We start from the raw sequence: 121,958 nt of genomic DNA, 5'->3' as shown, positions 1-121,958 counted from the left end.
TCCACCTCTTCCCACCCCACTCCCACTCCACCCCTTCGCCCAAGCCCCCGCCCCTGAGCAATGCTGGGGCTGGAGCCAGGTCACTCACTGCTGCTGGTGCCAGGCCTCCAAACTAACCCCCCAGGCCACCCTGGACCCTGCGTCCCCCGGGGCAGGGGCAGAGCGGGGCAGGGGTAGGCACCACCATGTTGTGCGACGGACACTTGACAAAATTACCAGACTTAGTGACGAACATTGGTGGGGGGGAAGAGGGGTGTAATTACGTCATTCAGTCATTCAACCCATAAAATAGCACACAATTTTCCACACTGGAAAAAAACAGCAACCTAGCTAATAACAACAAAAATAATAATAATAAATTGAACTTGTATAATTAATGAAAAAATTGTGTATATTGTATATGAGATTATTACATGAGAAATGAAAGTGAGCTTGCTTGGGGATTTTACAAGGCACTTATATCATTTAAACACATTTGGTACCCTGAGTAATAACAACACTTCTTGCAAATCACATAAATAGGGAATCCATGGTCCCCTTCCCTCACCCCATTGCAAAGGCACAGGGGCTATTGCTGGCTGCCCTAGGGCTGCAGAAAACCCTATGGACAAAACATATGGAAAGAAGGGGGTCAATTTATACAGAGGGCTGAAGGGGGACTCACATAGTGCATTAATTAACACTTAATAAATACATCAAAATTAAATCCATTACAGAGATAAGAATCTGTAATGACAGGCTTTACTTCATGAGACGCTCCAGAGAAAGAAGACCCAGAGGGAGTAATGGTAGGGGGACTCCTAGGAAGGCCAAAGGGGCTGTTAGAGGGAGTGGACAGAGAACAAGGGTGGAGGCAGAGTCGCTGCAGGGTTGGCCCAATCTTCTGCCTCTCCCCTGTGGGTGGAAACACTGATCACTATCGCTATTGGAGGGAACAATAGAATGGAATGCCCAGAAGAATGAATGACTTGAGGACAATTTCCTGATGGGACCCTTGCCCTTGCAGAGCTTTTCATAGAATCATCATATGGTTGGAAGGGACCTCAGGAGATCATCTAGTCCAACCCCCTGCTCAGAGCAGGACCAGTCCCCAAGTTTTGCCCCAGATCCCTAAATGGCCCCCTCAAGGATTGAATTCCCAACCCTAGGTTTAGCAGGCCAATGCTCAAACCACTGAGCTATCCCTTTTCTAGCACCAACATTTGCATTTCTACACAGGGTGGTTTGGCCCACAGAAATAAAAATCTGCACCTCTTCCTTGTGGATTTGGACCAATGGAAAAAAACAGGTACCATTCAAGTGACTTTTAAAATTGCCTATGAAACTGAGTTAACAAAATAAATGAGCTTATGAACAACCAGAAAACATACTTCCCAAGTGAAAAACTATAACTGGACTTCTTTGCAAAGAAATTGGAAGTTTTCTTATAGGAAAAGCCACAAACTGCCTGGAAAGGAAGAGTAGATTGAATTACTTGCCTCAGTGAAATTCAATACCCAGAGCAATGCTGGGCCTGTGCTGATGATGACCAGGGCTTGCTCACATGTGGCTCCCCATGCTGTGGAGGCAGGGCCAGGCAGATCTACATCTGCAAGCAGGCATGCCGCCTCAGGTGCAGCTCCCATTGGCTGCAATGACCAATAGGGGGAACCTCCCGGCCAGTGGGCTGTGGGGGAGGGGGAAGGCAAAGGGGGAGATTGTAGGAAGCTCGGGAGCAGGGGGAAGGGGAGCTGTCTGGAGGCACAAAGGGGGGATTCTCTGGAGAGGGGTGATGGGGCATAGGGGCAGGTGGGGTTCTTTCAGGGGGGCAGAAGGGGAGTGATGGACAGAGCCAGCTGCAGCCCAGGTCTGCTCTGGGGGGGGGGGGTGCTATAGCCACCCCAAGAAGCCCCCTCTGTACTCTGTATTTTATGCCAACCCCGGGGTGCCCATCACTGCTCCTTCTCCCCACAACGGCTTCATCCGTCTGTCCCCACAACCCCCCCTCCCCCCCCGCTATGTCTGTGTCTGACAGTGACAGACTCCTGCTGCTCTCTGCCCAGGGTTGAGAGCTGCCACCTGCAGCTCCCTCCCCCGCCCTGCTGTGGAGGTGCGGCCAGGCAGCTCTGCCACCGGTGCCAGCTGGCTGGGAGCCGGGTCAGCGCTGTGGGAGGAGGGGAACGGAGTCTCTGCCGAGACTCTCTGCAGCACTCGGGGATGGGGGGAGCTGCTTGTGGGGAGGTGTGGGAGCCACCCCCGAGGTGAGAGTACACCACGTTGCCGACCCATGGCGTGGGGCCTCCCAAAGCGTGGGGCCTGGGGCCCAAACATTGGTGGAGCTGGGCCCACCTTCATGAATATTCACGGAGCCTGGGCACCACGGGCCCATATAACTCACCAACTAAAGCACAGGTAGTGACTTAGCTGGTGTCTTAATTTGTCAAAAGCTGTCTGACCGGCACCATCCCACACAAAGCACTGGTCCTTTCCCTTCCTTTCAGCCAGCTGGCCCACTAGTCTATAGTGGAGCAGCAATGTGCACAAACTTTGGGATCAATGATCTGTAATAGCTCATGAAACCTAGAGCCTGCCGCACTTGCTTGGCATTCTTGGGTACCGGCCATTTTCCAGTGCCCTGGTCTTCTCCTCATCTACCTGGATTCCATCCTTCAAAATCCCATGGCCCAAGAATTTGACTTTTTCACGTAGAAGGCAACACTTGTTCAGCTTCTGTTTCAATCCATGTTCCTTCAATCATGTGAAAACCAAGTCCAATTTTTCCATATGACTCTTGACATCTTTGAAAACACAAATGACATCATCCAGGTATGTCAGCAAGGTGTCTAAGATATAGTCTCCCAACACTCCCGCTCCATTAGTCTCTGGAATGTAGCGGACGCAATCCACAAGCTGAATGGCACATGGATCCATTTGAACAGCCCAAACGGAGTTGTCACCACCGTCTTTTCCTGGTCTTCTTTTTCCACCACAACCTGGAAGTAAGCAGAGGTTAGATCGAGGGTTCAAAACACTCTTGCATCTCCTAATGCATCCAGTGATAGTGGGTAGGCACCTTGCCCTTGCACATTACCTCACCCAATTTCCTGTAGTCACAGCACAATCGCAATCCATCTTTTTTTATTACGATCACTGAGAGCGATGCCCAGGGGCTCTGGATTTCTTTAATGACGTCTTGAGCCACTAGGTCCTGGATGTCTTTTTACTCCTACAACATTCGTGGTGAAATCCTCCAATGTCTCTGCTTTATCGGGACAGCATCTCCAGTGGGTATACAGTGTGTCACTGTGGTGGTTTAAACAAAGTCTCACTCATCCCTGGAAAAGACCTCTTGATGTTTCTCTAGAAGCGCCTGCAAATGGCTGACCTGTGTAGGGGTTAACCGACTGGAATGGGTAGCTCTCTGTTGGGTGCCACTTGTGGTAAGATAAACTGTGCTCCCTTTTCCACTTTTCTCACCCGCAGCTCATCCCTGTTCTTCTTCAAGTGCTTGCTAATGTCGAATCCATGATAGGTGTGTGCGTGCCCATGTGCATGGCTGCCAGAGATTTTTGCCTTAGTGGTATCCATAGGGCCGGCTCTGGAGCTCCCTGGAGCCCCGCGCTCATGTGCTGGTATATCAGGCACCGCCAGCCCTGTGCCCTCTCAGTTCCTTCTTACTGCCCATGAAGGTTGCTGGAATGCCTTTCTCTCTTGTGACTGCAAGTGCTCATAGTGGTTGTCTTCTAGATTCTTGTATGTAGTTATTCATAGAGTTAGTGGTTAGTTGAGTTAGTTAGTTACTGGTCCCCTTAGGGATGTTGTCCCAGGGATGGGGCATGCCCCTGTGCCCGGGTTTTAAACCAAGTTACACTTGTCATAAGCCTATGCCAGTTAGTGACCCCCATGCCAGTTGTCTGAAGTATCTGGGGAAGATGCACATTAAAGAGAAGTGCAGAATTTGTAAGAACTTCCAGCTGAGAACACAAAAGGACAGGGATATCCATCTGAAAGCCCTCTTGATGGAGGCAGCTCTTAGACTCACCCCAGAACCATCCCTTTCTGGCTCTGCACCGAGCATGTCTACATTGATACAGCGTGCTCCACTGGCACAGGGCTCACCCTGATGCCATTCGCCATCACCGGTTCCAAGAAAGCAGCACAAGAAACAGCGAGGGCACTCCCCAGCACTGAGCAAGGACAAGAAAGGGGTGGCAGGCAAAGGACCTGTGCCAGGCCACCTGCCCTCTCTGGAGCAGCAAGGGGCAGCCTCTCCACCAAGACCCCAAGCTCACCTAGGGAACTACTCCCAATTCCTGAGAGCGGTAGGGGACCTCTATGTTTGGTAGTCCCTTCAACACTGGAGGCATTTCAAATGACCAGGTAGCAGGACCTCCCGTCAGCTGCAGAATAAGCGGAGGCATCTCCCTCCAAAGGGAAGCCCTCCATGGGGCTGCCACAATGGTCACTCAGCCATCACCTGTCCCCAGAGTCATGGCACTGATCTATCACATCACGGTCCCAATCTCCCACACCTCAACCACGGTCTCTGACCCTGCGACCCAGGTGGCCGGCTTTGTATTTGTTTGCATTCTCCAGCTTCACATCGGTCTCCTTCTTCCCAGTATCAACCACCCTCCTCTTGACAATGGTCGCTGACACTGCAGCACCCATCATCAACCCCCTGAAGGTCCCCAACACCTTGATCACTGGCTCAGCGCCACTCTCCACCATCTCAGCACCGGTCCCCGCCTACACAGTACCATTCTTCAGAACACTGCCAGTCACCTTCTCCTCTGCACCGTTCTCTGGCCTCCCATCATAGCCAACGGAGGAAGGCACTGACAGCCCTGCCATGGTCCCTGAGGGTAGAGTCCTCCTCGGAGTCAGAGTGGGAGTTTGGTTCCCAGCCTCTGAAGCACTAGTCAGCTTGGGAACCGGACTTTGGAGCAGGGCCTGCAGCGGGTGCCTGGCCTCAAGAACAGTGGCCAGTACGCTGACCGTACTGGAATCCATGGGGGCTCCCCGTGAAGCTAGGGCTGTACTCCCAGCGATCAGCCACATCCGAGAAGCAGTCTATGGTGTCGCCTGCATCGAGGCAGGAACCAGACTTGGGCTCTGACACCACTACCGAAGGGCAAGTGTTGTCCCTGTTGGAGACTTCCCTGATGGAGATTGGGGCGGCGGCCCCTTCCCTAGTATTTCCATCCTCCTCCTTATCCCTAGATGAGGTGGTTGTGGGTCCCACCCACCCATTCCCACCAGATGACTTTCAGGCCCACCAGGAACTCCTTAAACAGGTGGCCTCAAACTAGGGTTTAGAGGCAGAGATGCTCACTGAGTTCACAGGTAGCCTCTTCAATATACTGGCGGCCGCAGCACCCTCTGAAGTTGCACTGCCAGTGCACGAAAGGGTGCTGAAGGTGGTCAAGGCCCTTTGGCAGACCCCCTCCTCTCTGCCACCAACGTTTCAAAGGGCGGAGAAGAAATATTATGTTCCAGCTAGGGGCTATGAGTACTTATGTTCTCACCCACCCCTCAGATCTCTTGTAGTGCCTGCCGCAAATAAGCAGGACAGGCGAGTGCCATGCCTAAAAACAAGGACACTAAGAAGCTGGACCTCTTTGGGAGAAAAATTTATTCCACTGCCAGTCTCCAATTTAGAATATCCAACCATCAGGCATTGCTGGGGAAATATAATTATAACATCTAGGGCTCTTTGGTAAATGGAAGGACTCCCTGCCACAAGAACTCTGACAGGAGTTCACGTCCATCCTGGAGGAGGGCAAAACGGTAGCCAGGGCCTCTCTCCAGATGGCTCGTGGCTGCAATCCTTGGGGCTGTCCCAAGAAGTGCAGCAGTCTATTCAGGACCTTTCATTCAAGGGCTATGCTCTTTTTTCAGAGCAGACAGATATCAGGCTGCATGCCCTGAAAGATTCCCATGCCAAATTTCACTCCCTGGGCTTATACACCCCACAGGCCTCCAGAAAACATTTCTGGCCACCTCCACCAACTAGATTCTCGGGTCCACCACATCAGAGCTTCTGCAAGAGAAGGGACAGAAATAGAGGCTTTAAACATCGTCATTCCACCCCATCCTCCTTGGCTGCCCAATTGGGCCCTGCGTGACACCCAGGTGGCCAGTGGCAGGCATTTTGAGGGTGCTCCTGAGGATGGTGTTCCAGTCTGGCCTCAGGATCCATTCTCCCCCTTTTGTTCCTGAACTGTTTGTCTCCTTTTCTCACTACATGGACTGGTTACAGATACATGCTGCAGTTTTCCTCCCTCCCACCTCCCTTCCCCATCCCTCTTCAGGGACCCTTCTCATGAGCAACTCCTCATCCAGGAAATGGAAACTCTCCTACAGAGAGGGGCTGTAAATTAAATGCCCCAACATATATGTGGAAAGGGGTTTTATTCCTGATATTTCCTAATCCCAAAGGTCAAAGGGGGCCTCAGACCCATTCTAGACCTGTGTTGCTTCAACAGATACCTCAGGAAGTTGAAGATCTGCATGGTCTCCTTGGCCTCCATCATATCCCCTCTCTGGATTCACGATACTGGTATGCCGCCCTCAACTTAACAGATGCCTATTTCCATATTTCTATTTTCCACGGACACAAGAGATTCCTCCAATTCTTAGTGGGTCAATGCCATTACCAATTCAAGGCACTGCCCTTCAGCCTTTTGTCTGCTCTGAGGGTCTTCACAAAGTGTATGGCGGTAGTGGCTGCTTACCTGAAATGTCAAGGGGTGCAGATCTACCCATACCTTGGCAACTGTCTTGTCAGAGGTAGGTCACAAGCCCAGGTTCAGCCCAACATCAGTCTGGTGCGGGCCACCTGTCGGGGTCTGCTTATAAATGAGGCCCCTGTTCAGTGAATAGAGTTTATAGGAGCAATACTCGATTCTACCCAGGCCAGGGCCTTTCTGCCAGAGTCTCGGTTCCAAGCCATGTTAGACCTCATCACCTACGTCAGAGCCAACCTGCTTGCAACAGCCCGGGTATGCCTTAAGCCGCTGGGACATGTGGCAACATGTACATATGTGGTCCAGCATGCGCATCTATGCCTCAGACCCCTGCAGACATAGCTGGTCTATGCTCCCGGAAGGCAAGATTTGGACCTAGTGGTCACAGTCCCATTGCACATCCTGTCATCCCTGGCTTGGTGGACAGACCCCCAATTGGTGTTGGAAGGGGCATGCACACACCTTATATGGAATGGACATGAGCAACACATCTCAGAGAACAACAGTTATGAAAAGTTAGTAACTTTTTTTTCTTCCAGGGCCATCCTCAGTGAGGGAACCACTCCTTTGGGTCAGTGTACCTCTGCTACCCTGGTTCGGGAGCACAACTTTATGGCCTTCTCACTTGAGCTTAACAGCCTGACTGGTAATTTTCCTTTGCTGGCATTAGCAAGTACATATGTAACCAGGAGTCCATTAGTGCCAACCAGTATTGGCTCCACAAGCACTCGGAACCCGCCAAAGTCACCTGGTACCCAGTAGTGTCCATCAGTGAATTTCTCACTCCAGGGGGGGTATAACCATATTCTGTCTTCCTGCCACCTTAACATAACCAATTTGTCCCATGGGACCTGGGAAACAGCCCTGTCTCTCCACTTGGGCTAGTACCCTCTTCAGTGTAGCATCCTTCTTAGGTTGCCCATGACAGTTCATCTCTTGGGTCCTTCTCCTACTGGTAGTAATTCCTTGAGCTCTCTTATAATATTCATTCCAAGAATTCCCAGTTCCCTGTTCTCCATTAGAGTCTTCTGAAGATGTGTCCTTTAAACTACAGCCATGTCGAGGGCCGGCCTTAGGGCAGGGCAATCTAGGCCCCCACCCAAGGCCTTGTATGGGCTGGAGATTAAATTAAGGATCTGAAACCAAGCCTATAAAACAGGAAGCCCTTGGGGCGGGGTGGGGGGGGAGGAGTAGTTGTTTTAGAGAGAATACAGGGCACTCAGAAGAAATACAGCCAACCCCTCTGAGCCAAGGTTATTCGGAAAACAGAGAGATTTGAGGGACATTGGTGAAAAGGGGCTAAAACCAAGGGAAGGGATAGCAATGGTATAGAGAGGTTCCCATTTTACTTGTGGTACTTATGTGGCCCCTCACAAGGTCTAACCTATTTCTCCTCCTAGCCCCTCAGTGAGGTAGAGGAGTGCTGTTATCCCCATTGTACAGATGTTCTAAATGGACAAGCCCCAGGTTAAAGATGGATTCCAGTTCAGGTGACATGATCACATGTCACTGTAAGACTTCATTACCCACTTGCCAGCACACATGTATACAGGAAGACTTACAAGTAAACAGAGCCATTTACAACCAATTGTCCTGGTTAATGGGAGCCATCAAGATTCCAAGCCACCGTTAATGGCCCACACTTTGCATAACTACAATAGGCCCTCAGAGTTATAGTTCAAATTTCTAGTTTCAGATACAAAAATGTTACATTTATACAAATAGGATGACCACACTCAGTAGATTATAAGCTTTGTAATGATACCTTACAAGAGACCTTTTGCATGAAGCATAGTCCAGTTACATTATATTCACACTCATTAGCATAGTTTCATAACATCATACGGATTGCGCTGTCACACCTCCAACTTTCTTTCAAGAGGAAGAGCTGCCCAGAACTTCTGTGCCTGTTTATTTTCCTTTCCTGCCTGCAGTGGCTCTAATATACCTCAGAAGACTCATTTTTTTTCTCAGCTTTAAAATGTGGAATTTTCTTGGTGTTGGGTTGTAAATATTCTCCTGTGAGAACTGCAACTCAGTCACTTTTAGTGTTGTGTTTAAGAGCCTTCTGCAAAGTAACTAGTCTTTATATAGAAGTGAAAGCCGTGTTGCCAACTCTCATGATTTTGTCATGAGTCTCATAATTATTGTTTTCCTTAAAGCCCCAGCTCCTGGAGTCAAGTAGGTATGTGATGATTTCAGCCTTCATTCTTAAAGAAAAATGAAGTATCTAGCCCTTTTGGCTATGGAGAAAGCTTCAAATGTGACCCCCGTACACCCTAAAGGCTCAAAAAGCAGAAGGCGAAAATAAAGAACACCAGATCTATTATTATTACATAATCTTATGGTTTTAAGGCCAATCTCATGATTTTTGATGATCCTGATTCATGATTTTTGAACATTTGGGATTGGCAATACCGTGAAAATGACTTGAAAGTGTCAGTTTCACTCCTGTTTAAGGACAGTTTCTATTCTATTATTTGTAGTGAGTCAGGCATACGGGTCCAGGCAGGTGCAGTGTAAACTCACAGGGCGTTGGCCTAGTAGATCATTTAACTTATGCAAACATCATATTCCAAGCTTGGTGAGCTGCAAAAAAGTGATAGAAAGTAATCTAGATTTTTCTACAATTGTTTCAATTGCTGTATTCAAGAGTTAGTAACAAAGTAGGAATATACATTAAAATTTTAAACCTAACCAGTGTCCCTTAAGTGATTTGGCACAAGATATGAGAATGTTAGTATTAGAGCTGAGTGGGTCTAATATGTATTTAATTCTCTCTTTTTATATAGGAATTAGATACGGTGCTCCTGTCAGCTAATTTCTAAATTGTTGTCTAAAAAACAAACAGACAAACAAACAAAAACCCCTAGAGTTTTCAGTTGTCTAAGGAGCCCTGGAATCACAGTTAAGTTGCCCCCCCCCCCACAAAAAAAATCTGAAATGGTACCTCTATCTGAGAGGGAATTCAACTGGGGATCCTAGTGCTGGGGACCCTCAACTGGAGATTAGCCTGGGGAGAAAAAAAGGAGTTTGGGTAGGGGCCTAGGGGGAGTGTGGAAAGAAGAGAAAGGAGGCCAGGGAGCCTGGATGGGAGTAAGGGGAAGTAGAGCAGGAACCTGGAGCGAGGGACCCTGCATAGAGAGGAGAATACAGCTGGAGAGAGTTGTGAAATTACCCAAGGTACAATCTGGACTAATGAATAGCTGTGCCCCTTCAGTTCTCCAACCTGGGGCACTTTTTACACTGCTTTGCTGTGAAAGCCACCACTCCTGGTCTGCCCACACACAACTTCCAGCATGTAAGACACTCCCAGCTATACTGTCTGAGTGCTATGGCCAGCCACTCATGAATTACACTGCAGAGTAACACCAGCAAATTCCCATTCCCAGACTTGCCCCCAGAAATGTGCATCTTGTACTGTCTAGCACCCTCCTGGACAATACAAGCTCATATAAAGTCTGTCATTTCTTTAATAGAAAATTAACTATTATTTCAAATGGATTTTCCCAGACACGTCAATCCAAACATATTGGTTTAGATAAAACAATAAAACAAGTTTGTTAACTACATAAAATGAGATTTTTAAGTGATTACAAGTAATGAGGCATAAAAGTCAGATTTGGTTACGAGAAAATAAAGGCAAAATGCAACTAATATCTAATTTAACAAGCTAAATGAATTCAAAACAAGGGTCTCTCTCTCTCTCACCATGTGCTTCAGCAGTCTTGCTGGCTGGATTTTTTTTAGCCAGGACCTCTGTGGACAGGGCTGAATTTCCAATTAGCACAGGAGGCACGTACTTAGGACAACAGCATTCTAAAGGTGCCTAAAAGTTAAAAGTGGGTTAAAAGTTTCATTTTTTACAGAAAACATGAAGGTCAGCTTTAGGCAGCTTTAGGCTGAAGATGTTGTGCCTTAGGGGAGCATCTGGCCCTGCATCCGGCAGTTCCATGTTACTTTCCTTGTCCTTCAGGTTGTGGTGATGCCCTGGGCAGAGAGAAAGGGAGGAGTATTTAGGGGCATCGGTTCTCCTTTCTTATACTTCCCTTTTTCTTTAAAAATCATTTCCAGCTGAGGTTCAGGAGACAGGAATTCTGTGGGGACAGGAACCTCCAGCTGTTTCTTTGCCAAGATGTAGATTTCTCATTCACACCCTTTTACCTGCCAAAGATTGGCCACTTATACAGGCAATAGTCCATTTGATTTTGTTGACACCTGGTTTGTGACTATTTTTGCAGACTTGGAATATGTCTCAGTAATATCATACAGTAGACTCTCATAACTTTACATACAGTGTTGCCCCCCACATTTTACCAAGACAATAATGATCAAAAAATTATGAGTTTTCAAATGATCCTTCACAAGGCATACTTTGTACAGAATTTATCATAGTCCTGTAAAAAGGGTAAACACAGGGATTCAGACTGTCACAAGAGTAAAGCAACAGGACAAAAGAATCTGGAAGCTGAAGAGGCAATGGACTGGGAGTAGGCTTGAGTTTGTGTGTTTGGGGAAATTGACTGGGATTGTCGAGGAAATTGATTTTTGAATGTGCGGGGGCGGCACAAAGACTAATTTTTGGAATGGATCAGAAATTTATCTTGGGTGTGGATTCATTTTGCTTTGGGTTGTTGTCCATGTCTTAGCCTTACTACAACACTTACAAAGTAAGAGACGTTTATACCATGAGTCTCCATGATATTTGTTGTTTTTCTTAGAGCCCCAGCTCCTGGAGTCAGGTGCCTCAGATTCATTTTAAAGTTGGTTTCTAGTCCTTACGGTTGCAAAGAAAAGCTTGTATGCATGAAATCTAAAGGCTCAAAAACCCCAAAGGCCAAAAAAAAAACCAAAAACCCAACATTTATTATTTTTTAAAATCTCAAGATTTTTAAGCCAATCTTTTGATTTTTGGGGACTTGATTCATTATTTTTGAATTCTTGGGGTTGGCGAGACTGAGAGGCAGTACATACTATTGTAAAGTTTTGGATCCCCTGAATAGACCCTGCCACCTTCTAGTTATTCATTTTTTAATGCAACCTTCTATAAATATAAGTTGCATTAACCATTTATGAATACAACATGTGAGAGTAAATGCAACACTGATTCTGGAAACTTGAATCACTTCTTTGTTGAAAGATCGCACAGCTTGACATAAGGCATAGGAGAGAAGGATGATGCATTCCATTGTGAAGCAAATTAAGGGTGATGCTAAGGGAACTCTTTCAGGTTACAGAGTAGCAGCCGTATTAGTCTGTAACTGCAAAAAGAAAAGGAGGACTTGTGGCACCTTAGAGACTAACAAATGTATTTGAGCATAAGTTTTTGTGAGCTACAGTTCACTTCACATTCGATGTACTCTTTTTCTACTTTCATGTTAGTTTCATTTCTCCTGTTTTCCGTCTGGTATCTTGGGTGGAGCTGCTGATAAAAGAAGAAATTCTGTACTGGAAAATAGTTTCCTGTTGGGCTGAGTACAAGGCAGGTAGGAATTGTTCTCCTTCTCTTTTCAGTAACTATTTAGAAGTTTGTATATATCTTTAATTCATCTCTTTTCATAGCTAAACGTGGGTAGGCTGGTAGACACTGTAAGGATATCTGAAATCAGAGAGAAGAATAAATGAGTTTTGGGGCACAGGATTTCTCCCTATAAAATTATCCAGGTTACAAAATAAATATGATTGTTTCCTCTTTATGAGGATGTATTTGGGGGCCAAAGTTTTAAATTGCTGAAGTGTGATGCATTTTTAGGGGTTTGTGTGTTGAGAAGGCTGGAGTTGTTTCGGGAATTCAGCCTAACAGCCTGGATAACTGTCTAATTGTTTTCAGTGCTGTGAGCATTGTGTCTGGTCAGACTTTCATTCCTGTGGAGGCTGCATGGAATTAAACTATAACAAAGAGGATGGGGTTTAGAGTCAATAATTCTGAGGCAATCACAACAATATCGCAGGCAGAAGTCTGTGCCACTTTTCAGATGGACAAAAGTTGAATTAATTATGTTTGGGAAAGGCGGTATGTGAAAATGGCATCTTCTCACTAAACAGTCAGGCCCCCTGTGCATTTAGTGTCAATAGTTGCTTGATTTAGTGACTAAAGTAAGTTTTGGCTATTTCTTTCAGCACCACAGCTCCAAGACAGCTATGGAAAAGTGAGCAGGATTCTAGTCAGGTTCATATATTAAAAGAATTGTGCAAATTAATGCATAATTTTCATTACTAACAATAAAATCAATGGGTACAATTGAATGCATATTTAGGAATGGATTCATGACACATTGGGAGATAAATACAGGAAAACAAGGGAAAAATTAATCCACCATTATACTGATGAATGGAGGCACAGGTTGCTCTGGGGGAAAATAATATGTGTGGCTTTATTACCGGCAGCCCTGTCGACAACAACAAAATGGGGGTGGGAAAAAGGAGGAGAGACTTGTGGAATACTTTTGGAAAATATAATTTTTTCACAAAATTTGAAAAAAAGTCAGCCAGCTCTATAGCTAGTTAAAAAATGACAATTTCTTCAAAAAAATCCTCTTTTTTTTTTTTTTTTTTTTCCAAATATTGTCCCTATTTCAACCATGTATTTTCCCTTGGATGAGATATTGCCACAGATTAACAGGTGTTTTCAGGAGCATTTGGGGACTGATTGCTACCCAGTCTAGCTTAGCTGCCCCAGGGCCTGGACTGAAGGCCTGCAAAGTGTTGATTTAAGGTGACTTTAAAAATAAAATTGGGCATGTACCATTTTTTCTTCTTTATGAAGTATAAAGAAACCCTAAATGGTGGTTGTTTTTTAAAAAAGTTCTATTTTTTTCCTGCTGGTTTCATGCATTAGAACTGTAACTAATGTCAAGTCTAGTCTTCCCCATTTTGCTATAGGCTTGTTTTAGAAGACACGGAAGTCTAGATCAGCCATTGATTAAAGGGATGAGGGTTATGATACTTCCACTAAAGAATTTTTCTTCTTACTCTTTTTTGAAGCATCTCAATTAAGTAGGTTTTTAATAAAACAAACGCCCCTTCCATTTTTAAACCAACTGCATTAATGGGGGGGGGGGGGGGAGAGAGAATCACTGCCTCGCTCAGTCAGTCTAGTAACTGTGAGATCATAAACCTCCTATTTCTCCAGACATTCTTCCAGGAGAAAGAGGATAGACATGACCTGAATTTTTACTACATTAAAACTAAACAGGAAAAGAAAAAGAGAGTAAACTTCCACTTCTCCTTTTCACAATACTATATAATGCAGCAAAAAGGCCACAACCCCTTTTTGTTCTTTTATGGGCCACTTTTAAGCAAAGGGAGTGGTCCACTTGTAAACAGCCAGCCACCAGTTGTTCAGATTTGCCTTTTTGAAAAATGAAATGTTATTTTTCTAAATCCACAGGCTCATGGAAACTCTCCACAAAAGGAATGGCTGGAAAGCGGAGTGTTGGTTTGTGGTCCTTACCTCTGTTTGTCAACTATCCATTTAGGCCCCATTCCTGTAGATACAAATGTGCTAAACTCCCAGCTCACAAAAGTAAATTTAAGTGTGGGGGTGAGTATTTGCAGGATCTGGGCCTTAAATAGGACACTTGTGGGGCAGAAGCATTCTGCTCATACCCCCTATCACACTGGTAGAGCTGCTCACATTTTTTCCCATCGAAATATTCTATTGATGAAAACATGTTTTTTCAACATTAATGGGGGAAAAAACAAGTTTGGTCAAAATGTTCTGATTTTTTTAAATGAAAAAGAAAAATGATTGAAAATAATTTTTTGAGAGCTGATCATTGTTAAAAGGGCATTTTTGAGGGAAATTTGGGAAAATGTTAAAATGTTTCAAAATCTCCCATTAAAAGTAATTGGCATTTTTTGGAACAACTCAGCACAGTGATGCAGTACAAATAAGGGGTCACCTCAGCTGGTTCAAACCAACACACATCCATTGGTTTGAAAAGAACTGCACCAGCTGATTCTAGCAGAGATCTGGCCCAACCAATAACAATATGGTTTTGACTTTCTCCATTGTTATTACTATTGCAGAGCTGAATTCACTCACGCCCACGTATCGTTTTCAGAGCAATATAGAAGAGTTGCCAGACTAGACATTTGCTTTCCAGTGACACTTAATGAACAAGTCCCAGAGCTGCTGGGCATCTTCATCTGGCAAGCAAAGAAGCAGACAGGTAATGTATAAACCATCACTGCGTAGGATGCCGGCACAGTCAGGGCCTGGAACTTACTTGATGACCAAAGAATCACAAGGATTCTGTGGAGGAGCACCCCCCACACAGTCAAACGCAGCTTTTGGAGCATCGCTGTCAACACAGTCTAAAGCAGTTTTTGCAGGATCATTCCCAACTCAGTCAGAAGAAGATTTTGGAGTACCACTCCCGCCTGAGTCAGAAGACAGTTTTGTGACATCGCCCGCACCGGCACAGACCAACACCGTTTTTACAGGATTGCTCTCAATGCAGTCAAATGCTGTGTGTACAGGATCACATCCAGCCCAGTCAAAAGGAGGATTTCCAGGCTATTTCCCAGCGCAGACTAAAGCAGTTTTTCCAGGATCTCTCCCAGCACAGTCAAAAGAAGCTTTAAGAAGCCTGCAACCAACGGAGTCAAAAGGAGCTACTGCAGTACCACAGCCTTGCGCACAGAGTGCGCCTCCAGCCTGGTCTGAGATGATTCGGAGACACGCAGCAGCAGTCCAGTGGGCGGAGTCTGAGGAATATCATCAAGAAAAGATGAAACAGCAAGGGGGACTATATCGTTTCCAAGAGCAACAGAATAAGGCAGGTCAGATATTTGGCATTTGAGTGAAAACTGACTCCTCTGAGATTAATGTTCAGCTGCTGTCGGGGCTGAATTTTCAGTGGTCTGGGCTCACTTCTGCATACACAATCTGCAGACACAGATCAAAACAGTTCTTTCTGTCTCTGTGTGGGATTGTGTGTGCAAGTCTGGGCATCAATCCTGCAAACACACATGTTGAACTTCATGCACATGTGTAAATCCCTTTGACTGGTATAGTACTTTGTAAATCACATGCGTAAATATTTCCAGGACTGGGGGCCAGGTGCTCAGTCGTGTAATTACTAAGATTTGCCCCTGCATTTCATTTCCAGGTGTAAAAAAATGTAGGCATAGAAAATAGAAGGGCCACAGCCTGACTCCAACTTTCCCCTAGAATGTATATCTTAATGAATATTCATATTAAGAAACTTTAAACAGATATAATGGGATTTGAGTTTTTGTTTGTTCTTTAAATGAGGCTCCTGTGCTTTCAACAGAAATTGATAGAAATACAAAGACGCTTATTTCATATTCTATGTTTAACACTGAGAAAATCGGAATAGACATTTGAAAAAATTATATTAAAGTTATTAAAGCAGTTAAATAATGTTATTAGATAATAAGCATTGCAGTTATGATCAGGGGGTGCAAAAATATTTTCCCCATGGTGATAAGTATTGTCTTTCCTAGCTATTCTGCACTTTGTTTCAATATATCTATTTCCTGAAATAGTGCTCTCAATTCAGGGTGGAAGATAAGAATTTAGCTTTTTATCTCCATACACAGATACCAAATTTTAGATTAAGATAGGAAACTGCCTCACCTGTTAAATCATAAAATACTGACAGGTTTCAGAGTGGTAGCTGTGTTAGTCTGTATCAGCAAAAAGAACAAGGAGTCCTTGTGGCACCTTAGAGACTAACACCTTTATTTGGGCATCTGATGAAGTGGGTTTAAGCCCATGAAAACTTATGCCCAAATAAATTTGTTAGTCTCTATGGTGCCAGAAGTCCTCCTCATTTTTTTTCATAAAATACTAGTTTTCTCAAAATAACATGGCTACCTTAAGTGCAGCAACCCGCTTGAGACCTGGAGAGAGGTTGCCTGAGGGAAGAATTTGGAGGAGGCTGCAGGAAGTCAGTCTGTATGCGCAGTCAGGGACACTAAGATATAGTTGGAACAGCACGGTAAATAACTGCTCTAGTAAACAGCCAGTTTTGTTTAATAAAAGTGGAGTCCTTGTGTGTTATTACAAAGCAGGTGGTATGTGAAACAAGTGACATCAAGTAATCACCTTTTTTAAAAAAATCAGGTGTATTCATTCTTTCCCTGGGCACAATATCCTGCCCTGGAAGGGAGGAGGTAGGGGAAGGATCAACATAATAATCTAAAAGCTATTGACCAGCTGTTAACCCATAAAGAAATTACAGCAGAACCTGGGGACAGGGATAGGTCAGTGGTTTGAGCATTGGCCTGCTAAACTGAGGGTTGTGAGTTCAATCCTTGAGGGGGCTATTTAGGGATCTGGGCCAAAAATTGGGGATTGGTCCTGCTTTGAGCAGGGGGTTGGACTAGATGACCTCCTGAGGTCCTTTCCAACCCTAATATTCTATGATTCTCACTTATCTCTGCACACTCTGACTCACATACAAACTATATATTTCTCCAGAGCACACAAGAGTGATTTAATAGGGATAATGTACTGAGGTTTCTTATTACTAAGACCTTCAGTATTTAACGATATATACCACAATACATGGACTAGCACATTATGATGCATTATAAATTAATATAAGAAAAAACTGCAGTTACCAAAAATAACTGAAGAAAGGACATTTGATGGGGTGGTGTTCTTGCTTTCCTTATTGTGTATTCACTTACTTCCCTAATTTATAAAATTCAGTAATTTGCAATGGATATTTCAGCCATTGGTGTAAATTAGCTAAATTTTGCTGAATTTACAGAAACGTGTTTACCTTGTCAAGAATACTACAGAAGGCTTGTAGCTCACAGTACAAAGCTAGTGGTATGGTGGGGTGAAGGACAGTTTGCTGATGATGTACATCATTTATGGCACAGACATGTTTAACTTTGCCTGATTCTGTGAAATGAGCTCAAATGAAATGTAATGTTATTCTTACAGAACGCAGAACACACCTTGTACAACCAATATGAGGAGAAAATCCGTCCCTGTATTGATCTCATTGACTCCCTGAGAGCGCTCGGAGTAGAAAAGGACCTGGCTTTGCCAGCAATTGCAGTGATTGGAGACCAGAGTTCTGGAAAAAGCTCGGTTCTAGAAGCCCTGTCCGGAGTTGCTCTCCCTAGAGGCAGTGGTAAGAATTTACCTTTCAGCTTTTCATCTCAGAAATCGGATTCTTCCCCGAGTCGCAGTGGTGTGTTTCTATCTGATATTCTGTAATTCATGTCAGTTTGGTGACACTGAAAGTTGGGTTTAGATTCATCCCTGATACAACCCAAAAGAATTTGTATTTTCCCTATCCCATCATACAGAAAACACTGTTATGATAAGAACTGTGCGGCAACTGGAATATCCCTTTTGTGGGAAATTCCACTATTTTGAAATTTGCTTTCATTCCGTATGGGAATAAAACGTCATATTTCAGACTTAATTGTGAAACAACTTTTGAAAATGTTATTTTGGGTCAATTGAAACATTTAGATTCAATAACATCGAAATGTTTTGTTTCAATGTTGACTTTATATTCAGCAGAGGTAATTGTGTGGAGTGAAACCTCTGAAAGGAAATCAACTGCTCCTTAGCCAGATAATAGCAACCTTTGTTCCAGAGAACCCTGTGCTGGCACAGGAGGACATCTACCTGCTGCTCTCATGACCCAGGCAGCAGTATGGGCATGCAAAAGATCTTCTAGTGTTGTGTCTAAACAGGAGACGCATGCATTGTGTTCCAAGTATTTACGAAAAACACCATGTTAAAGCTCGGCAAAAGGTGTTGTTATTCTAAGCCACTTCGTTATACCAATAAAATAAAAACCAGCAGGCTCTTATTAAAGGGGATAAGACAAAATGTCACATTTACTGTGAATACAAAAAGAATTGTAGTAGGCAGTCAGTTATAGCTATAACATTTCATTCAGTTTCACATTCATTCACATGTTCCTTCATACACACACACAGGTTCTGCAGCTGCTGTATAGTTACCAGTCCTGAATGTAGCTTGAGTTCGTGGCTTGGGTTCGTAGCTTGTGGACGCTAACTGGCCAGGAAAGCCGGGCACAAGGAAGAGCTGGGTCTCTGTTGGGCATGCACCGATGCCCTTCCATGTTGGTAGCAGAATGCTACCCTCCAAAGTCTTCCATCTCACCCATCCTTTTCGTAGGCTTTAGTTTGAATCCAGAGTCTATAGGTCTTGCTGTGTCACTGGGTCTGGTGTGATTGATCACCCGTCAATTGCAGACATGACTTTCAGCCTAGGACCTGGCTTTGATGTTTCTTCAATTGTACTTTTGTTCTTTTCTTTTGAGGGTGGACTCCTCTTACTTTGTCAGGGCTGTTGTCTGCATCTTCAGCCGTTGGGCGTTTACACTTTATTTCATCAGGACAGGCTGGGCTGGAGGTTGATTCCATCATCCATCCATCCTCATTCACACATCTAAACTAAACTAATAAGATTACAGCAGGGTTTTGCAAAAATAATGCAGCAAGCTTTTACAAAATGGAGTGAGCATTTTAAAATGGAGTTTGGCACAAGTTAAAATGGAGTTTGAGTTACAATATGGACACGTGTAAGGAAGGGCAAACAGTGAGCAGAAGTTACAATATAGAAAGTATAATGAATGACAAACAGTGAGCAGGAGTTTCAGCGATTTAAGCAGCAATTGGATTGAAAGTGAAACTCAATTAGCCAGTTTATTGGGGTAACCAGTTTTATGAATGAATGTTGTTTCATTCATAAAACTTTCCTTATGAAGTTATATTAATAAAGTGAACAATTAAAAACAATTTCATTGATCAATTCTACAACTTTATTCTGTCTATCAACAGAAGAACTGCCAGGGACAAGGCAGGTAAACCAAAGTAATTCCAGAGCACTCTTCCGCGTCCTTGCTTCACCTTCACACCTTCTTTGTGTGAGGTAGGCCAGAGTGGAAGTCTCCTCCTTTTTTGTATCTGTCAAGTTTGGTTGCTCTTCCTGTTACCTTGTTCTTCGGTTCTCCCATCCTTGAGGCTGTTGGCTGGATTCCAGTCTGCCCCCTGGGGGTCCTCTGGTTGTTTCCACTTGACGCCTTCTTCAGCAGATGGACACTGGATTCTTAGGCTGGCACTTCCCTGATCATTCAGTTATTATCCACATCAAGCATACATCCACATACATCCTCTATCTCTATTTTAATCACAATCGTTAACAAAGCGAGATAAATACAACAAAAGGGCGGGGAGTCTCTCTGTGCTGTTTCTGTTGTTACAAACTATTGTTTTGAGAACAGACTCTGTTTTAGGATGTACTAACACAATTAGCAGCTTGCAAGTTTCACACATAGAGGGAGAGAAACAGTACCAAAACCAAGAGACCTCTTAATTAGTAATACCCTGGAATTTAAACTATGGGGAATCAAACTCATTTGTGATTTTAATACAGAACTTCTTTAATATGATCCAACAGATCCAATCTAATTGCCTTCTATGACGAGATCACTGGCTCTCTGGATGAGGGGAAAGCAGTGGACGTGTTGTTCCTTGACTTTAGCAAAGCTTTTGACACGGTCTCCCACAGTATTCTTGCCAGCAAGTTAAAGAAGTATGGGCTGGATGAATGGACTATAAGGTGGATAGAAAGTTGGCTAGATTGTTGGGCTCAACGGGTAGTGATCAATGGCTCCGTGTCTAGTTGGCAGCTGGTATCAAGTGGAGTGCCCCAAGGGTCAGTCCTCGGTCCAGTTTTGTTCAATATCTTCATAAATGATCTGGAGGATGGTGTGGATTGCACCCTCAGCAAGTTTGCAGATGACACTAAACTGGGAGGAGAGGTAGATACGCTGGAGGGTAGGGATAGGATACAGAGGGACCTAGACAAATTGGAGGATTGGGCCAAAAGAAATCTGATGAGGTTCAAAAAGGACAAGTGCAGAGTCCTGCACTTAGGACGGAAGAATCCATGCACTGCTACAGACTACAGACCGAATGGCTCGGCAGCAATTCTGCAGAAAAGGACCTAGGGGTTACAGTGGACGAGAAGCTGGATATGAGTCAACAGTGTGCCCTTGTTGCCAAGAAGGCCAATGGCATTTTAGGATGTATACGTAGGGGCATTGCTAGCAGATCGAGGGACGTGATCGTTCCCCTCTATTCGACATTGGTGAGGCCTCATCTGGAGTACTGTGTCCAGTTTTGGGCCCCATACTACAAGAAGGATGTTGAAAAATTGGAAAGAGTCCAGCGGAGGGCAACAAAAATGATTAGGGGACTGGAACACATGACTTATGAGGAGAGGCTGAGGGAACTGGGATTGTTTAGTCTGCGGAAGAGAAGAATGAGGGGGGATTTGATAGCTGCTTTCAACTACCTGAAAGGGGGTTCCAAAGAGGATGGCTCTAGACTGTTCTCAGTGGTAGCTGATGACAGAACAAGGAGTAATGGTCTCAAGTTGCAGCGGGGGAGGTTTAGGTTGGATATTAGGAAAAAAATTTTCACTAGGAAGGTGGGGAAGTACTGGAATGTGTTACCTAGGGAGGTGGTGGAATCTCCTTCCTTAGAAATTTTTAAGGTCAGGCTTGACAAAGCCCTGGCTGGGATGATTTAGTTGGGGATTTGTCCTGCTTTGAGCAGGGGATTGGACTAGATGACCTCCTGAGGTCCCTTCCAACCCTGATATTCTATGATTCTATGATTCTAACAGGGGGTCATGGGTCTGGAGTCTTTGTCCAACCTCCTTTGTACCCCAAGGGAGGGGTAAGGAGTGAGGATGTGCTATGGTCAAGGGCAGGCATTTGTCTGGCCTTTTAGTGTTTTATCTTCCCCCCAATCCTCCCTTGCCCTTCCTGACTTGTTGCTTGACCTTGCCCTGAGATAAGAGTTGTGTCAGTCTTCAAGAGTATGCTCATATATTATATTCCCATCACGCCCAGTAACACTTTAACTGCTCTTATTTGTTCCCATTGTGCTAACAAACCCATCTAGCTAGGCAGAAGTAACACACGCAGTGTCTTTGTCCTTTGTTCACACATATTAGTAAGAATGTATGTGTATCAAAAAATCAAACAGGCAAGCAAAACCCAAAATACTATCTCAAGTAAAAATACAGGCCTGAATCCTACATTATCACTTGCACTCCTAACAGGGTTCTATAGAAATAACTCTTAAAAATGTATAGAAATTAATACATCTACAGAATATTTAAACAAGCCTATGCAATACAAAATGATATCCCTACTATCGAACCGGATCAGGGTACAATTCTATCTTCGGGATATCATTCTGAACAGCTATTTTAAAGGTACAAAGCATCGAGCATACACACACCTTTAAAGTTTCCTCTCTCTTCAGATATATATTACTGGTTTCCATTACCCATTTTAACTATATGAAATAGCTTTCAAACAAATGTGAAATCTTTCAAGACAGAATAAATTTTTAAAATATGGTCACTGCACAGTGCGGCATACAAATGGGATGATAGTTTTCCTCACTGCCCTACCAATGCCCAGCATGCTTTCCCAACTCTCAGATATTCCAAGGTGTGTGAGCTGTGTGAACACACTGAAAGCTTTGGGCAGTCTTCTGCATACTGTAGGAAAAGCTACATTCTGTGGTGTGCTCTGTACCCATTCAAAAGGATGTTCGTTAACAGAATTAACTCTCTTTATGGACAACTGCAGGTATTGTTACCAGATGTCCCTTAGTGCTCAAACTGAAAAAACTGGCTCCTCAGCAGGAATGGAAAGGGAAAATTAGTTACTGGGACATAGATGAAGAGCTCCACCATCCCTCAGTGGTGGAAAAAGAAATAAGAAAAGGTAAGTGTTATTTATTGCATTCTGATTTAATTCATCAAATCCTCCTTTTCATCCTTTATTCCCTCCTGTTAGGCAGCATAACATTTCCCAAATTAACACCCTGCATCATAACTGCTGAGAATGCCAGGAACACAGGGAGCCACATTCCCAGCTGGAATAAAGCAGCACGACTCAGCTGATCTCAGCGGCGTTGCAGCATTTTACATCAAAAGTGATTTGCTCCAGGAGTTTTCAGACCAGCTCAGGCCATAGTGTATCTAAGTCATCATTCTGCACTTGGCTTTGACGAATTCCTAGTATTCTAGGGGAAGACAAAAAGAAAACATGTATTGTACTCACATGGCACTAGCTAGTTGTTCAGTGTTCCACATGATGGGAGAAAACACCTCTTCTACCCCAAGGGCTAACAGTTTATGCCCTGAAGCTTAAGGTTTGATTGTCCTTGGCTTAGCTTGCGTAGTTACCTACATTGTTATTGGTCATAACATTGTTTGTTTTTACATATATATTTATTCTCTGAGGTTTTCAAGAAATAATTTTTAAAAAACTGGTACGGTAGCGAGGTAAGTGACATAAAAGTCAAATAAGCTAATTATGCGTCTGAAGGTTTCTCATGAGAAATTATTTACTTTGATAGCAAGAAATAGCAGCAATACAGAGCTATAAAATGATGGTGTTATGTTGAATTAACAAATCAGTTGCACATACTAGCCAGCTTCTGTGAGGTGGTGTTTGATTTAGACAGTGTGGTCTGATGGTTAAAGCAGAGTACTGGCACACAATATCCTTCCATTCTGTTCATGACTATGCCACTGATTTGCTATATGACCTTGGACAGGTCACATAATCTCTGTGCCTCACTTCATCCATTTATAGAATGTGTATAATAATCCTTTGCTACCTTGCAAGGCTGTCAAGGATTAACTAATGCATGTCCAGCATTTTGGAGATGAGGAACCAATTGTGTAAATGCTAAGTATTTTATTGTATCACTATGTTATTATTTTTATTAAAACATCTCCATGTATTTGATTTTTCTACACTGAGATTTCTGAAAGTTTAATTCATAGTGTATTCTTCAATTTTTATTAAGGCTCAAATCCTTAAAAGGAGTCCAGTCATGCCCCATTGATTTCCATGGGATTTTGTGTGGGGAGGATTGGGTCCCAAAATGCCTTTCATTTAAAAAAAAAAAAATGCCAGGGGACAACAGGAGCTTTCCAATTCTGATATGTTCTAATCTGAAATTCCCATTAGGCGTTTCTAAAGTTTGCTTTTCTTGTCTTTCCCTTTCATCCTTTGTAGCCCAGGATGCAATCGCTGGTGAAGGAGTGGGCATTAGCCAGGAATTAATTTCCCTCGAAATTAGCTCTCCGAATGTTCCAGATCTGACACTGATTGATCTGCCAGGGATTGCTAGGGTGGCTGTAGGGAATCAGCCACAAGACATTGGAGAACAGGTAATGCAACATACATGTTCTGAGCTAGGAAACAGTTAAGTTACATTAGTGGAGATCTAATGAACAAATTATCTTAAACAGAAGGTTTTACTGGAGGATCTAGACCAGTGGTTGGCAACCTGCAGCCCATCAGGGTAATCCGCAGGCAGGGCTGCCCGCAGCTCCCAGTGGCCACAGTTCTCCGCAGGGGTGTGCTGGCCACCGCTTCCCACAGCTCCCATTGGCTGGGAACAGTGAACCATGGCCCCTGGAAGCTGTGGACAGTCAACATACACAAACTGTCTCGCGGCCCCCCAGTAGATTACCTTGATGGGCTGCAGGTTGCCCACCACTGATCTAGACAATAGTGTTCTATACAGTTAACTTGTCTCACAACCAGAATTAAAGATGTTGTAGGCAACAGACAGGACAGTTATTGGTGGAGGAAGTGCTGAAAAGAAGTGTGATGGTCACTTAGAATGAAACACATGCTGGTCAGCCCTACAGACGAAATTCAGCAAAAGAAAGTCTCATAATTAAATAAATCTCTGTCTAGTGTATTCTTCTACAACTGAGGACTATGGTGTATAGTAAGGAAAAGACAAACTGGCTCCATTAATTTTACTGTCTCTCAGTGCTTCCCCACATAATGGATCAAATTCTAACTTCAGCAGAGTTATTGCGAATTTACAGCAGTGTAAATGAGAGTAGTATTTGACTCTTTTTTTCTGAAGCATGGTGAACACTTTATGGAGTGAAAAAGACAATGCATAAAGTAGAAGTGAGTGCCGATTTTCTGGTCTTTCTTTTAGAAAAGGTAACAAACTAAAATATTTATAATTCAAATAGGAATTCTAAGAACAAGGCCACTTGTAATATAGACCTAGTGCAGGGGTCACCAACCAGTCAATCACGATCGACTGGTCGATCCTAGAGGATCTCCCAGTCGATTGCGATTTCCGGCGGTGCAGTGTGGCGGCCACTAAGGCAGGCTCCCTGCCCACCCCGGCCCCATGGCGCTCCCGCAAGCGGCCAGCACGGCCCCGCAGCGGGGGTCAGGGATCTCCCTCCGTGCGCTGCTCCTGCCTGAGAGCACCGCCCCCGCAGTTCCCACTGGCCGGGAGAGCTGCGGGGGTGGTGCTTGCAGAGAGGGGCAGCCCACGGAGCCATGGCCCCCCGTTTACCCTAGGGGCCACAGGGGCGCGTTGGCCCCTTCCAGGAGCGGTGTGGGGCCTGGGTAGGCAGGGATCCTGCCTGAGCCTCGCTGCGCCTGCCACTGACCAGGAGCTGCTGGAGGTAAGTGCTGCCTGTCGGGAGGCCACACCCCACCCCCAGCCCTGAGCCCCCTCCCAGAACCAGCACCCCGTACCCCCTCCTGCACCCCAACCCTCTGCCCCAGCTTGGAGCCCCCTCCTGCACCCAAACTCCCTCCCAGAGCTTGCACCCCTCACTCCTTCATGCACCCCCAATCCCCTGCCGCAGCGTCCCCTCCCACACTGTGAACCCCTCGGCCCTAGCCCAGAACCTGCACCCCCTCCCGAACCCCAACACCCTACCCCAGCCTGGTGAAAGTGAGGGATGGTGGGGAGAGCGAGCAATGGGGAGGGGGATGGAGTGAGTGGGGTGGGGCTTTGGGGAAGGGGTGTGGCTTTGGGGAAGGGGCAGGACAGATCCTGGGTTGACCTCAGATTCAAAAAGTGATCTTGGGCGTTAAAAGGTTGGAGACCACTGCCCTAATGTTAGCAGGAGTTTGAGGGGTGGATGGTGATGTATAGTAGATATGTGTATTAGTACCTCCCCCACAATTCATGTAAATAGTAAATTGTAATGAGAGGTGCAGGACTTGACAAATGTCAGCAAATGTTGATTGAATCAAAATGGTTTGGGCAACGAATTGTCAAAGATAATACAAGTGGGCTCCCTTATCCAGCCAGAATGCAGGAAAAAAATCATTTTATTTTGCGATGAAATTACTATAGTAATTTGTACAACTCTGCTCATTGTATCCACAATAAAATAGTTGGTGTGACACCAGCTGCACATGACAATTGTCCTGAATGTCCCACATTCTCCAGATGCAAAATAAGGGAGATAAAGCATCTTACTTTTGAATATGACAGAAAATGGTGTTGAAGGGAAATGTAGAAGACAAGGGAAGATTTATGGAAACTCAGGATAATAGTTACATTAATTTAATATAACTAGAGCTATGTGAACCTTTGGCAACACAACACAAAACCATGAGAAACTCTGATTGTTGGGATTCAAACATGGGGGGAAAACAGCCAAATATGTCAGTTTTATTTACTTTTTATGAATCTCTCATTGAAAGGCAAAGACAAGACATTCTGCTCTCTTTTGATAGGCACACTTTTGAGATGGATGTATGTAACTCTACATTTTATCTGATCTTGACATATCAGTATAATCCAACTTGATTTTTTTCTTAGCTGTGCATTTAGACAATAGAATTTGATTGTTTCTAATGCAGGTAAAATATCATTACATATTCATCACTGAATAGATTGTGTACCGGGCCTAGTAAATTTTTATGACCATTTCCCAAGGCCGACATAAAAGCAGTCTGTTCTGGGGCATGTACCACATTTGGATTACCTTTAGATAATCAGGCTGATTTCAGCCGCTGACATTTGCACCTTAGCTTCTATTGTATGATTGTATCCGTCGTGTGTATGACATTCCACATAGTCAGATGATGAGCAGCCTGGCATCCAATGCCATTTGTCACATCAAACTTTACTGCATTTCTTTCTTACCATATTTTATTACAGATCAAAAAGCTAATTAAAAAATTTATTGCTAAGCAAGAGACTATAAATTTGGTAGTGGTGCCAAGTAATGTGGATATCGCAACAACAGAGGCACTGAAAATGGCTCAAGAGGTAGACCCTGATGGAGAGAGAACTCTAGGTGAGACATACTTTTAAAAATACAAATGGGGGAAGGTAGGTCATAGAGTTCTAATATTCTTCCCACCCTGCCTCAACCCTGCCAAGAGTTACCTGCTATGAGGAAAAAACAAGCTCTGTGGAATAAAATGAATTTTGCACACCGATAAAAGGGAACGGATAGCTCAATTTGGGACCCTACTGCCATTGATACTATGCCTATAAATATCTTGAAAATGACAAGATTAAAAATTAATACTGTAAAAGCTCTGCTATTAATTTGATATCCCTAGGTGTTCCTGAGAAAGGTGGGGGGAAGAGAGAGGGGCTGGGAGAAAAAAAAAAAAAACTTACAGCACAGCTGGAGAAGTCGCTTTAGTATATGCTGTCGGGAACAGTGCTGCATTGGGTGACTAGATACCCGCAATAGATCTTTCCCATCGTTAATTTCTGTGCTTGTCTAATCTTCTCATCGTATTACTTCACAGGGATCCTGACAAAACCAGATTTGGTGGACAAAGGAACTGAGTCGTCAGTTGTTGATATTGTACGAAACCTTGTCATCCAGCTAAGGAAAGGTTATATGATTGTTAAATGTCGTGGGCAGCAAGACATTCATGACAAGCTCACCCTGGCATCTGCAATCCAGAAGGAGAGAGAATTCTTTGAGCAGCATGAACATTTTAGGTAGTTTTCAAACAGTTAAAGGGCCTGATCCAAAGTCCATTGAGGTCAATGGAAAGATTCCTGCTCACTCCCATCGGATTTGGGTTAGGCCCACAATGAGAATTATCCTCAAACTTAGCTTGGGGTGGAGGTTTTGTTTGTTCTGTTTGTTTGTTTTGCATTGTCTGTGTGGTAGTGTTTTCCAAAATGCAAGAAAGAGTTTACATGTCAACTAACTTCTCTTAAACTCAGCTTCTTTTCAGATTCAGGTTTGATTTAAGCCCTGATTCAGAAAACCATTTAAAAACATGGTGACCATTAAACTCTGAAGTAGTCCCAAAGGAGTCAAGTTAAGCACGTGCTTTAAAGTGCTTTGCTGGCTCAGGCATTCATGCATATCGTTCTATCCACTGGGAAGTATGGGGGGAAACTCACTCCCAGGAAAGATATGGTCTGTGTCAGGAGAACGCTCTCCTCCACAGATGATTGCTTTTCAGCATTTCAGTCATAAAGAGAATTTTTGAACCCAAAAGTGATTCTGAATCAGTATCCCTACCATATATAGCAGTACATACGTTCTTATAATACAGCAATAAATGTGGATATTCTTATCTCATGATCTTTTTCTGAAGTTATGGTTCCGAACCTTTTTCTGTTCTCAGTCTGTTCAGCAAACAGCTCATCATTTCAAATCTAATCTTGCACATGAGCAGATTTGGCAGGATGAAGTGAGGCTATGGCTGCCCTTTCACTAGCATTCCCCTGCTTGATCAGAAGAAACTGTATTTACCTGCTTTGTGTTGCAGAACTTGGGAAGACACTGCTCTCTTGTTCAGCAAATGCGAGTCACATTCAGCAAATGCGAGGAATATTCATATTCCTTATTCTGTTTCAGAGTTCTTCTGGATGAAAACAAGGCCACTATCCCCATTTTGGCAGAGAAACTTACAAGTGAGCTTGTGGAACACATTAATGTAAGCTAACAAAGAAACACTTTACATCAGTAACCATTTAAAAAAAAAAAAAAAAGGACCCAATCCTGCAGTTTTGGAGGACTGGGCCTGTAAAAATTATTTCTATGAATAGCTTTAATTACCCTGCCTGATGGCAATCTGGAAGTACATGGTCCACTATACTGAGCCTTGGCTTGGTAGTCAGGTATAGAGCTGGGAGATTAATTGATTTTTCAGTTCAGCTGCCAAACTGGGGGTATAATCGGGGGAAATATTCATCTTGGTTCCAAAAATGTTTGGAATTTGTCAGTAAAGTAGAAGAGTCCAGCTCTTCCCCACCTGAAACTATCGGATCATATTCAGATAGTTTTGGGTCAACCAAAACTGCTTTTTTCAGTGAATAAACCATTCAAAAAATTTTACCCAGCGATAGTCAGTTGACCAGTATTCGATTCTCAGCTTTGCAGCTGACCTACTGTTTAACCATGGGCAAATCACGTAATCTCTCCATGACTCAGTGTTCCTGTCTTTAAAGTAGGGATTCTGATACTTGCTTTCCTTTGTAAAGCGCTTTGAGATCTATGGATGAATAGTGCTAACTAGAGCGAACTGTTATCATCACTGACAACTTTTGGAAGCCTGAATAATTTATACAGAGTGAATATGAAATATTTCAGATACTATGTTGCTTTTGTAAACAACTGTTTAGTAAGAATGAAAAGGTTGCTAAGATGCACTGGTTCTCTAACTAGGATGCTGTACTAGACCAGCAGAGCAACACTGCTTTTTTTTTATGTAAGAGAAGCACCGAAGAACACCACTCTTTAAACCTTCCCCATTCTTTTCTCAGTACAGGCAGTGTTGGTTTAGACTTCAGAGCATACCTGGACGTTTAAGGGCCGTGCAAGATTCATAAAGCTCCATGTCACACTCTGAAATGTTCTATTTCTTTCAAAGAATGGAATTGTCCAAACTGTACAAGTATAGTTGTTTTTTCTCCCCTAGAAATCTTTGCCTGTTTTAGAAGAGCAAATAAACATTCAACTCCACAAAACAACTGAAGAGTTACTCAAATATGGCAAAGGCACACCAAAAGCAGAAGGCGAGAAGTTGGTTTTCCTAATAGATGTAAGTATAAATATGTATTTGGTTGTGTGGCACGGCAAAGAGAGCTGAACAAGTCCTAAACTTTCCTGATTTTGATAAGGTCAAGAATTTCAAAGGGAAAAAATTCATTTCTGCCATCAACACTTTGTAGGGCTTTCATTGCTTACAATACACATAAGCCTAAGTGCATCCCTGGATTTAAACCATGGATGCTCTTGGCTCATGGTGTCCAGTTTGATGAAGCTCTTCCACCTGTTTCTTCTATCTCTTTACTATGAACCCCACCCAGAGGTTATGGATCTATTACTGGTGTAGGTTGGTGAGATTTGGTGGCCTGCGATGTCCAGGAAGTCAGACTAGATGATCACAACTATCCTTTCTGGCCTTAAAGTTTGAGACCTACTGTGGTGAATGGCTGTTCCCACAGTCCCTGGGTAGGCTCCTCCCACAGAGACCCTCTTCCAGTCCCACAAGTGAACCCCTGTCAAGACAGAGGCCACTTCTCTTTTGGGGTGGGATGCTGTGATCCAATCACTCTCTGACTGGGTCTCCAGGTTACACCTCCCTGGCTGTCAACCATACTACTTAGCAGGTCCAGCTGATCTTGGGCCCTGCCAAAGTTCTCCTTCTGGGATTACGTGTTACCATATGGTTGCAGGGAGACAGCAGAGACGACCCATAAATGCTGATGGGTTGGAGGGCAATTTAAAGTTTTGGCCACCCCCGGAACAGCTCAAGTCATGCCTCCCCCCCCGATCAAGGTTCCTCCACTTACACTCAGTCTCTCCTCCCTACTCCACCCCAGAAAGCAGTGCTACGCCCTCTGCAGCTCCCAGCAGTTGCTGCTGCCTTTCCCTGTGGGGTGCAGCTCAGGCTCCAGCAGCTGCTGTGCAAGGAGGTGACCTGGCTGCACCATGTGCCTGAATCTGGATTTAGGAGCCTAGATATAGGCACCCATTTCTGAAAATCTTGGCTGATATTAGATCAGCTTTTAGGGTAAAGAGAAAGGGACAAAGGAGGTGAATTAAGATTTAGGTTGGGATTTTCAAAAGCACCAAAGTGAGTTAGCAGCACAAATCCCACGGACTTGTAGAGCAGTTCAACGCTGGACAGAACTTGGTCAATATGACATTATAGCGTTCCATGGTTACGTCTCAGTGATTTCCATAACACACGTCCTCAGTTTACAAATATAAGATGGTGGTTGTTTTTTCTAATTGCCAGGCCTGCAGTCCCAACCTGGAATCTGCAAGTCAATCTGGAAACTTTTCTTTTTCCCAGGAATATAGGTTCTGCAGAAAAAAATAAGCCCTCAGCATTGATACCTGTGTAACTCCAGCAATCTTCATTGGCTTTGCATAAATCTAACTGATTGGAATTTAATAAAAGATTGCCTAGATCCACAAGGAAAATAGAATCAAATTCACTCTTGCTTAGCTATGCTGCCTTTACAGAACTCAGAGTGGTTTTTTTCAATCTTATTACAGAAAATCAAACTGTTTAATCAAGACATCATGAGTTCAGTGGCAGGAGAAGAAAAGTTGTTAGAAAATGAAATTAGACTGTTTACAAAAATCCGCACAGAGTTTCAAAAATGGGGGAAGATACTTGATGACAGTGCATTGACTGGTAAGTACAGGGGCTTGCCTGTGAAACTGCTATGAAATACTTATTTTGACTAACGTTGTAATACAGCTAATAGATCATGTTAATGAAATTTTAAAACTTGAAGTGATGAGAATTTATCTACCAAGATCCCCGGCTGGTGTGAACTCACATAGCTCCATTGAAATCAATGGATTCCGTCCATTTCCATTGAAGTCAATGGTGATAGGACAATTTCACCAGCTGACAATATGCCCTTGATTCTTTGAATAACGTATGTTAAAATTTTTTTTTTAAGTCTATGGTTTAAAGTCTAGCAATTTATGAGTAATAAAATAACCACCTAAAGAACGCCCATGTTTCACATATAATTCAGTCTGCTAATTGGTTACTGAATCCAGATCTAAAAGGAGAAGAATGTCTCACAGAAATTGAAGTTTAAGATCAGCTCAAAACATTTCTAAACCTCTCCGAATACCCATTAATTCTTCCTCTTGGTCAACACGTAGCACACATTTCTGTCGAGCAGCCCCTATTGCTATACATTTTTAGCTGTCTGTGAATGTCGATATAAACATCGCTAAATGTAATTCTAAAGGAATAGTTCCAAAATGTGTGCGGGGTACATGTCACTGAGGGGCAACTACATGTAGACACAGGTGTATTCTATCGTCTAATCTGTCCTGTCCCACCGCATACCCAGAGCCAGTTAATCTAAAGGTATTAGATGAGTGAAAAAAGTAGGAAAACAGGTGGAAAGAGGAGATAGCAGGTGAACAAAAACACAGGAAATATAGAAGAGAAGAAAGCCAGTAAAAACTAGTTTCTTTATGATGTTACTTATTCCCTTTGAGAATCAGTTGAAGCGCTTGTGTGTATCAATAGGAGGTGCACCTGCATTGCAAGTAAAATGGAAATAATGATACTTCTGCCTTCCTTTAGAAAGTAATTTGAGATCTACCCATGAAAAGAACCGTGTATGAGGCAGGTATTATTGTTTATATAGCTGAAGTCATTGCAAGGTAAGTTCATCTAACAGTTCTAGTTTCAGATCATTAGAGAGCTGGAATAAATATTAAAAATGGCAGATAAATGGAAGACTCAGGACTTTTACTAAATTATGCAGGTTTTGGGGCTTCCTATTGTAAAGTACATTGGAAGATGTTTTTCTCGTTGACTGATTAATTTTACAAACCCCTATACACCTTCCTTCTAAAGTTTTGCCTCTCAAACTCCAGTCTATTTGACACAAACTACACCGCAATTTTTTTTGTAGTGTTTGACTATAAGCCCATAAGTATTTGAAATCTCTTAGAGGTTCTGAGAGGAATGGTCCTTAAGAACTGAATGCAGTGTTACCTGTGTACTTCCTGCCTCCAGTCATGCATGAATATGCTATAATTCCTGTACCTACCCACAATAAGTCAAGATTGGATGCCTTTAAAGCACTAGTAAATGTGGATGTGAGGTACACATGTATCAGTCAGAGAGGAACAAATATTATTTAGGATGGCAAATTTCTCCAATATTGACAATGTTTTAGTGTTGGTGTTGTCTGAGTGTTCCAGGAAGTTTAGACTAGACTTCCTTATATTTGGTTGTCAAATTGTTTTACATCTTCCTCTAAAACATCAAGTATTGGCTACTGCTGAAAGGGTATCAGACTGATAGGAGTTGCTGTACTGGATCAGAATACTGGCCCATGTTCCAGTTTCCATTAGTTTAAATCAGGGGTGGGCAAACTACGGCATACGGGCCGGATCCAGCCCGCGGGATTGCCAGCCCCGCGCCGCTCCCAGAAGCAGCCAGCACCACATCCCTGCGGTCCTTGGGGGAGGGAGGGCAGAGGGCTCCGCGTGCTGCCCTTGCCTGCAGGCACCGCCCCCTGCAGCTCCCATTGGCCAGGAACGGGGAACTGCAGCCAATGAGAGCTTTGGGGGAGTTTCCCGCAGGCGAGGGCAGCATATGGAGCCCTCTGGCCCCCCTCCCCACAGGGGCCACAGGGACGTGATGCCGGCCGCTTCTGGGAGCGGCGCGGGGCCAGGGCAGGCAGGGAGCCCGCACCCTGAACCCCTGCCCTAAGCCCCCTGCCACATGCCACACCCCTCCAGCACCCTAACTCCCTGCCCTGAGATGCCTCCCACACTCTGCACCCCAACCCTCTGCCCCAAGCCCACCCCGAACCCCTCCTGCACTCCAACTCCTTGTCCTGAGCTCCTTCCTGCACACCGCACCCCCTACTACACCCCGCACTCCCTTCCACACCCCAACCTCATGCCCCAGCCCTACATTCATGGCCCTGCATGCAATTTCCCCACCCAGATGTGGCCCTCGGGCCAAAAGTTTGCCCAACCCTGGTTTTTCTGGTCATCTCAATGAGTGAAACAGTTCATTCTTAGAAGTAGCAACTGCATATTTTGGCTCAATTCTACAGAAATCAACTTGCTTAAATTATGAGCTGTGTATTAGTTCTTCCAGTCAAAAGTGTCTTCAGAACAAAGAACTAAACTTCCACTTTAAATCCATAGTTGTCTTTATAAATTCATTAGATTTGTTATATTAAAATAGTGCTGTTGTTTTAATGTTATAGATAGAAAAACTATACAACATGAAGTGTGGAGATTTGAAGAACAGTATCGTGGAAGAGAGCTCCCGGGGTTTACCAGTTACAAGACATTTGAGGCCATTGTAAGACAGCGAATTATGGCACTAGAAAAACCAGCTATTGAGATGCTGAAGAAAGTAATTGGTGAGTTTCATTAGCTAAGTTTTATCCCAAGCTTCAGAAATATTGGTTTGCGTACATTTTGGTTGACACAGCAAGAGCTGTATCTTGGCTGCTTCAGGCAGGGGGAAATGAATCTGAATCAAACCAGTTTCAAGCCATGAGACTGATCTTTAGACCTCAAACCTCTATGCCTGGCCTTCAGACTTTGACAGTACAAAATTCCTAAATGGATAGTATTTCTGAAAACGTTAGAAATCGACCATGATAGGAAAATGAAAAATCATCTCAGGTATGATAAGGAGAGATTAAAAATTGAATAGATGAGACATAGCTCCATGGCAGTGTCCTTTGGATCATAGGCGCTGACTCCATGGGTGTCCCGGGGCTGGAGCACCCGTGGGTAAAAATTGGTGGGTGCAGAGCATCCACTGGCAGCTCCCCAACCTGCCCCAGCTCACCTCCGCCTCCTCCCCTGAGCGGGCCGATGGGTCCTGCTTCTCCCCCCTCCCTCCCAGCACTTGCCCCGTGAAACAGCTGTTTCGCGGGGCAAGCCTGGGAGGGAGGGTGGAGGAGGGGGAACGTGGAGCGCTTGGGGAAGAGGCAGGGCCAGGGCAGGGATTTGGGGAGGGATCCAATAGAGGCAGGGAGGGGGCGGAGTCGGGGCGGGGCGGGGGGGGTCCGGGGGGGGTGCGAGCACCCACCGGCACCAACAAAAGTTGGCACCTGTGCTTTGAATAGATATGGAGAATGACCAGTTTTCACAAATCTTGTGCTACTAGTAGCTCAGTCCTTTATTTTATGTCTCTTTTCTCCCCTCAGAAATTGTCCGAAAAGCTTTTACAGAGGTTGCCAAAGATCATTTTGAGGATTTTCAAAATCTTAACAGAGCTGCTAAGGTGAGACACCACATGCTGTCCAGAGAAGAGCAACAAGAATGATTAAAGGTCTGGAAAACATGGCCTGTGAGGGAAGATTGATAAAATTGGGTTTGTTTAGTTTGGAGAGGAGAAGACTGAGGGGGACATCATAAGTTTTCGAGTACATGAAAGATTGTTACAAGGGCAAAGATGAAAAATTGTTCCCCTTAATCTCCTAGGACAGGACAAAAAGCAATGGGCTTTAATTGCAGCAAGGGAGGTTTAGGCTGAACATGAGAAAAAACTTCCTAACTGTCAAGGTAGTTAAGCACTGGAACAAATTGTCAAGGGAAGCTGTGGAATCTCCATCATCTGAGAACAGGCTACACAAACACCTGTTAGGAATGGTCTAATTATTGTGTAGTCCTACCTTGAGTGCAGAGGACTGGACTAGATGACCTCTTTAGGTCCCTTCCAGTCTGACACTTCTATGATTTTATGTAACCTGATATAAGTCAAGCAATACTGAATGGCATAATGTATTATATATAGAACTACATGTTACTCCTTCACTCTTGATCAGTCACTTATTTAATTGTTGTACCTTTAAGCAACTGGGGAGATTCCTGCACCTTTATGAATATGTTGTGCAATAAGGTAACAGAGAAACTGTAAATAAATGGAAATTTGTATATGCAGGAGAAATTAAGGTTTGTTACATCATCCAGTAACGTTGTCATCGCTATAAACTGTACATTTCCCAGTTTCTTGAATGGATTGCACTATAATTTACACCATATATGTGCACAGCACTGCACACAACAAATTTTGAGTCCCTGCCCCAAGGAGTTTACAATCTCAGATTTCATTCCTGCAGGGACTTAAGCATGTAAGTACACCCAGAGAGTTCAATGGGACTACTTGAAGTCAAGCATGCTTATAAGTCTTTGCAGTGCCTGTGTTAAGCGAAGAACAGAAGACAACACCAGAGGAAGTGGAAAGGTCAAAGACAATATGATGATGGGGCTGCTTAGAAATTTATATATATCATGTGGGAGAGACTCTTTTTTTTTTTTTTTTTTTGATGTGACTGTGGTCACTGAAGAACTAAGTTTTGAGAAAAGACTTTGAGAGAGAGAGGTTGGAAGGGCTGCCACTCACAGGGAACTGCCTGAAAAAAGGCCCAGGGGCATACACAAGATAGAGGCATTTATGGCCTAATTTTCAAAAGTGATGAGCATCCACAAATCATTTTGAAATCTCTGGGAGATGCAGAGGCTCAGCAGCTTTGAAAAATCAGGCAGCAATCAGGTAAGTGACTTTGGCTGAGCAAAGAAAGGGCAGGAAGTTTAAAGGGAGACAAAAGCAGAGGGGGAGGAAGGCAGGTGCTATGTTGTGGAAGTCCTTGAAGCTGAGAACAAGGCTGAATTTGGATCGGGAGGCAATGTGGATCCTGTGAAAGGATTTTAAGAAGGTTTGAATGTAATTGTAGCACTGAGGAGAGGTAGATGATTTTCCCACTGAAGTTTTGGGTGTATTGAAAGGGTAAGGAATCTGGAAGGCCAGAGAGGAGGGGTTGCTATAGCTGAACCATTAGATACTCAGTGCCTGACTGAAGGTTGGTTTGTTGGGCATGGCCAAAGGTGTGGATTTTGTTCGCACTCAGGGAACTCAAGTGGCAGGCTTTTGGCTGCTCCTGTCCACAAGTGTAATGGGGCATAAGGCAACGTGGCCTCTCCTGCCCCCTTGCACCAGGAGACAGGGAGCCAGAATCTGGCTCTTACCGTGTGCTCTTGGGAACCCTGTGACACCATGTCACACATTATCTGTCACATGGGGCTGGTCCTGTACTTACGTGCACCATCTGTTGTTTAGTGGATTTTGATAGTTTTCTTCCCCCCACTTCTCTCCCTTCACAGGGCAGAATTGAAGACATTAGCAAGAAACAATCAGAGGAAGCTGAAACAATTATTAAAATCCATTTTAAAATGGAGCAGCTTGTATACTGCCAGGACAATGTTTACAGACAAGACTTAAAAGTTATTGAGAAAGAAACATCAAAGGAAGCAGCCCACAGTCTGAACCTGGTCTCCTCGAGTTTCAATTCTGGAACTGTCCAGAACCACCCTGCCATTCAGGATATGACTTACCACTTGGAGGCATACTTCAGTGTGAGTTTATGGATTCCTACCACAGCAGTTTTTATTCCACTCCAAATCCTGCAGCATGTACCAATCCAGTTCCCATTGCAATCAATAGAAAGAGTCTCTCTTTGTTTTTAATTTAAGAAAATACTGGTAACATTTATAAGGCATATAATCCCCCACCTTGATGTCCATGGATAACATCTTTTTGTATTAACTGGAATTTTGAATAGCCGATGCAAAATGTCTATGGGCAAATTTAGATGTGATGTGAAAGGCATGTACAGTACAGTATCAATGTACAGAATCATTATGTAGGTATAGTTACAAGTTGAGTGTATAACAGAGGCTTGCTTCATCATACTGCATCTGCCTTTTGATTGTTTTTCCTGCTCTGTTACACCAGATTTCACCAACTTAATGACAAAACTTAGGCCACCTCTGAATTTAGCCCTATGTCCACCAACTGAGAAATTAAGGTTCTGATTTTTAGCCTCAGCCTGGTCTACAACAATGCACCACCAGCAAAATGCAGGTGCAGTGGCACAAAATGGATGCACCTGGAGATACAAATCAGTACATCCATAAAACTAGAGGCAGCCATTGAACAAGCAGGCCTCCGTTTCCATTTTGTTCTCATGGAGAGAACAAACATATTATGACAGTTATTAGAAGTGGTTATGTTAGCAGTAGATGTTATGAGGTAGGGTGAAAAGGCAAAAGAGAACTTGTTTTTATATCATCTCACACAGATTTGTGGTGTCCTAAAGTGCTTCACTTGGCAATAGGTTAAATAACCCTAGAGCAGTGAATCTGCAGCAGAGAGAGCCATTAGACACTCACCAAAATTTTCAAGAGACCCTATGCAGTTAAGTGCCATTGATTTTATATGAGAATTAGGATCCTAGGTGTGTCACTTTTGAAAAGGGGATTTAAGCACATAAATACTCTTGAAAATTTCACCCTCAGCTTGATGATTTGAAAGGAGAAATGTTGGGCAATAGACTGAGATTTCTCACAAAAGGGTCCTGCATTTAAGTTCCCTCTGCCAGTCAGTCATCTTGAATAGCTTGTCTGAATTATAAATTGCTGCCTCTGTTGTACTCTGATTTGTTAGATTAAGAGGGAACTAGCTCAGTAAATAGCAGTTAGCTTTCCTGGTTCTAAATAAGTGATCAAATCCCCAGGCTGACATCCGTTAAGGCTCGGGCATAGCACTAAGGCAGCCCTGTACTTCACCGGACTAGTATAAATAAGTTCTAGATACTGGGAGTTGACTTTGGGCTGTGCCCATTAGACTGCTTGTGCCAGATGGGTTGATTATGTTAAAGGGATTCAAGCTAGAATCCTACGATTTGAAATTTAGGGTGGTATCTTAGGTTTTTGTCAGTTCTACGTAATTACTTATGAGCCACTCCATTACTACCCCACAGCAATTTGTGGAAGCAGGTCAGCCACACACTATGGCTTCTGTGGAAGCAGTTTCTGAGCTTGTACTTTACAATAGTGTTATTTCGTGGATGGCCCTCTGCTGGCAAATGTCAGCATTAATTAGGTTTCAGAGTAGCAGCCGTGTAAGTCTGTATTCGCAAAAAGAAAAGGAAAGGAGGACTTGTGGCACCTTGGAGACTAACAAATTTATTTGAGCATAAGCTTTTGTGAGCTACAGCTCACTTCATCGGATGCATTAATTAGGTTATACAGGTAGTCAGCAGTGACTGGTCTGCCTTGGGTTTATGCTGCTGAGAATACTTATGGTTGAAATTAGCAGCGCATTTCATTCATGTTTTCAAATGGGATTAAAAGGAAAAGTTGCATCTCAGCTGTCTGAACCATTTCCAGACTAATTCATGAAGATACTCACTGGAACAATCACTTGACACAGAATGTTGTAGCTTCTTACTGAATTTCGCTAGAGAGCCCTTCCCATGTCCTCTCTTTGACAGTAATGTTTTATAACCATCTTCTGTTTTCAGAGTGCAGGTAAACGTCTCTCCAACCAAATTCCTCTGATCATCCAATTCTACATCCTTCAGGACTTTGGAGATAAATTACAGAATTCAATATTGCAACTTTTACAAGAAAAAGAAAAATTGAACTTCTTTCTTCAGGAACGGAAAGATGCTGCCGATCAGAGGCATTTTCTGAGTGGACGAATTGATCGTCTGACACAAGCTCACCTTCGCTTAATAAAATTTTCTGTGCTGTAGTAGCCTCTCTGCTTTAAATGGTCTGTTTCAAATGTCAGTTCTTGGTACTGAAAAGACCTATAGCAGAGCTTTGTATAACCCGTTAGAAATTGTGCATCCGTCTACACTGGCCTTAAAAACTGAATTAACTAAGTCAGAGTTTAGCTAAATCACAAAGTTGCTTTAATATCATCAGTTATGTCTGTGTCACATGTTCATCTGTGAACCATTTTATTTTTAAAGTCTTGTTTTAGTTAGTTTAGTGTATAGCATTATGAATTTCTTATGCTTCCCCATAATTACGTTGCTACTGCAAAACATTCTGCATATGTTCATTTTAACAAGTGAGGACATGAGCTCTCTGGTACAGACCATACAACCTTCAGTAGGCAAATGAATTAAACCATATTGCAGTCAGAGACTGAACCAAAAGTGTAAGTATATTTTAAATGTGTGCTTTCTTACTCACTTTTTTGGTTGTGTTCTTCCACATGCTTTATTTTAGCCATAGAAACTAGTTAGTCTATTTTAACATTTTGGAAGTATGGTACATATTTAAAAAAAAGAAAGGTAAATGTCACTTTGCAAGTGTAGTGTGAAGATATAAAGTTGTTAGATGCTGGATCCGGTGTATGTGTTTGACACCTGATGTCCTGGCCCAATCACTGGCAAATAAACTAATCTTAATGTGGCTCAATAAATAATGAGTTGTTTCTGTAAGTGTGTACTGTAATTATGCTTCTGTGAAACTCTACAAGTACAATATGAGTTTTAATAAAGCGACTGAGTTTGACACTATCAGATGGTTCAATGGCCTACCCAAGGGGGTGGTAGAGAAGTATACATAGCTTAGGTGGACCTGTGTTTGTTAGCTACCATGGAAGAGCTGAGGGACAAATGGGCATAGACTGACGTATCTTTAGTGTTGGCAACAGCCGGGTGGTGTGGAAACTTTCTTGGCCCTACTCAGCTCCAGAAACTGAAGCCTTATTTTACCACTGGGGGAATTCTGTATCACTGCGCATGCACAGAATTCATGTCCTCTGCAGAATTTTTTTCTCTGCAGAAAATACATTTGGTTGGAGAGGCACTGCAGTTACACCTTTTGCCCATGAGGTGGCACCAGAGCAGAGAGCAGCTGGCTGACCAGCAGTAGCAGCCAACAGCTGGCTGCATTCCTCACAGCACCCTGCCAGTGGAGCCAGGTTAGGAAGCATGGGACATGTGGATGGATGATGCATTTGCGGCTGCTGGGGTGCGGGGGCTGTCACCGACTGAGGTTCAAAAGGGCCAGTGGGGGGGACAGACTGGGACAGGGGCTAAATGGAAATGTGGAACAAGACCATACAGAGGTGAGGGGTGACTGAGTGGGGATACAGAGACACATGGGGGTGGGGGGAGGAGGGTGCAGGGACACATGGGGACAAGGCAGATGTGCCTGACTGAATGGAAGAGGCTAGAGGTCAACCAGGGTCTGCATGGGGGAGGTTCCCCAACTCCCTAACAATCCCTCCCCCTCCAAAGAAAACCCTTTTCCATATTTCTCCCACCCATACCCAAGAACCCTCCAGTTTCACTCCCAGGCTTCTTCCCAGCAATTACTTCCCTCTCCCTCAGCTCCTCCATTACCCCTAACTCCTCCAAGCCTTTGCACTGCTTCTGAGGGGTGTGGGAAATACGGTTCTGTATGGTAGTTTAAATGAATTATTACTCAAAGTTCTGTATTAATTTGCCTAGTAAGGAATCTATTTGTAAAAACACATTTCCTGAATCTTCTTTGTTGTCTGTATTGTTACAGACATATTTGCTGACAGGCATTTTGAAATAAATTACCAAAATAATTGAAAGTGGCATGATTATATTGTGTTATTTTGACAAATAAAATATACAGAATTTTGCAGAATTTTAAAATATTGTGCACAGAATTTTTAATTTTTTGGTGCCAAATTCCCCCAGGAGTAACACGTAAGAACTCTATCTCCAGAGGCTGCAAGGAAGGGACTCATGCCTTTATCAGAGAAGAAAAACTGAGGGGTAAGTCCAACATTTCCCCTTTTAGAAAAACGTTAGCAGAATCAATGAAATAATAATAATAAACAGTTAATGTTAAGGCTGAAATATTCAAGCACGCTGGTGTCATTACGAAATTCCTGAAGTTAAGGATGCTCCACCGAAGTTAACTCAGCTACTTTGTACAGATGTATGTTTTCTATTCTTGTTTTCCTTTTTAAATGTTAACTTCAATATGTTGTTTTTATAAAAATGTATTTATATAAAAAGATGCAGATCATAGCCATGTTAAAGAGGTAGTGACAGCCTTTAGCTTTTAATTTGTCCTGGCCTTTGAAAACATGATATTCCAACTTTGTTTCCATTAATGCTATTTTTTTTTCAAGCATATATAATCCCTTTATCAAGGGTCTCAGGTCTTTGTAGAGCAATTCCAAAGGAAGTGGCCCAGTCATGCAAATTACAGCTGTCTCTTTTATGATCAGTGCCTAAGTCTCTCTCTGATAGTTATGAACATGTTAGTTCTCAGCAGGAAATAATAGTCTACCTTCCTGGCCTGCTGCTCCTCCTTAGGATGTAAAATGAAGGGTGCACTACTTCATTTGCATTAAATTATTTCCCAGCAGAAGCTTTTCCTATGGTCCTTTATAGAGTCATTTCCAAGACGTGCCAACCTTCTCGGCTTCCCCTCTCAACACCAATACCAGGCTCCCACCATCCCTTGCCTAGCTACTACCCTTCATACTTCAAGTCTGGGAAAGGCATGAAAGCTTAAGAGCAGATTCATTACTGAGTTGGGACGCTCTCCTGGAAGAGTCAATGAAAGACACTGCTGGAACAGGCCTTGTAAGGGGGCAGATGTGTACCTTATTCTTGGCAATGAACCTGGGAGCGCGGCACACTGCACCCCAGCAATGTCTCCAGCTGCCTCCCTATACTAGGAGCCCTGGAATAAATGCCCCAGAGCTCATCTTCAACAGCACCAAGCCCTAAACATCTAGCATTGGGGAATACCAGCACTTCCCCTTCCATTTCCTTCCTCTCTCCTTCAGTGATTATAACTTCCCCTCCCTATTCTTAGTGTTGCCCTCCTGTTTTTCTTCTTCCTTTTCCCTTTCCTCTATCTTTTTCACATTTCCCTCTCTTTCTAGTCTCCATCCTTTCTCTCCACCTCTTTTTCTATCACCCTCTTTCACCCACTCTTTTCCCCTCTTCTCATCTCCCCCATCACTCTCTTCTTACTTCTGTTTTCTTCTGCTCTGCTAAATTTAAGTTTCAGTTCTTGAGTCTGAAGCATGGAAACTGAAACTGACATATGATGTAGGCAAAGAAAACTCCCATGACTGACCGAATGTGCACGACGAGCCTCAGAAGTTTGCATCCATGTAATTTTGAGGTGATTAAAAGGGAAGAATGGATAAAATTATAAACTGCCAAAAGAGAATTCTTATGAAATTGCTGTTAAGTGGAGCAATCTAACCACAGAAAAAGAGAATGTGTGAGGAGCTTCTCCTTAAATATAATTTTTGTTTACTCACTGCTAGCTGTCACATCCTTTTTTCCTCATCTTTGCTCCTATTATGCAGCTATATCAGTTGCTACATAAAGATGCTGCTGAGTTTTCATGATAAGTCTGAGTTTGCCCCCACCCCACCCCTTAATAATAAATAATAAAAATATTAAAAAGAGAAAGACAATAAAAGACAGCTTAGCCTCCAAATTGATGATAGGTTAAGTCTTGAGCTGCCATTGAATTTTTCTGGAAAATGTAAAGTGATTTGGACATGGGCTTGCTGATTTATAATGCCATAAAAATAAAGGGTTTTTTCAGGGTTTCTAAAGTTTTGGGTTTTTTTGTCCATTTTGTAGTGGGGGAAAAAAACAATAGAGAAATAAAGTTAATGTCACTGGATGGATTCCCCTAGATGATATCCGGTGCACAGTACCAAAATATAGTTGTATGAAGCTAATCATCAACATTACTATTAATTATTTGTAGCACCTAGAGGTCCCAAAAGGTATTGGGCTCCCATTGTGCCACGCACTGTGCAAACACATAATGAGGCACAGTTCTTGCTCCAAAGAGCTTACAATTGAACTGGGAAAGAAAGCAAAGATGAGGGAGTGTGGAAGTTGCAAGACACAAAGCAGTGAAGTGACTTGCCTAGGGTCACACACAAGCTTATTGGCAGAGCTGGGACTAGAATCTAGGTCTTTTGTGTCCCCCTCTGGTTTCTTAGCTACTGGGCCAGGCAGCCTGGGAGGATGCCGTGGTTCTTCATATCTGCATGCTTTGGAGAGCTTGTCAGGCACAGTAGGAACAATGCACTTCCTTTAAACAAAAGGAAGTTCTGCTTGCCTTTTTCACCACAGAGATAGATCCCAAAGTGTAACTTGATCCCAAGAAACCCAGTCACTGGAGAAACAGATTTTTTCCCCCCAGCCAAGGATGTGAACAAGGGATCAAATCCTCCCACCTGGAGGAGAGAGAGGAGGGGCACGTGGCAGGGAGAATGAGATCAAATGCAGGCAGTCAGGAAGCTTGCAATTATAGAGGAGTTTGGGGACACATCTCTGGCTCCCCTCATAAGCTTGTCTGGCTCCAAAGGACGTCATCGGCCTCTCTGCTGCCTTCCTGTTGTGAGGATGAATCACCTAAGGTTTGGCAGAGTGGGAATCCCTGTTGCTGATCTGCAGAAGGCTCAACAGACAAGGATGGAGCCAGGGGATTAGAGCTGGTGATGGTCTCTCAGGGCCTCAGACAGCTTCAGCTCTATGTTTCCCCCTCTGCTGATGGGGAGTCAAGAGGCCTACATGGAGAACACTACAAGGTGTTTTATGGATGAGGGGAGCACAGATGGCTTCTGTCTTCCCCCATGCTGTATGTGTGTGTGTGTGTGTGGGGGGGGGGGTGACAGTGGGAGAGACTGGGGATACATATGGCAGGGGGGATAATTGCACACATGAGGGAGACAGGCAGGAATGTCCCTATAAGTGCTGTCCCATATTAATGTCTCTCATTCTTGGGAGGGTCCATCTCTCATCTGAGCTCCTCAGCTTCTTTTGGTGAAGATCTACCACGGATGAAGCCATGGCTCTCAATTATGGAGGGAGACAGCTCAGCAGGTGAACTGCTCTCCCTCAGAACATCCTGGGGGACAAAGCCCACCCCCGACCTGATGGGCTTCCTGACACAGGAAGCAGAATGGGATTCCTCTTCATGTGATGATCTAAGACCTCATGACAAGGGTGCCAGAAGTCTGGGGGAATGTGACGCCATGTGCCCACCCCCACCCACTACGGTTCACATCTGGACGGAGGAATTAAACTACTACTTAAATATCCCACAGAGAGCGCAATGCAGAAGGCTTGAGCTATTGACTATTTGTCAGTTTAGTCCTTGGGCAGGAGCCCCGAGCCACAGACTTCTTACTAGCCTAGCCCCCATCCAGGATGCTGGAACTGCCACTTGCCCCATGGCTCAGCTGCGAACCAGGACGACTGATCACCCCACTTGACGCGAGCACCAACTCCCCGCTACCACCGAAGGGGGCTCCTCAAAGGAGACCTGAGGAACCTTACCCATCCTGATTCGGGATGGGACAATTTTTCAATTTCTTGAAATTTTCATGGGAAGGGAAAAACCATTTCCCGCCCAGTCCTAATAATAATGATACTTTTGCATCTGAGAGGGGGAATGAATTGGGGACCCAGGTGTTGGGGCCCCTCCATTGGAGATTAGGCTGGGCAGAAAAAAAGGAGTTTGGGTGGAGAACTGGCAGGGGAGTGTGGAAAGAAGAGAAAGGAGGCCAGGGAGCCTGGATGGGAGTAAGGGGAAGTAGAGGAGGAACCTGGAGCGAGGGACCCTGCATGGAGAGGAGACGAGGAGGAGGAAAGAATCTGGAGGCTGAAGTGACAATGGACTGGGGTGGGGGGGAGGGAGTATGTTTGGCGAGTTTGACTGTTGTTGAGGAAATTGGTTTTTGAATCAGCAAGGGGGGGGCATTAAGACTGATTTTTTGAGTGGATCAGAAATTGATTTGGGTGTGGGTTCATTTGTGCTGCATTGTCATGTCCAGGTCTTCTCTTTACTACAGCAGTGCTGCCAACGCTCAGGATGATTTGTTGATTTTCTTAGAGCCCCAGCTCCTGGGGTCAGGAACCTCAGATTCATTTTGAAGTTGGTTTCTAGTCCTCCTGGTTGCAGAGAAAAGCTTGTATGCATGAATTCTAAAGGCTCAAAAAGCCCAAAGGCAAATAAAAAGACCCAGCATTTTTTAAAATCAAGGTTTTTAAAGCCAATCTCTTGATTTTTGGAGGCCTGATTCGTTATTTTTGATTTCTGGGGTTGGCGAGACCGAGAGGCAGCACATACAACTATACAGCTTTGGATCCCCTGCACTAGACCCTGCCACCTTGTATTAAAAAAGAGCAGTAACTGCAGCCGTCTATAAATATAAGTTGCATTAACCACATACAACATGGCTTGCAAAGCGTGAATTGGGGGTGCTTTGTTCCAGGTGGGCCTTGAGGGGGCCTCACTGTTAGAAAGAAGCAGATAGCTGCGAACCAGCTGAGCGGTGAACAGCAGAGAGGCTAACAGAGGGAATTTGACTGGGAGTTCACCTGGGGAGAGCCCACTGAGGCTTACATCTTGCAGGCTTCTCTGAGTAGTTATTGCAACAGCTGAGGAAGCTCGCAGACGAAAGTAATATGGATGGTGAGCAACCGGCTGTTGTGACCTGCACTGGATGTGCCATGTTTGTCTTTCTTCCACAGAACAGAAGTGACTTTGTCTGTACAAAGTGCAAGCTGGTCTCCATACTGGAAGAGAAGGTTTAAAGTCTGGAGCAACAGGTATCGACCCTGCGTTGCATAAGAGAAACCTGAAGATTTCCTGGACAGACGTCAGGATACACTCCTATGGGCACAATGTTCTGAAGAATCACAGCAGGCTGCGCAGCGGGGACAGGAGGACGGTGAAGAAATTTGGCAGCATGTGACCTCCAGAAGAAGAAAGAGGAGCATCCATGTACCAGCAACGCAGATACAGGTGAGCAACCGTTTTCAAGTTCTCTCCACAGGTACTAATGGGGAGAGTGGACTAGATGATAAATCTGAGGAAAAGGAACAGAAGGAGACTCCACCGATTGGAAGGCATGAGATGCCCTGTCCTAGGGATGGGGGTTCCCACGACCACCGCTCCCAAGAGAAGGAGGTGGGTGGTGGTGGTCGGCGACTCCCTCCTAAGCGGGACTGAGTCATTTATCTGCCGTCCCGACTGGGAAAACCGAGAAGTGTGCTGCTTGCCAGGAGTTAAGATTCATGATGTGACGGAGAGACTGCCGAGACTCATCAAGCCCTCGGATCACTACCCCTTCTTGCTCCTCCACGTAGGCACCAATGATACTGCCAAGAATGATACCGAGCAGATCACTGCAGACTACGTGGCTTTGGGAAGAAGGATAAAGGAGTTTGAGGTGCAAGTGGTGTTCTTGTCCATCCTCCCTGTGGAAGGAAAAAGCCCAGGTAGAGACCATTGAATCATGGAAGTCAACGAATGGCTACGCAGGTGGTGTCGGAGAGAAGGCTTTGGATTCTTTGACCATGGGATGGTGTTCCAAGAAGGAGGATTGCTAGGAAGAGGGGCTCCACCTAACGAAGAGAGTGAAGATCATCTTCGCAAGCAGACTGGCTAACCTAGTGAGGAGGGCTTTAAACGAGGTTCACCGGGGGAAGGAGACCAAAGCCCTGAGGTAAGTGGGATGCCAGGAGGAAGCACGAGCAGGAGAGCACAAGAGGGGAGGACTCCTGCCTCATACTAAGAAAGCAGGACAATCAGAGAGTTATCTTATGTGCCTATACAGAAATGCAAGAAGCCTGGGAAACAAGCAGGGAGAACTGGAAGTCCTGGTACAGTCAAGGAATTCTGATGTGATTGGAATAACAGAGACTTGGTGGGAAACTCACATGACTGGAGCACTGTCATGGATGGATATAAACTGTTCAGGAAGGACAGGCAGGGCAAAAAAGGTGCGGGAGTTGCACTGTATGTAAGAGAGCACTATGACTTCTCAGAGCTCCAGTATGAAACTGCAGAAAAACCTGAGTGTCTCTGGATTAAGTTTAGAAGTGTGAGCAACAAGGGTGATGTCGTGGTGAGAGTCTGCTATAGACCACCAAACCAGGGGGATGAGGTGGACGAGGCTTTCTTCAGGCAACTAACGGAAGTTACTAGATCACAGGCCCTGGTTCTCATGGGGGACTTCAATCACCCCGATATCTGGTGGGAGAGCAATACAGCGGTGCAGACAACCCAGGAAGTTTTTGGAAAGTGTAGGGGACAATTTCCTGGTGCAAGTGCTGGAGGAATCAACTAGGGGCAGAGCTCTTCTTGACCTGCTGCTCACAAACCAGGAAGAATTAGTAGGGGAAGCAAAAGTGGATGGGAACCTGGAAGGCAGTGACCATGAGATGGTAGAGTTCAGGATCCTGACACAAGGAAGAAAGGAGAGCAGCAGAATATAGACCCTGGGGACTTCAGAAAAGCAGACTTTGACTCCCTCAGGGAACTGATGGGCAAGATCCCCTGGGAGAACATGAGGGGGAAGGAGTCCAGGAGAGCTGGCTGTATTTTAAAGAATCCTTATTGAGGATGACTGAACAAGGAGTAATGGTCTCAAGTTGCAGTTTGGGGGAGGTTTAGGTTGGATATTAGGAAAAACTTTTTCACTAGGAGGGTGGTGAAGTACTGGAATGGGTTACCTAGGGAGGTGGGGAAATCTCCTTCCTTAGGAGTTTTTAAGGTCAGGCCTGACAAAGCCCTAGCTGGGATGATTTAGTTGGGGATTGATCCTGCTTTGAGCCGGGGGTTGGACTAGATGACCTCCTGAGGGCCCTTCCAGTCATAGAACCCAGGTTGTATGATTCTATGAACATGTGAGAGTAAATGCAACACTGATTCTGGAAACATGAATTCCATTGTGAAACTAATTTACAGTGATGCTAAGATACTCTTTCAAGATAGTTTCATTTCCCCTGATTACTGCCTGAGAATGTGGATGGAGTTAATGACAAAAGTGTAAAAGAAAGAAAATGTATTGCATTACAAAATCAATTCACAGTGCTGCCACCAAATGGTAAGCTTTTGAGTAACTTTCATTTCTCCTGTTTTCTGTCATGTATTGTAGGTGGAGCTGGTGACAAGGTTAAGAACAAAAGAATTCTGTATTAGTTTTTTCTTGAACCAAGCACAATACAGGAAGGAATTTCTTTCGCCTCTTCTCAGTAAGTATTTAAAAGTTTGTGGGTATGTTTAATTCATCTCTTTTCATAGCTAAGTGTGGGTAGGCTGGCAGACACTGCAAGGAAATCTGAAATAAGAGAGGAATACATGAATTATTGGGCATAGGCATTTTCCCTATAAAATTATCAGTATCTCTACCAGCATAATGATACAGGATGCAAAATAAATACAAAGTTTGTTACCTCTTTGAGGATGTGCTTGGGAGCCAACGTTTTAAATTGTTAAAGTGCACTGCATTTTTAGATGAGTGTGTGTGAGAGAGACAGACAGCCTGGATAACCCTCTAATAGTTTTCAGTGCTGTGAACACTACGTCTGGTCCAACTTTGATCTCCTCTGGGATGCTGTGTGAAGTTAAAGTATAACAAAGAGGATGGGATTTAGACATAGGCATAGTTTGACTTATAAATTTGGGGGGGTTGTAGGGAGGGCTTAATACTATTAATAGTGGGTATAGGTCTAAATTCCAGGTTTACCAGTTGACAGACCACCTCCACAGCCCCACTGACACCCCTGCACTTGCATGGGGAACCCCCCCATATCCCATCCCCCCTGACTCAAGGAGGGACCAACAGACCCCCCTTCAGCCTCCAGGAACCCCCTGCACCCCATAGGGACCTCCCTAGATCCTGTACCCCTGCCCTGGGAGGGGACCAACAGAACCCATCCCTAGATCCTGCCCCCCCACCCCAACGAGGGATTGAGGGAGAGAGGCAGGAATTCTCTCTTATCTCTCCCCCCACCCCAACCCTGGTTTTCATTTTTTTTTCTGCATTCTCCTCCTGGAGCTCAGGATGCAGGGTCTGGGAGGTAGTTAGGGTGTGGGAGTGGGCTGGAGGTGGAGGGTCTGGGTGGGAGTTATGGTGCGGGGGGGTCTCAGGGTTGGGGTGCAGGGTCCGGGTGAGAGCAATGGTGCGGGGGGGGGCTCAGGGTTGGGGTGCGGGGTCCGGGTGGGAGCAATGGTGCGGGGGGAGGGGGGCTCAGGGTTGGGGTGCGGGGTCCGGGTGGGAGCAATGGTGCGGGGGGAGGGGGGCTCAGGGTTGGGGTGCGGGGTCCGGGTGGGAGCAATGGTGTGGGAGCAGGCTGGGGGGGATCTGGTCAGGAGTTAGGGTGAGGGAGGGGGGCTCAGGGCTGGGGTTTGGAGCACTAACCTGGGGCAGCTCCCATTCGGTGTGGGGAGTGTAGGAGGCGCTGCGCAGCCCTGTGCTTGCCCCGCAGGCACCGCCCCCCGCAGCTCCCCTTGGCCGCGATTCTCAGACCTGCCTCCCCCCTGCCCGGCAGGGCCGCATCCCAAGAGCTTTAGGGGCTGCAGCCCGGGTCGAAGTGGGCCCCGGCGCCCCGCCCTGCAGCCCTTAAAGCCCCGCCCCCTTTCTGAAGCCGGCCCTGCGAGCACGGGCGGGAGGACTTAGGAGGAGCGGGTGGCAGCCCCGCCAAAGCGCCGCTCCTCTGCGGCCAGCTGCCCGGTGCGCCTCCTGAGTCCTCCGGCCCGCGTCCCCGCCTGCTCCCCTGTGGCTGCGGGTGAGCCTCCCTCCCTGCTCCGCACAGCTTCCACCCTTGCAGCCCCCGTCCTGTGGAGCAGCCCCCCTGCAGGGGGTGCGCCGGTGAGAGGGGCCCCGGGCCAGGGCACCGCGTGTCCCCTGGTTAAATCCCGCCCCCCCGCTGCCCAAGACACGGGCGCGCAGCTTGCGCTGATTTAACCCCAGAGCCCCGCCCCCGGGCGTCCGGCAGGCTCCGCACACTGCTGGCCCCGCACGGGGCTGCGGGCGAGGCAGGGGCGCGGGCGCCTATGGGTGAAGCGGCTGCTGCCCGCGCTGGGACCGGTATACGGTTTGGGGGGCAATACCCCGCCCCGGCCCTGCCCCAATCTCGGCCTCTGGGTTGAGGGCCATAGTTCTGAGGCAATCACAACAATATCGCAGGCAGAAGTCTGTGCCGCTTTTCCGGTGGAGAAAAGTTGAATTAAAATTATGTGTGGGAAAATGGCACCTTCTTACTAAACAGTCAGGTCCCCTGTGCACTCAGTTTCAACAGCTGCTTGATTTAGTGACTGAAGTAAGGCCATGTCTCAACCATAGCGCTTACAACGGCGCAGCTGCACTGCTCTAAGATCTCTGATGTAGCTACTCTAAGATGAGGGGAGAGAGATCTCTCCTCCACATAATTAAACCACCCCTAACGAGCAGCGGGAGAAACTCCTCTGCCAACATAGCACTGTGCACACTACCACTTACGCCAGCATAATTTATGTCACTCAAGGGACTAGAATATTCACACCCCTGAGCTGACCAGTTTTACCAGCATAAGTGGTAGTGTAGACATGCCCTAAATTTTGGCTATTTCTTTTAGCACCACAGCTCCGAAACAGCCATGGGGAAGTGAGCAGGATTCGAGTCTGGGTCACATATTAAAAAACTCGTTAATTAATGCATAATTTTAATTACTAACAATGAAATTAGTGGGTGCTATTTCAGGTGTATTTAGGAATGGATTCATGACACATTGGGAGATAAATACATAAAGGCGAAGGAAAAAATTAACCCAGCATTATATTGATGAATGGCATTACAAGTTGCTCTGGAAGGGAATAATATGTGTGATTTTGCTAGCAGCAGTCCTGTTGACAACAACAAAGGGCATGTACCATTTTTTCTTGTTTATGAAGTATAAAGAAACCCTAAATGGCTGGTGTTTTTTAAAAGTTCTGGTTTTTTTCCTGCTGGTTTTCTACATTAGAACTATAACTAATGTTAAGTCTAGTCTTCCGCATTTTGCTATAGGCTTGTTTTAGAAGACCCAGAAGTCTGGGTCAGCCATTAATTAAAGGGACGAGAGTTATACTTCTACTAACGAATTTTTCTTCCTACTCCTTTTTTCAAGCATCTCAATTAAGTAGGTTTTCAGTAAAACAAACACCCCCTCCATTTTTAAACCAACTACATTAAAGAAAAAAAAATCACTGCCTCTCTCAATCAGTCTAATTGCCATAGTAACTGTGAGATCATAAACCTCCTGTTTCTCCAGCCATTCAGACATTCTTCCAGGAAAAGGAGGAGAGACAAAACCTGAATTTTTACTACATTAAAACTAAACAGGAAAAGAAAAAATAAAAAACTTCCAGTTCTCTTTTTCATAATATAATGCAGCAAAAAGGCCACAACCCCTTTTTTGTTCTTTTACAGACCACTTTTAAGCAAAGGGAGTGGCCCCAAGAAGCAGAGCCTCCAGAGTAAAGAGTCAGCCACAAGTTGTCCAGATTCGTCCTTTTGAAAAATGAATTGGGCTGGGGCTGACACAAGCAGCTGTTGGGGAGCCTTGGCCAGGGGCGTCATTTAAGGAGGGTGGAGGGGCTCCTCCCTCCTCTCCCAAGTTTCACACTAGAGGTCTGCTTGCAGCACAAGGCCTAGCCCCCATTGGAGCTCTTACCTGCTGCAGCACCCAGGCAGATCCCCTCCTCCAGGAGTCGGGGTTGTCCGGTTGCAGCTCACATGATCAGTTTCCTCCACTGCACTAGGGCCTCTGAGGATGGGGCAGGCAAGTAAAGAGTCAGTCAAGGTGGGAGGGGAAGCACAGGGGCCCCAGAGGTGGTTGAGGGGCAGAAGCAGAGAGTCCCCAGTGGTGGGGGGCGGGCCAGTGGGATGGGAAAGGGGAGTCAATCTCTAGGGAGAGGTGAGGGCCCAGGGCTGTGCCCTGAGGGAGGGGACACTGAGTGTGGGAGAAGGAGCTGAGGGAGAAAAGACCCTGGGACAAGGATCCTGAGGGAAGGAGAGTGAAAGAAGGGAGGGTGCTAGGCGCAGATAAGTGGGTCTTGGGGTCTGTTTGACCTGAGAGAAGCAGGGAGCACTCTCACCTCTCCCTGGGAAGAGGCTGGGGACAGCCCCCACTAAGCTAATGCAGTCTCTCAACTGACTAATGTGCTCTCTGCCTTCCTCCCCATCTCCCCTACTTTAGGGTCACTTATACCTTGATCCTGTAGTGCAGATCATGTGCGTACAGAGGTTTCTTTAGCTCTCTGCATCTGGGGGAATCTTTTTTGTTGTCTGTATTGTTACAGACCTACTTGCTGACAGGTATTTTGAAATAAATTACCCAAATAATTGAAACTGGTGTGATTATACTGTGTTATTTTGACAAATATAATATGTGAAATTTTAGAATATGCACAGAATTTTTAATTTTTTGGCATAGAATTCCCGCAGGAGCAAAATAAGGGGTCAGAATCTCGGCTGGTACAAACCAACACACATCCATTGGTTTGAAAAGAACTACACCAGCTGATTCTAGCAGAGATCTGGCCCAACCAATAACAATATGGTTTTGACTTTGTCCACAGTTATTACTATTGCAGAGCTGAATCCACTCAAGCCCTTCTATCATTTCAGGAGCCGTATAGAAGAGTTGCTGGACCAGACATTTGCTTTTCAGTGACAGACAGTTAATGGACAAGTCCCAGGGCTGCTGTGTGAGACACACAGCAGCAGTCCAATGGGCGGAGTCTGAGGAATATCATCAAGAAAAGATGAAACAGCAAGGGGGAATATATAATTTCCAAGAGCAACAGAATAAGGCAAGTCAGATATTTGGCATTTGAGTGAAAACTGACTCCTCTGAGATTAATGTTCAGCTGCTGTCAGGGCTGAATTTTCAGTGGTCTGGGCTCACTTCTGCATACACAATCAGCAGACACAGATCAAAACAGTTCTTTCTGTCTCTGTGTGTGATTGTGTGTGCAAGTGTGAGCACCAATCCTGCTCACACCTGACACCTCTTCTAAGATTTTAATGCGCAGTCATGTAATTACTAAGATTTGCAGCTGCATTTCATTTGCAGGTGTAAAAAAAAATGTAGGCATAGAAAATAGAAGGGCCACAGCCTAACTCCAACTTTCCCCTAGAATGTATATCTTAATGAAGATTCACAATTAGAAACTTTAAATGGGTATCATGGTATTTGGGTTTTTGTTCTTCTACATGAGGCTCCAGTGTATTCGATAGAAATTGATAGAAATACCAAGACTCTTATTTAATATTTCTTATGTTTATGTTTCTTATGTTTAACACTGAGAAAATCAGAATAGACATTTGAAAAGTTTATATTAAAGTTAATAAACCAGTTAAATAATAAAGTTATTAGATAATAATCATTGCAGTTATGATCAGAGGGTTCAAAAATATTTTCCCCTGGTGATAAGTATTGTCTGACTTATCACTAAAGATAGCTATTCTGGATTTGTGTTTTGATGTTTGTTTCCTGAAATAGTGTTTTTAATTCAGGGTGGAAGATAAGAATTTAGCTTTTTAGCTCTATACACAGATACCAAATTTTAGATTAAGATAGGAAGTTGCCTGACCTGTTATAGCATAACATTAGGGCTGTCAAGCGATTAAAAAAATTAATCACAATTAATCATGAGATTAATCACGCTGTTAAACAATAGAATACCATTTATTTTAAATATTTTTGGATGTTTACTACATTTTCAAATATATTAATTTCAATTACAATACAGAATACAAAGTGTACAGTACTCACTTTATATTTATTTTTTATTACAGATATTTGCACTGTAAATGTATGATGCATTATAGATAAAAGAAAAAACTGCAGTTACCCAAAATAACTGAAGAAAGGATATTTGATGGGGTGGTGTTCTTGCTTTTCTTATTGTGTATTCACTTGCTAATTTATAAAATTCAGTAATTTGCAATGGATATTTCAGCCATTGGTGTAAATTAGCTAAATTTTGCTGAATTTACAGAAACGTGTTTACCTTGTCAAGAATACTACAGAAGGCTTGTAGCTCACAGTACAAAGCTAGTGGTATGGTGGGGTGAAGGACAGTTTGCTGATGATGTACATCATTTATGGCACAGACATGTTTAACTTTGCCTGATTCTGTGAAATGAGCTCAAATGAAATGTAACGTTTTTCTTACAGAACGCAGAACACACCTTGTACAACCAATATGAGGAGAAAATCCGTCCCTGTATTGATCTCATTGACTCCCTGAGAGCGCTCGGAGTAGAAAAGGACCTGGCTTTGCCAGCAATTGCAGTGATTGGAGACCAGAGTTCTGGAAAAAGCTCGGTTCTAGAAGCCCTGTCCGGAGTTGCTCTCCCTAGAGGCAGTGGTAAGAATTTACCTTTCAGCTTTTCATCTCAGAAATCGGATTCTTCCCTGAGTCGCAGTGGTGTGTTTCTATCTGATATTCTGTAATTCATGTCAGTTTGGTGACACTGAAAGTTGGGTTTAGATTCATCCCTGATACAACCCAAAAGAATTTGTATTTTCCCTATCCCATCATACAGAAAACACTGTTATGATAAGAACTGTGCGGCAACTGGAATATCCCTTTTGTGGGAAATTCCACTATTTTGAAATTTGCTTTCATTCCATGCGGGAATAAAACATAGTATTTCAGACTTAATTGTGAAACAACTTTTGGAAACATTATTTTGGGTCAGTTGAAACAGTTAGATTCAGTAGCATCAGAATGTTTTGTTTTGTTTCAGTGTTGACTTTATGTTCTATTATAACTTAGAATATAAAATAAAAATTGAAACAAAAAGTCATCTGAAATGGAAAAAAAATCTAAGTCAATAGTTTAGGTTTTTCTAAATTAAATTTTGGTTAAATCAACACATCCCCATGCATCATAAAGGAGATAAAGGAGAGACAACACAGAACTGGGTGGGGGGGGAAGGAATCAAATCAGTATCTTAGATGTCTGTATAGTAATGTGAAAAGTATAGGGAATAAGCAGGAAGAACTTGAAAGTCTCTGGGTAAGGATAAAAGGGGTAAAAAATGAGGGTAATATCATGGTAGGGGTCTACTACAGAGCACCTAACTAAGAAGAAGAGGTAAATGAGGCTTTTTTTAAACAACTAATAAAATCATCCAAAGCACAGGACTTGGTGGTGATGGGGGACTTCAACTAGACAGACATCTGTTGGGAAAGTAACACAGCAGGGCACAGATTGTCCAGCAAATTCTTGGAATGTATTGGAGACAATTTTTTTATTTCAGAAGATGGAGAAAGCTACTAGGGGAGAGGCTGTTCTAGATTTGATTTTGACAAATAGGGAGGAACTGGTTGAGCATTTGAAAGTGGAAGGCAGTTTTGGGTGAAAGTGACCACGAAATGATAAGAGTTCATGATTCTAAGGAATGGTAGGAGGGAGAACAGCACAATAAAGACAATGGATTTCAAGAAGGCAGACTTTAGCAAACTCAGGGAGTTGGTAGGTAAGATTCCATGGGAAGCATGTCTAAGGGGAAAAACAATTGAAGACAGTTGGCAGTTTTTCAAAGAGACTTTATTAAGGGCATAAGAGCAAACTATCCCACTGCATAGGAACGATAGGAAGTAGGGCAAGAGACCACCCTGGCTTAACCAGGAGATCTTCAATGATCTAAAAATCAAAGAAGAGTCCTACAAAAAGTGGAAAGTAGGTCAAATTACAAAGGATGAACATAAACAAATAACACAAGTATGTAGGGACAAAATTAGAAAGGCCAAGGCACAAAACGAGATCAAACTAGCTAGAGACATAAAGGGTAACAAGAAAACATTCTACAAATACATTAGAAGCAAAAGGAAGACCATGGACAGGGTAGACCCATTATTCAATGATGGATGGGGGGTGGGAATAACAACAGAAAATGTGGAAATGGCAGAGATGCTTAATGACTTCTTTGTTTCGGTTTTCACCAAGAAGTTTGGTGGTGATAGACATCTAACATAGTGAATGCCAGTGAAAATGTGGTAGGATCAGAGGCTAAAATAGGAAAAGAACAAGTTAAAAATTACTTAGACAAGTTAGAGGTCTTCAAGTCACCAGGTCCTGGTGAAATGCATCCTAGAATACTCAAGGAGCTGACTGAGGAGATATCTGAGCCATTAGCAATTATCTTTGAAAAGTTACGGAAGCCGGGAGACATTCCAGAAGACTGGAAAAGGGCAAATATAGTGACAATCTATAAAAAGGAAAATAAGGACAATCCAGGGAATTACAGACCAGTCAGCTTAACTTCTGTACCCAGAAAGATAATGGAGCAAATAATTAAGCAATCAATTTGCAAATATCTAGAAGATAATAAGGTGATAAGTAACAGTCATCATGGATTTGTCAAGAATAAATTGTGCCAAACCAACCTGATAGCTTTCTTTGACAGGGTAACAAGCCTTGTAGATGGGGGCATGTGGTATATCTTGATTTGAGTAAAGCTTTTGATACGGTCTCACATGACCTTCTCATAAACAAACTAGGGAAATGCAACCTAGATGGAGCTACTATAAGGCGGGTGCAAAACTGGTTGGAAAACCATTCCCAGAGAGTAGTTATCAGTGGTTCACAGTCATGCTGGAAGGGCATAATGAGTGGGTTTCTGCCGGGATCAGTTCGGGATCCAGTTCTGTTCAATATCTTCATCAATGATTTAGATAATAATATAGAGAGTACACTTATAAAGTTTGCGAATGATACCAAGTTGGGAGGGGTTTCAAGTGCTTTGGATGATAGGATTAAAATTCAAAATGATCTGGACAAACTGGAGAAATTGTCTGAAGTAAATAGGATGGAATTCAATAAGGACAAATGCAAAATACTCTATTTAGGAAGAAACAATCAGTTACACACATACAAAATGGGAAATGACTGCCTAGGAATGAGTACTGCGGAAACGGATCTCAGGGTCATAGCGGACCACAAGCTAAATAGGAGTGAACAGTGTAACACTGTTGTAAAAAAAGCGAACATCATTCTGGGATGTATTTCCAGGAGTGTTGTAAGTAAGACATGAGAAGTAGTTCTTCTGCTCTACTACACTTTGATTAGGCCTCAGCTGGAGTATTGTGTCCAGTTCTGGGTGCCACATTTCAGGAAAGATGTGGAGAAATTGGATAAAGTCCAGAGAAGAGCAACAAGAATGATTAAAGGTCTAGAAAACATGACCTATGAGGGAACATTGAAAAAATTGGGTTTGTTTAGTCTGGAAAAGAGAAGACTGAGACAGTGTTCAAGTACATAAAAGGTTGTTACAAGGAGGAGGGAGGAAAATTGTTCTTCTTAACCTCTGAGGATAAGACAAGAAGCAATGGGCTTAAATTGCAGCAAGGGAGGTTTAGGTTGGACACTAGGAAAAACTTCCTCACTGTCAGGGTGGTTAAGCTCTGGAATAAATTGCCTGGGGAGGTTATGGAATCTCCATCATTGGAGATTTTTAAGAGCAGGTTAGACAAAGACCTGTCAGGACTGGTCTAAATAATACCTAGTACTGCCATGAGTGCAGGGGACTGGACTAGATGACCTCTTGAGGTTCCTTCCAGTTCTATGATTCCATGAACATTTTGATTTTGTTGAATCAGCATTTTCTGATTCAGAACATTGCTGGAAATTGTCAGAAAATTTTTGAGCAGTTCAAGTTATGACCATATCCCTGGGCAGTAAGTCACTTTTTCCAGTCAGGTGGGAAACATCTAGAAGTGTTCTACTAGGTAAGAGGGACTTTTTGCAGTTCAGAAGGATGTACATCCTTATTCATTACATTAAATAAAACAAACTGCAAACTCCCTACCAGTTGAAAAATCTTTCAATTCCTCAATAAATATTGAATTTTTATCACTTTTGATATAGTATATCTAATTTTTGCTTAATCATTATGGTTGATCTACACAGATCAGGAAACATATTAAGGAAACATTTTTTAGTTCAAGAAATCATTTGTTAGATCTCTTCATAACCAGCACCCAATTCCAATCACAGAGAGATATAAAGGGGACTTGATACTTTAGCTTAGCCATGTTTTCAGTGGGGTTGCCGCATTCAGTGAGTATGTTACTGAAATTCCGCAAGGAATCTAATACACCTCCACAGTTTCAGGGTGGCTCATATTTGATGGGCAGTAATGTTTCAAGCACATGAAACTATTTTCTGATAACATCCAGTATTTCAGTATATTCCACACCATTCCTTATGCCAAGATGCAGCTTTTAATTTCGTTTTCCATAGGCTCTATTTTCATATTTAAAATAAAGTTTTCCTTCATCAGAGCCACAGAAAGATTTTAAACACTGATCAATATCTTAGAACAGTGGTTTTCAAACTTCAGGTCGCGACCCAGTACTAGAAACCGGCCAGTGGGAGCTGGGGTGGGGCAGGTTGACTGTGCGTTGTATGAAGAAATACTTCCTTTTGTTTGTTTTAAACCTGCTGCCTATTAATTTCATTTCATGACCCCTAGTTCTTGAGTTATGAGAAGAAGTAAATAACACTTCCTTCTTTGCTTTCTCCACACCAGTCATGATTTTATTGACCTCTATCATATCTCCCCTTAGTTGTCTCTTTTCCAAGCTGAAAAGTCCCAGTCTTATTAATCTCTCCTAATACGGAAGCCGTTCCAAACCCCTAATCATTTTTGTTGCCCTTTTCTGAACCTTTTCCAATTCCAAAATATCTTTTTTGAGATGGGGTGACCACACCTTCAAGCAGTATTCAAGATGCGGGCCTACCATGGATTTATATAGCGGCAATATGATATTTTCTGGCTTATTATCTACCGCTTTCTTGATGATTCCCAATATTCTGTTAGCTTTTTGACTGCCACTGCACATTGAGTGGATGTTTTCAGAGAACTATCCACAATGACTCCAAGATCTCTTTCTTGAGTGGTAACAGCTAATTTAGACCCCATCATTTTATGTGTATAGTTGGGATTATGTTTTCCAATGTGCATTACTTTGCATTTATCAACATTGAATTTCATCTGCCATTTTGTTACCCAGTCACCCAGTTTTGTGCAATCCCTTTATAGCTCTTCACAGTCTGCTTTGGACTTAACTATCTTGAGTTTTGTATCATCTGCAAATTTTGCCTCCTCACTGTTTACCTCTTTTTCCAGATCATTTATGAATATGTCAAATAGTACCGGTCCCAGTACAGACCCCTGGGGGACACCACTATTTACCTCTCTCCATTCTGAAAACTGACGGTTTATTCCTGCCCTTTATTTCCTATTTTTTTCACCAGTTATCAGTCCATGAGAGGACCTTCCCTCTTATCCCATGACAGCTTACTTTGCTTAAGAACCTTTGGTGAGGGACTTTGTCAAAGCCTTTCTGAAAATTTCAGTACAGTATATCCACTGGATTGTCCACATGTTTGTTGACCCCCTCAAAGAATACTAGTAGATTGGTGAGAGATGATATCACTTTACAAAAAACATTTTGACTCTTCCACAACAAATTATGTTCATCTATATGTCTGACAATTCTGTTCTTTACTAGAGTTTCAACCAGTTTGTCTGGTACTGAAGTCAGACTTACTGGCCTGTAATTGCTGGGACCACCTCTGGAGCCCTTTTTAAAAATTGGCATCACATTAGCTATCCTCCAGTCATTTGGTACAGAAGCAGAATATGAACCCTGTGCTGGCACAGGAGGACACACACCTGCAGCTCACATGACCCAGGCAGCCGTATGGGCATGCAAAAGACCTTCTGACAGTATATGCTAAAGCTAGTGTCTAAACAGGAGTCACATTCATTGTGTTCCAGGTATTTACAAAAGATACCTTGTTAAAGCTTGGCAAAAGGTGTTGTTATTCTAAGTCACTTTACTCTCTCTAACCACAGAAGAACTGGCAGGGACAAGGCAGGTAAACCACAGTACTTCCAGAGCACTCTTCCGCATCCTTGCTTCACTTCACACCTTCTGGGTGTGATGTAGGTCAGAGTGGAAATCTCCTTCTTATTTGTATCCATCAAGTTCAGCTGCTATTTCCTAAGGGAAAGTGCCATGGAGATTAATAGAGTTGAAACCAGTAGGGTTCTATGAAAATGAAAATCAAGACTGGATGTTTTTTCTAAAAGATATGCACTAGTATGACAGGAAGATATTGGCCTGATGCAGGCATCACTGGGTGCAATTCTAAGACCTGTGTTACGTAGGAGGTCAGACTACATGGTCATAATGGTCCTTTCTGGCCTTAACATTTATTAAAATTAAACAGGTTCTATAGAAATTACTCTTAAAAACCTGTAGAAATTAATACATGTATAGCTTTTTTTAAAATAATCCTATACAATACAATACAAAATCATTTCCCTACTATAGAACAGGATCAGGGTACAATTCTATAGAAGGGATTTGATACTTCAAATGGCTGTGCGAGGTATAAAGCATCTAGCATACACACACCTTTAAAGTTTCCTCTCTCTTCAGATATATATTACTGGTTTCCATTACCCATTTTAACTATATGAAATAGCTTTCAAACAAATGTGAAAACTTTCAAAACAGAAAGAACTTTTAAAATATGGTCACTGCGCAGTGCTGCATACAAATGGCATGATAGTTTTCCTCACTGCGCTACCAATGCCCAGCATCCTTTCCCAACTCTCAGATATTCCATAGTGTGTGAGCTGTGTGAACACACTGAAAGCTTTGGGCCACAGGCGCCAACTTCTCCTGGTGTCAGTGGGTGCTCGCTCCACCCCTGCCCTGCCCCCATTCCAACCCCTTCCCCAAAGTCCCTGCCCCAACTCCGCCCCCTTTCTGCCCCATTGGACTCCTTCCCCAAATCCCCACCCTGGGCCCGCCTCTTCCCCGCCTCCTCCCCTGAGCGTACCACATTCCCACTCCTCCCCCCTCCTTCCCACAGCTTGTTACACCGCGAAATTTTGCGGTGGCAAGCTCTGGGAGGAGAAGCGGGGACAGTGTGCTCAGGGGAGGAGGCGGAGGTGAGCTGGGGCGGGGAGCTTGGCTGCCAGTGGGTACTGAGCACCCACCAATTTTTCCCCGTGGGTGCTCCAGCGTAGTCGCCACCTATGCTTTGTGCACTGTTCTGCATACTGTGGGAAAAGCTACATTCTGTGGTGTGCTCTGTACCCATTCAAAGTAACAAGGATGCTCATTAACAAAATTAACTCTCTTTATGGGCAACTGCAGGCATTGTTACCAGATGTCCCTTAGTGCTCAAACTGAAAAAACTGGCTCCTCAGCGGGACTGGAAAGGGAAAATTAGTTACCGGGATATAGATGATGAACTCCATGATCCCTCAGTGGTGGAAAAAGAAATAAGAAAAGGTAAGTGCTATTTATTGCATTCTGATTTAATTAATCAGATCCTCCTTTTCATCCTCTATTCCCTTCTGTTAGGCAGCATAACATTTCCCAAATTAACACCCTGCATCATAACTGCTGAGAATGCCAAGAACACAGGGAGCCACATTCACACCTGGAATAAACCGGCACAACTCAGCTGATCTCAGTGGCGTTGCAGCATTTTACATCAAAAGTGATTTGCTCCAGGAGTTTTCAGACCAGCTCAGGCCATAGAGTATCTGAATCACCATCTTGCACTTGGCATTGGTCAATACCTAGTATTCTATGGGAAGACAAAAAAACATGTAGTTAGCTAGTTGTACAGTGTTCCACGTGATGGGAGAAAACATCTCTCCCACCCCTAAGGGCTATCATCTTACGCTCTGAAGCTTAACTTTTATTGTCCTTGTTGTCGTAGATTGCATACTTACATTCATCGTTATTGGTCGTAACACTGTTTGGTTTTAAGTATATGTCACTGTGCCTAAGTGGGACATAGCTGCAAATGCCAGCTCAGGACAGACTGCTGAGAAACAGGCACACTCTAAACTGGTGGTTATTCTGTCATTAAAGTTGATCAAGCCAGTAACAAAAGTATCACCATACTGGTGAACAAGAAGACAAAAACACAGTCTCCTTAGGCATTCCAGTCCCTGACTTATCACCCAGACCACTGGACTTTATGATGAAAGGTTACTGAAAACTAGATTCACCATACATAAGGATCTTCTAATCCCAAAGGGTCAGACACACACGCCAGGTCAAATTATAAACTTTAGCATTTTACCAAATACAACGCAGATGCCAATCCTTTAGTAATCTAAAACTAAATGTTTATTGATATAAAATAAAAGAAGAGAGTTATTAAATGATTAAAAGGATCATATACATTACAACTGATTTTAGGGTCTGGAGGTCAGGATCATAGCAGTGATGGTAAGTCCTCTAGCTTGCAAAAAGTCTCTCTGGATCACCCAAGTAAGATGGGGGTCATCAGTCCCTTGTTCAAAGCTTCCTTGTTAGAAATCACCCTCCAGAGGAGTGAAGTAGGAATGTAGACAAAGTAGTGATGTCACATTATCCTTTTTTATACTTTAGCCCATGTGCCTGGAAAGTTACTGGCAAAAAGATGGATTCTTAAGTCACATATCCTTATCACATGTCTTGCTGAGTCACTGTGCCTCAGTGCTAGGGTGACCATACATCCCATTTTGGCAGGGACAGTCCCTTTTTTAAGCCCTGTCCCAGCTGTCTTTGGCAAAAGTGAGTATTTGTCCCATTTGTTCTTGTCAACTTGATCAGTTGGCAAGAGCAAATGTGACAGATTCCCACTGTTGTCAAAAAAGGTGGGTGCGGAGGAATGTGAGGGGGAGCACAGACTCCACCCCCAGCCTTTGGCAAATATGGTCACCCTATCCAGTATGTGTGTTGCTGATCGCCCGAGCCCTGCATGCCCCCCACCCTTGGGGTGGGGAGCTCAGGCGAGCGGCTTGGGCCAGCCTCATGGGGAGGGGAGGGAGGGCCAGCCCCATGCCGTATCCCGTCTTCCTTTTTGGAAATATGGTCACCGTACTCGGTGCCCTCTGAAATATCTACAGGAGGAACTCACTGGCTGAGTTGAGTGTCTTGAATAGCCCATCAATACATGGATGGTTAGTCCTGATGGAAATCTGACTTGGGAGGCGGAGGTTTACCCAAGAACACCACACATGTTTGAGATACAAATACATAGCAAATATTCATAACTTCACATACAAATATGATTCGTGCATATAAACAGGATTATCATACTTAGCAGTCTATAACTTTTCTATTGATACCTTACATGAAATACTTCGTACAAATTTATGGTAATTTTGTAACAGTGGTAACAACAGTGATATACTTGTACACTATGATGCTGTGTAAAAGGAAGGTGACCATTTATTCTCAAAGGTTTTCAAGAAATAATTTAAAAAAACTGGTACGGTAGCGAGGTAAGTGACATAAAAGTCAAAAAAGCTAATTATGCGTCTGAAGGTTTCTCATGAGAAATTATTTACCTTGATATCAAGAAATAGCAGCAAAACAGAGCTATAAAATGGTGGTATTATGTTGAATTAACAAATCAGTCGCATGTACTAGCAGGCTTCTGTGAGGTGGTGTTTGATTTAGACAGTGTGGTCTGATGGTTAAAGCAAAGTACAGGTACTCACTATCCTCCCATTCTGTTTGTGGCTCTGCCACAGATTTTCTATATAAACTTGGACAGGTCACTTAATCTCTATGCCTCACTTCATCCATTTATAGAATGTGTAAAATAATCCTTTGGTACCTTGCAAGGTTGTCAAGGATTAACTAATGCATGTCCAGCATTTTGAAGATGATGAATCAATTGTGTAATACTTAGTATTTTATTGTAACACTATATTATTATTTTTATAAGCCATCTCCAGATATTTGATTTTTGTACATTGAGATTTCTGAAAGTTTAATTCATAGACCAGGGATCGGCAACCTTTGGCATGCGGCCCATCAAGGAAATCCGTTGGCAGGCCGGGACGGTTTGTTTACCTGCAGTGTCTGCAAGTTTGGCTGATCACAGCCCCCATTGGCCTGGAACGGTGAACCACGGCCAGTGGGAGCTGCGATCGGCCGAACCTGTGGACTCTGCAGGTAAACAAACCGTCCCGGCCTGCCAGCAGATTTCCCTGATGGGCCGCGTGCCAAAGATTGGCAATCCCTGTCATAGACAGTGTATTCTTCAAGTTTTATTAAGGTTCAAATCCTGAAAAGGAGTCGATTGGTTTCCATGGGATTTTTGCCTGGGCAGGATTGTGTCCCAAAATGCCTTTTTTTTTTTTTTTTTTTTTAAAGAAACAGGTGGCAACAGGGGCTTTTCAGTTCTGATATGTGCTGATCTAAACTTTGCTTTCCTTCTCTTTCCCTTTCCTCCTTTGTAGCCCAGGATGCAATGGCTGGTGAGGGAGTGGGCATTAGCCAGGAATTAATTTCTCTCGAAATTAGCTCTCCGAATGTTCCAGATCTGACACTGATTGATCTGCCAGGGATTGCTAGGGTGGCTGTAGGGAATCAGCCACAAGACATTGGAGAACAGGTAATGCAACATACATGTTCTGAGCTAGGAAACAGTTAAGTTACATTAGTGGAGATCTAATGAACAAATTATCTTAAACAGAAGGTTTTGCTGGAGGATCTAGACAATAATGTTCTATACAGTTCACCTAGCTCATAACCAGAATTAAAGATGTTGCAGATAACAGACAGGACAGTTATTGATGGAGGAAGTGCTGAAAAGAAGTGTGGTGGTCGCTTAGAATGAAACACATGCTGGTCAGCCCTACAGACAAAATTTAGCAAAAAGATAGGTCAAAACTAAAGAAATTTCTAAGAATATAAGAATGGCCATACTAGGTCAGACCAAAGGTCCATCCAGCCCACTATCCTGTCTACCAACAGTGGCCAATTCTAGATGCCCCAGAGGGTGTGAACCTAACAGGTAATGATCAAGTGATCTCTCTCCTGCCATCCATCTCCACCCTCTGACAAACAGAGACTAGGGACACCATTTCTTACCTATCCTGGCTAATAGCCATGAATGGACTTAACCTCCATGAATTTATCCAGTTCTCTTTTAAACCCTGTTATAGTCCTAGCCTTCACAACCTCCTCAGGCAAGGAGTTCCACAGGTTGACTGTGTGCTGAGTGAAGAAGAACTTCCTTTTATTTGTTTTAAACCTGCTACCCATTAATTTCATTTGGTGGTTCCTAGTTCTTATATTATGGGAACAAGTAAATAACTTTTCCTTATTCACTTTCTCCACACCACTCATGATTTTATACACCTCTATCATATCCCCCCATATCTTTTCCAAGCTGAAAAGTCCTAGCCTCTTTAATCTCTCCTCATTTGGGACCCGTTCCAAACCCCTAGTCATTTTAGTTGCCCTTCTCTGAACCTTTTCTAATGCCAATATATCTTTTTTGAGATGAGGGGACCACATCTGTACACAGTATTCAAGATGTGGGCGTACTATGGATTTATATAAGGGCAATAAGATAGTCTCCGTCTTATTCTCTATCCCTTTTTTAATGATTCCTAACATCCCGTTTGCTTTTTTGACTGCCGCTGCACACTGCGTGGAACTATCCACAATGACTCCAAGATCTTTCTCCTGATTTGTTGTAGCTAAATTAGCCCCCATTATATTGTATGTATAGTTGGGGTTATTTTTTCCAGTGTGCTTTACTTTACATTTATCCACATTAAATTTCATTTGCCATTTTGTTGCCCAGTCACTTAGTTTTGTGAGATCTTTTTTTGAAGTTCTTCACTGTCTGCTTTGGTCTTAACTATCTTGAGCAGTTTAGTATCATCTGCAAACTTTGCCACCTCACTGTTTACCCCTTTCTCCAGATCATTTATGAATATGTTGAATAGGATTGGTCCTAGGACTGACCCTTGGGGAACACCACTAGTTACCCCTCTCCATTCTGAAAATTTACCATTTATTCCTACCCTTTGTTCCCTGTCTTTTAACCAGTTCTCAATCCATGAAAGGATCTTCCCTTTTATCCCATGACAACTTAATATATGTAAAAGCCTTTGGTGAGGGACCTTGTCAAAGACTTTCTGGTAATCTAAGTACACTATGTCCACTGGATCCCCCTTGTCCAAATGTTTGTTAACTCCCTCAAAGAACTCTAATAAATTAATAAGACATGATCTCCCTTTACAGAAATCATGTTGACTTTTGCGTAACAATTTATGTCCTTTTTTTTCTTTTCATGAATTTCTCATTGAAAGGCAAAGACATTTTGCTTTCTTTTGAGAAGTACACTTTTGAGATAGATGTATTTAGCTCTACATTTTACCTGAACTTGACGTATAAATATAATCCAACTAGATTTTTTTTCTTAGCTGTGAATAGACGATAGCATTTGGTTGTCTCTAATGCAAGTAAAATATCATAAGAATATTCATCATTGAATAGATTATGTTCCGGGCCTAGTAAAATTTTATGACCATTTCCCAAGGCTGATATAAAACCAGTCTGTTCTGCGGCATGTACCACATCTGGATTACCTTTAGATAATCAGGCTGAATTCAGCCACTGACATTTGCACCTGAGCTTCTATTGTATGATTGTATCCATCGTGTGTATGACATTCCACCTAGTCAGATGATGAGCAGCCTGGCATCCAAAGCCATTTGTCACATCAAACTTTGCTGCATTTCTTTCTTACCATATTTTATTACAGATCAAAAAGCTAATTAAAAAATTTATTGCTAAGCAAGAGACTATAAATTTGGTAGTGGTGCCAAGTAATGTGGATATCGCAACAACAGAGGCACTGAAAATGGCTCAAGAGGTAGACCCTGATGGAGAGAGAACTCTAGGTGAGACATACTTTTAAAAATACAAATGGGGGGAAGGTAGGTCATAGAGTTCTAATATTCTTCCCATCCTGCCCCAACCCTGCCAAGAGTTACCTGCTATGAGGAAAAAACAAGCTCTGTGGAATAACATGAATTTTGCACACCGATAAAAGGGAACGGATACCTAAAGGGATAGCTCAATTTGGGGCCCTACTGCCATTGATACTATGCCTATAAATATCTTGAAAACTGAAAACATTAAAAGTTAATATTGTAAAAGCTCTGCTATTAATTTGGTGTTCCTGGAAAAAGTGGGAGGAGATGCGGGGGGCGGGGAAACTTACAGCACCACTGTAGAAGTCGCTTTAGTATATGCTGTCGGGAACAGTGCTGCATTGGGTGACTAGATACCCGCAATAGATCTTTCCCATCGTTAATTTCTGTGCTTGTCTAATCTTCTCATCGTATTACTTCACAGGGATCCTGACAAAACCAGATTTGGTGGACAGGGGAACTGAGTCATCAGTTGTTGATATTGTACGAAACCTTGTCATCCACCTAAGGAAGGGTTATATGATTGTTAAATGTCGTGGGCAGCAAGACATTCATGACAAGCTCACCCTGGCATCTGCAATCCAGAAGGAGAGAGAATTCTTTGAGCAGCATGAACATTTTAGGTAGTTTTCAAACAGTTAAAGGGCCTGATCCAAAGTCCATTGAGGTCAATGGAAAGATTCCTGCTCACTCCCATCGGATTTGGGTTAGGCCCACAATGAGAATTATCCTCAAACTTAGCTTGGGGTGCTTGGGGTGGGGGTTTTGTTTGTTCTGTTTGTTTGTTTTGCATTGTCTGTGTGGTAGTGTTTTCCAAAATGCAAGAAAGAGTTTACATGTCAACTAACTTCTCTTAAACTCAGCTTCTTTTCAGATTCAGGTTTGATTTAAGCCCTGATTCAAAAAACCATTTAAAAACATGGTGACCATTAAACTCTGAAGTAGTCCCAAAGGAGTCAAGTTAAGCAAGTGCTTTGAAGTGCTTTGCTGGCTCAGGCATTCATGCATATCGTTCTGTCCACTGGGAAGTATGGGGGGGAAACTCACTCCCAGGAAAGATATGGTCTGTGTCAGGAGAACGCTCTCCTCCACAGATGATTGCTTTTCAGCATTTCAGTCATAAAGAGAATTTTTGAACCCAAGTGATTCTGAATCAGTATCCCTACCATATATAGCAGTACATACGTTCTTATAATACAGCAATAAATGTGGATATTCTTATCTCATGATCTTTTTCTGAAGTTATGGTTCTGAACCTTTTTCTGTTCTCAGTCTGTTCAGCAAACAGCTCATCATTTCAAATCTAATCTTGCATATCAGCAGATTTGGCAGGATGAAGTGAGGCTATGGCTGCACTTTCACTAGCATTCCCCTGCTTGATCAGAAGAAACTGTATTTACCTGCTTTGTGTTGCAGAACTTGGGAAGACACTGCTCTCTTGTTCAGCAAATGCGAGGAATATTCATATTCCTTATTCTGTTTCAGAGTTCTTCTGGATGAAAACAAGGCCACTATCCCCATTTTGGCAGAGAAACTTACAAGTGAGCTTGTGGAACACATTAATGTAAGCTAACAAAAACACTTTACATCCGTAACCATTTAAAAAAAAAAAAAAGGAACCAATCCTGCAGTTTTGGAGGACTGGGCCTGTAAAAATTATTTCTATGAATAGCTTTAATTACCCTGCCTGATGGCAATCTGGAAGTACATGGTCCACTATACTGAGCCTTGGCTTGGTAGTCAGGTATAGAGCTGGGAGATTAATTGATTTTTCAGTTCAGCTGCCAAACCGGGGGTATAATCGGGGGAAATATTCATTTTGGTTCCAAAAATGTTTGGAATTTGTCAGTGAAGTAGAAGAGTCCAGCTCTTCCGCACCTGAAACTATCGGATCATATTCAGATAGTTTTGGGTCGACAGAAACTGCTTTTTTCAGTGAATAAACCATTCAAAAAATTTTACCCAGCGATAGTCAGTTGACCAGTATTCGATTCTCAGCTTTGCAGCTGACCTACTGTTTAACCATGGGCAAATCACGTAATCTCTCCATGACTCAGTGTTCCTGTCTTTAAAGTAGGGATTCTGATACTTGCTTTCTTTTGTAAAGCGCTTTGAGATCTATGGATGAATAGTGCTAACTAGAGCGAACTGTTATCATCACTGACAACTTTTGGAAGCCTGAATAATTTATACAGAGTGAATATGAAATATTTCAGATACTATGTTGCTTTTGTAAACAACTGTTTAGTAAGAATGAAAAGGTTGCTAAGATGCACTGGTTCTCTAACTAGGATGCTGTACTAGACCAGCAGAGCAACACTGCTTTTTTTTATGTAAGAGAAGCACCGAAGAACACCACTCTTTAAACCTTCCCCATTCTTTTCTCAGTACAGGCAGTGTTGGTTTAGACTTCAGAGCATACCTGGACGTTTAAGGGCCGTGCAAGATTCATAAAGCTCCATGTCACACTCTGAAATGTTCTATTTCTTTCAAAGAATGGAATTGTCCAAACTGTACAAGTATTGATGTTTTTTCTCCCCTAGAAATCTTTGCCTGTTTTAGAAGAGCAAATAAACATTCAACTCCAAAAAGCAACTGAAGAGTTACGCAAATATGGCAAAGGCACACCAAAAGCAGAAGGCGAGAAGTTATTTTTCCTAATAGATGTAAGTATAAATATGTATTTGGTTGTGTGGCATGGCAAAGAGAGCTGAACAAGTCCTAAACTGTCCTGATTTTGATAAGCTCAAGAATTTCAAAGGGAACAAATTCATTTCTGCCATCAACATTTTGTAGGGCTTTCATTGCTTACAACACGCATAAGTGCATCCCTGGATTTAAACCATGGATGCTCTTGGCTCAATGTGTCCAGTTTCATGATGTATTTTGCCCAAAAGATTCACAGGACTTAGAGAAGTGGATATAAAATAACAGACTTACACACATATTGTCTTACCCAAGCTTAACCTCTCTGTCCACAGCTTAGGCAGGTCTGGTTTTTGCCCCGTCTCTGAGTTGGGAGAACCAGTCTACACTGCTTGCAACAAGCTTCCTCTGCCTCTGACTGAGACCTCTCAAACTGTCAGGTGTTTTACAGACACTCTCAGGGCCACCCCGCCCCTGTCACTTGAAGTCCCCTCCCTTTGATATAGTCTGTGAGGTCTCAGCTTTGGCAAAACAAAACCTGTTAATTTCACTGGCATCTGGAAGTAGCATCTCCCAGTAATGGCCCCATTGCTCTCTTAGCTGTTATGAAGGTGTGTACCTGAAACTGTCTGATCAGTTAATCCTAGTTTTGTTTTCTGCCTAGGCCAATCCCCAAATCCAGTCTGATTTAACCCTTTGAGTTCAAGCAGGCAGCAAAACAAAATGGAACAGGAAACCCAGGTCAAACATAATATTCAGTAGAAATAACACAGACAGTGAGCTCCTGAGAAAGCCAAGGTCTTTGGTCACATAATTTTAGTTTCAGGGTAACGCAGGATAGGGGAAGCTTAGATTAGTACATTTACTCAAAGGTATTAATTTTTATATCCACATATCTAGCTGGCCCCCAACAGAACAACATCTCTCAGTATGAAAAATGAAACTAACAAAAGTGGGATAACGTAGGGCTGCTTCTACCCAGCCTCGCGATTGTCATCTGGCCCCTCTTGGTCTGTGTGGAAAATTGTTACTGCTAATTGTTGTGATGGCTGCTGAGTGGTCTGTAGGAAATGAGTTGGTGGTCTCAGCAGTTCTCAGTGAACTCCACAGTAAGGAAGAAATTGGTCATGCTCTCAGCAAAGAAACCAAGGACTAAGTGAACCCTGAGAATGAACTACCCCTCCAGAACAGGCTGAGGCACATGGACTGAATGATGATGAAGAAGCTCATACATCTAATGTCCTGGCTGATAACTAGACAACTTCAGACTCAAAGGCTGCCAGGAACAGTACATTTAAAAAAACAAAACAAAAAACCACGAACAAGTTTTTCAAAAGTAAGTGGTTAAAATTAGGTACCCCAAGCCACATATAGGCACCCAAACAAATGGTCTGATTTTCAAAATGCTGGGCACCCACCCATGGCCAAGAAAATCAGGCCACTTATATAGGTGCCTGAATCTGGATTTAGGAGCCTAGATATAGGCACCCATTTCTGAAAATCTTGGCTGATATTAGATCAGCTTTTAGGGTAAAGAGAAAGGGACAAAGGAGGTGAATTAAGATTTAGGTTGGGATTTTCAAAAGCACCAAAGTGAGTTAGCAGCACAAATCCCACGGACTTGTAGAGCCGTTCAACGCTGGACAGAACTTGGTCAATATGACATTATAGCGTTCCATGGTTACGTCTCAGTGATTTCCATAACACACGTCCTCAGTTTACAAATATATGGTTGTCGTTTTTCTAACTGCCAGGCCTGTAATCTCAACCTGGGATCTGCAAGTCAAGATAGATGCTTTTCTTTTTGAATGTTCCCCCAGTAATATAGGTTCTGCAGACAAAAGTAGGCCCTCAGCATTGATACCTGTGTACATTGTACCTGTACCTTCATTGGCTTTGCATAAATCTAACTGATTGGAATTTAATAAAAGATTGCCTAGATCCACAAGGAAAATAGAATCAAATTCACTCTTGCTTAGCTATGCTGCCTTTACAGAACTCAGGGTGTTTTTTTTCAATCTCATTACAGAAAATCAAACTGTTTAATCAAGACATCGTGAGTTCAGTGGCAGGAGAAGAAAAGTTGTTTGAAAATGAAATTAGACTGTTCACAAAAATCCGCACAGAGTTTCAAAAATGGGGGAAGATACTTGATGGCAGTGCATTGACTGGTAAGTACCGGGGCTTGCCTGCGAAGCTGCTATGAAATACTCATCTTCACTCATTTTGACTGAAGTTGTAATACAGCTAATCAATCATGTTAATGAAACTAAAAATTTGAAGTGATGAGAACTTATCTACCAAGATCCCCAGCTGATGTGAACTCACATAGCTCCATTGAAATCAATGGATTCCCCCCATTTCCACTGAAGTCAATGGTGCAAGGACAATTTCACCAGCTGACAATATGCCCTTGATTCTCTGAATAACATGTTTAAAAGATTTTTTTTAAAGTCTAGACGCAGCAATTTATGAGTAATAAAATAACCACCTAAAGAACACCCATGTTTCCCAGATAACCCAGTCTGCTAATTGCTTACTGAATCCAGATCTAAAAGGAGAAGAATGTCTCACAGAAATTGAAGTTTAAGATCAGCTCAAAACATTTCTAAAACTCTCCGAATACCTATTAATTCTTCGTCTTGGTCAACACGTAGCACACATTTCTGTCGAGCGGCCCCTATTGCTACACGTTTTTAGCTGTCCGTGCATGTCTACATAAACATCGCTAAATGTAATTCTAAAGGAATAGTTCCAAAATGTGTGCAGGGGTACATGTCACTGAGGGGCAACTACATGTAGACACAGGTGTATTCTATCGTCTAATCTGTCCTGTTCCACCACATACCCAGAGCCAGTTAATCTAAAGGTATTAGGTGAGTGAAAAAATTAGGAAAACAGGTGGAAAGAGGAGATAGCAGGTGAACAAAAACACAGGAAAAATAGAAGAGGAGAAAACAACTAAAAACCAGTTTCTTTATGATGTTACTTATTCCCTTTGAGAATCAGTTGATGCGCTTGTGTGTGTCAATAGGAGGTGCACTTGCATTGCAAGTAAAATGGAAATAATGATACTTCTGCCTTCCTTTAGAAAGTAATTTGAGATCTACCCATGAAAAGAACCGTGTATGAGGCAGGTATTATTGTTTATATAGCTGAAGTCATTGCAAGGAAAGTTCATCTAACAGTTCTAGTTGCAAATCATCAGAGAGCTGGAATACATATTAAAAATAGCAGATAAATGGAACAGACAATACTTTTACTAAATTATTCAGGTTTTTGGGCTTCCTATTGTAAAGTACATTGGAAGATGTTTTTTCTCATTGACTGATTAATTTTACAAACCCCTACGTACCTTCCTTCTAAAGTTTTGCCTCTTAAACTCCAGTCTATTTGATACAAACTACCCCGCAATTTTTTTGCAGTGTTTAATGATAAGCCCATAAGTTTCTGGAATCTCTTGGAACTGCTAGGAGGAATAGTCCTTAAGAATTGAATGAGGCGTTACCTGTGCACCTCCTGCCTCCAGTCATGCATGATTATGGTGGATAGGAAGCTGGCTAGATTGTCGGGCTCAACGGGTAGTGACCAATGGCTCTATGTCTAGTTGGCAGCCAGTATCAAGTGGAGTGCCCCGAGGGTCGGTCCTCGGGTCGGTTTTGTTCAATATCTTCATAAATGATCTGGAGGATGGTGTGGATTGCACCCTCAGCAAGTTTGCAGGTGACACTAAACTGGGAGGAGAGGTAGATACGCTGGAGGGCAGGAATAGGATACAGAGGGCCCTAGACAAATTAGAGGATTGGGCCAAAAGAAATCTGATGAGGTTCAGCAAGGACAAGTGCAGAGTCCTGCACTTAGGACGGAAGAATCCATGCACCGCTACAGACTACAGACCGAATGGCTCGGCAGCAATTCTGCAGAAAAGGACTTAGGGGTTACAGTGGACGAGAAGCTGGATATGAGTCAACAGTGTGCCCTTGTTGCCAAGAAGGCCAATGGCATTTTGGGATGTATAAGTAGGGGCGTTGCCAGCAGATCGAGGGACGTGATCGTTCCCCTCTATTTGACATTGGTGAGGCCTCATCTGGAGTACCGTGTCTAGTTTTGGGCCCCACACTACAAGAAGGATGTGGAAAAATTGGAAAGTGTCCAGCGGAGGGCAACAAAAATGATTAGGGGACTGGAACACATGACTTATGAGGAGAGGCTGAGGGAACTGGTATTGTTTAGTCTGCGGAAGAAAAGAATGAGGGGGGATTTGATAGCTGCTTTCAACTACCTGAAAGGGGGTTCCAAAGAGGATGGCTCTAGACTGTTCTCAGTGGTAGCTGATGACAGAACGAGGAGTAATGGTTACAATTTGCAGTGGGGGAGGTTTAGGTTGGATATTAGGATAAACTTTTTCACTAGGAGGGTGGTGAAGCACTGAAATGGGTTACCTAGGGAGGTGGTGGAATCTCCTTCCTTTGAAGTTTTTAAGGTCAGGCTTGACAAAACCCTGGCTGGGATGATTTAGTTGGGGATTGGTCCTGCTTTGAGCAGGGGGTTGGACTAGGTGACTTCCTGAATACTGATATTCTATGATTCTATGATTATGCTACAGTTTCTAAATCCACTCATGATCAATCAATATTGGACACCTTTTAAAGCACTTGTACTTGTGGATGCGAGGTACACGTATCAAAAAGGGGAACAAATATTATTTAGGAAGGTAAATTTCTCCAGTGTTGACAATGTTTTAGTGATGGTCTGAGTTTACTAGAAGGTCTAGAATAGACTTCCTTATTTGTGGCAGTTTTTCAGCTGCTGAAAAGATATCAGACTGATAGGAACATGGGCCAGTAGTCTGATCCAGTACAGCAACTCCTGTTTCCATTAGTTTATATGGTCATCTCAATGACTGAAATGGTTCATTCTTAAAAGTCGTAACAGCATATTTTGGCTCAGTTCTACGGAAATCAACTTGCTTAAATGACCAGCTGTGTATTAGTTCTTCCAGTCAAGTGTCTTTAGAAAAAAGAACTAAACTTCTTTTAAATCCATTTTTTTTAATAAATTCATTGGATTTAGTGTATTTAAATATTGCTGTTGTTTTAATGTTATAGTTAGGAAAACTATACAAGATGAAGTGTGGAGATTTGAAAAACAGTATCGTGGAAGAGAGCTCCCAGGGTTTGTCAGTTACAAGGCATTTGAGACTATTGTAAGACAGCAAATCATGGTACTAGAAGAACCAGCTATTGAGATACTGAAGAAAGTAAATGGTGAGTTTCATTTACTAAGCTTACCCTAAGTTTCGGAAATATTGGTTTGTCTATATTTTGGTTGACATGGCAAGAGCCATATCTTGGCTGCTTCAGGCAGGGGAAAATGAATCTGAATCAAACCAGTTTCAAGCCCTGAGACAGATCTCTAGACCTCAATCCTCTATGCCTGGCCTTCAGACTTTGAAAGTACAAATTCCTAAATGGACAGTATTTCTGAAAAAGTTAGAAATCGACCACGATAGTAAAATGAAAGATCATCATAGGTATGACAAGGAGGGATTAAAAATTGCATTGATGAAGCATAGCTCCATGGTAGTGTCATTTGGATAGATATGGTGAATGACCAGTTTTCACAAATCTTGTACTACCAGTAGTTCAGTAATCACGTTTATACTGCTACCTTTATTTTATGTCTCTTTTCTCCCCTCAGAACTTGTCCGAGAATCTTTTACAGAAGTTGCCAAAGATCATTTTAAGGATTTTCACAATCTTAACAGAGCTGCTAAGGTGAGACACCACATGCTGCTCAGAGAACAAAAAAAAAAATTATTAAAGATCTGGAAATCATGACCTATGAGGAAAGATTGATTAAAATTGGGTTTGTTTAGTTTGGAGAAGAGAAGACTGAGGGGGACATCATAAGTTTTCAAGTACATAAAAGGTTGTTACAAGGGCAAAGATGAAAAATTGTTCTCCTTTTCTCCGAGGATAGGACAAGAAGCAATGGGCTTAAATTGCAGCAAGGGAGGTTTAGGTTGGACGTTAGGAAAAACTTCCTAAACGTCAGGGTAATTAAGCTCTGGAACAAATTATTGAGGGAAGCTACGGAATCTCTGTCATCTGAGGTTTTTGGAACAGATTACACAAACACCTGTCAGAAATAGTCTATTTATTATGTAGTCCTGCCTTGAGTGCAGGGGACTGGACTAGATGACTTCTTGAGGTCCTTTCCAGTCTGACACTGCTATGACTTTATGTAACCTGATATAAGACCAGCAGTGCTGAATGGCATAATATATTGTATATAGAACTACATGTTACTCCTTCACTCTTGATCAATCACTTGTTTGATAGTTGCACCTTAAAGCAACTTGTGGAGATTACTGCAGACATATCACCTTAATGAATATGTTGAGGCTGAATACAGCATCAGCAATCACTACATGCTGTATCAGAACATATCGAATGATCCCTTCAATATTTCCCCTGCCTTACAAACCCATCCATAGGGGGGTTTCTCACTAGTTGGCAGCACAAACACTCCTCTGTTGTTCATACTTAGGGAACTCAAGCAGCAGGCTTTTGGCTGTCCCTGTCCACAAGTGTAATGGGGACACAGAACATTGTGGCCTCTCCTGCCCGTTGACACAGAACCAGAATCTAGCACTTACCCTGTGCTCTTGAGAACCCTGTGACACCATGTTACATGTCGCATAGGGTTGGTCCTGTACTCACCTGTACCACCTGTTGTTTAGTGGTTTTTGATAGTTTTCTTTCCCCCTCCCAATCCCTTTACAGGACAAAATTGAAGACATTAGAGACAAACAAGCACAGGAAGCCGAAACAATGATCCGAGTCCAGTTTAAAATGGAGCAGCTTGTATACTGCCAGGACAATGTTTACAGCCAAGACTTAAAAGTTATCAGGGAAGAAACACCAAAGGAAGCAGCCAACAGCCTGAAACCAGCCTCCTCAGTTTTCAATTTTGGAACTGTTCCAACCCAGAACCACTCTGCCATTAAGGAAATGGCTTATTACCTGGAGGCATACTTCAGTGTGAGTTTATGGATTCCTACCACAGCAGTTTTTATTCCATTCCAAATCCTTCAGCATGTACTAATACTGTTCCCTTTGCAAACAATAGGAAAAATGTATCTCTTTGTTTTCAGTTTAAGAAAACTGGTACCATTTATAAGGCAAATAACACCCCCCCACACACACCCCCACCCCCTATGTCCATGGATAACATCTTTTTGCATTAACTGGAATTTTGAACAGCCGATGCAAAATGTCTGTGGGCAAATTCAGAAGTGATGTGAGAGGGATGTACAGTATCAATGTACAGAATCATTATGTAGGTGTAGTCACAGGCTGAGTGCGTAGCAGAGGCCTGCTTCATCCTGCATCTGCCTTTTGACTGAGGTAGACTTATGGCAGGAAAAGCAGTTTTCAAATTACACCAACTTTCAACTTAATGACAAAATTTATGCCACCTCTGAATTTAGCCCTACATCAACTCAGAAATTAAGGTCCTGATTTTTAGGTGAGCCGTAGCCTGGTTTGCAGCGATGCACCACTGGCAAAATTCAAGTGCAATGGCACAAAAATGGATGCACGTGTAGATACAAATCAGTGCATTCATAATACTAGAGGCAGTTATTGAACAACCAGGCCTCTGTTCTCTCCCCGAGAACAAAATGGAAACTACATGTAGCTCCTGTTATTAGAAGTGGTTATGTTAGCAGTAGATGTTATGAGATAGGGTGAAAAGGCAAAAGAGAACTTGCTTTTACATCATCTCTCACATATTTACAGTATCCTAAAGTGCTTCACTTGGCAATAGGTTAAATAACACTAGAACAGTGAATCTGCAGCAAAGAGTCGTTAGACACTCAGCATAGGGTTGGCAGGTGTCCAGTTTTCAACTGGAATGCCTGGTCGAAAAGGAACCCTGGAAGCCCTGGTCAGCATTGCTGACCGGGCCATTAAAAGTCCAGTCGGTGGCACAGTTGGGCTAAGGCAGGCTCCTCATACCTCTCGGAAGGCAGCAGCATGTTCCTCCTCTGGCACCTGGGCTGAGAGACAGCCAGGGGGCTCCGCATGCTGCCTCAGCCCCAAATGCCAGCTCTGCAGTTCCCATTGGCCAGGAACTGCGGCCAGTGGGAGCTGCAGGGGCAGTGCCTGCGGAGGGGGAGAGTGCAGAATGCCTGGCCGCACTTCTGCGTAGGAGCCAGTGGGAGGATGTGCTGCTGCTTTCGGGAGCTGCCCAGAGCCTACACCCCCTCCCATGCCAGAGCTCTGATCCCCCTCCCACCCTCTGAACCCCTCAATCCCAGCCCAGAGCACCCTCCAGCACCCCAAACCCCTCATTCCCAGCCCTCACCCCCCTCCCGCATCCCAACCCCCTGAGTCAGCCCAGTGAAAATGAACAAGTGAGTGACTGTGATATGAGAGAGAGAGACAGAGGGAGGGGGATGGAGTGAGCAGGGGTGGGGCCTTAGAGGAGGGGCGGGGCAAAGATGTTTAGTTTTGTGCGAGTAAAAAGTTGGCAACCCTAAATCAGCAACATTTTCAAGAGACCCTATACAGTTAAATACCATCAATTTTCCGGTTTGTCACTTCTGATAATGGCATTTAAACACCTAAATACTCTTGGAAAATTTTACCCTTAGCTTGATGATTTGAAAGGAGAAATGTTGGGCAACAGACTGAGATTTCTCACAAGTGTCCTTCATTTAAGTTTCCTCTGCCAGTCAGTCATCTTGAATAGCTTGTCTGAATTATAAATTGCTGCCTCTGTTGTACTCTGATTTGTTAGATTAAGAGGGAACTAGCTCAGTAAAAAGCAGTTAGCTTTCATGGTTCTAAATAAGTGATCAAAGCCCCAGGTTGACATCCTTTAAGGCTCGGGCATAGTACTAAGGCAGCCCTGTTCTTCACCGGACTAGTACAAATAAGTTCTAGATACTGGGAGTTGACTTTGGGCTGTGCCCATTAGACTGCTTGTGCCAGACGGGTTGATTATGTTAAAGGGATTCAAGCTAGAATCCTACGATTTGAAGTTTGTGATAGTACCTTAGGTTTTGTCCTACATAATTACTTATGGGCCACTCCATTACTACCCTCAGCAGTTTGTGAAAGCAGGTCAGCCACACGCTATGGCTTCTGTGGAAGGAGTTTTCTTTACAACAGTACAGTAACTCCTTCCTTAATGCTGTAGTTATGCTCCTGGAAAATGCTACTTTAAGTGAAACGATGTTAAGTGAATCCAATTTCCTCATAAAAACGAATGTAAATAAGGGGAGTTTAGGTTCCAGGGAAATTTTGTGTGTGTCTGTCTGTGTGCGCGCATGCACACACTAAGTTTTGAGCAAACAATTGAATACTTACACAGCAGTGATGTTTGTGAAGCTTGGTTGAGGTGGTGGAGTCAGAGGGTGGGATATTTCCCAGGGAATGCCTTACTGCTTAATGATGAACTAGCACTCAGCTGAGCCCTCAAGGGTTAATACGTTGTTGTTAATGTAGCCACACACTCTACAAGGCAGCACGAATGGAGGGAGGGGAGACAGCATGGCAGAGAGAGACAGAGACACGCACATTGCCCCTTTAAGTATGCTGACCCCACTGTAAGTACATTGCCTTTTTAAATAGATCAGCAAGTTGAGGCAGCTGCTGCCAGCAAGCTCCCTCCATCCTTAGCCCTGCGTGTCCCACCATGCTCTGTGGAGATGGGGGGCAGGAGTGGGGGGAGGGGGACACGCTGACATCAGCACCCCTCTTCCCCCGCATCCGCGCAGAGCAAGCAGGAGGCTCCCAGGCAGAGGGCAGGAGCAGCACATGACAGTGGGGAGAGGGACAGCTGAACTGCCCAGCAATTGACAGCCTGCTGGGTGGCTGCCGCACAGGGAACTTAGGGGAGCTGATCGGGGGGCTGCCGGGCCACCCTGGTTCTAAGCCCCCACCTGCTAGCTCCACAGGGCTGCTCTTTCTGCAAGCAGTGGACAAAGCAGGCGGCTGCCAAACATTATAAGGGAGCATTGCGCAGCTTTAAACGAGCATGTTCCCTAATTGAGTAGCAACATAACAATGTTAACACTTACAGTAACTTCTCACTTAATGTGGTCCTGATTATTTACAGGATGGCGCTCTGCTGGCAAATGTCAGCATTAATTAGGTTATACAAGTAGACTGGTCTGTCTTGTGTTTATGCTCCTGAGAAAACTTGTGGTTGAAATTAGCAGCGCATCTCATTCATGTTTTCAAATGGGATTAAAAAGGAAAAGTTGCATCTCAGCTATCTGAACCATTTCCAGACTAATTCATGAAGATACTCACTGGAACAATCACTTGACACAGAATGTTGTAGCTTCTTACTGAATTTCGCTAGAGAGCCCTTCCCATGTCCTCTCTTTGATAGTCATGTTTTACAATCATCTTCTGTTTTCAGAGTGCAGGTAAACGTCTCTCCAGCCAGATTCCTCTGATCATCCAATTCTACATCCTTCAGGACTTTGGAGATAAATTACAGAATTCAATACTGCAACTTTTACAAGAAAAAGAAAAATTGAACTTCTTTCTTCAGGAACGGAAAGATACTGCCGATCGGAGGCAGTTTCTGAGTGGACGAATTGATCGTCTGACACGAGCTCGCTTTTGCTTAATAAAATTTTCTGTGCTGTAGCCTCTCTGCTTGAAATGGTCTGTTTCAAATGTCAGTTCTTGGTACTGAAAAGACCTATAGCAGAGCTTTGTATAACCCGTTAGAAATTGTGCGTCTGTCTACATTGGCCTTAAAAACCGAATGAACTAATTCAAAATTTAGCTAAATCACATAATTGCTTTAACATCATCAGTTATGTGTGTGTCACATGTTCATCTGTGAACCATTTTATTTTTAAAGTCTTGTTTTAGTTAGTTTAGTGTATAGCATTATGAATTTCTTATGCTTCCCCGTAATTACGTTGCTACTGCGAAACATTCTGCATATGTTCATTTTAACAAGTGAGGACATGAGCTCTCTGGTACAGACCATACAACCTTCAGTAGGCAAATGAATTAAACTATATTGCAGTGAGAGACTGAACCAAAAGTGTAAGTATATTTTAAATGTGTGCTTTCCTACTACTTTTTTGGTTGTGTTCTTCCACATGCTTTATTTCAGCCATGGAAACTAGTTAGTCTATTTTAACATTTTGGAAGTATGGTACATATTTTAAAAAAAAGAAAGGTAAATGTCACTTTGCAAGTGTAGTGTGAAGATATAAAGTTGTTAGATGCTGGATCCGGTGTATGTGTTTGACACCTGATGTCCTGGCCCAATCACTGGCAAATAAACTAATCCTAATGTGGCTCAATAAATAATGAGTTGTTTCTGTGAGTGTGTACTGTAATTATGCTTCTGTGAAACTCTACAAGTACAGAATGAGTTTTAATAAGGCGACTGAGGTTGATACTATCAGACAGTTCAATAGTCTACCCAAAGGGGTGGTAGAGAAGTATACATAGCTCAGGTTGACCTGTGTTTGTTAGCCACCATGGAAGAGCTGAGGGGCAAATGGGCATAGACTGACCTATCTTTAGTGTTCACTACAGCTGTGTGGTGTGGAAACTTTCTTGGCCCTACTCAGCTCCAGAAACTGAAGTTTCTATTTATAAAAAGAGGTACATTACTCTGCTGCTATTCAGTCAACAGTAATGTGGGCTTGTAATCTTAAAAAGAAAAAAGAAAGTAACACTTTTGGACACACAAGTTTTCTCTGGTTAAACTTCAAGTTATCTTTCATTCAGTAGTGAATTTGGTGAATACTTTTCTTTCAAGTATCATCGGAACACAGCATGTGCCTGTTACAACTAAAGATAGGTCCAGTACTGACTCAAATCCAACCTTCTATCCATCAAAGTAGCAAAATACATAGTTCCCCTCAGCCCTTACTGCCTTTAAAATGAGCTTCCTTGCCACTTGTAAGTCCACTGATCCAGTATCACTAAAATTGTCCTTCCCACTGAAGTTATTTGGCAGTGGGGGTACTCAGCACTTCTGAAAATCAAGCCAAGTAACTTGTTTAAAGGACTACCAGGAAGCTTGCTGAAAGATTGGAGGGAAGAAAAAAAAAACCAGTTCCCTTTGGTGCCCCTTCTTGTGCTTAAATCAGAAGATATCCTTCATCTCTGAGGCTCTCAAGGTGCTTTATAGCAGGGGTGGGCAGACTTTTTGGCCTGAGGGCCACAGCAGGGTGTGAAACTGTATGGAGGGCTGGGTAGGGAAGGCTGTGCCTCCCCAAACAGCCTGGCCCCTGCCCCCTGACCGCCCCCCTCAGAACCCCTGACCCATCCAACCCCCCCCTGCTCCTTGTCCCCTGACCCCCCACCCCTAACCACCCCCTGGGACCCCACCCCCTATCTAACCCCCTTTGTTCCCCCCACAACGTCCACCCCATCCAACTGCCCCCCAGAACCCTCTGCTCCATATCCAACCCCCCAGCCCCCTTACCACGCCACTCAGAGCAGCATGTCTGGCAGCTGCGCTGCCTGGCCAGAACCAGACACGCTGCCGCACTGCCCTGCAGAAGCGCGCAGCCCCGCCACCCAGAGTGCTGCCCACGCAGCAGCATGGCTGCAGTGGAGGGGAAACAGCGGGGGATGGGCCGGGGGCTAGCCTCCTGGGCCAGGAGCGCAGGGGCCGGGCAGGACAGTCCCGTGGACCTTCATGTGGCTCACGGACCGTAGTTTCCCCACCTCTGCTTTATAGACTTTCAGTCAGACAAAAAGATTGAAGGAGGTAGAAATGCCATAATAAATTACTGCAAGGAGAAATGATTTGTAAAAGATTTATTAGTTGTACCACTTGTGTGCAAGACAACTGCATTTGTTTTCTTAATGTATACCAAAACAAGACAAAATTTCTTGCTATTTTAAAAACAAAAAACATCATTCCCCAAAAGAGATTTGTCGTTCCTATAAGAAGTGACTCATTATGGCCTTTATCCCCCCCATGAGCATTCTAGCCTTTACAACCATTTTTAAAATATTAATTAAGTGGCACTCTGATATATAACAGATTGTGGTTCCAAAACTGAAGTAGAAATTTCTCCAACTCAAGCTTTGGGAATTAAGGTACCATTAAGTAACAGCAAACGTGATCATTTCACTCCCTTAGAATTGGAGAGCACATAAAGCAAGAGAGACATACTGAGTCATTACTTTTGGTCAATTTGTCAGAGCCATACCAGTCTCTTTTCATACACATCCAGAATTAGAGCATTTTATTTTTCCTCTCCTAGAACATTAAAATCATCAGACTTATGTGAAAGGTTATTGGCTTTGTTTTTTTGTTTTGTTTTTCAAAAAAAGCTTAAGTGATTGGTCTCCTGCTAAAATAGCTACATGGACATGTACAGAGAACTTTCTATGGAATTAAAAGCCAGATTCCTTTAAAACTGAGGTAGTCATGTGTTTAAGTGGAAATGGGGTTGGTTGTGTTTTTTCTTGCATCTCTGATTTCAACACTTTCCAAGCCTTCCATACCTACACTTCGATCACAGAGAACGACTACATGGCAGGCAGCTGCACAGCAAAGCTTTGTTCTTTGCATTTCAAAGAGGAGGGTTCTCACAGTCAGTTAGCGGCTCCCCGCTCATAAAACTGAGCATGCTACTGGTACACAGTGTCCTGCCACAAGCCGGAAGAGCTGTTCTGTGCTGGCTAGCTTTAGAACATTAGTTACCGTATTTCTCCTGCATGCTAGATGTGGGACCCAGGAAGGTTAACCGTGAAGAACAATGGCACATTTTCAATTACCAAGCTAAACGCTGATCCTATTTATGTTGGGGTAAATCCAAAGAGATCAGCCTGGCTGTTACTGCACCTGTAAAGATCCTGAGGATTTTTAACTACCTGAATATATGCCAAGACATCTCTCCTTGCCTCTACTCTCCAATGCACGAAACAGCTTCCCTTCACCTATAATGCCAAGACTGACATTTGCCATGTGTTTTCCTCTTTAAGTCACCAGCTAGGACCCCAGAGATTCATATTTACACCACTACTTACATTTAAATTAAATTATGCCAGTAAAGCAAGTGTCAAACCACCCTGCTTGTAATTGAAACAGTGATTATTTCAGTTACAAATGTGATTACGGAAAACCCTATAAACTCGGAAGCTACAAAACTAAAGGAACAGGTCAGTTACGAGTTGACAGCAACTTTGTGCCACCAGACATCATAATGAGAAAGGTGCTTGTTGTGAGTCTTCTACTTCATTAAATAGATCAGTCACTGCAGCCAGCACAGAACTGAGTGTGCAAAACTTCAGGTTATTTGCAAGTAGTAAAAAAATTGTAAGAACCTAGAAATTCTTTTTAAAAGTACATAATAAGGTAGCCAAGAAAGCCTTAGTTCCATTTAGGATTGTTCTTGAAAATGATTCAGCACGAATGGCAGATACCATGATCATCTATTTGCCTGTTTAAAAAAAAAAAAAAAAGTGGTGAGTATCATATGTCTCAGTTTTCTCAATCACTTGATATGATGAGAGCCAGATAATGGCTCTCAAGGTCATTAAAAATGTGATGTTATTTTTCATAATATGAATAATGGGAATTTGGAATACTAAATGGTGAGTTCTCTCTAACTCAAAGTCTTTAAATCATGATTTGAGGACTTCAGTAACTCAGCCATAGGTTAGGGGTCTATTACAGGGCTGGGTGGGTGAGGTTCTATGGCCTGCAGTGCGCAGGAGGTCAGGCTAGATGATCACAATGGTCCCTTCTGGCCTTAAGGTCTAAACTCTATAAGCCTGTATAAAATGTTGAAGAAAGAGCATGAATATATATTTTACCTGCATATTTCTATAAATCCAGTCAGTGAACATTGTCATATTTCCATAAACTCCAGGTTTTCTGCGACTGGCACAGCCAGTTCCCCAGCTTGTGTCACCAACTAGCCACCACACTGAGTTTTTCTCAGTTACTAATGGACCTCCACTGTCACCCTGGACAAAAATACGAGCCCACAAGCATGCTATTAGTGACCTTGCCCATTGGAAAGAGCTGATAAATACAGATTCAAACATTGTAGCCAAGTCCCAGAGGGAACAATAAAAAACCCCACTGAGTATTGCTTCCACAGTGCATCTAAAACAGATGTTCCCAAACTTTTTTTGCTGCAACGTCCTGTGGAGATTCATGTCCAGGCATGCTCTCCTCTTTCTATGAACACCTATTCATATTCCATGTATTCCATGAACACCTAGGGTCCAGGACCCCCACCCCACTGCTCCCCAGCCCACAAGCCTCCCCTGTCCAGGACATATTTCAGGCGAGCAGCCTCAGCAGGACACAACCAGCCATGCTGTGCGCTCTCCTTGTGTCCCTGCCTCTGGAACCTGCTGGAATCATTAACAGGCCGCAGGATCCTCTGGCCTTGGCATGATTCCCAGCACGCATGTGCAAGAGCCTATGCAGGCAGAGAGGACCCACCTCCCAAGAGGGTGTGTACACATCAGCTTTTGGAGAGGCCAGTGAGCTGCAATGACCCGACCTGACCCACCCCACCCCTCCTGCAAAGGGAGAGGCCATGCCCTCTCACTCCACCCCTCCCTCCTCCTCGTTATTTCAGCCTGGCAGCAGGAGCTGAGCCAGAGGCTCAGCTATTGGAAGAAATTCGTATTTTATCAATGATGTTTTGAAGAAACAAGACAATTCTTAACCAGCCAGGTCCTTGCCTCCCCGATAACCTTGTTTTGCCCCATTCCCAACCCCGGGAGGGCATACCCCAGTTTAAAAAGCAAATGATCTTAAAACAAGTGCTACCTCAGTTACAGTACTACACAGTCAGCTTACCCAGCAAAAATGCAAGAATTCATATATTGTTGGATGTGTATTAAGATTGAGTGTGACTGGTTTTCCCTCTGCTCAAAAGCAAGAGAAAAGTGTTGCTAAATTTGTGAAAAGTCACGCATTTTCAGCGCTCTCATGAAATTGTTACAGATTTGCATTTGAAAATGAGGGGACAAATTTAGCAACAAGTGGATACCTTCATCAAAGACTGAGGAACTGGGATGGGAGAATCCAAATAGCAGCCCTACTTCTAGCAGTTCTCTCAGCATGATGAAAACCGGAAGCCTGACTGCAGTGCTTCAAAGACAGTCACTTGTCTATTTAGCTAGACCTGTCATAGTCACTAGCATTTTAAATACCCTCTCCAGCAAGTATTAGCATAATCAAAAATTAATATTTAAGAGCTAAAATGAACACAGATTATTACCTGGCAGGAATCCTTTCCTCCTTCCAGATACCCAGCACATATCATGGTAGGCAAAACTAAGCCATTATAGAAACTGGGAGAATTACATCTAGAACGTTGTATTAAAGGCACCATTACGGCATTCAAGACACCTGAACTTTTACCTAAAGTTGAAACATGCACACACACAAAAATGAAGTTAGAACAGGTCTCAGATTGTCATGTGTAGAAGTTACAAAGTTGCTTTCAGTGGTTCACAAGATCAAAAACAAGTCAGCAATGCCTTGGCATAAACAGGGACATTTGATTATAAAAAGAACACATATTAAAAACCACTTTTTGAAGATGACAATACTTTATCCTGAACAAGTATGTTAAAATGCCAGAACATAAAAACTGCCAGCACAGCTGTAAGTTGATCAGTTACCCGCAGAACTATAGGAGAGAATGAACCTACAAGGTGTTGAACCTCCCTCCCACAACTTTTTGCAAGTTCACTAGGAGTTGGGGTGCCCTGCACCTTACAGGAGGCACTTGACACTTTCCCTAATCAGGCTCCACCCTCCTCCATGGCCTGAGAAATCTCTGCTTTTCCCGCTCACTGAAGCTTTACTGCAACCCTGTCTTGTCCCAAGGAGAGCATCAAGAGCCAGAGGATATTCCCTCTAGCGAATATAAACACTACACTACACCACCCTCATCCACTCCCAGACAAAAATCCACACTCCCCTCCCTCCCCCCACCCCCCACAAGGAACTGCTATAGAATGCACCCCACTACACTCTGTCACATGGGTGGGGCACACGGTCACTACAGTGTTTCGAGCCCCTGCTAGCAGAGATACAGAAGACTGTCCGATTGCTAGACTGCCAGGATGATCCTAGTTTCCTTTTTTTTCTTCCCCCCCCTTCCTGCACTAATATTTCTAACCCCATACTTAGTTGAGCTGCTTTGCAGACTGGTGTGGAGAGACAAGTTTCTTGACAATACCAGACATTTTTCCTCAGAAAGACGACAAGACAGAGCGAGTGACAGCAAGTTGGCAGGGATCTTTCAAATTGTCTCCTACCCCATGAAAGTTATCAGCATACCGCGGATGAAGAGCATTTTTTAGTTTAGTACAAATGTAGAACAAAACTAGACATGTCCCAGTATTTTAGAACCAGAAGTCTCACCCCCTTGGTGTTCTGCTCCCCATCCAGATACCCAGCACTGTTGATTAGGTTGGAACATCATTCCAGGGTTAGGCAAACAAACAGGTGCTACAGTGTCTGGGAAGTAAGAATATACTGGTGATTAGCAAGCCTAAGTGAGAGAACATAAATTTAAAAAACAAATTCTATTAGAGGGTCTTCCACCCAGGAGGAGACCCATGCTACACTGAATACTAGGGACTCCAAGTACACGCTAGTGCTTTTAAATATAAAGGCTCCTCCCCTGTCCATTTAGCTTCCTAGCATCTAAGCAACTATTGCGGTCATAAAAGCTGCCAGCCTGAGAACACTGAGACCTCTTTATCCACAAGAAGCACAGGATGGGTAAAAGGAGTGTAGGCTTCCAAATGTTTCTAAGCCTTGACCTAAAGTTTCAGCCTCTGGGGATTCAGAGGGAGGTTAGTTCCCTCTCCATCACTCAAGTAACATTTAATCAACAAGTTAATGCCAACTGTTTTGAGAGGGTTTCTTTTTGCGGGGAGGCCAGAGGGAAGAAGACATGGAGACGAGACACTGATCCACTAGGACACAGACTGAGGGCAAACATTGGTCAAGAATGCTTAATTCACATGAGCATTGTGTACTTTTCATGCAAAGTCCTATTGAAATTAGCATGTTGCTTCTTCCACAGATTCCAAATAGGTTGTGCACAGTAGGCATACGAGCAGTAGAATATTTGTTAAGCAAACCTTTGATTGCACCTTAGCATATAGGGCTCATGCTATTCCTAGTGAACACACACACTTGCCTATCACCAGCAGCAAGGGGGAGTTTTCTTCATGCTAGTTTTGCCATTTCTCCAAGTGCTATACACTGTTTTTCTTCATTGCATCTTGTTAGAAAATCTTAGGACTTTAGGTAATTTGAAGAAGTCTCTTGAATGCCTTAAAATTTGGGGCACTGGAGCAGAGAGCATCCTCTCTGCCATCTCTCTCTGGGTTCACACTATGCTTGGTCTTCCAGTTTTCACTTCTAGTTTGGCCACTGTGCTTCATTTAAAAAAATGCCCATCTCAGTTTTGCACACTCTTCAAGGATCTGAAATAGTTTTGCTTCTTCCTGGAAACTGTTTTAGGTCTTGATCCATTGTGCACTATTTAGTTAAGGGCAAGGTACAGAAGTTAGTAGCAGGGCCTGGGAGTTATGTACACCGGAATGGACTATGTTTGTTTGATTTTAGTAGTTCATTTTCAAGTGCTTTATAGTGGAAGAACTGTATGCTGTTTTGAGGGAGAGGACACTAGGAGTTATAGCTAATCTGAAAATCCCTGATGAATTGATTATGTGGTACACACACTCTGGATTTAGAGAGTGTTTCCTTATGTACCTCCTCTTTTCATAAGAAGATCACTCGTCACATCTGATGTGCAAAGTTCCATATGTTGCCATATATTCCTTGCACGTACAGACTCTCTGGAAGGCCACTATGGGTAGTTAATAGAATGACCAGGTCATCAACATACAGGAAGGATTTAATTTCTCATTCATTAAGAATCCCGGGTTCCAGTAGAGTTGGCAGATCATTTAAGTGTACTTGAAGAGGGTAGTGCTGACATTACATCCCTGCCATACCTGCAGACTCTGAGAAAAACATACTTTTTAATTGGGTGTCAATTTATCACAGTTTCTATTTTGTAGCAGCTTAGTGTTCAGTCCTGGTTCGCTAACTACATGTTATTAAAATATCTTCCCATGCTTTGTATTTTTCTCATGTTTTTTAAGTGTCTGCAGAGTAAGCCCTTCCTCTTTAACGGCTGACACAATTTAAAAAATAAATAAAAGGGGGTGGGCAATTTCTGCAGCCGAGCTTTTGGGTTTTAGCACAGAACAAGAGAATACCTACCAGTAAAACTCAGCGGTGTCTGTAACTTCATCAGGGCAACATCATTGTCTTTAGAATCTGAATCATAATTTGGATGGGAAATTATGTTCTGCACCCTGGATCCACTTCTCTCGCGCATTTCCTTTTGCGTCAGAATCCCAGCATACACTCTCCAGTAGTATGGAGAAGAAAGCTGTCTGGAGAGTAAAATAAGGTTAGACTATATGCTTCTGTATTAAGCAGAAGCCCCATCTTCTTTCTCCTGCAACAGCCAAATGATTTCAGAACTCATTGACTTTTTACTGTGAATGGGTAAGCACGCACATTGAACTATCACCTGTTGTTCCCAATCCTTCTTCGGTTGCCAAATTTAATAGCAAGAAGAGTGTTAATACATTTCATCTATATGTGGCAATGAAGCTGGGAAAGCCAGTGTTCATAATGGAGATGGTAGTGAGAGAAGAAACAAACAGTACAGAAATCCAGGCACAGACATTCCACATTTTACCCACAATGTGAAGATGTAGACATACAATATAAGAAAGAGACAGTCACATTTTTGAAGTCTTGGTGCCATTTCAGTGACTGACCATGAAGACAGCAGATCACAATGATGGGATTCGCAAGGGGGCCTAACTACCAAAATGTAGTTCTGGGGGACGGAACCCCAGTTATTAGGGAGAGACAGGTAATAATAATGTGGGATTCAATTATTAGAAATACAGATGGTTGGGTTTACGATGACCAGGAGAACTGCAGAGCAAATTGCCTGCTGGGAGCAAAGGTTGTGGACCTCTCAAGACAGCTAGATAAACTTATGTGCTAGGCTGAGGAGGACCCGGTGGCAGTGATACATAAAGGCACCAACGACATAGGGAAGGATAGGCGAGAGGTCCTGGAGGCCAAATTTAGGCTGCTAGGAAAGAGATTAAAGTCCAGGACCTCCATGGTAGCATTCTCTGAAATGCTTCCAGTTCCACATGAAGGACCAGTTATACAGGCAGATCTGCAGGGTGTCAGTGCATGGATGAGATGATGGTGTTCAGAGGAGGAATTTAGGGTTAGTAGGAAGTGAGGGACCTTTTGGGAAAGGCAGAGCCTATACAGAAGGGATGGGCTCCACCTAAACCAATATAGAACCAGACTGCTGGCATGCGAAATTTAAAAGGCTATAGAGGAGTTTTAAAACTAAGGGCTGGGGGAAAGCCGACAGGTGCAAAGGAGCACAAGGTTCAGACAGACACATCCATAGGGGAGGATTTATTAAAGGGGTTAGATACCCTATATCCTAGCAAAGAGGAGAGGATAGAAGCTGATAAAGAAAATGAAAGAGTCCCATTTAACTGCATCACATGAAGGCAGATAACCAAATACTGACAAATTTTACAAGTACTTGTATATAAAATGCAAGAAGTCTAAATACAAAGATGGGTGAACTTGAGTGCCTGATATTAAAGTAAGGATTTTGACAGAATGGGCATCCCAGAAACTTGGTGGAACAATGATAATCAAAGGGGCACAGTAATACAGGGTACAAAATATATAGGAATGACAGGATAGGTCGCACTGGTGGGGGAGTGACACTATATGTAAACAAAAGCATAGAGTGAAAGATCGTACCAGTCTTAAATGAATCAAACTGTACCACAGAATCTCTATAGATAGAAATTCCATGCTTGAACAAGAGTAGAGTATAGCAGTAGGAATATACTACCGACCCCCTTACCAGGATGGTAATGGTTATTGTGAAATGCTCAGGGAAATGAGATAAACTACTAAAACAGAAAACCCAATAATAATGGGGGATTTCAATTATCCCCATGTTGATTGGGTACATGTCACCTCAGGATAGGATAAAGAGATAAAGTTTCTTGACATCTTAAATGACTGCTTCTTGGAGCAGCTAATCCTGGAACCCACAAAAGTAGACGCAATTTTTGATTTAGTCCTAAGTGGAGCACAGGATCAGGTCTAAGAGGTGAATACAGCTGAACTGCTCGGTAATGAATTACATTATGGTTGTTAATTTAACATCCTTGTAGGGGGGGAAATTCCAAAGAAGCCCACCACAGTAGTAGTTAATTTCCAAAAGGGGAAGTACACAAAAATGAGAAGGCTAGTTAAATGCAAATTAAAAGGAACAGTCACAAGAGGGAAATGCCTACAAGCTGCATGGAAACATTTTAAAAAAAACATAATAGAGGCTTAAACTATATGTATACCCTAAATAAAAATAAAAAACAGTAAAAGGATCAAAAAAACACCACCATGGCAAATCAACAAAGTAAAAGAGGCAGTGACAAAAAGACATCCTTTAAAAATTGAAAGACAAATCCTACTGAGGAAAATAGAAAGGAACAAACTGACAAGTCATATAATTAGGCAGGCCAAAAAAAGAATTGGAAGAGTAAATAACTAAAGACACAAAAACTAACAGTAAAATTTTTTAATTACATCAGAAGCAGGAAGCCTGCCAAACAATCGGTGGGGCCATTCGCCAACTGAGGTGCTAAAAGAGCACTCAAGGAAGACAAGGCCATTGCAGAGAAAATAAATGAATTATTTGCACCTGTCTTCACTGCAGAGGATGTAAGGGAGACTCCCACACCTGAGCCATTCTTTTTAGGTGACAAACCTAAAAGACAAACCCAGACAGAGATATCCATAGAGGAGATTTTGGAACAACAAATTGATAAATGAAACAGTAAAAATTACCAGGACCAGAAGGTATGCACCCAAGAGTTCTGAAGGAATGCAAAGAAGAAATCCAGAATAACTGAGATATGTAACCTATCACTTAAATCAGCCTCTGTACCAGACAGCTATCTGTGGATAGCTAATGTGATGCTGATTTTTAAAAAAGGTTCCAGAGGTGATCCTGGCAATTACAGTCTGGTAAGCACAGCTTTAGCCTCAGGCAAATTGGTTGGACCTATAGTAAAAAACAGAATTATCAGACACAGATGAACATGATTGTTGGGGAAGAGTCAACACATCTTCTGTAAAGAGAAATCATGCCTCACCAATTTATCAGAATTGTCTGAGTGTGTCAAACATGGACAAGGATGATCCAGCGGATACAGTGTACTTGGACTTTCAGAAAGGTCCAATACCAAAGGCTCTTCAGGAAAGTAAGCAGTCATGGGATAAGAGGGAAGGTCCTCTCATGGATCAGTAAGTGATTTAAAAAAAAAGATAGGAAACAAAGGGTAGGAATAAATTGTGAGTTTTTACGGTGGGGAGAGGTAAACAGCAGGGTCCCTCAAGGATCTCTACTGGGACTTGTGTTGTTCAAAATATTCCCAAACAGCATATATTGCACATAACAGCACATATTGCAAACAGCAAATTTTCAAACTACCTTCTGACAAAGTGATTTTCCTTTAATAGTGTTAAAATGGTACGAAGTTAGAATACCATAGAACATACAACCAGATTGTCTCTCCCCACCCGCCACGTGCACATGCAATCAGTGAAGATGTGCATGCAAATGAGGGGGGAAAATTGATCCATTCAGTCTGAAATCCAGAAGGAGTTCTCTTAGATTGGACTTCCCCTACAACCTGAAGTCAGTATGTCCACATCCCAAAAATCTACACTCAACCATGTCTGTTGTGCAATACCAGAATTCCCTCACTTTGGGGAACCAATTGACAGAATGCAGTAGTTTAGGACTTACCCTTCTACACAGTGAGCAGCTGTCACTATCCATTCAGGGGTGATAATGGAGCCTCCACATACATGGGAGCCTTGGACTTGAAGGCTGACCTGCCATGGCCATTCCTTCAGCTTTGCAGCACTTCCACCCACAATTCTGCCTGAAGGATTCACATTTTTACGGGATAAGCCACACTCTGAAAAAATACACAAAGATAGGGTGTGTGGGAGAGAGATTGTTTTCAACTATTATTGGCTGCACGTCTCAGGATAACGATAACTCAAAAGTTATGCTGGGATTTTCCCATTTAAAAAACCACCACCAGTTAACAAGGCGGAGAACAGGAACTCTGGAGGCTGAAGATTTTAAATGCAGTTTATCAACAAAAACGCGTCATGACCCTCTGGATGGGTCTTTGTAGAGATTGAATCCAGGACCTTTGGCTCTAAAAGTATAAGCCTCTGCTGCCTGAATTAGAGGGTCAGAGGCAGGAGCAGACCTGTAACCTTCCTTATGGGGTCCATCTGCTAGATGGGGATGTAGACTCACACTGGTATCAACCTAGATGACATACGTATAGCTTCTTTACTCTCGGTGTGTTATTTGGTAGCTTTTTTAATTGTCTGCCATTTAAACTAAATTAGTGTCTAAATTAGGCAGGATCAGTAGTCTCACAAACTCATGGGTTCAAAATTCCATACTAAATGCCCAATTCTCACTTCACACTGCTCTTGCAGTGTGAACTATTGCAGGTAGATGCTGGCCTCTAGATGGGAAATGAAAGTGTGGGTCCTTTTAACTATGAGCATTTCAGGCGGAAGACAAACAAACCCAAATCAGGGATACCCCCAGTATGTAGGATTACTGACCCTCTTCCCCCAGAGGGTTTTTTTTTTTTTTGGAATGTAAGTCTATATGAGCTGTTGCTTTCTGCTTACCACTAGAATGCATAACATTTCAGAGATTTCCCCTTCTCCTCCCCCCAAGGTACTTGGTCTCCAAGTTGCATCCTTAAAAATCTCACTACTGAAGAAATGGAGAGGAGTCACCAGGTTACTTCTCTAACAGAAGGACGTGGGACTAGCTTAACTTTTCATTCCACCTTTCTTCCCATCAAACTTGGAGAAGGTATGTGGAGGAGGTGGATGCATGATTACTTGTAAATGACTGACACAGAAGGGTGACAATTGGGGTGGCCTTAGAAGAACTGCATAACTATATGAATTTGTACCATGCTGTCACACATACAAGTGTTCCTGTACTAGACCCTGCACAAGGGAAAAAGAAGAGCTCCCATACTCATAGATATAGGCTGAAAAGCCAGACATCATCGTATTCTGATCATTCTGGATTCTACGTATAATTGTAGGGATAAATATAACACAGGACTGGAAGGGATCTCCTGGGTTATGTTCAGCCCCCTCTACTGCAGACAATCCCATCATAAAATATGTATTATGAGTTAATATATAAAAGACATAACAGTTATGTGAAGTATCATTACTACAGATACAAGAATCTGTCCTTAGATGTTTGCCGGGATGGCAGACTGTCCTTGCAAAACTATATAACAAAATGTCCCTTATTTATTTAGAACAAGGGACCTTCCCATAAAGGTAAGGGGAAAACTACACTTAGGCACAAGCAGAACTGAGGAGAGACCTTGTCTCCCCTCTGAGCCACAGAGAATAAATATTACTATGGGTAAGGAGAACATCCACAGGTAGGAGTAAAAGAAGCTAGAAAGGACGAATGTTTCACTAACTGTCAGGGATTCATAAAAAAATTTACACTATGAGCAGGTTATTCCTCAATTGCCCATTACAGGATTTTTTGGACTTGCCTCTAAAACATTTGATACCGGCCACTGTGAAACACAATTCTGGATTAAATGGCCTACAGGTCTGATTTTTATATGGCAATTTCTATATTAATTTAATCTTGGGTAGATTATTCAAAGGATCTCATAAAGCCTGCAACAATATAGTTAGACAAAGAAAATTTGGGATCCAACATCGTGCTTGTCTCCCCTAACTCTCCCCCAATCTGCTAGCCCCCCCCCCAGATTCTGCACTTCAACTACAACCAAGACGCCTATCCCATCAGAATAAGATGTGCTTCAACACGCAGAACCCTTGCGCAGCTGATTTCTAGACAATGACCGGAAGCACAGACAAATGAAAAAGTTATTTTCTTCTAAAGAAACAGAGAACTCTTACCTATGCACCGCAGAGATACCACTTTTCCAGATGCACAATAGTCACTAAAATAAATCAGCATACAGTTAGTCTTTATAGTGCATATAGTGCTTAGCAAATGGCAGTCAGAGACAAGTCTCCAGCCACAGCAATACACTGTTCCCTCCATCCAGCCAAACTTGTCCCCTTCCGCCATTCACTCACTCTCTCTCTCTCTCTCTCTGACTGCCCTGCCAGTGCTCACACGACTTTCACTTCTGTTTCCTCCATTCACAGCAACAGCATTAGTGGGAAGCAAGCAGCTCTGATTGTAACCGGCAAAAACATAGAACTCTGAGGCACATCAGTACAATGAAGAGAGTAAGATGAAGGGCAGTGGAAGAGAGGTCTGATCACACCAGTCCCTATTACTCATGGGGTGGAGGATGGCCCTCGGTCCTTCATACAGCAATATTTTAAAAAATAAAAAGGGGAGGGAATTGGTGAATTTTCTAAATGCACCTGCCCACATACTGGGGAACTGAAATGAGAACATACGTATGTTTCATAAAGTAGTTTAACTTGGGGTCTGCCACTCTTGAAGGTGTCCTTTTAACTCTGTTACATGCATATTCATACAACTCTAAAAAAGTGATACCAAAATAATGCTGTGTGTCTTAATACTTTATGGTTATTACCACTCTAAACGCAAATGTTCATATAGTAACTAACATCATGAGTTTTCCTCAAAACAGTCTTTTGGATGGCGTGCAAAGAATAGGATTGAATGCAAGAGGGGAAAATCAAGTGTCCTCAAGAAATCAAGCTTTATTAAGTGGGCCCTGAAAAATAACCTTTAACGAGACAGTGCCAGGAATTATTCAAAAGTTGTGGATTAAATATAACGAACAGTAGTTATTGTGATCAGCCACAGGAAATTCTCTCCCCCCCCATTTTAAAAAAATAAAGTAGAGCAGGGTGGATAATGGATTTCTTGGTTCACTAGCGTGTCTGGAAAAAAAGTCAAAAACTTGTTTGTGGTCAAATTAAATAGTTTGTTTGACCAGAAACAAACAAACAGTTGCATTTAAATTTTGACCATTTTTTAAACATTTAATTTTTTTTTTTTTTAAAGGAAATTTTGAAAGAAAGTCATTTCAAAACAAAAAAAAATAAACAAAACACCCATACAAATGTTTTGATTTTACTGGCATTTTTTTGCTTTGTTTTTTCCCTCCACCCAAACCAATTTGGCAAAAATCAATATGAATTGATGAAATATTAAATTGTCACCAAATCTGCATATTTTGCCAATAAAAACTTTATGTAAAAAATTTTGTCCAGCTCTAATAATTCCCATCAGAGGTGTTTGCATCACAGTAATGGTAGAAGCCACCTTACTTCCAATACTTAAAAGTAAACAAATATAAAAAATGCTTATATGAAATATAAATACCTGTTATACAGTTTTTTGTATAGATCTATGTTCCCAGCACTTGTATTCAACCTCATAAAGTTTGTAGAACCTCTTTCATGTGTTATTCCTTGACTATAGTAATAAGACTTTCTGTATAAAACAAAATATTTAGTAAGAAACTCAAGGTATTTCAAATCCTAACAGAAAGTTCCTTTTAGTAATGTAAAACTTTCCACCAATCTAAAGCTTATAACATGAACCACAATGTTACGGAATACTATATCATAAGAACCACAAAGGCACTGTACCATGGCAGAATTAAATTTTAGTTTCTAAGTAACTATTCACTATGTCCACTTTTACAGTCAAATAAGACCTTGCTTTCATCTAACATTTTTTCATGGTGAAGATCGCCAAGTTCTGACCAGACTAAATCAATCACTCCAACCACCTCATGAATAGAAATGCAGCAACAGCAGCCCATCTGCATTGGGAGTCTTTCCGTCCCCCACCCCTCACTCCCAACAGCAACAACATAGATAATTATAGCTACAAAGGATTTCAGGTAGATAAAAAGAAGTTACTGTAGTTGGAATTTGTACAGAAACTGGTTAAATGTCAACATTCTTGTGAAAGAGCACAATGAAATCTTTAGTATCCTCCAAAGGTCAGAGTGGTCTGTGTAATACTGGTCACAATGAATAGGTTTTTTCTATATGGTTTTAAGTTCAGACAGAACTATCAGTCCAAGAGGATCCTAAGCAAGCACGGTGTGTGCGCGCGTGCATGTATTGATGCACAAACACATCCCACAACTATTGTATATGGCATATGCATTACATGGTTTTCAAGAAATGTCACTTTGATTCAGCATCGCCTACTTGTTTTTCGTTTAACTGGACTGTTTTCTATTCATGAAAATTAGACTAGCAACAGAAAAAGCAGTAACTGATTTTTTTGCTGCAGGTGTCCATTCTTTGAAAAATTTAATGAAACAGTTGTGTTGGCTGTACATCTTTCACGATTAGATCGTTATACTTACACATTATATCCCATGTCTTTACAAGCTATCTTTCCATAGTTATTATTCCAGTCATCTTGACATACTGGATACCAGGATTTGCTGACAGATGAATAGACCTCCAGGATAAAATTTGGTCCATAGAGTCTAACTGCAATCAAAGAAGACAATATTGCTGACCATCCTGTTCAAAGCCTACGATTTTCATATTCCTAAAAAGTATTTTGCACCTACTACTCTTACAAGCAAGAGTACTAGAGCTGCAAGATTAAAGAAAAGATAGAAGGATAACGTTTCAGTTTACTTCTTCATTTGACAGCACTTTGTAGATAGATAGTTTCAGGTTTTCTCCTGTATATTCATTTTTTAAAACCTATAAATAAAAAATGGGATTGTAGAGCCCCTGACGACTTTTGTGGTGGCACAGACAGGTGTAGCACCTGAAATTACTTTTTGCTTTTAAAGAAAAACTTCCAGTTGATGCGATATTTTGACACACTTTTTATTAAGTTTTCATGTACTGGATTTTGACACGTCATTTTAATTCTTTTTTCTAAAGCCATGAGTTACTACCTTAAGTTGTATTTACATTTTAAATGTTCATTTCTTATTGTATGAACATTTTACAATTAGCACAACTCTTTCCCATGCTCCACCCTCAGCTTGAGTGAATGGCAATAACAGATAAGCTGATGAAAAGATAAGAAAATTATGTCCTGTACTAGTATAGGTTTCAGAGTAACAGCCGTCTTAGTCTTTATTCGCAAAAAGAAAAGGAGGACTTGTGGCACCTTAGACTAACCAATTTATTTGAGCATAAGCTTTCGTGAGCTACAGCTCACTTCATTGGATGCATACTGTGGAAAATACAGAAGATGTTCTTATACATACAAACCATGAAAAAATGGGTGTTTACCACTACAAAAGGTTTTCTCTCCCCCCACCCCACTCTCCTGCTGGTAATAGCTTATCTAAAGTGATCACTCTCCTTACAATGTGTATGATAATCAGGGTGAGCCATTTCCAGCACAAATCCAGGGTTTAACAAGAACGTCTAAGGAAAGGGGGGGGAAGGGGAAACAAGGGGAAATAGGTAACCTTGCATAATGACTTCGCCACTCCCAGTCTCTATTCAAGCCTAAGTTAATTGTATCCAATTTGCAAATGAATTCCAATTCAACAGTCTCTCGCTGGAGTCTGGTTTTGAAGTTTTCTGTTGCAATATCGCAACTTTCATGTCTGTAATCGCGTGACCAGAGAGATTGAAGTGTTCTCCGACTGGTTTATGAATGTTATAATTCTTGACATCTGATTTGTGTCCATTTACTCTTTTACGTAGAGACTGTCCAGTTTGACAAATCTTGGGAGACAGGCCAGTTCTTGCCTACAGACAGCCCCCCAACCTGATCACAGGGCCTAATAACATCAGCCACACTATCAGAGGCTCGTTCACCTGCACATCTACCAATGTGATATATGCGATCATGTGCCAGCAATGCCCCTCTGCCAGGCTGGACCAGGCTGAGGTTGATGGTGGGATGGAAATTGTTGAAATCATGGTGGAATTCCTCAAGGGCTTCTTTTCCATGGGTCCAGATGATGAAGATGTCATCAATATAGCGCAGGTAGAGTAGGGGCGTTAGGGGACAAGAGCTGAGGAAGCGTTGTTCTAAGTCAGCCATAAAAATGTTGGCATACTGTGGGGCCATGCGGGTACCCATGGTCCAGTCCACACAAGAGATCCACTTCCTGGACACTACAGTGCTAATAAACAATGGTCACATAAACACCACCCTATACCGGAAACCTACTGACAGCTATTCCTACCTACATGCCTCCAGCTGTCACCCTGACCACACCACATGATCCATCGTCTACAGCCAAGCTCTGCGATACAACCGCATTTGCTCCAACCCCTCAGACAGAGACAAACACCTACAAGATCTCTATCAAGCATTCTTACAACTACAATACCCACTTGCGGAAGTGAAGAAACAGATTGATAGAGCCAGAAGAGTTTCCAGAAGTCACCTACTACAGGACAGGCCTAACAAAGAAAATAACAGAACGCCACTAGCCGTCACCTTCAGCCCCCAACTAAAACTCCTCCAACGCATTATTAAGGATCTACAACCTATCCTGAAGGATGACCCAACACTCTCACAAATCTTGGGAGACAGGCCAGTCCTTGCCTATAGACAGCCCCCCAACCTGAAGCAAATACTCACCAGCAAGCGCACAATAGAACCACTAACCCAGGAACCTATCCTTGCAACAAAGCCCGTTGCCAACTGTGCCAACATATCTATTCAGGGGACACCATCATAGGGCCTAATAACATCAGCCACACTATCAGAGGCTCGTTCACTTGCACATCTACCAGTGTGATATATGCCATCATGTGCCAGCAATGCCCCTCTGCCATGTACATTGGTCAAACTGGACAGTCTCTACATAAAAGAATAAATGGACACAAATCAGATGTCAAGAATTATAACATTCATAAACCAGTCGGAGAACACTTCAATCTCTCTGGTCACGCGATTACAGACATGAAAGTTGCTATATTACAACAGAAAAACTTCAAAACCAGACTCCAGCGAGAGACTGTTGAATTGGAATTCATTTGCAAATTGGATACAATTAACTTAGGCTTGAATAGAGACTGGGAGTGGCTAGGTCATTATGCAAGGTAACCTATTTCCCCTTGTTTTTTCCTACTACCCCCCTATCCTCCCCCACCCCCGTTCCTCAGACGTTCTTATTAAAACCTGGATTTGTGCTGGAAATGGCCCAACTTGATTATCATACACATTGTAAGGAGAGTGATCACTTTAGATAAGCTATTACCAGCAGAACAGTGGGGTGAGAGGAGAGAAAACCTTTTGTAGTGGTAAACACCCATTTTTTCATGGTTTGTATGTGTAAGAACATCTTCTGTATTTTGCACAGTATGCATCCGATGAAGTGAGCTGTAGCTCATGAAAGCTTATGCTCAAATAAATTGGTTAGTCTCTAAGTGCCCACAAGTACTCATTTTCTGTACTAGTATAGAAGATCACAAAGCAAAGATTTTAACATGGAAGAGCTTGCCCTATACCATCTAGCCCTCTTATGTTTCTGATTCGAAGAGAGAGTGTGTCACAGAGGGAAGACAGAAAAAAAGAGTTCAATATGAAAAGTTCAAGAGCAAGATAATGGTTGGAATAAGCTATACTACTGTAAAGAGACCCAATTATACAACCAAAAAATCAGGAAAAATCAGCAGCTAAGTGTCAGTACTATGCAGAATAGGTCAGAAGAGCAGAGTTCCAAAAGCAGGTATAGGTAGAGCGCTAGTTGGGAGGGAGGCGGGGGCCGTTGGTGTAGGGTTTTTTTATTATTATCGTCATCATCATTATTATTGACAAAAAAAAATTTTTGGTCAGAAAATTCTGATTAGTTAAAACTGAAACTTTTCCAGTAAAGGTTCAGTTTCAATAGTCCAGGATGGAATCTCCGGTCAGAAAGAGACTGACGATAACCACTACCCTAAGTAGTTAGGGTACTTAACTGGGATGCGAGGCACTCTAGTTTAAATCCCTGCTCTGCCTAAATTGGAGCAGGGACTTGAACCCAGGTCTCTTACCTCCCAGTGGACTGTTCTGGGCTGGATAGCTAGTTATTTCTCTCAGGAGTTTGAGGGGTGTCTGTTTCAAAGGTCTCCCTCTGAAATCTCAAAAACTTTCATGGGACAGGAAAACTGTTTCTTGCCCAGCTTTAACAACAGGATCAAATGGAGCAATAAGAAGAACAGGAGTACTTGTGGCACCTTGGAGGCTAACAAATTTATTAGAGCATAAGCTTTCATGGGCTACAGACCACTTCATCGGATGCATAGAATGGAACATATAGTAAGAAGATATATATATACACACACACACACACACATACACAGAGAAGGTGGAAGTTGCCATACAAACTGTAAGAGGCTAATTAATTAAGATGAGCTACTATCTGCAGGAGAAAAAAATGGAGCAGTGTGTCCTCTTCAAGACCATTTTCTGGAAGTCATGTATTGCAGAAAACAGATATTAAAAACAAGATGGATGTGGCTTTTGAGTGTACACATTAGTGACTACAACCAGCTCATCACAAAAGTCTCCCTCTCTCCATTTCTTCAGCAGAAATCACCAAATCAGTTAAACAGCCTCCTACGCTGAAAGTTATGTAAAGCATTCTTTGGAAGGTGAAGCTTTTTGGTGGCAGTAGTAAGCTTCCAGCTTTGTTTTGCTTTTGTTAGATTGGCACACACTAATATGAGACAGGTGGATTTTTACCACGGGGAAGGCATAAGAACATAAGAATGGCCATACTGGGTCAGACCAAAGGTCCATCCAGCCCAGTATCCTGTCTGCCAACAGTGGCCAATGCTAGGTGCCCCAGAGGGAGTGAACCTAACAGGTAATGATCAAGTGATCTCTCTCCTGCCATCCATCTCCACCCTCTGACAAACAGAGGCTAGGGACACCATTCCTTACCCATCCTGGCTAATAGCCATTAATGGACTTAACCTCCATGAATTTATCCAGAGCTGGTGGAAAAGGAAGTTTAATAAGAAGTGAGCCAAGCCAGGTCATTGAACTCAAGCAGATAGTATCACCACCACCCCCGAGATTGTTTTAAGAAAACAGCTACACAATAGGTAATGCAGATATTTCTAGGGCCTTGTCTATGCCTTGGTCTACACTAGGAGTTGAGGTCGAATTTAGCAGCGTTAAATCGATTTAACTCTGCACCCGTCCACACGATGAAGCCCTTTTTCTCGACTTAAAGGGCTCTTACAATCGATTTCCTTACTCCACCCCCGACAAGGGGATTAGCGCTGAAATCGGCCTTGCTGGGTCGAATTTGGGGTACTGTGGACACAATTAGATGGTATTGGCCTCCGGGAGCTATCCCAGAGTGCTCCATTGTGACCGCTCTGGACAGAACTCTCAACTCAGATGCACTGGCCAGGTAGACAGGAAAAGGCCCGCGAACTTTTGAGTGTCAATTTCCTCTTTGGCCAGCGTGGCAAGCCGCAAGTGACCATGCAGAGCTCATCAGCAGAGGTGACCATGATGGAGTCCAAGAACAGCAAAAGAGCTCCAGCATGGACCGAACGGGAGGTACGGGATCTGATCACTGAATGGGGAGAGGAATCCGTGCTTATCAGAACTACGTTCCAGTTTTCAAAATGCCAAAACATTTGTCAAAATCTCCCAGGGCATGAAGGACAGAGTCCATGACAGGGACCCGAAGCAGTGCCACGTGAAACTTAAGGAGCTGAGGCAAGCCTACCAGAAAACCAGAGAGGCGAACGGCCGCTCCGGGTCAGAGCCCAAAACATGCTGCTTCTATGATGAGCTGCATGCCATTTTAGGGGGTTCAGCCACCACTACCCCAGCCATGCTGTTTGACTCCTTCAATGGAGATGGAGGCAACACAGAAGCAGGTTTTGGGGATGAGGAAGATGATGATGATGAGGTTGTAGATAGCTCACAGCAAGCAAGCGGAGAAACCGGTTTTCTCGACAGCCAGGAACTGTTTCTCACCCTAGACCTGAAGCCAGTACCCCCCGAACCCACCCAGGCTACCTCCTGGACCCGCCAGGTGGAGAAGGTACCTCTGGTGAGTGTACCTTTTAAAATACTATACACGGTTTAAAAGCAAGCATGTTTAATGATTAATTTGCCCTGGCATTCGCGGCTTTCCTGGATGTACTCCCAAAGCCTTTGCAAAAGGTTTCTGGGGAGGGCAGCCTTATTCCATCCACCATGGTAGGACACTTTACCACTCCAGGCCAGTAGCACATACTCGGGAATCATTGTAGAACAAAGCATTGCAGTGTATGTTTGCTGGCGTTCAAACATCCGTTCTTTATCTCTCTGTGTTATCCTCAGGAGAGTGATATCATTCATGGTCACCTGGTTGAAATAGGGTGCTTTTCTTCAGGGGACATTCAGAGGTGCCCGTTCCTGCTGGGCTATTTGCCTGTAGCTGAACATAAACGTTCCCCCCTGTTAGCCACGGGGAGGGAGAGGGGCTAGCCACGTGCTGGGGTGATGCAAAATACGACCTTGTAACGAAAGCACGTGTGCTATGTATGTAATGTTAACAGCAAGGTTTACCGTGAAAGAGTGTACCCATTGCTCGTAAAATGTGTCTTTTTAAATACCACTGTCCCTTTTTTTTATTCTCCACCAGCTGCATGTGTTTCAAGGATCACAGGATCTTCTCCTTCCCAGAGGCTAGCGAAGATTAGAAGGCGAAAACAACACACTCGCGATGAAATGTTCTCTGAGCTCATGCTGTCCTCCCACACTGACAGAGCACAGACGAATGCATGGAGGCAGACAATTTCAGAGGCAGGAAAGCACAAAATGACCGGGAGGAGAGGTGGTGGGCTGGAGAGAGGGCTGAAGCTGAAAGGTGGTGGCAGCGTGATGGGAGGAGACAGGACTCAATGCTGAGGCTGCTGGAGGATCAAACTAATATGCTCCAGCATATGGTTGAGCTGCAGGAAAGGCAGCAGGAGCACAGATCGCCGCTACAGCCCCTGTGTAACCAACTGCCCTCCTCCCCAAGTTCCATAGCCTCCTCACCCAGATGCCCAAGAACGCGGTGGGGGGCCTCCAGCCACCCCACCCCAGAGGATTGCCCAAGCAGCAGAAGGCTGACATGCAATAAGTTTTAAAGTTTTAAACTTTTAAAGTGCTGTGTGGCCTCGTCCTTCCCTCCTCCACCACCCCTCCTGGTGCTTCTCTCCTCCTCCACCCCTCCTGAGCTACCTTGGTAGTTATCCCCCTATTTGTGTGATGAATTAATAAAGAATACATGAACGTGAAGCAACAATGACATTATTGCCTCTGCAAGCGGTGATCGAAGGGAGGAGGGGAGGGTGGTTAGCTTACAGGGAAGTAGAATGAACCAAGGGGCAGGGGATTATATCAAGGAGAAACAAACAGAACTTTCACACCGTAGCCTGGCCAGTCATGAAACTGGTTTTCCAAGCTTCTCTGATGCGCACCGCGCCCTCCTGTGCTCTAACTGCCCTGGTGTCTGGCTGTGCGTAGCCAGCAGCCAGGCGATTTTCCTCAACCTCCCACCCCACCATAAACGTCTCCCCCTTACTCTCACAGATATTGTGGAGTGCACAGCAAGCAGTAATAACAGTGGGAATATTGGTTTCACTGAGGTCTAACCGAGTCAGTAAACTGCGCCAGCGCACTTCTAAACGTCCAAATGCACATTCTACCACCATTCTGCACTTGCTCAGCCTGTAGCTGAACAGCTCCTGACTACTGTCCAGGCTGCCTGTGTATGGCTTCATGAGCCATGGCATTAAGGGGTAGGCTGGGTCCCCAAGGATAACTATAGGCATTTCAACATCCCCAATGGTTATTTTCTGGTCTGGGAATAAAGTCCCTTCCTGCAGCTTTTGAAACAGACCAGAGTTCCTGAAGATGCGAGCGTCATGTACCTTTCCCAGCCATCCCACGTTGATGTTGGTGAAACGTCCCTTGTGACCCACCAGTGCTTGCAGCACTATTGAAAAGTACCCCTTGCGGTTTATGTACTCGCCGGCTTGGTGCTCCGGTGCCAAGACAGGGATATGGCTTCAGTCTATGGTCCCACCACAGTTAGGGAATCCCATTGCAGCAAAGCCATCCACTATGACCTGCACATTTTCCAGACTCACTGTCCTTGATATCAGCAGATCTTTGATTGCGTGGGCTACTTGCATCACAGCAGCCCCCACAGTAGATTTGCCCACTCCAAATTGATTCCCGACTGACCAGTAGCTGTCTGGCATTGCAAGCTTCCACAGGGCTATCGCCACTGGCTTCTCAACTGTGAGGGCTGCTTTCATCTTGGTATTCTTGTGCCTCAGGGCAGGAGAAAGCAAGTCACAAAGTTCCATGAAAGTGCCCTTACGCATGCGAAAGTTTCGAAGCCGCTGGGAATCGTCCCAGACCTGCAACACTATGCGGTCCCACCTGTCTGTGCTTGTTTCCCAAGCCCAGAATCGGCGTTCCACCGCATGAACTTGCTTCATTAGCACCATGATGCCCACATTGCCAGGGCCCGTGCTTTGAGAGAAGTCTGTGTCCATGTCCTCATCACTCTCGTCACCACGCTGACATTGCCTACTCACCCGGTTTCGCTTTGCCAGGTTCTGGTGCTGCATATACTGCTGGATAATGCGTGTGGTGTTTAATGTGCTCCTAATTGCCAAAGTGATCTGAGCAGGCTCCATGCTTGCTGTGGTATGGCGTCTGCACAGAAAAAAGGCGCGGAACGATTGTCTGCCGTTGCCCTGATGGAGGGGGGGCGACTGACGACATGGCTTCCAGGGTTGGCTTACATGGAATTAAAATCAACAAAGGGGGTGGCTTTGCGAGAAACAGAATGGCCCCCTCAAAGATAGAACTCAAAACCTCAAGGATAGAACTCAAAACTGGGTTTAGCAGGCCGTTGATTTCACGGAGGGAGGGAGGAGAAAATGAATACAAAACAAATCTGGTCTATTTCTAGTTTTGATCCACTTCACCTATCTTTATACATCTTGCTGGCAGCAGACTGTGCAGTACGACCACTAGCCATTGTCACCTCCAGGGTGCTTGGCAGAAGACGGTGCAGTATGACTGCTGGCCATCATCTTCTGCTGGCTGCCGATTAAAAGACAGCACACTGCCGGTAGGACTGAATCGCCATGAGACGAAACTTAAAAGGGAAATTACCTGGCTGAGTCAAACTCCCATGTTTGCCCAGGCGCCTCTGACCTCATCGAGGTCAGTTGAAAGAGGACCCAGGACTACGTCGACGACGGCTACCAGGCATACTGCACTGTCTGCTGCCAAAAGGCAATAAACTGCTGCTGTGTAGCAATGCAGTACCACGTCTGCCAGCACCCAGGAGACATACAGACAAGCAGGCTCCATGTTTGCCGTGGTATGGCGTCTGCACAGGTAACTCAAGAAAAAAGGCACAAAACGATTGTCTGCCCTTGCTTTCACGGAGGGAGGGAGGGAAGGGGGGCCTGACGATATGTACCCAGAACCACCCGCGACAATGTTTTAGCTCCATCAGGCACTGGGATTTCTACCCAGAATTCAAATGGTCGGCAGAGACTGCGGGAACTGTGGGATAGCTACCCACAGTGCAACGCTCCGGAAGTCGACAGTTGCCTCAGTACTGTGGACACACTCCGCTGACTACATGCACTTAGAGCATTTGTGCGGGGACACACACAATCAACTGTATAAAAACGCTTTCTACAAAACCGACTTCTATAAATTCAACTTAATTTCGTAATGTAGACATACCCTATATTAGGACGTTGCACCAGTTTAATTTAAGGTGCGATTTTAAACTGATCTGGCACAAAATCCTGTGGAGGACATTTTGATTTGGTTTAAGTATGAGTTATTTTAGTCCAGCAACTCCATTAGCAATGGACTTAAGCTAACTGATATTAAGCCACTCAACACCATTAGCAATGGACTTAAGATAACTGATATTAAGCCACTCTAAAACCAAAAGACAACTGTCCATACAGGGGTTTGAACCGGTTTAACTAAATCAGTTAAAGTCACACCTTAAACTAAGTTAGTGCCACTTTCTAATGTAAATGAGGGCTAAGGAAGGAGAAGTCACCAAGAGGTTTCCAAGAACAATTTTACCTCTGCATACTTGAAATACTTACCACATCGGTTTTCATCTTCACCATTGGAACAGTGGACCACTCCATCGCACCACTGAGATGGTGACACACATGTTCCTGAAGATCCACACACTATTGATGAGCCAAAACAGCTATTGGCCTCTGCAAGGGGATCAGAGTGGAAAGGAGATAGGTGATAGGTGTGGGGTCATTAAAAAGGATCCTTAAGGTAAGAGTGAGCCACAAATTGTTATGATTTCTGCTGAGTTTTCTAGGAGAATATCAATTTAATCAAGGCATATGTTGAAAGAGCTTTTGATTGTTTGTACAATTTGGCGAAAGCACATACAAAACAATTATGGACAAGAGGGCTGGTAAAATGGAAGAATGTATATTCTTCTATTCTATTGCACCTGTTGCCAGAGGTAACTGTCAAGGAAACTTTTGTTTATTAGCTAGTTAAACCTGATGGTGATAACCGTGAACTAAACTAGCACCAATTAAGCTCACAGCTGGCACTGAAGATTAATTTATAAATGAAAAAGGCAAGAAATTAATATAGACTAACTGCCACCACTAGATATATACCATTTTTAAACAGGACAGGATTTTTTTTTTTTAAACACTATTTTTTCCCATACAATCAAAGGTTGTAAAATATATTGAAAAATAAATTTAAACCTCAGAGACAGACCTGCTGGGATACACTGTTCACTTTATAAGGGCAGCAGACCATTAGATGAGAGGAATACATGAACCTCTTTTTAAAATAACTTGCTTTTCAGAGATTCAGCATTCTGTAACTGCTGTGATTAATGCATGTGGTGGATATTAAAATAGGTATTAATATCTAAGCAGGCATTCCCCATTTTGGAAGTGTTCTCAATTATAAATTTTCATAGAGTTTAAGGCCAGAAGGGACTATTAGACCATCTAGACTGACCTCCTGAATAACGCAAGCCATTAAGTTTTACCCAGGTGCCCCTGTTTTGAGCCCAGCAACAGGTGTTTGACTAAATTTAAGGAAACTATACACATATACTTAACAGCCTGCTTGGGAGCCAGATTTCTGTTAGGATGCCAATTAAGTAGCTTATTCCATTTCAAATCATCACTATAAAAATGAGGAAAAGTTTCTTCTTGTGAGGAGGAAGTGAATTCAATATCAAGCAAAATCCACTCTGTACTGAATGGGTCATTCTGCAATTTTTTGTATATGTTCATTAAAACTGGTCCAAAAGTGTTATTTTCCTCTATGAAAAACTTCAAACTTCGGGTGGAGGGGGTCAGGGTTTTTCCCTCCCTTACACCCAACCCCAGAATTCTTTGGTCTTCCAGTTTGAGAGTTGAAATATTCTCTTTTTTGAATTCTCCCCCTCACTCTTCTTCACCTGTTCCTTTCACTATCACCATCTCACACACACACTCATTCACGAAAAACGTGTGGGGAAGAGAAAGAAGAGAGGGCAAAAAGTCCCAGAAAACTACAAGATTTTCAGTTCTTCCCACCAGAAAATTTTTACTAAAATGAACATTTGTGTTTTAGTGGAAAAGTAGTTTCTTCACTGAAAAACTGCTTCAATTAAACTATTTGAACCAGCCCTAATATTAGGAGATGGAATAGAGGGTCTGATTTTATTTTATATTTTTTAAAGAGCTAATGAGTTCTCCTGACTCCACCTGAAGCAAGTGGGAGCTGCTGGTGTTCAGCACCAGAGTGGTCCAAAGGAGGTCTATTCCATTTGCAGACGGTTTAAGGAAATGCGTTCACATTTGACACAGGAAGTCGTGTTGGGTGTGTCTGCACCTCCAACTGTCTACCTCTGCCCCAGACCCAAAATCCTTCTCTTCAAAAGTTTAGTGAAAACCAATACATCTCCACAAAACATTTCAGCTTTGACAAAACAGCATATTTCATGGACATAAAGTGCTCCAATCAGTTCTATGCAGCACTTGTGAAAAATTAGTCAGGCCTAATATGTCTACCATACCTGATCCTTCCTTTCTTCCCTTCACGGTTGCAGTTAGGGGGAAGCTGTATAACTTAAAACCTCACTCCAGAGACTGCATATCCAGGAGCGGCCCTAGACTAGCTGCCAGCAACTGGTGCCCTAGGTGAACCATGCAATCGGTGCCCTCAACCCCCAAACCCCAAGGGCAGATCTAGGCTGAGGTTTTTGGTAAACTGGGAAACATTTTGCCCCTTTTTTCCTTCTAATATTTTTAAGCTTTTTTTTTTTTTTTTTTTTTTTTAATAAACAGAGGCTTAATTATTCGGTTTGTCCGTCCATCCAACCAACGTTTCTGAGATCAGATAAAAAGACACAAAATTTTCAGAATAAATTTGTACAAGACAGTTAGATGATATTTCAGTCCAATTTCAAATAAAAATGCATTAAAAATGTTAATTATAATTTTTATTACTACAAATCTGAAATCGTCCATTATGTTATCCTGCTTTAACTGCCATTACCACCACATCCAATGTAGAAAGAAATAAGAAAACTCTTCAATGAACTTTAACCTGTATTTACAAAACACTTCAAATAAAAAACTCTGTGCTCTTAAAACATTACTTTTCCTTTCTTTAAGTTTTGAAAATTCAGTCACGAGTTCTTTTAGATCCAGTTTTCCAGTTATTTCATGCTCTATTGACATTGTGGCAAGTCTAACAAATCTCTCTTGCACCATTGTTGAACGCAGATATGTTTTTATCAATTTTAACTTTGAGAAGCTATGTTCCCCACTAGCTACGGAAACTGGCAAAGTTAAAAGAATGCATAGAGCTATAAAAATATTTGGAAAACTGTCTGAGAGTTTACTTTCACAAACAAACTTCCATACTTCTTCACGAGTGGAACGTTTCTTAAGTTGTCTTGAAAAAGCCTGAAGCTCACTACACAAATCTGTAGCATCAATGTCTTTTGAATTTTCATGAGTCCATGCAGACTCCAGTTTTATACAAAATTCTCTTATCTGTTTTTCTGTTTTCTTTTGAAAGCTGTGGATATCATATAGAAAGCCAAGGATGGACTCTAGCTGCTGCATCTGTTGAAATCTTTCATCAACCAAGTGAATAGCAGTATCAAGGACTGCAAAGTAGAAATTCACTTTGAACCTTTGTTTTGGGTTCTGAATGGGTGTGTTTTGTCAGTCATACAAAAACTGCTGTTTCTTTTGCCGAATGCGAACTGGCTCTGGTTCAAAGTCTGTTGGAAAGTCTATTTCTTCACCAAGCTCAAGAGACTCTACCAGTGTTCTTTTGAACCCTTCATCACTTCTGAATTCCTCCAGAATATTTTTAGTTTGCTGAAGTTTTTGAATAGCAGAATGTATGTTCAAGTTCTTTTCCTGAAGCTGCTTACTAGTGAGGTTAATCTCGAAAAGGAATTTATACCACAAAATGAGTGAAGTCACAAATTTGAACTTGGAAAGGCCATTTGCAAGAGCTTCTGCATCTGAACGTGCCTTATTGCCAGATGACCCAGTAAAGGTAGTATCAGAAATTTCAATTCGGGCTTCATAAATGTTTCCAAGTTCATAGCGAAGAGGCGTCAAAGCATCAATGCAACTCTCCCATCTTGTCTGACAAAGTGGTTTCACAGTTAGAGAAGTCACATGGTGAGTCAGAATCTCCCAATGGAGTGTTGAGCCTGAGAAAAAACACATAAACATGTTGCACTGGGTGAAAGAAACTGCTTGCCTCCTAACAGCATCATTGACAACCAAATTCAGGGAATGTGCATTGCAAGGAACGAAAAAGGCCCTAGGATTGATTTCCATCATTCTCCTTTGCACGCCAAGTCTTTACCCTTCCTATTACTCCCATTATCATAGCCTTGGCCATGTAAGTTTTCAACAGATAATTACACTGTTTCAAGCTCTTGTAGAATAGTTTCAGTCATAAATGCTCCAGTCGTCTCCTTCAGTGGTACGAAACGCAAAAAATGTTCCTTTATGAGCACGTCGACATTATCTTCATCTGCAGACTTTTCCATATCCACAAAACGAATGATCGTCATTTGTTCAACATGACTCACATCTGGTGTACAGTCCAGTATTATTGAAAAGTATTTTGCAGAATGGGCAGCTTCTACAATGTTCTTTTTAATGGCATTTGCTAGGATTTGAATCAGTTCATTCTGCATATTTTTTCCTAAGTAATGAACCTGTGTTTCATGATCAGTTATTTTACATAGATGGTCCTTCATGACTGAATCAAACAAAGCGAGGTATTCAACAAATTTTTTAAAAAGTTTCCATTACCTGGAGTATATAAATTTTTCACTTCTACCGCGGCCGCAGAATGCTAAATTTTGCCCACCAAGAACTCTCACTAAAGCAATCAGACGCTCTAATATTTGTTGCCAGTATTCTTCTTTCCTCGATCACACGTAAATTTTCTTCGATAGTTTTTCCTTTTTTCAATCATAATTCAAATTCTTTCCAATTTTGAAAACATTCCAAATGTTCTGTACTTCTTTCATGTGAAGAGAGAATTGAAGAGATGTTTTTCCAGTCCTTTGAACCATTTTCAGTAAGTGATGTACCAATTGCTTGATTTCTAAACAACTTGCAGCAAAAGCAAAACAGAGTCCTTCGACACTGAATATTGTAACCAGTTTCGATGAATTTCTTCCCCATTAATGAGTTTCCTCTTGTAATGCTGAGCAGAGAATTTTCTTTTATTTCCATCCTTAGGAAAGGAAAATTCGTGAACTTTTTTGGGTCCATGTTCCACGAGAAGTTGCCGCACACTGTCATCACACCTGGGCTATGAAGCTGGGTCCCCTTACTGTAACTTGTTTGTAACTTCCTCATCCTTTCTTCTTTCTACTTCATTTACTTCAAATTCTGCATGTCTCTCTGAAGGTAAATACATTTTCTCCACTTCCATATCAGTCTGATGCTGTGAGCTGCCTTCATCTAGAAGTAAGTTTCCATCATCTTGGGTTTCCAAACTGCTTCCATGCTATCCTCCTCTCCAAGTAAAATTCCTTCATCTGGATGCTGTGAACTGCTTCCATCTTTATTTGGATTAAAGAGAAGATATTTCAGGAGGGATCCCTGCTGTTTTGCTTGGTCCTTTTCCTTCTCAGCCTTTCATTTACGATACTCAGTTTTTGAGCGTTTTCTTTTTCCTCTTTCTGCCATGGGGCATGTTACGTACTAACTGTGCTCCTGACTGCAAGTATTATAGCATTAAGGATGGCTGACCCACCACATGGTTGGCGATTTAAACCACATTTAAGCAGGGAAAAGACATGTTGGGATTGCTGCAAGGTCCAATGATTAGTAACATACACTCACTCACCTATTAAAACAGTTAGTTACAGCATTTACATGGAAACAAAATGATCTTTTTTGACATTATAACCCGACATCGACTGTTTGGAAACTAATCCCCTTCCTCACGGTTACCCACTTGGAGTGTGACGTCATCACTTTCATAGTCTATTAAGCGTTAACGCTGTTCCTTTTCTTTTATGGACCTTATTTATTACATGTGAACCAGTTATAACAAAGAAGCAGTTCATAATTATAGAGCCCAATAATAACGCTAAGGTTTAATAATGGATTTATAATGCTGAAAGACATTATTCTTTATTCTTTGGCACCAAGAAACACAATTTTCCACAGTATTCACTCAATTCTTAACCATCTACCAGCGACATGTGTTAAAATGACCGTTTGACACGTATCAATTGGTGATATCTCCACTCTACATGAATCTCCAGCTATGTGACCTTGATGTATATTCGAGTTAGGTGTCACTAGCATTGCAGCTCTTGCTGCTGGAGGATGCGTTTCATTGTGGCTGAGTTATTGCTTATCAAAATTGTGGAGTGGGTCATCTTGACCCTATGTCGCAAATTGAAAAAAAAAAAAAATTATATATATATATATATATATATATATATATATATTCGCTAAAATATTATTTTTGCAGTAAACAAAAGATTTGACATTAATAAATTCTCAGAAGCGTAGAGAAATTATAATTCATACTCCCTCCATATGTACACAAGAATTGAAATAATGACATCTTGTTATTTTATTTGTATTTTTTTCCCTTCATCTTTTTTTTTTTTTTAATTTGATTTTTTCCCTCAAATTTGGTGCCCCATTTAACTTGGCACCCTAGGCAACCGCCTAGTTCACCTATATGGATAGGCTGCCCTTGTGCATATCAGTAGTCTCCTAGGTTAAATTCACCCCACTACACAGGGCTCACGCAAAGCCCAATGTCACTTAGACCTTATAAATGCCCTTTGCTCTGGGGTAAACTGCACTCTTAATCCTAGTGTGATGTTATCTGATTAAAATATGACCATATAGATCATTGTTGTAACCACTGTCATAAATTTGCAATAAATCTTGTACAAGGTTGTCAAGTGAGGTGTTTGTGGAAAGGTTATGACTCGCTGACTATAATTCTGCTATTTGTATGCATGTATCATTTTTGTATTTGAAGCTATTGAGTATTGGCTCTATATCTGGATTTCAAATGTTTGCTCCTGGGGTAACGCCACAAGGTAGCTAGCCAGCACATCTTGGAGGGACTATTCAAATTGAGTGGCCAATCAAAAGAACATTTAACTGACAATGGACCATGGGAGACTTACATTTATCTACACTGAATGGAATTTCCTGGTGTGACCAGTCGAAATGCATGGACATGTGACTTGCCCATGTGACTCCAAACTTCATCTTGTTGCTGTAATTTTCCACAGTAAGAACAGTGGAATTCCCTCCACATGGCAGAAGCTATAAAAAGCCCATTTTGCCTCTATCCTGTTCAACCCTCTGGACTATGAACTTATACTAATGGGAGCATTCTAACCAAGGCACTGAGGACCTTCCAATGATTTGGAAGCAACCAAAGACTTATCAAGCCAGCAGTTTATGCCCTCACTGCTACAAGCCTGAACCAAGAACTTTGCAATTGTTGTATGTATTTGATTCCTCTAACCAATTTTAACTCTCACCTTTCTTTCTTTCTTTCTTTCTTTCTTTCTTTTTTATGAATAAAACTTTAGATTTTAGATACTAAAGGATTGGCATCAGCGTGATTTTTGGGTAAGATCTAAGTTGTATATTGACCTGGGTGTGTGGCTGGTCCTTTGAGATCAGAAGAACCCTTTCTTTGATGAGACTGGCTGTAAAGAACCACTCATCTCTGAATCCAGTGTTTTTGGTGGTGACAAAAGAACTGGAATGCCCAAGGAAACTATTTTTATGACTTCTTGTTAGCCAGTGTGGTGAAACAGAAGTTTACTTTTGTTGCTGGTTTGATACACCCCAAGACTGGTGGCTAATCCCCTATAGAATTTGCCCTATTTCTCAGCAGTTCGTCCTGAATTTGGCATCCTCAGTTGTGACCCACTGAGGCACAGTTATACCTAGATATCACATTACTAAAATAGTTGTACAAAAGCTTGTCCTAGACCAACTGTTGCTAAACAGTTTGTGGGATCTCAGAGAATTCAGATGAATAAGAGGTTGCTGCTGAGTCAAGGACACTTATCAAATGTAAATATATTTGAAGTTAAAGGAAAGGACAACAGCAACAGCGATACTAGTTATGGCAAATAATTAAGCTTTTAGATATTAAAATAAGTTGCATTCAGAAAAGAGATCGATAACAAGAGTTTACTGCTCTAATTTACCACCCTCTGGAAGATGACACACTTATGTTGGGAAATGGAAAAACTCAAGACATTTTAGCTTTGAATAAAAAATTTCTATCAACACAAACACATCCTTACCAAAATACCAGATAAGCATAGCTGCAATTATGGAAACCGATAGTATTATTGCAACGGATAAAACGATGCATAGATTTTTCTTAACTTCTGCAATTAAAAAGGGAGAAAAAGAAGAGTTAGGTTTGCAAACAAATTATTTTACTAGGCTAGCCTCCATCCCTATCTCCCTGCAAGTAAATTAGGGCTTGTCTTCACTAGCACTTTACAGTGCTGCAACTTTCTAGCTCAGGGGTATGAAAACACACACCCCTGAGTGCTGCAAGTTGCAGCGCTGTAGACAGTGCACCAGCGCTGGAAGCTATTCCCCAGTGGAGATGGTTTTTTATAGCGCTGGGAGAGCTCTCTCTCAGTGCTATGCCACGACTACACAGCCACGTTAAAGTGCTGCCATGACCAGGGCTTTAACGTTGCTAGGGAAGACGTGCCCTTAGATGGACAGCTTTCAATCACTAGTAAGCAGGCGTGAATCTGCAATTCAGATGTTAGAGTCTCTCCATCTCATCAACACTTCAAAGAACCACTCAACTCCTCACACTTTTTTACAAAAAAGTATAATAGTAATTGACTTGTTCAGCTACCTAGCACCCTGAGGGACAAAGAGGTGCTCCTGGGATAGTCCCTCAACATAAGAGCTTGAAAGGAAACAAGTTTTGATCGGTCTACATAAAAAGAACTCCAGACAAATCTTACTTGACGTGCACAGTTTTGCTGATGGCGGCTTTGGCTGTACTACTGGGGGAGCTGACTGATGAGCAGGAACTCTTGGGACATAATGTGGCACTGATGGAGGATAATATGGTGGATACACGTTAGCATCCACAGGCTGTCTGGAAATATAGAAGTTTTCTGGCTGATAACCATGATTTTCATAGTAAGGTGGTAGCCCCTAAATAGCAAAATTGAGGTGAAGGTGGGAAAAAACATTAATATGGCAAAGTTAGAACAATATAATCATTTCTAAAAAACATTGTCACTTATGTAAATACAGTAAAAGCCCACCAATTCTCATTGCACTCATTCAGAAATTCATTACACTCACACACACACACAAAAATAGATATACAAAGTCTCCTGAGAAGTGGAGTGAGAGACTTAGAGACACATTCAACTGATGGATTAATTTAAAAAAAAAAAAAAAAAAAAAAACCAGCAAAAAAACCCCCACCAAAACTAGTTTCCAATAGATCACATCACCTTCTAAATATGTTTTAGATTTTAAATTTCTTTAGAAAGAAAAAAAATGTTGCTTCCTTAAGAATCTCTTCTGCACACTTAGTTTCTCTTTTATTGAAAAAACAGTGAAAAATAAAAGAAAAAAGAACAAACAAACAAACTGGAAAAATTGCATATTTTTTTCTGATAACTTATTTCAGCTGTAATAACTTAGGGGGTAGTTACTATGTTCGGTGCAAATTTTTCAGCAATAAATTTGATTTTCCAGTTGACAGCGTCGCTTCAATGCAAAGTAGCGGAGTGCTGTAGTGAGATCTGATAAGACTTCATTACTTTTACCAAATACACTATAGAACAAATTAGTTGATGGCAGAGTGCTAGATTCATAAACTATTCATAAAAATTCATACATCCATCACTGTGATATCAGAGACTTGAAGAATTAGTTCATTCATCCCCACAATACTCTGTGATACAGGCAAGTATTTTCCCCATTTTATAGAATAGGAAACTAAAGTCAAGAAACTTCTTAAAAAAAATAAAATCATGCATACCTATGTCCACTTTTAATGGACCTGACTATTAATTCATTACTCAATAGGCTGCTACCCACAGAAAACAAAATTGAATATTTAACTACTTACTGAGTTTACAGCCATCTCAGCTTTGTCAACAGTGCTGAGACAGCTCAAGTGTTTGAAAAACTTGGGATAACCTGTAAATATACAAAAACACATGCATTCATAGTGTTACAATTAGAGCGGGCTGAAAAAGTTGTGACAGCAGTTTTCAGTTGGAAAATGCCATTTCCAAACAGAATCAAAATGTTCTGCAGGAACATGTGATTTCAAAATTCATACCTGGAAATTACTGAAATATGTATATAATTTATAAGAATGTTTTGATCTTCTCAAAACAATAAAGGTTAAAACTAAATTTTTCAGAATATTTCATTTGTTGGGGGTGGGGAGGAAGAAATCAGAGATTAACTTTTTGTCCCACTTCGGGAATTTCAAAGTCTCAATCTCCTGCAGGACAGAAATACCATTTTTCAACCATCTCTAGTTAAGATGCAAACCAACAAGCACAGTGATGTTCTTAGTTATGACTTTCATTTCACTCTTAACTCATCCACTTATAACTAGAAATATATTGCCTAAATTAAAGGTAATTAGTTTCTCAACCCTCTAACATTAACTAAATATAACAGCATGAAATAAACCTAGCAGCATTACAGATTTAATACCCGAGTTTTCCTGTTAGGCTCTAGCTCTCAAATATGTAATAATATTGTTGAGAAGGGTAGGCAGTGATGGCTAATTAACAAGAGACAAAACTAAAAAAGCCATCCTCCTCCCCTACACTACAAAATTAACACTGGATGTAGGCTACATTATGGACTAAGAATAAAATGGCATGGAAAATTTCAAGTTCAGTTAGACCACCACACACACCCAGAAAAGAAAAGGGAAGAAGTTTGCTCTCTATTAAGCAGCCACACATTAAACATGAACTCCTGTTGGGTGCACTGAAGGAGAGGCAGAAAGGAATGTTCCTGTGCAAGTTTCAGCACAAAGTTCATCTTTACATTCAAGCTACATGCAAACAAACATGCTTTTATAAAACTCAACACACTGATGCAGCCTTTACTATTGTACAGCAGCAAGTGACAGCCAGCTGCATAAGTGCCCCAAAGCCCAAGAAGGTTAACTGAACGCCATGCTCGCTCTCAAAACAAGAGTACTGATACTCTCAGGCTTTGTCTCCCCCTTAGAAAGGTGCAAATTTTTGCTTCAGTGTACACTGCAGTCAAACACCAGCAGCAAGCCTGTGCTAGGCTCACAGGGCTATAAAATTGCCGTATATAGATGTTCAGGCTTAGGCTGGAGCCATGAATGGGGAGGAGAAGGAAGGATGGGATTGCACAGAGCCCTGGCACAGGGGACCGTGGTATAGGAAGATTGGTAATGGGGAGAATAGGGCTAAACTGCTGCTACCTCTTTGGTGGATTGCACCAGTGGCTTAAACAGTTAGAACATCCCAACACTCCACAGCAATTTAGAATAGGAAAGACGGGGGGTGGGGGTCAAGGGCGGGAACAGAACCGGTCAAAGCTACAGGAGAAATTTAGGTCAGCAGAATGCTATTAGTCTTATCTGGGCAGGACACTGGGGTTAACGCCATTTACTCTTACTTACAGGAAAGGCAACGAATCCAGTGAACACAAGTCGTCAGTACCTCTGTTTTATGTCTCATCCATTCTTACTCAGATGTTCACATCATATAATGGTGGCATGCAGTTCTGCCCCACCTCAGTGGTTGAGTAACACTTCGCAGAGGGGTTTTTCTATTCTCTGGAAAAGGTGATATGAAAACAGAATGGTAATCAACACAACCTCAGAAATACCCGCTGCTTTGTCAGCTTCTTAAATAAAAGACTTAGGCTACATCTACACTACAGATGCTACAGCGGCACAGCTATGAAGCTGCAGGTCTGCTGCCCTAGCACCACAGCGTAAACAATTGCTATAGCAACAGAAGGGGGGGTGGGGGGGAGGTTTCCATTGCTGTAGTTAATCCACCCCCGAGAGGTGGAAGCTAAGCTAGATCGATAGAAGAATTCTTCCATCAATCCAATGGCGTTTAAACTGGGGCTTAGTTTGGCCTAACTACATCTCTCGAGGGTGTGAATTTTTCACGGCCCTGAGCAACATAGCTAGGTCAACTTAGGTTTTCTGTATAGACCAGGCCTTAGGCCATGTTTGCACTACAGCAGTATAGCTATGCCATTGTAACCTGGTAGTATAAACATAGACTACAACAATAGAAGATAAAAAGAAAAGGAGTACTTGTGGCACCTTAGAGACTAACCAATTTATTTGAGCATGAGCTTTCGTGAGCTACAGCTCACTTCATCGGATGCATACCGTGGAAACTGCAGCAGACATTATATACACACAGAGATCACGAAACAATACCTCCTCCCACCCCACTGTCCTGCTGGTAATAGCTTATCTAAAGTGATCATCAAGTTGGGCCATTTCCAGCACAAATCCAGGTTTTCTCACCCTCCACCCCCCCACACACAAACTCACTCTCCTGCTGGTAATAGCTCAGCCAAAGTGACCACTCTCCCTACAATGTGCATGATAATCAAGGTGGGCCATTTCCAGCACAAATCCAGGCTCTCTCACCCCCCACCCTTTTTTCCCCGGGGACACACACACACACACACACACACACACAAACTCACTCTCCTGCTGGTAATAGCTCATCCAAACTGACCACTCTCCAAGTTTAAATCCAAGTTTAACTAGAACATCGGGGGCGGGGAGGTAGGAAAAAACAAGGGGAAATAGGCCACCTTGCATAATGACTTAGCCACTCCCAGTCTCTATTTAAGCCTAAATTAATAGTATCCAATTTGCAAATGAATTCCAATTCAGCAGTTTCTCGCTGGAGTCTGGATTTGAAGTTTTTTTGTTTTAAGATAGCAACCTTCATGTCTATGATTGTGTGACCAGAGAGATTGAAGTGTTCTCCGACCGCAACCTGAAGCAAATACTCACCAACAACCACATACCACACAACAGAACCACTAACCCAGGAACTTATCCTTGCAACAAAGCCCGTTGCCAACTGTGCCCACATATCTATTCAGGGGACACCATCATAGGGCCTAATAACATCAGCCACACTATCAGAGGCTCATTCACCTGCACATCCACCAATGTGATATATGCCATCATGTGCCAGCAATGCCCCTCTGCCATGTACATTGGTCAAACTGGACAGTCTCTACGTAAAAGAATAAACGGACACAAATCAGATGTCAAGAATTATAACATTCATAAACCAGTCGGAGAACACTTCAATCTCTCTGGTCACGCAATCACAGACATGAAGGTCGCTATCTTAAAACAAAAAAACTTCAAATCCAGATTCCAGCGAGAAACTGCTGAATTGGAATTCATTTGCAAATTGGATACTATTAATTTAGGCTTAAATAGAGACTGGGAGTGGCTAAGTCATTATGCAAGGTAGCCTATTTCCCCTTGTTTTTTCCTACCCCCTCCCCCCCCCCCGCAGACGTTCTGGTTAAACTTGGATTTAAACTTGGAGAGTGGTCAGTTTGGATGAGCTATTGCCAGCAGGAGAGTGAGTTTGTGTGTGGGGGGATGGAGGGTGAGAAAACCTGGATTTGTGCTGGAAATGGCCCGCCTTGATTATCAGGCACATTGTAGGGAGAGTGGTCACTTTGGATGAGCTATTACCAGCAGGAGAGTGAGTTTGTGTGTGTGGTTTTTGGAGGGGGGTGAGAGAACCTGGATTTGTGCTGGAAATGGCCCACCTTGATTATCATGCACATTGTAGGGAGAGTGGTCACTTTGGATGAGCTATTACCAGCAGGAGAGTGAGTTTGTGTGGGGGGGGATGGAGGGTGAGAAAACCTGGATTTGTGCTGGAAATGGCCCAACTTGATGATCACTTTAGATAAGCTATTACCAGCAGGACAGTGGGGTGGGAGGAGGTATTGTTTCGTGATCTCTGTGTGTATATAATGTCTGCTGCAGTTTCCATGGTATGCATCCGATGAAGTGAGCTGTAGCTCACGAAAGCTCATGCTCAAATAAATTGGTTAGTCTCTAAGGTGCCACAAGTACTCCTTTTCTTTTTGCGAATATAGACTAACACAGCTGTTACTCTGAAACCAGCAATAGAAGATGTTTTTCCAACACAGTAGGAAACTTCACCTCCCCAAGCAATAGTAGCTAGGCCAACAGAAGCATTCTTCTGTCAGCTTAGCTGCCCCTACAGCAAGAATTAGGTCAGCATAGTGCTCGGGGTGTGGATTTTTAATACCCCAAGTGCTGTAACTATGTCAACCCAAATTTGTAAGGTTGACCAGGCCAAATGCTGCCACTACAAAAAGCACCAGGCATTTTCACTCTCCATAGCGTAAGATACTGCTAGGAATTTTTAAAGTAAGTTTCTCATACCCACTTTATCCTTTGATATTTCACCAACTATTTCCTCCTGTGTTTGCAGAAAGGGATGAAGTTATAGTGCCTCGTCAGTCACTGGCTTTTGCACCAGAATTACCAATACAGTTTGTGTTAGCTACTACAGGACAGGCCCAACAAAGAAAATAACAGAACACCACTAGCTGTCACCTTCAGCCCCCCAACTAAAACCTCTCCAGCGCATCATCAAAGATCTACAGCCTATCCTGAAAAATGATCCCTCATTCTCACAGATCTTGGGAGACAGACCAATCCTCACTTACAAACCTGAAGCAAATACTCTCCAGCAACCACATACCACACAACAAAAACACTAACCCAGGAGCTTATCCTTGCAACAAAGCCTGATGCCAACTCTGTCCACATATCTGTTCAAGTGACACCCTCATAGGACCTAATCACATTAGCCGTGCCATCAAGGGCTCGTTCACCTGCACATCCACCAATGTGAAACATGCCATCATGTGCCAGCAATGTCCCTCTGCCATGTACATTGGCCAAACTGGACCGTCTCTACGCAAAAGAGTAAATGGACACAAATCTGACATCAGGAATCATAACATTTAAAAACCAGTAGGAGAACACTTCAACCTCTCTGGCCACTCAGTACCAGATGTAAAGGTGGCAATTTTGCAACAGAAAAGCTTCAAAAACAGACTCCAATGAGAAACTGCTGAGCTTGAATTAATATGCAAATTAGATACCATTAACTTGGGTTTGAATAGAGACTGGATCATTACAAATATTGAATCTATTTCCCAATGTTAAGTATCCTCACACCCTCATCAACTGTCTAAATGGGCCATCTTGATTATCACTACAAAAGTTTTTTTCCCCTGCTGATGATAGCTCATCTTAATTAATTACCCTCTTACTCCACCTTTTCATGTTCTCTGTGTTCACTCACACACACACATATATCTTCTTACTATATGTACTATATCTTATATATCTTTTATTATATGTTCCATTCTATGCATCCAATGAAGTGGGCTGTAGCCCACAAAAGCTTATGCTCAAATAAATTTGTTAGTCTCTAAGGTGCCACAAGTACTCCTGTTCCAATAATCATTGAAGTTAACAGAAAAACTCCCACTGACTTTATGGAAGTTGGAGTGGTCACCTTACCAGGTGCCCTCTTAGAACTCTTTTCCTCTG

The 121,958-nt window shown here is 42.8% G+C and overlaps 3 protein-coding genes across 3 annotated transcripts; 2 read left to right on the top strand and 1 right to left on the bottom strand.

Annotated features, from left to right (window-relative positions):
* Positions 1-14,845: 14,845 nt before the first annotated feature.
* LOC144259063 (interferon-induced GTP-binding protein Mx1-like) lies at positions 14,846-39,491 on the top strand. The gene is made up of 13 exons (XM_077807240.1): positions 14,846-15,511; positions 17,656-17,848; positions 22,370-22,507; positions 23,813-23,967; positions 26,739-26,877; positions 27,344-27,542; positions 28,417-28,495; positions 29,480-29,602; positions 31,069-31,210; positions 33,777-33,935; positions 34,734-34,810; positions 36,691-36,942; positions 38,892-39,491. Exons 1-13 carry the CDS (start codon positions 14,846-14,848, stop codon positions 39,123-39,125), a joined length of 2,556 nt encoding a protein of 851 aa, XP_077663366.1. The 3' UTR covers positions 39,126-39,491.
* A 13,363-nt stretch (positions 39,492-52,854) lies between these two features.
* LOC144263120 (interferon-induced GTP-binding protein Mx1-like) lies at positions 52,855-80,911 on the top strand. The gene is made up of 13 exons (XM_077813839.1): positions 52,855-52,983; positions 54,354-54,546; positions 61,365-61,502; positions 64,463-64,617; positions 66,784-66,922; positions 67,380-67,578; positions 68,441-68,519; positions 69,499-69,621; positions 71,631-71,772; positions 74,710-74,868; positions 75,302-75,378; positions 76,390-76,647; positions 80,042-80,911. Exons 1-13 carry the CDS (start codon positions 52,855-52,857, stop codon positions 80,273-80,275), a joined length of 2,025 nt encoding a protein of 674 aa, XP_077669965.1. The 3' UTR covers positions 80,276-80,911.
* Positions 80,912-84,044: 3,133 nt separating this feature from the next.
* On the bottom strand, positions 84,045-116,435 carry TMPRSS2 (transmembrane serine protease 2). Its single transcript, XM_077813707.1, has 13 exons — positions 116,421-116,435; positions 115,294-115,489; positions 114,604-114,690; positions 106,877-106,996; positions 97,168-97,297; positions 96,165-96,275; positions 94,751-94,794; positions 92,553-92,727; positions 88,895-89,070; positions 87,014-87,109; positions 85,860-86,002; positions 84,433-84,585; positions 84,045-84,056 (listed from the first exon to the last, which is right to left on the bottom strand). The coding sequence occupies exons 1-13, from the start codon at positions 116,433-116,435 to the stop codon at positions 84,045-84,047; spliced, it is 1,458 nt and encodes a 485-aa protein (XP_077669833.1).
* Between the last annotated feature and the right edge of the window lie 5,523 nt (positions 116,436-121,958).

This window comes from Eretmochelys imbricata, chromosome 1, assembly GCF_965152235.1.
Source record: "Eretmochelys imbricata isolate rEreImb1 chromosome 1, rEreImb1.hap1, whole genome shotgun sequence".
Taxonomy (NCBI): Eukaryota; Metazoa; Chordata; order Testudines; family Cheloniidae; genus Eretmochelys; species Eretmochelys imbricata.
Note: the sequence above shows the minus strand (reverse complement) of the source record. Positions and strands in the feature narration are given on the sequence as shown.

Excerpts from the sequence above, each read along its gene's own strand:
- LOC144259063 (XM_077807240.1), top strand. The coding sequence starts at position 14,846 with ATGAACAAGTCCCAGAGCTGCTGGGCATCTTCATCTGGCAAGCAAAGA. Across the intron at positions 17,849-22,369 it reads TGCTCTCCCTAGAGGCAGTG|GTATTGTTACCAGATGTCCC; the intron begins GTAAGAATTTAC and ends GGACAACTGCAG. Across the intron at positions 29,603-31,068 it reads AGTTGGTTTTCCTAATAGAT|AAAATCAAACTGTTTAATCA; the intron begins GTAAGTATAAAT and ends ATCTTATTACAG.
- LOC144263120 (XM_077813839.1), top strand. The coding sequence starts at position 52,855 with ATGGACAAGTCCCAGGGCTGCTGTGTGAGACACACAGCAGCAGTCCAA. Across the intron at positions 75,379-76,389 it reads ATCTTAACAGAGCTGCTAAG|GACAAAATTGAAGACATTAG; the intron begins GTGAGACACCAC and ends ATCCCTTTACAG. Across the intron at positions 76,648-80,041 it reads ACCTGGAGGCATACTTCAGT|AGTGCAGGTAAACGTCTCTC; the intron begins GTGAGTTTATGG and ends TTCTGTTTTCAG.
- TMPRSS2 (XM_077813707.1), bottom strand. Across the intron at positions 106,997-114,603 it reads TATGCTTATCTGGTATTTTG|AGGCCAATAGCTGTTTTGGC; the intron begins GTAAGGATGTGT and ends ATCCCCTTGCAG. Across the intron at positions 94,795-96,164 it reads TACAAAAAACTGTATAACAG|TGACTATTGTGCATCTGGAA; the intron begins GTATTTATATTT and ends GATTTATTTTAG.